A 144179-nucleotide genomic window follows, 5' to 3' on the forward strand; every position below is an offset into this window, starting at 1 on the left:
TGAACTCTCTACAAGGTAACTTCTTCTAGCTGATCTTTCTACTGGGTGATTTGTTTGCAGCTGAACTCTCTACATGATGGTTTCTTTGTAGCTGAACTCTTTACAAGGTGACTTCTTCTAGCTGAACTCTCTACGGGGTAATTTCTTTGTAGCTGAACTCTCTATATGATGGTTTCTTTGTAACTGAACTCTCTACAAGGTAACTTCTTCTAGCTGATCTTTCTACTGGGTGATTTGTTTGCAGCTGAACTCTCTACATGGTGGTTTCTTTGTTGCTGAACTCTCTACAAGGTGAATTCTTCTACCTGATCTCTCTACAGGGTAATTTGTTTGTAACTGAACTCTGTACAAGTGCGTTTTTGTGGGTGATCTCACTGCACTGCAGGTTGATTTGTTTGTAGCTGAACTCACTAAAGGGTGATTTTGCTTGTAGCTGAACTCCTTGCATTGTATCTAGTTTCTAGCTGATCTCTCTACAGGGTGATTTGTTTGTAGCTGATCTCTCTACAAGTTGATTTGTGTGTAGCTGATCTCTCTGCAGGTTGATTTGTTTGTAGCCAATCTCTCTATAGGGTAATTTGTTTGTAGCTGAACTCTCTATAAGGTGATTTGTTTGTAGTTGATCTCTCTGCAGGTTGATTTGTTTTAGCTGAACTCTCTACAGGCTGATTTGTTTGTAGCCGATCTCTCTACAGGGTAATTTGTTTGTAGCTGAACTCTCTACAAGTTGATTTGTGTGTAGCTGATCTCTCTGCAGGTTGATTTGTTTGTAGCCGATCTCTCTACAGGGTGATTTTTTTGTAGCTGACCTCTCTTCAGGGTGATTTGTTTCTAGCTGATCTCTCTACAGTGTGATTTTTTGTAGCTGACCTCTGTTCACGGTGATTTGTTTCTAGCTGATTGCTCTACAGGTTGATTTGTTTGTAGATGAACTCTCTACAGGGTAATTTGCTTGTAGCTGAACTCCTTACTTTGTGTCTAGTTTCTAGCTGATCTCTCTACAGGGTGATTTGTTTGTAGCCGATCTCTCTACAAGGTCATTTGTTTGTAGCTGAACTATCTATAAGGTGATTTGTACGTAGCTGATCTCTCTGCAGATTGATTTGTTTTAGCTGAACTCTCTACAGGGTGATTTGTTTCTAGCTTATCTCTCTACAGGTTGATTTGTTTGTTGCTGATCGCTCTAAAGGTTGATTTGTTTGTAGCTGAACTCTCTGCAAAGTGTTTTGTTTGTAGTTGATTTCTCTACAAGGTGATTTTTTGTAGCTGACCTCTCTTCAGGGTGATTTGTTTCTAGCTGATATCTCTACAGGGTGATTTTTTGTAGCTGACCTCTCTTCAGGGTAATTTGTTTCTAGCTGATCGCTCTACAGGTTGGTTTGTTTGTAGCTGAACTCTCTACAGGGTGATTTGCTTGTAGCTGAACTCCTTACATTGTGTCTAGTTTCTAGCTGATCTCTCTACAGGGTGATTTGTTTGTAGCTGATCTCTCTACAAGTTGAATTGTGTGTAGCTGATCTCTCTGCAGGTTGATTTGTTTGTAGCCGATCTCTCTACAGGTAATCTGTTTGTAGCTGAACTGTCTATAAGGTGATTTGTTTGTAGCTGATCTCTCTGCAGGGTGATTTGTTTGTAGCTGAACTCCTTACATTGTGTGTAGTTTCTAGCTGATCTCCCTACAGGGTGATTTGTTTGTAGCTGATCTCTCTACAGGGTGATTTGTTTGTAGCTGATCTCTCTACAAGTTGAATTGTGTGTAGCTGATCTCTCTGCAGGTTGATTTGTTTGTAGCCGATCTCTCTACAGGTAATCTGTTTGTAGCTGAACTGTCTATAAGGTGATTTGTTTGTAGCTGATCTCTCTGCAGGTTGATTTGTTTTAGCTGAACTCTCTACAGGGTGATTTGTTTGTAGCTGAACTCCTTACATTGTGTGTAGTTTCTAGCTGATCTCCCTACAGGGTGATTTGTTTGTAGCTGATCTCTCTACAAGTTGATTTGTGTGTAGCTGATCTCTCTGCAGGTTGATTTGTTTGTAGCCGATCTCTCTACAGGTAATCTGTTTGTAGCTGAACTCTCTATAAGGTGATTTGTTTGTAGCTGATCTCTCTGCAGGTTGATTTGTTTTAGCTGAACTATCTACAGGGTGATTGCTTTTAGCTGAACTCCTTACATTGTGTCTAGTTTCTAGCTGATGTCTCAACAGGGTGATTTTTTTGTAGCTGAACTCTCTACAGGGTGATTTGTTTCTAGCTTATCTCTCTACAGGTAGATTTGTGTTGATTTGTTCATTGCTGACCGCTCTAAAGGTTGATTTGTTGCAGCTGAACACCCTGCAAAGTGTTTTGTTTGTAGCTGATCACTCTAAAGGGTAATTTGTTTGTAGCTGAACTCTCTCCATAGTGACTTGTGTGTAGCTGAATTCTGTGTAACTGAATTCTTTAGAGAGTGACTTATTTGTAGCTGAATTCTCTACACAGTGCATGACTTGTTTATAGCTGAACTTTCTTCAGTGTGACTTGTAATGTTCTGAATCTCTATAGTGATATATTTGCTTAACTCTCCACATGGTGACTGTCTTCTTACTGAACTGTCTATAAGATTAACTGTTTGCAGCTGAACTCCCTACAGAATAACTTGTGATGTAATAAAATTTTATAATGGAAATAAATAAATTAGCCGAATGCTCTATTAGGGTGACTGTTCTATTAGAGTATCTCGATCTCGCATTTGCTACACGGAGTTGGCTTTCGAATCATAACTCAGTGGTTTGTAATCCGATTCTTCTGTACTACTGCAAGGACTTTCTATGAAGATTATTCCAGCTATACACCGATTTTCAGCTCATTGCTCTAAGCGGTTTGCCTAGTAGGCGTGAAAACTAATACTTTTTTATTCCTAAAAATCGATCGCGTAATTGTGACACAGGTTGGGTTTTGTGTCATATCTCCGTGGTCTTTATCTCGATTCCTTTCAAACCACCAAAAGGCACTCCTACGATGGTTACACCATCTACATTGCAATTGTCAACTCATTCCATGAAGCGGTTTACCCTGTAGGCGTGACAACAAATCGATCTTGTTTTACGCGAATAATCGGTCATAACTCCTGAACCATTCATCGGATTTGCACCAAATTTGATGCTAGGATGCGCCGTTGGACTCCCTTTCTGTGTGCCAAATTTCAAGGCGATCGGAGTACGCGTTTGCTTGTTATAGCAATTTTTGCAAGTGTGCGAAAAGACGAAGAAGAAGAAAAAAAAAACGAAGAAAAAAAAACGAAACTTTGGCCGCTCGTATCTCGGAAATGGCTGGAGCGATTTCCTTCAAATTTGGAATGTAGACTCCCCTAGCTGGCGGGCAACTCTGCAGCAAATTTGGTTTCAATCGGATAAGCCATCACCGAGATACAAAAGTGTGAAAATGACGTTTTCTTTCTTCCTGTCAATATACTCACGGTGTGGCGCGCCGGCTTCTTGGGCCGCACGACACACTATCGTGTGTCTTGATTATTAACAAGCTTGATGCCAGCTAGCAAATCGTGATAGCATGCTAATTTTCAGTTGTGGTATTTTATTACAACCAGCAATATTACATTGTGGGTTTGATTTAATGTCACATATAATTAAAAAGATGATAACAAGACACACAGGTTTAGTTGATGTCAGTGTGGCGGATACAAAGAGCACCCTCTTCCACATGTCGAGATGAATGATCAGTAGTATTAGTAGTAAAACTATTGGAGCTCACTACACAATAACACATGTGAGGTAACTGATTATTCCACATGCTATTATTCATGACTAGAAAAGTTCTATTGTTATACTCGGTCCTAATTAATCCAAACCCAAAATGGTCCTTATCAGAACTCTCACATAGCCCACCCATCCTTACCAGAAAGGAGTCGGGTTTTTTTCCCTCTGATTAAGACAGCCATACAAGTGTACTCCACAGTAGAAGAACACCACTAAGGCAATAAATCCTCCAGTGATAATTCCCACCAAGAACAAATTCTTCTTGGGTAGGTAACACTTGAAGCGCTGACTCCACTGTAGTCTTGTCATGTTCACCTAAAATATAACAATAATTGTGTGACCACATAGCAGACTGTACCATGTTCAAAGACAAGATTTGTAAATACAGTAGTCTTGTGGTCCCATCTGTACACATTTTAAACCCGTGACATCAGGACACTCTCTAACAAGAGACAACTTCAACATGGCCCAAGGTATCTGGATGTTGGTATGTGTAGTTTCAATGTAAAGCATGGAAGCTATAGTGAATAATACCAAACATCATTCAGGGGCCCATAACGCTGCAACAATGAACCACCAGTCCCCCTATCATCTTGTAGGTCAGGCCTTAAAAAATATGGGTGAAAAAAAGTTGTGAAATTGCAGCCAAGAAATTACCCAGTAATTGATTTCCCCTGTTCATGGCTAACATGATGGTGAAACTTTTAGCTCCGTACCTCAATCTGTTGGTAAGTTACAACCATTTTTGTAAGCGTCTGTAATTTATTTTCCCTATACTTGCTGTACAAATCGATTTTTCTGTTGTTTCTACTTTATAGGGCTGTAACTCCCAAAGTCATTGGCATATGAAGCTGAAACTTTGCCAGTGGGTACACTTGGCTATGTGCCGTATAGTGGGAAATTTTCGAGGGATGAAACTTTCGTGAAACTGTGCAAAATACAATTTTCATGGTTTTGAATTCTAGCAAGTGGGTAATAGTTATGTGTATATATAAACTGAAACATTTCACGATTGTATTTTCACGAAGCTATCATCACTCACAAAATTCGTGAAAGTTTCGTCCCTCGAAAATTTCCGGCTATACGGTAGATTATAAATACTTAATAAACAGGAATTTGAAAAAATGCGATTATGTCCTGTTCAGTCACAATTGGTTAGATGTGTTGAAGTTTAATTGACCACAATTCAACTGGTTATAGTTAGTGGTGATCCAGTTGTTAACCAGTTGCAGTTGTATGGGTTTGTTACACTAGTAATGTACTAATTGGTTAGATGTAGTGAAGTTGTACAAAATGTATATAGTACATAGAGTAGGTTATTGATGACCTCCCTATTGAAAATGTAGTGTACTAATGGATTTTGGTGGGCAAAATGCTTCTTGTATTGCAGTATACGTATATTAGTAAAACATTAAAGTGTATGTTCCCGTTAAGTACAGTAGGTCCCCAACATAGCTAAGGTGTACTTCATAGCCTCTTTATAATAGCACCACCTCATTATAGTGACCAGGTCCCAAACAGCATTGAAACCAGGTCAGGTCACCCGGGTGATTACTACTGTAGTTTGATGACATGGAAGTGTCATAGTCTAGTCCTGCTGTAGTCCTGCACTTATTTGGATAATCTATTGCTGTCTGTAGGCATATGTGGAGCCACGCCCATTGATCAATGTGTGTATTGGCATGCTGTAGGTGTATGTGGTCCATGTTGGTTGCCTGCAGAGCCACGCCCACTAATGAGTCATAGTCTAGTATTACACAGGCCAGCTTTTGTGAGCAACACCCACTTATCGTGAATGTGTGATTCTAAAACTTGAAAACTTGTTGAATTCCCAAAATGTAGCTCTTTAGTGCACACTTTGGTATTAATTAGGGTCACATTCAGGTCTGACTTGGATTGGTATGTCAGTCAGCAGGTAGTCAGTCAATAGTTGTGACATGGTTTCAATGCTGGTACCAAATGTAGCTAATGTCTACTTCATGGCTTCCTTATACAGTAAGATGACCTCTCATTATAAAGACCACACTTTTCTCCCACAGCTGGTATTTAATGTACTTGTATACGTATGTGACCGTCTCAGTGAAAACACGTCTAGTTTGCACAAGCATGCATTTTGAGGAAAACAATTTCTGCCAATCCATGGTGAACATGGCAAGCCAAATCCCAACTCTGTAGACTAATCCAAACGGAAGTTATGACTGCAAATGTAAGCACCTGTAGTTTTAGTATAGTCATTATACAAATTGATTTCCTTGCTCTTCCTACATATACTGTCTAGTGCTGTAATTCCAAAACTACTCACTATACGACTGAAACTTTGGTGAACCATTCCTTGAACAATGCAGATAATGCTGAGAAAATAAAAATTCGGAAGTTGTGCAAACTAGATGGGTTTTTGCTGAGATATTCACATATTGTATGATCTGTAATTGATGTATAAAATCACTAAACTACAGTGACACCACTCAACATGTATTTTAGTTGCCATGGGACCACGTGATGTGTTATCACATTAGACATATCCTTGTTAGATCAAAAGGCTACAGTACACATTACACTACGTATTTCTCCCTGTATCCCACATGAAGTATTTGGTTCTGCCAATATTAGACCCCACAAATATTTAACCCCACAAAATACAATATTCAACTCCCCAATATTTCATCCTGCCAATGTTACACAATACACAGTACAGAAATGAATAATATTGAAAGTGCTACATGTCACATGTATGATGTCATTCTTACAAAATAATATACAATAGTGTCTTTCTATATTGTAGATCTAGTGAGGTCTGTCACCTTCACAATGATTGTTGGTTCCACAACTCTCAAGCAAGAGGTGGATGACTTGTCTACTTCACTGACCAGTAGGGACTACAATAAAGGAGTAACTCTAATTATTTTATGCAGATGTGTATTGTTACTTATATCATTGGTATTAGTAACTATTTCCGTGTAGTATGTATATGATTGGGGCCAGCTACGTACACACTGTATGTACACAATATCTCTATATAGGGAAATGTCACTGAGTGGCCACGTCTTTAAATTACCATCTCATTTGTTAAGTACTGTACATAGGTTCCAACTATACTTTATGATTTTTTTAATAAAATTAATAAGTACTTAAATATTTCTTGGTCCCAAAGTTGATCACTATCCTATGTATTAACAGGAGCACATCAAATCCTACAAACAATGGAGCATGTAACTCAATAAACAGTGAAATTCAAACATGGCTGCCATGTACTATAAGTAACTTTCTAATTAGGATATTTCTGCTGTGGATATTTTTGCTGTGATGAAACGAAGCTATGGAAATGACGTTCAATGGCACGATGGAGGAATAGTAGCACAGGACAGTCTTTCTGCAGTTGCTAATCATGCAAAATTACTCCACTTGGCTATTCCAAGCTTACCTTCAACTTGACAATCTTCCTATCGAAGCAACTTTGCTGGGTACCTTCACACAAGATGATGGAGTAGCAGCCCATTCAGTGTATCCCTGTTGTGCGTAAGAATGATGTAACCAACTATTATATACAGTACATAGTAACACTGGATGCCATGTTTGAATTTTGCCCATAGTATTGGTAGTGTATGGAGTTACACGCTCTCTGGTAACAGTCACACTTTATTTTGACCAATAACACAATCAGATTTTGTTTCTACATTTAATAGAGCTTTGATGGGAATATTGTGACTGGCTGTATTAACAGTGTTTATCCTTCTCACAAGTCCTAGTGGGATAACACTTATCAATGACATTTGTATGACATACGTAGTCTTGTACAGTTGGTCAGTGTCCTCTACTTCACTCATACATGTTCACATTTACCAATCATTGTCCAACAGTTTCTTATACTATCCCACAATCCCATAGTTCAACTGTAGTACTACAGGAATATCCTACAGTTATCCACCATGGTCCCATGGTTGTAGTCAGTTCTGTTCCTTTAGCCCAGAGACCACCTACGTATAATAGAGTCCATTGTTTGTCCTCTTCACAATAAACACTTTCCTTGTCCATTTCAAAAGCTACCTGGTACCCACCCCCATCCTTCACTGCTATGGGGAAACCCCTGATACAAGTACACTGGTGTAAGACTATCTAAACTGGAGGGAAACACAACAAGTAGCTACTTGTACACCAAACACACTAAAGATGCCCACAAATATTTGGGACCTGTAACTATCAGGATTATCAAGTTACAACTAATAAACAATTTTTGTGTAGGACGATACACTGACAAAACAGTTTCAAGATTTATGTAAACAACAATTAATTTACACATAACTGTTAAATACTCTATATATTCGCTCGTGCGCTACAGCCTGGGCCTTCGGGTTTATAAATTTCATAGACTCCACATTGTGCTATAACTGCTTTAAACTCTATTTCACATTACACTCAAATTACTTACCTCATCCACGGCTGTTTCTGCTGTAGGCTCGGCAAGAGCGGCTGGTTTTCTTGCGATAATACTAGCGCCATGGCAACTATGCGTCCTCACGTGACAAAATAATAGCGCTCGTTAAATCACTGCACGTGAACAATGCATAGCGATTGAATAAACCTAGATTTTGAGCATATGTTATATTGTGCCTGAAGGCATGGAGTATATTAGAAAACAAGGTGGAGTATATGAGATTTATTATCCACCCAAAACAGCCTAAATAGAGTCTAATGTTACAGTTAACAACAATTAATACTGTAGTGTTAAATCCTGATGGGTAAGTGTTGTAATCATCGATCATTACGTCCTGATTTCAAAGGGTCTAAATATCAGTACACTATTACAAATGAGATCATGGTAATACAAGTGTACTGATTATCAAAGGTACTATTATCCATGAGGTGTCCTCACTTCAGGGGACTAAATTAATGTTTGTTAACACTGTAAAAAGGGACCACATATAACACCACATTCACACTATCCCAGGTTAACCAGACTGATAACTCGGGTTATTAAGCTCAGGTTGGCTCTTGCTCACACTACTACATCTGACACAAGCTCAATAGAAAGTGTACGTGCACCAATAATAAATCTAATGAGCTAAAACAAGTACACAATTAATAAACTTTTGATTATTTACTGTAGGCACTTACAAAGGTACTAGAAATTGTATCAACAAAAAGTAGAACCAGCTGAAACAAGCCAAGTGTAATGGCCACCATGTTTAAGTGGGTGTTCCTTTTTCAAGAATATCAACAAGTGTCCAGAGTTTATTAACTGTGTTATACAGAGTCTACTGGAAACACAGTACATAAATCCTACTGTGATCAAATCCACAAACTAGTACACTATAGTATTCCTTACATGTTGTATAATATCACCACACACATCTCTGTGCTCACTATACTCGATGACTGTTTCACAGGAACCAGTTAATGTGGATACTAGAAAACAAATACACAACACATCACATAGGTACACATTACAGTGGAATCTCTATACTTCTAGGAATGGAAGTATCCTAGTAACAACAAAATGGGACCACGTGGAACAAATATGCGCTACAATATTCATACAAGTTCAGGTGTAAAATTTATCCATATTAGTACATTTTCCTTCAGTAGCAAAGGACATGCCTTAGGTTACGAGAAGCATGCTGTAGAAAGAGTTCAGTATATGGTACAGTATGTACAAATTAAAGAATCGCTAAGCTCTCATACCAAAATTACACATGTACTACACATCTGTTGCAAATACAAGACAATATCCTCTGGGAGAATATACTGTACAGTAGGGCTGAGTGATACTACCGTTTTAGCGATATATCGCGATATTTTGAAAGTATCGATATCACGATATTTTGTTATTAACTATCGTGATACCATGCCTGTACATTACTGTCATTAAAAATCCATTTGTTATGCAGTACTAGGCTAAGAATCCTTGGAAATGATAAAGTCCACCCATCTGGTTTCCCCTGCAGAGAGGTGTGAACACCATAACAACCTCAAAGCATGTGTTAAAATAACTGTTACTGTAAACAAGGATGATAGTGGCTAGTTTGCTATCACCTATAAGGACTTCCTGCAGGAATGCTGAGCAATGTGCTATGTAGCACCAGCTATGATTGACTTATTTGTAAGTATCGTGAACTATTCAGTATCGTGAACTATTCAGTATCGTGAATAGTGGCTTTAGTATCGATCGTGATACTAAAATGGCAGTATCGCTCAGCCCTACTGTACAGTGGATGGGATACAAAGGGGGACTCTGGTAGTCAGTTCCTTATGGATTTATTTGTGACACGGCGGATTAAAACACCAAATTTGGTTCAGTGATTCCTTAAGATGTATAAAGTGATTTGAGAAGGGGTGCCACCATGAACACCCCCTGCACCCCTTTGTAGAATAGCTAATTTTGATAACCCACGAAAATAAAATTCACTACATTTTCTGTACTGAATAACCTTTTTCTTAAACACATTCTCAAGGTTAACAGTTACTATTAGTGAGAGAGTAGTCCATAACATATCACAATAAAATATTATGACTCTACATCAAAGATACACAGCCTAAACAAAAACTATGAGATTAGCAAAAATTTAAACACAGCTATAGAGGATTTTTTACAATAATCATCAGCTTGTTACTTCTTTTCCATCAAAACCATGTCCATGTTGCACTACATTGATTAAATACTGTGCACAGAACACCTGGTTACTGGATACTTCACACTACCTGGTGCCGCAAATAGGCTCAACCGTATAGCCAGAATTAACAAGGCTTCAAGATGACTTTGATCACCTCTTGGAGAGTGGTGAAAAGAATAATCTTCAGCTTTAATCTTTGCCAGATTATATTACCTATCTGTTTAATGGTCTATATGAATATCTCTATGTACAGTAGCTGATCATAGTCAGCCATAATAAACTAAACTTAATTTTATTGGCAAGTTTTCTATTGGCACGGTAGCTGTACATTCAGGAAATACCAATTTAGCTATATGTAGGTTTAATGGTTGCTTATTATATTTTCAGATCATGCACAGGTTAGTGTGCTTTGTGTAACTACTTCAGAGCTTTCCCCAGCAAAATAAAGTAGAGCAGTGAAACTGTCAATTTGCTACCAACATCAGAGTCAATTTGTTAATTATATACATTCCTATTACCACATCAAAGGAATTTTGAGTAAAGTAGAGCGGTGCTGTGCCACTCTACCGCTCTTTAGGGAAGCCCCTGCTACTTAATGAAGAGTGTTCAGTGCCAATATTTAATAATAGCAATACTTTTTGCTCAGCATACAAAAACTGCTAGAGAACAAGTAATCATCATTGTCACTGGCTGCAGGTTATACACTGGAGGGATATTACAATCAAGAGAATCCGTGTGGACTCATACCATTAGTTTAAAGTTACAATCGAACATGACAATGGTCTCACTTTTATCTGATTTTGTCACCTCTTCAGAATCTGAATAACACAACAGCAATGTATGCTCATTTTGTGATTGTTAGCAAATAGAATTGTGCAATGTAGCTATGTAGTGTAATTCTGGCTACATGTATGGTAGAGCTTGTTTACAACCCTATATCCAGTAAAGAGGTGTTCTGAGCACAGTAACATAGTCAGTGTAGTGCAAACATGGACATGGTTTTTGATAGAAAATAAATAACAAGCTGATATTGTGAAAACCTTCACAAACGCTTTGCTTAAAGCGATTTTAATTTTCGTTAAACTTATAGTTTTGTTTAGGCTGTGTATCTTGGATGCAGAGTCATAATATTTTATTATGGTATGTTATGCACTACTCTCTCACTAATAGCAAGAGTTCATAATATATATAGTAAGGAGAGTATCCTACTCTCATATACCCCTGTAGAAGGGCGTATCGTGAAGTTATGACGTAACGACAAGATGTTGTGGTTTGTGACGTACGAGCAGCCATAAAAGTGAAAGTATTGTTAGCACCATTTCACACTCGCGACGCTCAGAATAGCCGTATTCGCGAATGGCCAAACAAGAAACACCTACTAAGCGGTCTTAAGCCATGAGGGAACGATTGTAGTTTGGTGAGAAATGCTTAGAGCTGGAGATGATTTGGTTGCTAGCGACGTTGTTAGGCACGCGCTCAATCGATACCATGTTCAACTAATGACATCATTAATTATACAAAGAAAAACGGGTGAACTCGGAAGTGTTACGTCATAACTTCACGATACGCCCTTCTACAGGGGTATATGAGAGTAGGATACTCTCCTTAGTATATTTATTATGAACTCTTGCTAATAGTAACTATTAACCTTGAGAATGTGTTTAAGAAAAAGGCTATTCAGTATTGAAAATGTAGTCGGTTTTAATTTCACAGGTTATCAAAATTAGCTGTTCTACAAAGGGGTGCAGGGGGTGTTCATGGTGGCACCCCTTCTGAAATCACTTTCTACATCCTAAGGAATCACTGAACCAAATTTGGTGCTTTAATCCGCCATGTCACGATTTTGGCAAAATTTTGCCATTACAGACCCTACTATGGTAAGTCCATGAAGAATGAATTTTATGTACTGCGGTATGCCAAAAGGCACCTCTCAGGCCGAAACGACATCAAACAGTGAAAAAATCAAGCCTGTAGCCTTAGCCGTTATCAAGTTACGCTTGTTTGAAGGCACCAGTCAGTTACTCAGTCAGTCACTAGAAAATATGGTTAAATAAAGTTTTTTTTTGTTCCGTGGTAACTTGTTGAAAACATTTTTGGTTGATCTGAAAGCTTGTTTGGGCTTAGTTTTACCTAACCAATACTGCCTCATCATTGTCAGGGAAAATTGAGGCTCATTTTTTTTGGTGATGTTATTTTGTGGCTACTATACAGTACTATCGCACTGTATGATGAACTGTTTTACAAGTGAAAAGTTTGTTTGACTTCTCAAAAAAAATACTAGAACACTTCAGTCAGTATGGTCCTAATCCCCAGGGAATACAGTAGATAATTCTCATGGGATACAAAATATCATGAGTTTTGCAGAAGTCTTGTCCATGGAATTGTAATACTTTACAGCCCATGAACAAATTGTGTGGAACGATCCAGATATTAATGGCTGAACCACAAAAAATTGTTCTACAAAATTATTTTTGGCAATCCACATCCATGAAAAATGTTATGCTTACCAAATTTCTTCACTCATGGTAGATGACACTTACTGTAATGGCCAACCACTGACATTTTAACGCAGTTTTGTAAATGTTATAAAGCTTTAAAACTAAAAATACTCCAACAGAAATGGCTATTGTATTGTATACTCACATTAAAAAGGGTGACTTTCCAGAAAGAGAGTTTTAAAAAACTTAAGTATAGGGAAGTGAGCCCTGCTTACCTAGGTGTACATTCACTAATAATTCTGCTTGTTTATATGATCCAACTGAATCACTGATCTGCAGGACACACCCCACCTACCAAAATAACCAACCAAAAAGCACCAAGCTGATAAATACATATAGCATACCTTATTATCATACAAGGTGTCAACAAAATTAATAAATCTCCTAGTTTCAGTTTTATCACTTTGGGTATATCCTGAACAAAAACAGCCAAAATGTCTATAGATCTCAAGATAATCTGCAGAGCTGGTCGGCTAAAAGACAAAAAAGGTAAAAAATGTTGAGTGATAAAATCCAGCAATACTCACCATGTCTACAAATGTAAACGAAGCTACTGACTCTGAGAACTAGAAATTCCTTGCCACTGAGGAAGTGAAGTGTTAGTGAATGGCTACACAACACAAGTTACACAACTGATATACACTACTAAATAATTTGTCATTGAATTATACATGATTCAAGTTTTATGTAAATTTTCTGTGCCAATTTTTTTTCACAAAAATTTGCATGAAAAATATCTTGTCCACAAAATGTTAGTTTCATACATAATAATCTATGAACATTCTATGGAGATTCACTAGGAATTCTGTATGAAACAGCAACTTATTTCATGACCTAGCAGTGATGGTATCCTTGTGGTCTGAATTACAGTACCAAATCATTTCCTTACTATTATAAAAAGTTTCAGAACAATTACAACTCATTATGGGATGAAACATGTCAGTCTTGTACACATGTAGTACACTGATGACTACATGTACTGTATGTTACAGTGATGGGAACTTGATGTGTACAAGTAGTAGGTAATTTAAGGGTCAAAGAAAAACTCTATTAGAGAAAATGATTGTTCTATTAGAGTAATTAAATGAAACTCTATATCAATGGCTTTCAGTTATCCAAACAATTTCACTTACTACATCTGAACACTTTTAGCTAACTATAGGAATACAATGGTGTTCAGATAACTGAGGATCCATTGTACAACTATGACTGCATTAGGGATTAAATGTTCATTAGTATAGCTGCAGGTATGTATAGACTAACTTTCTTGTTTCACAACTTTTTAGCTATTCCCTACCTTTATAATTCCTAATTTTTCCTTCTATACTTTTTCGTTTACTTTTTATAAAATAATTACGATTAACAAACCACCATATACTGCATCAAAAGAAAGAATGGTGCCAGGCATGCCATAAAATTAATTTTGCATTTGAAAGTCTGCCCCAACAACAAGGGATAAATTTTCTTGATCAAAGAAACAACAGTAGCAGTAAGTCCCAGCTCTGGAATCAAATCTAGAACCTTCCGATTACCAGGCAAATGCATGGCTACTAGTGCTACTGCCCACAAGAAAAAAAAGTGGTCTAGTATTATTATCGGTATTACTGTACAGACCTCTAATAGAGTATAGTGCACAGATCACAACACACATACAAGTATACAAATTAAATAACTTGTTATAATAATTGATAAGTTTTTGTTTGAACTGATCAATATGATTAGAGTCAATCACATTTTGTGGTAGATCATTCCAGATTTTGATTGCCGAAGGGAAAAAGGATTACATATAAGTATCAATTCATGTCATTGGTTGCACAAATCACATATTATGACCTCTGGTACTATATACAGTGGATATGGGTGTCAGAAACGGGTTTGCTGGGATATCAACAAGGTGGTTAAGTATTTTAAACATCATTATGGCTTTCAGTTCATCTCTGCATTGTGCAAGTGTAGGCCAATTAAGGTATGTAAGCATTTGCGTGACACTAGCATAACGGGAGTAGTTGTTGGTCACAAATCTAGCTGCTTTTTGTTGTGTTCTCTCAATCATATCAATGTCCCTCTTAGTATGAGGTGTGCAGACAACAACTGACCATTGCTTTGTACAACCTATATCTTTAACTTTTTTATATACGTATATAAAAGATAATAATATAAATCAATATGGTCTTCACGTTCAAACAGTGGGCAGAGAGGCAAACTCTGCCCAATCATGTAATGATGGAATTATTGCCATTATAGAAGCAGCATTGCCACGTTGAACATCAATATCAACCTTCTGATATAAAAATTGGGTGGCCCTATAATCACCAGACTGTTCCACTACCTGGGAACCTATTCGTCTCACTATTAAATGAGCGTACACATGATCCTCAAGCACCCAGGGTCTCAACACATAGAGGGAAGAAGTGAAATGATGGAATCAGAGAAGAATACATTCTGAACTTAGCTGACTCTGCAGAGTTTGTCAGCCGGCTGGCACCACTTGCAGAAGTAGATAAATTAGATGGGGCCAGGGTGTCCGAACAAGTAAAGTCCCAGAGCAAGGGTAAGCCCCGTGACCAAGGAATTGATGACATGCCATCTGGCCTCTTACCATCACAAGTACACGAAAAAGTTTGGAATTTTCAACTAGAGTAGGGACATAGCACATCGATAAAAAGTACTGAAACAAGTTGGAGTACTCCATGACAGTAAAACAATAAGAAGTGTTATATCCCTAAGTGTTATATCAGTTACTTAGTCAGTCAGTAGAAAATTCCGTCGAATAAAAATTTTTTAAATTCCTAGCAACTTGTTGAAAGCGTTTCGGGTTGATCTGAAAGCTTATTTGGGCTTAGTTTTACCTCACCAATACTGCCTCATCGTCGTAAGGGAAAATTGAGGCTGTTTTTTGGGTGATATTATTTTGTGGGTCATGCCTATTCCTTTGTGGTCCCTACTATACAGTTACTATCGCACTGTATGATTATGACAACTAAGTCTACAGTTTAGGATTCTTTTCAAACTTGCATTATAGACTGAGGGAACATCCAGTTGCATGGCCATGCTGTGAGGAGATCTGGCTTCTCTGGTGGTAGGAGCCAGAGCAACCCAAACACGTTTTTCATGATTTTGCAGACACAAAAACGAGCCATTGTAAGCCATCCAGCTAGACGTTTACCCATTACTATGCATGTTTCCACAGCACAACAACTTAAGATAACATACAGCTAATAAGAAAGTTCGTCTCAGTCCTTTGCAAGAAGCTGTACTTACAATTCCATGTTTTACTGCAATTTAAATCACAAAAATACGATGTGCCGATTGCTCAATCTAAGACTCGCGGCTTCTGATTTGTAGTGGATCAAATATCAGTACAACAAGCTAAGTATCCTGCAGTAGTAATTAAAGTGTTTGGAGAAAGTCGATTTTTTTCATTGGGGACCCTAACTAAGACTACAATCTAACAACCACAGACAGTACAGAAACATCAGTTATACACTTACAAGGAGTACTTCGCTTGACATCATTGCCAGAGAAAGTCTATGGTCTAGTCTCCACGTAGCAACATTCCCCTGAGTGCGTTTTATTTAGACTATTATTCCAACTGGAGCACATCAATTTTATAGAGAGGACCACGCTTAGAACTAAGGAAATCGCATCGTCAAGTGAGAGGTATAAATAGCTACTTCTCGATATACAGTATCAATATTGTACTAAGTTTTGCGTGGCCAGACCGCTTTCTCTCCCTACTCATAATCAATGACAAAGAGAAAAAAAAAGTGTTCTGGCCACGAGAGACTGCATGGTTATATAGGCAGCATTTTGAACACCTCACCAAACACTGAGTGGTCTGGCCTCACCAAGTGAGCACTCACTGTACGTAGATGTGCGATCTGCGACCACATACAAATCACCTCTATAATATGAAGGCCAAAAATAAATTGTAGTTGTGATGTTACTTACATTGACATGAAGGTATCAACATGACATGTTTTTCAAAGGCTATTGGACTTCATTCCTCCAATAGTCTCCAAGGACATGTTATAGTAATAAAATTGGTGCAGGTATAATTAGCATGACATCATGTTACCATGGTTGTGTCATGCCAGTCACCTGCATACATTTGTAATTAGTTTGTAATTCATGTACATCATTTGAATTTGAAATCTTAATTATTTTGAGACCGCTTGCTTAGTGATGTACGTTATTATTCTGTCCTTGTAGAAATATGAAGAAGGAATTATTTGGTGAAGTTTCTGGTGAGATAAAGATGTATGTACATACACCCTTGCAGTGTATAATTTTGGGGTATATGTAATGAATCTCTTCAAAATTAGGAATTAAATGTACACTAGCTATTATATCTGCAGGTGTAGGGGACCTCCCTTACTACTATTCATTCCTTGTACGGTGGTGTCTTGTTTGTGTATAATTATTTTTGTAACATTATTGTGACTTACTGGTGAACCCACACATACCGTATTAAAAGACAGAATAGTGCCAGGCATATTGTTATCATCTGAACACAATTTTTGAAACAGAATTATGCTTCATTTTCAGCTATGTTCAGCCTGTTACACATGCACTCAAACTCAAAATAATGAAGAACACTATGAGAAGGACCTCTGCAATCAATCCAGTCACAACAGAAAATTTGCAAATGTTGGGAATTAAGCCATCACACAGCACTCCATAAAAATAAATGGGACACAAAGGAGGACACAGGTAAGCACATGAAATATGCATTGTACGTACTACGGTATGCCAAATAGCACATGTTGGGCTAAAGAATCAAGTCTGTAGCCTCCAGTTATGCTTGTATGAAGGCATCAGTCAGGTAGTTGTTCCATAGAAAATTTCACTAAATAATTTTTTAGCGACCTATTGAAAGCATTTCAGGTACATAGTACTGAATGCACTTTTGGTTACACCTTACCAATACTGCCAATTGTCATGAAGGTGTTGTGAGGCTAGTGATTTTCAACTGTTATAATGTTGGCTAAATCTCATATTTGGGACATGTTTACAGTATCTCTGTATAGTTAATAATGTAGTAGTATTATAGCAGAGGAGGGTGGACATGTTTTAAGTGCTATGTAACATTATATTGCTTTAATTGCATAGCTCCATCTGGTGTTTCACATGATCCTCAATAGACCCAATACAAATCTAGTGAACAGTGAGGTTGAATGGGGTTTACTGGATAATCAAATTGGATTTAGTGTAAGTTTTAAGATGGTATGTTTGGTATTTTAAAACCCTTTGGTTTATGGCGATGTTAACAATATCATATGTATCGTTTGCAATTACCTCGGCCCTTCGCATGCCATACGAAGCAGCAATAAACATTGCATGGTAACTCCTGTCATAAGCTTTTGTTCTTCAGCACATTATAAACGAACCATATTGCTTAAATCATGTACATGGTGTATGGTGTACAGTGGATGTATTTATGGGTAGACCATTTTACTATCACAACACATACCAATAATAACCTACTACCAAAACTTCACACTAATCCATCATGTTGTTGTCAAGCAAGTTGCTCATTACAGAAACTTTGGTTTACCAACTTATTTTAGAGGAGTAGCTTCTTCAGTGAAGTGGGGTGGCTTCATGCTTAACATGGAGCATGAACCTTGTACCTTGTGACAAGTTCAGTGATTGTGGTCAAGGAATTGATAAATGCCACATTTGTATTTTCACCACACATGAGATTGGAGCTGTGGAGAACAAGTTGCAGATACTAGCCAGCTGCCAGCTGCGTAATGACTGAAGTCAAAGATCATCTCAGAGTAGGTGCTTATAATACATTGATAATCAACATGTACATGTAGCACTTAGCGTATGTGATTGTAGGCTATAGTCTGTTGGTATTCACCTGAGTTGTTACATAGATAAATTAAGTGAGGTGATCAGCCAAGGTAGCAGTGGTTCAGTGGTTAAAGATGCAGGTGTTAGGTATGGAGGTTCCTGGTTTGAACTCTGTTTTTTTTTTGTTTTTTCCAACATTTTTTGCACACCTTTTTACCCCGTGGTGACTGCTGTATTAGAGTATCTCGATCCCGTGATTTTACACTTGCTTGGTTTTTGTTGTATACCTTTGTCGCTGTAACTCTATTGCTATTCAAACTATCAAAAGGCACTGCTATGATGATCAGCCTATCTAAACACCAATTTTCAAGTTATTTCTATACTTGGTTTACCCTGTAGCTGTGACAGAAGTTTGATCTTTTTTTTATGTGAATAAACGCTCATTACTTCTTGACTATTCCTCAGATTCACAACAAACTTGGTACGTGAATCTACTGTACGTTACACGTTCTTCATTTGTGCCAAAGATCAAGGCAATCGAGTTACACGTTTGCACTTTATAGCAATTTTTGCAAAGTGTGCAAAAAGAAATCAAAGCCCCCGTAGCCCCTGTACGGCATAAGAAAAAACAAAGAAATTAAAATGAAGCTTTGAATGCCCATATCTCACAAATGGCTGTTGCAAATTTAATCAAATTTGCTGTGTGGTGTACCGGGACAGCTATAATGCAAAAATGGTGTGCTTTGGAGAAGGGGCCATGTAGCTATGCACACATGAAAAAGCTGTTTTCTTTCTTCCTGTCAATGTACTTACGGTATGGTTGCCGGCTTTCTTGGCTGCACGACACACTACCGTGTGTCTTGATATCTCTATGGCGACATTTTGTTGGTTTCCAGCTTATGATGAGCTGTTTCCTTCCTGTCAACCAAAGAGTAAAGAGACTGTTACAACTGCTACTAACTACATGCAGGTACATATAATACACTTGTCTACACATCCAATACTGTAACAATACTTGTGTAGGATGCTACAGCTACTATGGGTAGTACAGATGTGTGGAGACCATTGAGGTCACTACTGCTATTATCCAGTGGAAGTGGTGCAGACTCGTCCACTCTCCCTCCTCGTAACGTGTTCCTTGTGACTAATGGACATATGACAGAAGAGCAGCCAACACTACAGGCCATCAGACAAGCAGTACATACCACCAGGGTGTTCACTTTTGGAGTTAGGTAAATTTGTGAGGTGTAACTACTAGTGTTTGAGTGTGTGTTTGTGTAGAAAAACTGCTAATCGTCACTTCCTGAAGTCCATGGCTAGAGTTGGTGCAGGATATGAAGAGTTCTTTCATCCTAAGACCAAGTCAAAATGGCAAAGAAAGGTTTGTGCATTAATGGTTGAATGGCAGGATCTGTGGTGGAACAGTGCATACAGTACCTACAATAACTATTGTTACTCACTTTTAAGAATGATACTTATGTGCATGACATATGCAGTATCATAGTACATGCACACATACACATGCTTAATTCAGAAGTGGATGCAGCACTAAAAGGAGACATGCTAAGGGAATTTGTACACAGTAACAGTTAAAGTACGACTGGATACATACAATGTGGACCAGGTTTTAACTACAATACCTAAACATAACAGTTTATACATACACACTTAAGTCATAGTTCTGTTGAAAGACATACAGTCTTTAATTTAGATCAATTCAGTGTTTCTCAATTTCTTTTTAGGCAAAACATTGATCAAATGAATCTTACTGTATTTGCAATTTCAATATTCGTGTATGTATGTACTGTATGTTCCACCATTCTAGCTAGCTGTGGTATGCCTATTGTGCCAATTTATATGCTTTTAGGCATACATTCCTTCTTCACAATGTATTGTGGTCCAGCTGAATGTGTCTCCAGGTATGTGCTCTGCATCTACAAAGTTTACAATACTTTTCCTTGAGCTACAGTAGTAACAATGTTCTTGAATTTTAAGAAATATTTGACTGTCTCGAGGGATTCAATTGGTATGTAAACCAAGAGGACTAGAACATCTTGCTGGTGCATTATCGTTGTCTAAATACTTGATCAGTGACAAGTTTCCCCACATCTCCCTTTCTCATTTTATCTTTATTCAAGCGGTTCTGGTGGTACAGTTATATCGTGGTAGTTCTAGATATTGGCACTCACTTGTCCTGCGCATTGCCTAAATAACTTCTCCAGCTGTGATATACGTAATACCGTATTTACTTGGTTAAATACAGTGGCGTTTATTAAAAATTGATACAGCAACTATTCAAACTCGATCACTACTCAATGCTCTTTAAACTCATAATTTCAAAACTGATTGTGAAGTGCGACTACTATTTAAGGTGTGGTGTTTAATCAAGTGTGTATACCACTTAAACAGTTGTTCAAAGCAAAAACATTAATCAAGCAGGACAAGTTAAACCCACTAGTATACAAGTACAGTACAAATACTGATGTTATAATGGCCTTGAGTAGATGCTGTAAGTAACAGTATGATAAGTTACTGCATTGTATCAATAAAAGTAAAAGTAGTGCAGTCTTTAAATTTCATTGTTTGTGACAGCTATCCCAATGGCTGTCACTACTTTTCTTCTTTTGGACCAGCTTCTCTTGGTGCAGGACAAGATTGGCATTAACAGTGTTAATTTACGCAACAACCACAACAATCATTGTACCCACCAGACAACACGGGGCAAAGCTGCTATCTCTAATAAGTTCAACATTTGAGAGTGTTATATTAGTGTGTATAAACTACCTCAACAGAATGCAAGTCTTACATTTGTGTATGTACATGTGTTGCTATGAATGTAGCAATAATAGTATGCAATAAATGTTTATAAAGTAGTTACTTGTTTCATTAGGTGAAGTCACAACTGAGCAAGGCATTTGAACCAGCTCTCATATCAGTGAAGGTGATGTGGCAACAATTTGATGAAAATGCTCCTAAACCAATTCAGGTTGGAATCTTCAATACAATTGACCTAAGTACATTATACGTAAAGTAATATTATTTACTTGCATTAGGGTTGAAACGAATATCTCAAGTGGCACTTCGAAGCTTCTTGGAAGACAACTACCGAAGCTTCGAAGCTTCTTGCAATTGAGTATACTGTTATATTGTAACAATGTATGCATATATTCAATTACAGGACTTCTGGAGTCTGCAGGATGCAAGTTTATTCAAGAGTATTACTAGTACTGTATGTCATAGCTACAAACAAAAGTTTTTATGACAACTGCATCAGTATAGTCATATAAGTATAATATGAATACACTTAATAGTTTAATAGGAATACTGTAGTTAATACAAAAAAAGGTAATATATAAAAAACAGTTGAATAGTTTATACAAAAACACTTGACGAAAGAACAGTTTGAATAGTTCACACAAAACAGTAAATTATATAAGTTGAATAGTTAATGTATTGATAACTTGGATAAGTTTTTGTTCAAAAAAAATTAATGCATCAACATTTTTTGGTTTTAAATTACTTCTTAACTTAGTGACTGTCAAACCTGCTATAGAGAATACTCTTTCTGAAGAGGTGGTAGTAGCTGGTACGCACAGTAGTCGTCTAGCCACATATGACACAACTTTAAAGCGACCAGCATTCAATTGCCACCATACGAGTGGATTGTCTCGTCTAGGTGGAGGAGGTTCAGTCAAATACTTTTCCAACTCTGAGCTGAGGGAGGGTTCTGCTACTGCTGCTTCCTCACCAAGGAGTTTGTCTAAAGCAGTCAATCTCTTTGGTCGCTTTACATCAGATGGAGAAGGCTCATGTGAAGTTTGTGAACCAAGCTCATGCTCTTCATATACCTTATACATCTCCATCAGCTCTATGATTCCTTTCTTTAGGGAGTCTTGTTCACTTTCTGTGTATCTACCCAAGGTGAGATTTTTAAATCTAGGGTCAATGATAGCTGTCAATAACATTGGGTGTGCAGCATGAAGAGAATTGAGTTCAAACCTCTCAAAGATCTCTGATGATACAATTTCTTTGAATTGCTTGATTACACCAGAATCTGATACGTCTGGCACTAGCTGGTCAATGATACCATGTAATATTGGAAACGCAGCTGACATTGACACATTCTCCTCATAACTCAAAAAAGTTGTTGCTGTACTAAAGTTTTCTAAAACCTCTACTAATTCTTCGACTAGTTTCCATTGCTCAGATTTTAAATCCAAGTACCTGTCACTGGGTTTTGTTACCTTACTATCCGAAAGAACAGCAGTTACAGGCCACCGGAGTTTCAACAGGCGATCTAACATCTCATATGTTGAGTTCCATCGAGTGACACAACTGTTGATTAATTTTTTACCAGGCATGTTCATTTCAATTTGTTTCTGTTTAAGAGCTTCAGAAGCTACCACACTGTGGTGAAAGTGTGTAACTATCTTTTTCGCAGCAGCAAGTAGCCTGTCAATGGAGTTAATTTTAAACCCAGCTAGAATACAGAGTTGAAGGCAGTGAGCAGTACAATGTAAGTTCTGCCAGTTTAGTTCATTATGCAAAATTTCCATGGCAGCCTTCATGTTGGAACCCTGGTCATGACTAACCATCCTGACAGTATCCAAAATCTCCCATTCTCCCACCATTTCTTTCAACTTTTGTGCGATGTTTATCCCTGTGTGCCGCTCTGGGAAAGGTAAGGTTTCCAATACAAAAGCTTGTAGCACCCAGTTGTTATCAATGTAATGTGCTGTTACAGTGATGTAACTTTCTGTAGCGATGCTTGTCCATAAATCTGTAGTTAACGATATAAACACTGCTTCCTCACGTAGCTTTTCTTTCAGATGGTTTTTGTAAGTTGCGTGTTTAAGGTTGATATCAGCGGTAAATTGTTTTCTGCTTGGTAAGACATACCCCGGCTCCAAGAACTTCATCAAGTTACGAAAACCATCACATTCAACAGTTCGAATGGGGCGTAGGTCTTGAACAATCATATTAGTCACTCGGTCGCTTATATTCTTTGCACGTGCTTCACTGCATTTTGCAGGTCTTACAAATCCATCAAGGGTAGACGTCTTCCTGTTGTCTGTCATGGTCATCTCATTGTCTGGACAGTAAAGCGTCGAGTGCTTCGATGCGAGGTGATTCCGGAGGTTTGTTGTACCGCCTAAATAGGCGAATTCTTTCTTACAAATAGTGCATACGGCTTTCCTACGGTCGTGAAGTTTCGTGTAAAACTTCCACACATCCGAGACTATTTTATTTCCAACTGCACCGTCCTTATCGTCTGACGCCATTTTTTTCCTAAACAAAAGGATGCATTGTGTGCAGTGCGCATGCGTATATATAAGCGTGCGAATATTCGAATGGGCATTGGCAGATCCGAAGCCTCTATCAGCTTCGAAGCTTCGGATTATTCGAATACTTCGTCTCAACCCTAACTTGCATGTCACTGAAATATTCTACTTATTTGTACCAAGAGTGAATAATAAGAGAACCTATAGTCAAGAGTTCATAATATATATATACTCAGTGTTGGGCAAGTTACTTTGTAAAAGTAACTAGTTACATATTACTTGCAACTGAACTATTTAGTTACAGTTACATATTACCCATAAAATAAAGTAACTGTAATAATATTACATATTATATTACTTTGTGTCCACAGCCTTAAGCTGTCACGTGTAAAACTACCACCTTATCATGTGACATGATTGCGTTGTTGGACAATATGCAAATCTTGGTTATAAATAAGTAAGAAGCTGGTGAATAAGCTTCATATTTATTTATTTATTTATTTATTTATTTATTTGTAATGTACAGGACTCAGAATTGAGTATATGGTACATGTAAACATGCAAGTGATTAGTTAAATAAGTAATTTTCTAAAAGTGCTTTGAATTTGTCCAAGTCTGGTGATGTAACAATATGTTCTGGGAGGGCTTCATTCAGTAGGCCTCGTTACTTCGTTGTGGCTAGACGTTACTCAGAGGATAACTAACGAGATTAGTAACTTCGTTACTTTTAGTAAGAACATTACGTAATATTAGACTCGTTACAGTAACTATATTACTTAGGTAACGCGTTACATTTGTAAGTAAAGTAACTTGCATTATATTACCTGTTTTCATAGCGTATTTCGTTATATTACTTTGTTACCACAAAAGTAATAATATTATGTAACGCGTTACATAAGTAATGCGTTACTCCCAACACTGTATATACTGAGGATAGTATCCTACTCTCATATACCCCTGTGGAAGGGCGTATCATGAAGTTATGACATAACGACAAGATGTTGTGGTTTGTGACGTATGGGCAGCCATAAAAGTGCTAGAATCGTTAGTACCGTTCCATACTCGCAAAGCTCAGGGTAGCCGTATTTGTGAATGGCCTGGCAAAAAATGCCTACACAGTTGTCTAGACACGCTTGTAGTTCGGTGAGAACGCTGAAAGCTAGAGTTGGTTCAGTTGCTAGTAACATTGTTAGGCACGCATTCAATCAATATTATGTTCAATTAATGACATCAATTATACAAAGAGAAACAGGAGGACTCGGAAGCGTTATGTCATAACTTCACGATACGCCCTTCTACAGGGGTATATGAGAGTAGGATACTCTCCTCGGTATATATATATATTATGATCTCTTGCTACAGTACATATGTACATAGTTTTGCAAATATACACATGACATCACAATTGTATACAAGATGATATTAATGGTCTGTTGAGTAAGTGTGCATTTTGTTTAATCATACAGGCACCTCAGGAGATAGTGTCACTGTTTAGTGGATCACATCAAGTGGTCTATGGGTTTCTACCTCACTGTCTTCAGGTGTGTGCGCGTGTGTGTGTGTTGTTTAGTGTAGATTGTATAGTAGGGGTTGGTAAGAAATCATATGGTTTCGTGGATTTTCGCACCTTAAAAACGGTCTTGCAATAAGTTTTACCTGAATAAACCACCTGGAATGCATTAGTACTGTTATAATGTTGCTGTACCTTGGTTAAAAAAGTCGAATGTTTCAATGTACGGTGAGTTTTAAAAATTTCGAATATCACCAATCCTAAGGCTGCAGCACATGTTGCTGCAGACCTTCAGTGCTGGTCACTGTAAAGCATTAATACAATACAATACCTATTTCATCTGCCTGCCTGCCTGCCTGCCTGCCTGCCTGCCTGCCTGCCTGCCTGCCTGCCTGCCTGCCTGCCTGCCTGCCTGCCTGCCTGCCTGCCTGCCTGCCTGCCTGCCTGCCTGCCTGCCTGCCTGCCTGCCTGCCTGCCTGCCTGCCTGCCTGCCTAACAATCAGAGGATGGCTACCACTTAACTGAATGATCTAGTTGCAATTAGTCACTTAGACATTACAACCATGCCCCTTAATCTGTTGCATGGCTCGTAGTGAGATTGAGATACTCTAATAAAACAGCCACAGCCGCATGTGTATATCATAGCTTCTCTATCTATAAAATAATTTTTATTGCACCAGTTACTGTATGTATGCAGTGATAGTAATTTGGTAGTTGTTTTTCAGATGGATACAGCAATACAACAGGTCACATCAATGCTTGCATTATATCATAGTGTTCAGTTTTGCTCAACTGCATGTTTGCAGGTGTATAATTTACATGAATATACACTGGTATGTTTACATACATAGGACCTCCTAAGTGAGAAGAATTAGAAGAGGAAGATGATGAAGAAGGTTTTGGATTACCAGTTGTTATTGATACTGGAATGTTCAATGTCAAGGTGTGGGGCAAGTACTTTATGAATGCGAGTAAAATTCTTCTGTGTATCTACTAGGCTGGTCTTGCTGGAGATGATGCTCCCAGAGCCATTTTTCCAACTCTGGTAGGAAGGCCTCGACATCAGGTACTGCAATTTAAAGGTTGACTTTTCTATGCATACGTACTACATGCATAGTTTGGTTGACAAAGTGATCGATCTCCTTAAATGTGACTGGATTTAGGGAAACAATCCAAATTGCACGTTAGAAGTTTTAAGATAAATTTTAAGTCATTATGACTTGTCAAGTGCACATGAGATTTATACAGAAGATGCATCAACTACCTTTCAGTGCACTTCCAGTACTTTTAGCTGCTTGTAGAGTTTGCTGGCACATAAGGTAAAAATCTATTGAGTTGGACAAGCAAAGTAGAATCACAAGTACTGACAAAAAGGTGGAGGGGTGGGTTACAAAAGGACTTAAAAATGGAGGTTTACCACAATTGTAGTCTAGACATTAGATAACAGGCAGTAGAATCAACACAGAAAACGTTTGGCTAACTGTAACAGGTCATCCACCAAGGCTCTGCTACAGTAATTCTCATCAAGCCAGGTCCTTAACAAGACCAGAAATTGCCATTTGAGCTTGCCACATCACCCAGAAAAGATGGTTCTTTCAATCAGTTTGAGTAATGGGGTTAAAAGTAGTGCTGAGCGATAATATCGATAGTTCGATACTCGCGATCAAAAAATCATTATCGCGATATGATAATTACAGCTTACTATCGCGATATTGCTGTAAGATTACTAGAAACATTGTTACCAAGTTTCTTTAACTGTTTTGTAACTCTTTAGGCTTGCTTATTCGCGAAATGTCTGGTTGCAAGGCTATAACAAGCTGTGTATATTTATCGGCCGCCCACGCAATTAGTCGATCACTTCGCGAAGGGTCTAGAAATTCCACTAAAAATGCTACTTGAGAAACTGGCTTAGCTGTTTTATAACTACTTGGTTTGCTTTATCATGGAAAAGTTTTGTTGCAAGGCTGTAACAAAAATTGTATAAATATCGGCCGCCCACGCAATTAATTACCTAATTGATGCACTCACAAGAAAACCAAGCAAATAGTAATCAATGATGGTGCTAATTATGCTTAACATGCATTGAATACTTGGAACTTGACTGAAGATCACTCAAAGTGTAATTATCGTGATATTATCGTATTGTGAATAATACTTCAATATCTATTGTGATAGTGAATTTTCTACTATCGCTCAGCTCTAGTTTATTTTTATTTTATTTTCCAAAAATGTGCAGCCTCAGTTTGAGGATTAACGCACATATGAAACATGCATACAAAATGTTTTACAATATGATTGATTATGGGATTACTGATTGGTAGGGGAAAGTAATAATAATTTCAGTTGGTACTTAAAAATTTGTAATGATTGTTGTTGGATTAGGTCAGGTGGGAGTGAATTCCACAGTCTAATTGATCTAGGGAAGAATGAATTACTGTACTGATTGGTCCTTGCATAGATATGATGAAATCTTTGATCATGTCCTCTGGTGTTAGAAGTGACAGGGATTAAATCAACTGGAGATATATCAATGAGATTATGAACAATTTTGTAGAGGAGGGTGATACTAGATACTTGTCTGCGGTGTTCTAAGCTGGGAATGTTAAGGTCAATGAGCATGTTAGTTACGCTGCTGAAACGCGAGAAGTCAGCCATAATGAATCTGGCAGATTGCCTCTGTACTCGTTCAAGCTTATCAATGTAGTTAAAAGTAATCACATGGTAGTGTATTGGTGGTGTTAGTTTGAATTTGCAAGAAGTGCAATTTTGATTGTTTTTAAAAATCTGGTCACATTACGTGTATGTACACATACTGTACAGTAAGTGTATGTACACATGTGTATCATGTGTGGTTGTACCTACATACATATGTATATCCAACTATCCATATCATTATTAAGAAGCAGACGGGGTTGTCTTTATCATATGAATAATCATGTATCTACTCTAAGCAATGACTTAAAATACATTATTTTAAGATTACAGAAAGCTTCAGAAAAAAATTAACAAATTTCAAAATGGTTGTAGAAATTTGCTGCAGACACTTGAGGGCACAATAACATACAAGACTGGAGTTTGTTTTGTGATCATTGCTATTATGTACTACAGTATTAATGATCGGCATAATACTAGTGCCGAAACAGATATCCGTATTATCAGGATATCCAGATAGTAATTGAGTGTCTGAAGAGTAATTTGCAGCCTTCAGGATAATTGCTAATAATTTAAAGCAATTTCATGATGATTCAAAGCCTTAACATTGATTATTATACCAGAATCCTAATCATTATACTAATACTACGTATGCTTGCTAAATTATGAGTACACCTGTATGGCAAGCGGGTTCATGGAAAAATATGTCATGTTTTATAGCAAGTGATGATTTTGCTAACCATAGAATATCCGGAATAATTTAGTTCAGGATAGTAAAAATTGCTATCCGTTTTAGCCCTAATGGACTACATGTACACATTTCAGGGTGTTATGGTTGGAATGGGACAGAAATATTCTTATGTTGGTGATGAAGCAGCTTCAAAAAGAGGAATTCTCACCCTCCGTAGTCCTTTTGAAAGACCACCATCACGGGCATCACGACCAGCAGAGCCAGTACCAAGATCATCAGCATCATTGGCAGTTCAATAATCATCATTGCCAGCTAAATTTGCTGCTGCACGATTGAGTGAAAGTATGTGATGTGTATTTCATTGTTTTGTGTAAGTGATTAATTTACATGTTGATAAATTTTATTTACTGTTTTATGACTGTTTGTACAATATGTGCCATAAACAATAAGGAATTTCTGTGTTCCATGTTTTATTGACAAGACCCTTCTTCTTAAACACGAGGGTTGCATGCATATATACAGTATCCCTAGTTATCATCACAACCTACTTACGTCTGTTAATTTCTATGCAGATGGAATGATGTACCAGTGTATCTAATGCACAATGAGCTTGAATATTTATAGACTTAAGCCTATGTTTATGCAGCTTATACGTAGAAACTATAAACCTATTGTAATCTTCACTTCTAGCTAGACAGCATACTGACAGCCAACTTCAATTTCTAACACACGGAAGCCCTCCACACTCGAGTCCATTAGTTGGCAATACCTTCTTTCCAGCTATACATTATTGGCCCTTCTGTTGATGGTCAATAACTTCAGACTTGGCTTGTACTCCAATATGTTTGAGACATCAATTCACAGTTTGTGCTAACCTGACACATGTATAAAACGACCACTCAAGTTTAGCAGTTGCTGCCTTGTAATATGTCCCAACCAACCATTGAACAGTCCTTCGCCATTTCAACCATGCATCACGTGCACAATTGATCATGTGCTGTAATGGTTCAGTGTTAATATGCTAGAGTAGTAGAGGAGCGTCAGTGGGCAAGTAGCTACCGGAGAGCTCCAGGGCTGTAAGATTTGGTGTGATTTAAAATTTTATAAAATTCTGCCTCTGAAAGGGGGGTTTGTCCGAACTATCCGAACCTCCTCTACCTACACCTTTGCATATTACACTATACACTGTACTTCTCCCTGTTATACACGGATGTGTGTATATGTACAGAAATGTAGTGAAGTGTTAGTTCTGACAATATTAGACCCCACCAATATTTAACCCCACAAAATATAGTATTCAACTCCCCAATATTTCATCTTGCCAATGTTACACAATACACAGTAGAGAAATGAACAATATTGAAAGTGCTACATGTCACATGGTATTCTTACAAAATAATATACAATAGTTTCTTTCTATATCGTAGGTCTAGTAAGGTCTGTCATCTTCACAGTGATTGTTGGATGGAGTGCTATCTGTGGATCTGGGATTTTTTCTGCATTCAGCATAGTTTTCAGGTTCAGATATCTGACTCCCTGTGCCATAGGCTAACTTGTTGCCTGTCTGCAGGTCCTTTGAGAACAGATAACTGTTAACCACAACTCTCTTAACCAATTCAAGATGTGGATGAATTGTCTACTTCACTGACCAGTAGGGACTACAATAAAGGAGTAACTCTAATTATTTTATGCAGATGTGTATTCTAATTATTTACTGCACATGTGTGTTGTTACTTATATCATTGGTATTAGTAACTATTTCCAGTGAATGTGTAGTACTGTATGTGTATGATTGGGGCCAGCTACGTACACACTGTATGTACACAATATCTCTATACAGGGAAATGTCACTGAGTGGCCACCTCTTTAAATTACCATCTCATTTGTTAAGTACGTACTGTAGGTCCCAAGTATATGTCATGACCTCTTTAATAAGACAAAGGTGGTCCTACGTATTAACAAAGTTGCAATGTATCAGAATAAAAGCTCATTTCACATGGGAGTCTTAATCAAAGAAAACTATAGGAACTATTAGTAATTTCTCTCATCGCTGTAACAACCCAATAAGGTGTCTGTTTTTACTGACCTTGGGCCATACCTATTTGAAAAGTTGCTACACAGTTCTTGGTACAAGAAAAATCAGTGAAATATAGAAAAACACCTGTATCGTCTACAGGCATGTCGAAATACAAGCCGCAGAGCTTAATTACAAACATGGCACACTAAATACTAAAGTTTTGGCTCAGCTTACAGTAGGTTTCCTTTGCTGAGCACTGCCCTAAAAATATACATGCTAGGATTTGTAACTAGTGTGCTCTTGCCAAGGGGTCTGGTCTATGGCTATGAAAATTAAGCCTTGACTTGAGATCAAAATTAGATCAACTGACTGTCTTATTAGAGCATCATGATCATTTTGCAACAATCAGAAACTTAATTCAAATGTAAGGTAATCTTGATTTCAAGCGTAAAATTGGGTTGGTCGGGTCTGAACGACAACTTTTCAAGTATGGGTGTGGTGTTACCAAAAAATTCAGTTTCACTTTTTGAAGAACATCATTTTGTAAAAGGACACTGACTACAGTAAGGTTATACTATTAAAGATATAGATTTTTTAAATTGATTAATCCACTGACTGCCAAATTATCTGGCTGAATTGCATCATACTAACCATCCAATATACACAACTCATGATAAACTAAGGAGGTTGACTATTTAACTTTTGTTTACATAACAGTAACCACAACAAAGTTATCAAACAGCAAAGTCTAAACCTGGTAAAACCTGCCTGAACAAACAATGGAATTCCAACTACAAAGGTGTCTTAACTCCAAAGACTATTCTGTACAGTTGATCACTTACAGTGCAATCCATCCCACATCTGGTTTCTTCATGATTTACCCTCCTTTTACAGTTGCTCATGTATATACACACTAGTGTCCACCATGCTACATCCAGGATTTGGTTCAGCCTATCTGATATATCATCTTATATTTTGGTATAGTCTTGACCTTCAAAATGTTCAGTAGACCAGTCAGTAGTTGACCTACCAAAATCAAACCACATTAATGACACACTTAATGGACTAGTTTTGATGTGTATGGGCCTAATCCGAAACTATGTCACATAAAATAGCCGCTGTAGTGTGGGGATGTTTGTAAAATTTGTATGGGCAACTATGGGAAGAAACTTTTTGAATGGCAATATCTCAGCCAAGAAGGAAGTCTAACTAGCAGGTATGGCTATAAGACATTACAGTAAATATGTAAAAGCAATTTTTTGGTTGATTTTCAAAACAACGCTAGATTCCTATTCTTTCAGCCAATCATATCTGCTGGTTAGAGCTCCGTTTTGGCCGAGATATTGCAGTTCAAAAAATTTCTCCCCATAGTTGACACAAATTTTACGAACGTCCCCACACTACAGCGGCCATTTTTATGTCTGTGATGTAATTTCGGATAAAGCTCGTTATTAGTAATAGTTTACAACTATGGAGATCATGTGATCACCCCACCTGCTCCTCATAACACTAACTTTTCTAATAGAGTGTTTTGACAAACAATAGTCTCGGTATGTACAATCTTGTACCAATGATAAACATCTAGTGACTAAACTTGATGAACCTGTTTTGTGTGCTGATCTCTGCAGCTTAATTGTCTATACAACTGGGTGGTAGTAACAGTATTTTGACCAATAACACAATTGGATTATTTTCTACATTTAATAGAGCTTTGATGTAAATATTGCCACTTGCTATTTTATCCTTCTCACAGGTCCTAGTGGGACGACACTTATCAATGACATTGTATGACATAGTCTTGTACAGTTGGTCAGTGTCCTCTCACTTCACTCATACATGTTCACATTTACCAATCATTGTCCTATAGTTTATTAAACTACGTATCCCACAATCCCATAGTTCAACTGTAGTACTACAGGAATATCCTACAGTTATCCCATGGTCCCATGGTTGTAGCCAGTTCTGTTCCTTTAGCCCATAGAGACCACCTACATATATAGAGTCCATTATTTGTCCTCTTCACAATAAACACTTTCCTTGTCCATTTCAAAACCTACCTGGTGCCCATCCCAACCTTCACTGCTATGGGGAAACCCCTGATACAAGTAAACTGGTGTAAGACTATCTAAACTGGAGGGAAACACAACAAGCAGCTACTTGTATACCAAATACACTAAAGATACCCACAAATATTTGGGACCTGTAACTATCAGGATTATCAAGTTACAACTAATAAACAATTTTTGTGTACGATGATACACTGACAAAACAGTTTCAAGATTTATGTAAACAACAATTAGTTTACACATACAGTGGAACCTCTCAATAACGGACACTTTAGGACCAAAAATTTTTGGTTGTAATATAGAGGTTTTCCTCTTTTAGAGGTAAAATGTATGGAGTTGGACCTGTTGGGACCAAAATCCTTTGTCCTTAGTACAGAGGTTTCCATAATTCAGAGAGTCCTTTAAGAGAGGTTCCACTGTAACTGTTAAATACTCTATTGTTACAGTTAACAACACTTAATACTGTAGTGCTAAATCCTGATGGGTAAGTGTTGTCGTTATGTCCTGATTTCAAAGGGTCTAAATATCAGTACACTATTACAAATGAGATCATGGTAATACAAGTGTAATGATTATCAAAGGTACTATTATCCATGAGGTGTCCTCACTTCAGGGGACTAAATTAATGTTTGTTAACACTGTAAAAAGGGACCACATATAACACCACATTCACACTATCCCAGGTTAACCAGACTGATAACTCGGGTTATTAAACTCAGGTTGGCTCTTGCACACATTTACTACATCCCCAGTAGAGCGTACACTGGTAGAGCTAAAACAAGCACACAATAATATAATACTCCAACACACTGCATCAAAACAAAGAACATGCCATAAAATTAGTTTTTTTTTGTCTGACAGAATAGACTGGTTGCAGCAAAAGTAATTACATAGGCGTGTTCATGGAAACTGTTGCTATCCGCCATATTTTTGGGGGCAGCTTTGCATAGCAACATATTGTTCTAAGCACTGCACTGTTGTTCCAGTGTTCTGAATGCCAAGACTCATACTGAGATAACCAACGATCAACTGCACACTGTACATATAAAGCAGATGGGTAAAAAAAAAAGTATTCAGATAGACGCCAGGAAGAGTGGCAGTACCTGGGGTATGCATATGACTAGGTCTTAAGCCACTTGCTATTTTGAGACTGTTGAGAAGACTAGTCGTAGGGGCCTAGTAAAGATGGAGACTGCTGGTACAACTAAGAAATACTGGGAAAGACTCAGGATGAAACGTTGAACCAATCAAAGCCAATGAACAGTTCATTTCGAGCATATTGAATGATACATAACCGTATGTACAAGTACTAGTCTTGCCCTGGACTGCAAGGTTGGTGGCTAAACTGTGTATGCATACATACATGCACTCTGAGTCATCACCATGGCAACTCTGCTAATACAACTGATGTAGAAACACTTATCAGTGCACGAGTCAGTGTTGTAATTCACCTACTCCTCGTTTCTAGGGTAGTACCATGCTCAGAGTGGTCATTCTTTTTTGTGGGAACAGAAAGGGAAAAAGGTCCGGTGGATCTCCATAGGCAGTTTTGCGCACTAGGATATAAACTTTTTAGAGTTGTTGATGACCAGTTCAGCCATGATAAATTAATCTTATGTTTCACAGATGTGGCAGGTTAGTGTTTTAGCAAACCCAAAAAATAAATGCAAATCACATGATCCTTTTAAAAGAGTGCTGGTATGCTTGTAGACTCTTTAATATGTGCAAGCATGTTAACAAGTGTAGTAGCAAAGGGGAGGAAATGGAGTTCCATCACATTATTTCAGAAAGACTTTAGCTTTTGCACCTGTTGAGATTAAGATACTCTAATAGAGCAGTCATATAAACTCTAACAAAACAGTCAGTTGCAACTGAAATGATTTACCGTATACGACTGTATTAAAGCTGGGCTCAAATACACGCAGGGGCTCAAATATACGCCGGGTATAACTAGGGGACTGTCATACTGTAATAAACGCTGGGGCTCATTTAAACGCCGGCGTGCTAATGACATGCACTGAAATAAATGCCGGGGTTCTAAACTCGTGTCAGCTGCTAACTAGTCTACAGTAATGTCCTGTCACCAGTGTTATGATGTCTTGTCTTGTTCGACTATGCCTTCTCTTCTGCTGATGGCCGTAGCGTATTTATTGTGGTCATAGTCATCTTTCCGCCCGACTTCCAATGTTTCACCCAGTAGAGGAGTCCAAATGGTTTTATGTACGTGATGAGCTATGGATTTTGCATTTCGTAGGTACTTGTACTGGTGGCACCTGTCATTCTCAACGAGTGGCTAATAAGAAATAAACGCCTGGGTCCAAATTAACGCCGGGTCAAAAATTATTTATAGGAAATAAACGCCCGGGCTTCTATACGGTCATATACAGTACATGTTTATTCATTTTTTGACCTGCCGTGTCACTACTAGAGGGTAAACAATCCGTGAAACATATGATTAATTTGGTATGGCCATAATGAAAAAACCATGTGCCTTTGAATGGAAGGTTATAGGCATGTTAAGGGGCCCATAAAGAGTTGTGTAGAGATAAATGACGGTCATGAGTACAGCTCAGCTAACTATATGAGAGGACCATGTGTATTTCATTTGTAGAATATTCTTAGTAAGCTAAGTGTTCCCATCATGGGATAGGTTTACACTGTAGATGCTGCGGATGATACTTGGTAACTTGTGGTTTGTGGAAGATTATCAATAGTATTGTGTGGTGACTGTTCTATTAGACTGACTGCTCTATTAGAGTATCTCGATTTTGTAAATTTATATTATTTGTGATGGTGATCAGGTGGGGTGGCCCATACCCACCATTGGATCCACCACTGTGATGGACACTTAATCCAGCTTTTTTTGGAGCCACCTGTGGTATGTTTCCCTCAAGTATCGCCGGTGTTTCCTGAACATGCATGTGTCGCACTATCCACCAATATCATTGCTCTTCCTTGCATCTATCAGGATTTGGCCTGTTAATCTCTGCCATCCATCTGATCCATTCCATTTGCATGATGTGGCAAACTGAACAACGCATTGCTCTGCAAAGCTGCCCTAAAATATGGCAGATAGCAACGATATTCATCTTAATTTCTTCTGCTGCAACCGGTCTATGTCCCAACAATATTTTACTGAGAAAGTTAGGATGATTTGTTATCAGCTATGTTATACACATTACATATGACATTGCAAACGAAGAACAGTAAGAGAAGTGTCTCTGGAATCAATCCAGGACATTTACTGCAGCATGATAGGTAGTCAGTACAGCCACAGGGAAGCAGTATTGCTCTATTGTGTATCAATACTTTGTGATGTCATTGAAAAAGTAGGACACAAAAGAGAACAAAGGTAAGCCCATGATTACAATGTACTGCGGTTAGCAAAATTAAAGCACAAAGTGATGTTGAGCAGTGAAGAAGTCAACCCCATAGTATTAAACCTCATCAAGTTATGTTTGGTTGGAGGCATCAAGCAGTCATTGCAATAGTAGAAAAAAATTTTTTTCTATTTAATTTATTGTTTTTTACTGCGACCAAAAAGTATAATATAAACAGATGATAAGGTTAGTGTGAACTATTACCATAATACGTAATGATGAACAGAGTAGCAGATATATGTACCTTGCAAACACTTCAGTGAAGGGTTGACCATGGATGTCAATATTGACGGGAACATAACACTGTATTCTCTTTCTTCACCAACCTTGTCCACACATTGTAGTATCTGTATTGGAATGATGTCATTATGGTGCACTCTAGGGGTCATGGTACTCTGTGCGTGCGTTGTGTGTGTGTGTGTGTGTTCCAGCTTATACGTAAATGTGGACACTGTGTACAGCATGTCCACTGTACATACATACATCATACAAAGTATGACAGTCCTGGTAGTAGGTATCATGAAGGTTTGGGTTTCCTTGTCCAAGATTATCACCAAAAACCAGCCCCACTTTTCCTTCACAAGTACACAAAAAAATTAGGAATTTTCAACTAGAGTAGGGACCATAGCACATCAATAAAAAGTACTGAAACAAGTTGAAGTAGTCCATGATATTATATCACCGTAAAACAATTAGAAGTGTTATATCCCTACTGTGCTCAAGATACCATAACGGAAATGCACAGTAGGGATATAACACTTCTTATTATTTACGGTGATTTAATATCATGGACTACTCCAACTTGTTTCAGTACTTTTTATCGATGTGCTATGGTCCCTACTCTAGTTGAAAATTCCTAATTTTTCGTGTACTTGTTCGTTAACTTTTTGTAAATAATTTTATTATGACCATGCATACCGCATTGGAAATGGTACCGCGCACCCCAGCTATATCAGTTACTACTAGCATTGGTACCTGCCCTACGTGCAGGATCATTTCTATAGTAACTACAATTCACAGATGAAAGGGAATCAAGCATTACTATTCAATTCATGTGAGCTTTATGCTCTAATTGAACACACAGGGACAGAGACACAGAAAAAACATGGCTATAGGGGAATGTATACTTCAGACATAAAGAAACAATAGGTGGATTAATGCTAACTAAGATATGAAGTATTAATACCAGTACTACTATGCTATCAAGTGTTAACACCAGTACTACAATGCTATCAAGTGTTAACACTAGTACTACAATGCTACACCAGCACAATGCCATCAAGAATTAACACCAGCACCACAATGCTACACCAGCACCACAATGCTACACCAGCACCACAATGCTACACCAGCACCACAATGCTACACCAGCACCACAATGCTACACCAGCACCACAATGCTACACCAGCACAATGCCATTAAGAATTAACACCAGCACCACAATGCTACACCAGCACAATGCCATCAAGTATTAACACCAGCACTGCAATGTTAAGTATTATACTATATCAATACTGACTAAGCTATTAAACACTAACAGATAAAAAGAACTTTAAATTGTGTGGTTAAAGCAATAAGTAATATGCAGTGTACAATTGGAAAGTGGATTTGAATTCCTGAAGTCATTTGCATTAGAACTTTTATAGCTAGTATGTACAACTTATCATATAGCATTATATAGCTGATCTTTGGCATTGCTTAGTAGGCATTAGTGTCAGCAAACTGGCAAATGAATAGTGTTACTTAAAGACTTTGTAATTATGTGATAGTTATGATCATACCATTACCATAGGCAAAGGAGTTTGAAAACATAGGCTAGAGTATGAATGCAACCCTTTATAGTACGTATGCAGTTGGAGATGTTACATTTACTATCATACAGTACAATTTGTAAGATTGGAAGTCGGAGCAATACCTTAGTACTCTACATGGATGATAGGCTTTACCTACGTATGGGTGGTACTTTCTCATGTAGTACACTTGTCAACAACAATAGGATGTTGTAGAAATTCCACCAGCTCTCCAGCATAGCTAGTTTTGCACTATAAAAGGCAACGTAGCTGTTGTAGTGTGCATTTTTATTGGTCAAGACACAGAGATGGCATTGAAAGAAATTGATGTGAGCAGTATCGTGAATGAATCATTAGATGCTCAAATAACTAGAGCAGTATTGTGAATGAATCATTAGATGCTCAAATAACTAGAGTTTTGGGAGATATCTCTCCTATGAAAAAGGGAAGGGGGGCATCATATTTTCATGGAGAGATACTGGATGACAATCGAAGAGTGCGGCTTTATGGTTTTGATGGAGCCATTAGAAAGAGACTTAGTGAAGAGATGGGGAATGCAGTTGTGTTGACTAACTGCCAAGTAAAGAAGGCACGCTACAGCAACGATTATGAGGTAAATATGTAGAGTTAGTATGTATTACAGATAATACTCCTTGTTCTGTGATAGGTGTTAGTTGGCAAAGGAACAACTGTTGAGAAAACTGATAAAACTTTTAATGTTGGCCTGGAGAAAGAAGATATTACAATAACGCCACTAAGTGAGCTGAACGATGTACCAGAGTACAATAAAATTAACTGTGAAGTCAAGGTCGTGCAAGTGGATGAGCCTGTATGTACATCCAGTGGTAAAATGCTACAGAATGTCATTGTGGCTGACCAAAGTGTTGTTGTCAAAATGAACTTTTGGGAAGATGACATGAAAAAAGTTGCTGCTATCAAGTCGTATCGATTTGAAAAGGTGTCTGTCAAAGAATATCGTGGACAAAAGTACTTGTCAGTCCAGGGCAATACTGTTATCACTGAAATTGAGGATGTAGATGTTGACTCGGATGTAGGTGAAGAAGCTCAAAATCTTTTCCCATGTATCATTGAGAATACTAAAGTAATTGGAGTGGTGTCACTTGAAGCTTATTTGAAATGCATCAAGTGCAATGCGAAAATTGACAGCAGCGATGATTACGATACTTGTAGGAAATGTAGCACAGCACAATGCATGAAGGAATGTGAGTCTGAAGTGGTTGCTCAGCTGATGGTAAAAAGTGGTGACAAAAGAGTTACACTGAAAGCGTTCACTACTGTTTTGGAAGAAATAGCAGAAGCTGCTGTAAACAGGCCCTTTGTACTTCTTACTGCAAGGCCTTTTACTGCCACTTACTACAGCAGTGATGAAATCATCCAGAGCATTAGCAGACCATAAACTTCACCATAAACAAAACAATCACATACTTTGTTGTAATTTAATTTGCAAATACTGATAGTGCATAATTGTCAATGATATACTTAATTTAATTTTTTTAAAAAAACATGTAAATAAGAATGAATCTTTAGTGACACTTAAGGTTATACTACTACTTGCCTTATGGCTGCCAGCTTAGCATGGGGCTAGTCTCGCGTGCCAGACGGTTTGTGTGGGGGCGGAAAATAAACCGTCTGGTCACTGTTGCACACATTCCGGGACCACTGCCGGAATGTTGGCAGAGCCAATCAGATCGCTTCGCGGACTCTGTAACGAAACAAACACTAATAATTCAAATTCTTAGTGTAATAAAGAACTGAATCTCGGCTACACAGATTACTTTTTCGAAAGTTTAACAACGCCATGGGTTTAGGATCTTTGTTTCTCTAGTACAGGGCTCTTAAAAGCATTGGTATAAGAACGATTATGGTTCACTACGGATTTGTGAAACGGCGGAATTGTAGAGGAAGACGTTCAGCAATGTTTCGAATATGTCACCAGGACAATACCAGTACAATTATCGTCTTAGTCTGCTCACAGAAGTGGTTGGAACGATTATTACATCATCCTTGGCGCAAAACAATACCATGATGTAATCTAATTGCATTCTAGTGAGTTCACGGAAAGTGTGCAACAGTGATCAGACGGTTTATTTGCCGCCCCCACACAAACCGTCTGGCACGCGAGACTAGCATGGGGCTTCCCTGATCCATGGTTTGAAGACTGCATTTAGACATTCATGTGTTTCTGGTTTTTTCTTGCATCAAGTTGAAACTCCATGAAGATATATGTACTGACGATCGGGGTTATACATGTTTTCGAATGTGGAAGCTTACTGCTTCCAATGTATTCGAATGATGACGTCAGGTGAATAGTATTGTGCAAATTATATTTAAGAATTACGTAATAAACTCCAATGGCCAATAGTTCAAAAGGTACCCAGAATGACTAAAAGGTGCACTGAAAAGGTACCTGAACGAAAAAAAAAAGTGTACTGAAAAGGTGCCCAAATCCAAAACAAAAGTTATCACAAACTAGAATTGAACCCACACCTTCTACACGTAAGGCGGCTGTCTAACCCATTCACCTACCTGTCCTACACCTGAGACTACATGTTTATTTTTGTCTTATAAAGACCCGTACAAATGGACTGAGATAGGTGTCTACTTGCGGTTTATAGAAAGAATTTAAGCCATTTTTCTTCTACACCTTCGCGTTAAAGAGTGGTAATGGACAAACGATAGCTTGCACGAACTTTTCGAAACCGTCATTGTAGAGCTGGATAATGAGCGCTTATTTAGACACAAAGACGCTTCGAAACGTACAGCGGTTCAAGAGTACATGCCTGACATCAAATGGAATGCAGACAGACGGACGGCTTTTCAGTCTTATAATATAGATCATCTGAAAAGTGAAGTATCCATTACGCTTTGTTGTCAGCTATGTTCAACCCGTTACACAGCATTTCGAATCAAGAACTGTTCGAAAAGCACCTCTACAATCCACACATACCAAAAGAAAGAAATGGTGCCGCTCGCGCCAGTTATATCAATTACCGTCTGAAAAAGTGAAGTATCCATTACGCTTTGTTGTCAGCTATGTTCAACCCGTTACACAGCATTTCAAATCAAGAACTGTTCAAAAAGCACCTCTACAATCCACGCATACCAAAAGAAAGAAATGGTGCTGCTCGCCCCAGTTATATCAATTATTGTCTGAAAAGTGAAGTATCCATTATGCTTCGCTGTAGGCTATGTTCAACCCGTTACACAGCAGTACAAATCAAGAACTGTTTGAAAAGCACTTCTGCAATCAAAATAGCCACTATGAAAAATACAGACAATTTCAGTTACGAAGGGAAGCCATCATGAGCTACCGCCAAATCAACACCTTTCGCTGTCAGCAAAGATGAATGGGACACAAAGGAGGACACTGGTAAGTCAATGAAGAATGCATTGTACATACTGCGGTAGGCCAAAAGGCACCTGTCAGGCCGAAGCAACGTCGAACGGTGAAAAAATCAAGCCCGTAGCCTTAGCTGATATCGAGTTACGCTTGTCTGAAGGCATCAGTCAGTAGAAAATTCTGTCGAATAAAATTTTTTTTAATTTCCATAAAATTCCATAGCAACTTGTTGAAAGTGTTTCGGGTCGATCTTTTACCCAACCAATACTGCCTCATCGTTGTCAGCAAAATTGAGGCTGGTTTTTGGGTGATATTATTTCGTGGACTACGCCTACTGCTTTGTGGTCCCTACTGAGGTACTCTAGTTCTTGTACTGTTCTTCACTTGTAATGCTGTATGCTGGATGGAACATAGCTGGAACTGAAGTGAAATGGCTACTATGCAATTGATAGTTGGGGTGTACGTCTTGTACTGTTCTTTGCTTGCAATGCCATATAACAGGTGCAAGGAATGGAGACTTCACATATCAGTCATTGATAACTGGGGTGTACGTTCAGTCATGTGATTAATGTAATTCTTTCTTTTGATGTGGTATGGACATATATTATTCTGACTGTGTCATTTGCTAAAGTGTATGTGGAAAGCTTACACTAGTCCAAATACCAATGTGATTGCTCCATTAGAGTTTGATAATTCTCTGAAGAAATATGTGAATACAAACTTTGATGTGCTGAAATTTTTACCTGTTGAAGATTTTGAGGCAAATACTGTACAATGTCTCTTAGCTAGTTATTTACATGTTATCATGAGGTATATTACAATTCCCTGTAACATATTGTTTAGGTTAAACCACTACTATAACATGTACATATGTTACTATAAACATGTACTGTATGGTACATATGTAATATTTCAAGCTGGGTACATACATGTATATATCATACAGTACAATAGTACTGTATAGTAGGGACGATGAAGGTGTGGGCGTGGTCCATGAAGAAAAATCTACCCAAAATCATCTTCAGAAATCCTTCACGGCCATTTCACAGTATTGGTCAGGTATAAACAAGCTCAAATGTGTCTTCAGAATGACCCGAAACGTTTCCAACAAGGCACTACGAAATTAAAAAAATAATTATTTTAGCGAATTTTCTACTGCCTCACTGCCTCACTGATGCGTTCAGTCAAGCGTAGCGGAAAACTGGCTACAGCTACAGCCTTGCTTCTTTGGTGGAAACGCTTTGAATTTTGTGGAGAAAAAACCTTTCACAATATTAAATACCTACGATGTGTGCGCTACTGTCTTACTGGTTTATCTTTGATCCTTCTTTATCGTGGCAATCTCTCATGCATACAGCTTCCATCAAAGCATGCACACCACAGCGCCCCAACATATTGGAATAAACGTGTAGCATAATTGTAGCAAGCACATGATTTTAATGTTGGGATACACCTCGGATATGCTGCTGCCTGTTCAACATTGCCACTACACGCGTAAGGATTAGAGTGTTTGCTTTGGTTTGAAGGTGGTTTCTTTTCCGAGTTTAAAAACCGGTTGTATATGACGCCTCTCTACAGACTCTATGGGTAGCTAGCTTTCCCAGAGCACTTTTCAGGCGTACTACAACTGAAAAACACCATAGTAGGCCTCATAGGCTCGCGTATCTCGTCATCTAGAAAGTGGGCGTGACCCATACTTACGCGAACTAAAAGTAAGAGCAGCCCTGAGGCTCTGTTGAGAGAATTAGTGGAAAATAATACTGTAGACACAGTTGAAAAGACACTTCTGTGGGTAGTGTGTTGTTTAAAGCAGTTTGTTAAAAATCCGCATCCTTAGGAACGTTTAGCTGTGCATTTCGAGAATTGCAGAGAGGGGGAATTACTAAATACAGTTATTCAATAAAAATTTACAAAAAAAGTACACAAATAAGTGCAAGAAAAAATTAGGAATTTTCCATGAGTAGGGACTGCAGCAATAGAAAGCACTGAAACAAGCCGCTGAGACAAAACACAACTGAATGATTGCATTTTAATCCCTACTTTAACCTGCTATGATCTATGGTTAAAGTAGGGATTAAAATGCAATCATTCAGTTGTGTTTTGTCTCAGCGGCTTGTTTCAGTGCTTGCAGTCCCTACTCATATGGAAAATTCCTAACTTTTTCTTGCACTTGTTTATATATATACGTATACACACACTTCACCTCCTCATAGCAATGTGGGTAGTTGCCAGTTTTACACGTATCGTGAGGTGAATAACAGCATTGGGTAACCATGGAGACCATCAGCATCATACAGTACCAAGACCACATAATCTCCACCATTTCCCTAGCAACAGGATGGATACTAATGCTACCTCTTGCATGCTCAGATAGTCCATTAATAGTATTACTACTTACAAGTGTTCAGCTGTATCATGTGATCAAGTCAATAAGTGATCTGGTGATTACTTTGCACTGCACACCAGCCCCACCTACAAAATAACCAATCACAATACACCAAACTAATAAATACATATACCATACCTTGTTATACAAGGAATCAAAAAAATTAATAAATCTCCTACTGTACTAGCTCCAGTTTGTAACACAAAGCCAAAGTGGCAACAGAGCTCAAGACAATCTGCAAAAATCATCAGCGAAAAGACAAAAATAGTTAGAAGCAATTGAGTGATAAAATCTACGTAGCAATACTCACCTGTCAACAGATGCCAGAAAATGTAAACCAAGTTATTGACTTGAATGTGTTCTAGGAACTAGAAATTCCCTGCCACCCAGGAAGTGAAGGGGATGGATGACTATACAACACAACAGATATCCATACACTGTATAACACTATAACATGTACACTTTACACACAAGTACTACTACATATATTTCTCACCTTCAGTGTATCCTTCACACAGTCACTCAAACTTCAGATTAAGACAATTGTTATATTCTACAGTGTTTGGACTAGAGAAGAAAACACACTGGAATGAAATAGAGTAGAAAGTACATAACTGCTTGTTATATGATATTATCCTAATACAACAGTCTTGACAATAGATAACAAACACCTTGACTATGTACTGAAATGTTAGCAAAGATATTTTATGTATTATTATATTTACACACCTAACACACAGAGTAAGTACGACACATGTACGTCATGAACCAGTTCAAACATCTTGTTTGTCTGCTATAGACATCAGTTTGACAAGTCACAAGTTACTATAGTTGTAGTGAGCCTTACAAATTAAGCTATCGTACAAGACCTTGTATTAAGGTACCTACACAGTGAACCAGCACTGGTACACCTGTACACTACTTAGATCAAGTATTATCAGTCAACCCCTCCTGAGGCGGTCTAGTAATCCACAGGAAGCTGTAGCATGTCTCAAAAGCAAAGTGCTCACACCCAAAGCCACTGTATGCTAAACAATTCAACCATATAATATTTTTATAGTGTACATGTGACTGTACCAGGCAACAGTTGAATGGATAGAGCTGACATTGATAATGTTTATTCTGTCCCTACTGGCTGGCAACAGCTAGTATGGGTTGGTAGTCACGGCTACTGTAGTAATCTCTCACATGTTGTATCCTGTAATAATTATAGCCACAGACATGATGGCTATAGGAGGGTTGGTCACTCAAAACCACAGATCAATAATCTTATTTCTTTGTTAGTGTTGAGTTGTTACAAGCCATTGCTTACAAATGTTACAGTAAATTTAAAATCAACAATAACACTTTTACACCTACAGTCAAGAGCATCAGAACCCCTCTCCTGCACACTTTTGGGGCCAGATAACAATCAGCCAAAGCTATACACACGCACAGAAATATATTTTCATGCAAGAAGCCACACAACACAACACAGTAGCACACTGTCCCTTGTGGCATTACCAGTCCACCACAACTGTCAAGCCATTCACTGTATTAAACCCAAAAGTGCCTGTAATTTCATTTCTGTTTAGTCTTTCCACGTGATACCACATTTACCCGTAGACCATGGCGGTACAGTGAAAAGTTTAAACAATGGAAACAGAGCCACACATTATAGATTTAGCTCTAATTGAGGGTGGTAACAGATCTAAGAGGGGAGTCTCACTGTAGTGTGCCAGTGTACGGGAGTTGTTGACTATCAACAATTAAACCAGAAAGTATGTGTACATGATGAAGACTATTTATCAAGTAGACATACAAGGACACTGAAAATGAAAGTGGCCAACAGTCAGTGAATGCAGTGTGGTATTCAAGTGATCTACACACAGTTTGGGAACACCTACTAGAGCAGACATCTCAGTTCCTTCAAGGTATGATGTTTCACTTTGCAGACAATCATTAATGTTGTAATTCTTGTAGTGTGCATTACACATAAAGGGAAGACCATGATGTCTCACATGATATATACATGCATCTAGCATATGCAGCAGATGTAGAGGAGTATAGCAGCCATTAGCAGGATACGGATTGAAGAGATACAGAGCTATGCAGTGTAGCTGTAGGGTTATTAGCTAGTGATAACACACTTCACAACACCTTTATATAAATGCATCTATAAACTGAGGTACAGGAGACTTACTATCAATGGGGGCCCCAATATGTCTGAATGGTGTTGATCAGTTTGTGGTTGGTTAGCTTTAGCCCTCACACTCTTAACATTCAGGGACATGTATGATTATCAGGTGAATTTATTTGTGTCTCTTGATTTCAGATGTATTCACACTGCTAACAGAAAAGTGACAATGGATAAAAGTCTCAATTCACACTACACTGGTTCCTTATAAACTCACTTGTATGATAGTATGTACATGGTGTGAATGTGTGCTCCTATACATACCAGTGTAAAGGGGAGATGACAATGGTTGCACAGCAGGATCCTATACAGTACAGTACATTATACAAGACAGTTGGCAGTTACAAAAATATTTCACTGGTGATATCGCATGAAAAACAGTAATTTCATAATTAGTAAATACATGTAGCTTTTAATTATCTAGTTATGTCGCTATAATATGCACTGTAAGGAAGTGCTATTCGAACAAACCACTTTATATACAATATATTTTACACACAAAAGTATCTTCTCAATTTTTACATAGTTTGTCAGGCTATTCCTTTGCAAGGGTGTATCCATTCACTGGACTGGACTACTGGACTGAAATACTGGACTGGCATATTTTTGGTTTTGCACATTCTGTGGTTGAAATTTATTAAGTCTCACAAGCCAAGGGTCCTGAGGGAACCTACAGCCCACTACCAAATGCTGAATATGAGCAGTGGAGTATGCGATAACTGTCTTTTAATAATTTCACTGTGATTTATTATGTCCTACAACACTTATTCCCTACCCTGGTGTATAGTAATGCTGTAGGGAATGTATATCAGCAATAATTAACCAGCAATCAACTCGCCAGTTGACAAGATATCCTTAGTGCGAGCTCAAGAAGCAAGCTATATAATTAAAGGCTTACCAATTAGAATTTTTTTCAGCATGTGCTTAATTATAATCATTGCGTCCCGTGGCACAGAAAACAAGTCCGTCCATGTTAGCTCAATTCCTGAGCTCACACTAAGGATATCTTGTAGGATATTGTCAATTGGCAAGTCGATCGCTAGTTAACTATTGCTGATATACATTCCCTACAGCATTACTGTACACCAGGGTAGAGAATAAGTGTTGTAGGACATAATAAATTACAGCGAAAATATTAAAAGACAGTTATCGCATGCTCTACTGCTCATATTCAGCATTTAGTAGTGGGCTGTAGGTTCCCTCAGGACCCTTGACTTGTGAGACTCAATAAATTTTAACCACAAAATGTGCAAAAACCAAAAATATACCAGTCCAGTAGTCCAGTGTCCAGTAGTCCAGTCCAGTGAATGGATACACCCGCTATTCCTGGTAGTCTATGAAGGCTGTACCATTGCTTTTCAGTGGGTATAAGTAATCACTAGACTGGACTACTGGACTGGAACACTGGACTGAGGTTTTTACATATTCTGAAATTGGTTTTGTTGAATCTTGCTAGCTAAAGGCCTTCAGAGAACTTGCAGTCTGCTACTAAAATGATGACTGTGAGGAGTGGAGTAAGCAAAAACTGACTTCTGGTGATTTTACTATTTGTTATGTACATACACCCGTACTCCTTATGCTGCAGGGGAATGTGCTACATGTAGTTATGGTTAACTAACGATATGTCTTGGAGATATTAGCAAGCTCATACAATAATAAATTTGGTCACATATTATAGTATGCCAACCAGCACATGTAAGAACTAATCATGATAGCAGAAAAACCCTACAGTTGTGTAATGAGTTTGTATATTGCATGTGGGAACAAATTTGGCTACAATAGATTGTCCTAGGAAGGGTAGGTTGTGTCCCAGTGATCTGAGCTATAGTATTTAGTTCAAGGATACAAATAGGTAACACAAATATAGTAAAATGATTTTCAGTTAGCTGTTGCCATAATTAAAATACAATACACTAAGAAGTGTATAAGTGTTGTAGAGCATAACAAGTAGTGAAATCACTAGAGGTCAGTTTTTGCTTACTCCACTCCACACACTCATCATTTTAGTAGCAGACTGCAAGGTTTCTGAAGGTCCTTAGCTAGCAAGACTCAATAAAACCAACCTCAGAATGTGTAAAAAAAAAAAATGTCAGTCCAGTAGTCCAGTCTCGACAGTGATTAGTTACACCCTTTTCAGTTGTTAAACATCTGCAAAACCCAAACAGAAGGTATTTCACAGTCTGAGACAAACCACCACACCCATACTTAAAATCGCCAAAAAGAAACCACCTCAGAGCAAAGTTTACCTGTATGAACTGTTAATACAGGCTTCATCTAGTTTTATTTGTACATGCAGGCTTCTTTTATAGCATTTAACTCACATTGGTGCATACAAACAAGTTTACATAGGCAAGCATGCATGCACGCACACACACATACACTTTTTGGAAAACGATTTCAGTCAACCAGGCATGTTATTCCTGTGTTTATGTCAGTACTTCAGAAACAGTGAGGAATGTTGTAAGTATCAATAAAGATCACTTCTAGAAATTCCCCACACAATACTCTACACCAGCTGATACATGGTTTGCTATACAAATATCATATAAGCAAGTTCAACCCTACAAAGCAGTAGGGTTCAACCCGGGTTGAGCTTGGTAAAAGTGAGTTGCAGTTAATGTCTGTGAGTGGCTGTGGGTCTGCAAGTTCAAGCTGTCACTACGGTAACCTGCCTTTTATTATTAAAGTGGTCAACCTTAATTACATTTTTTGGTTCTTTGTATTTAGTATCACCAATGTGTTAAATGTATTCCCAGGAACTAAACAATGACTTGTTATTGTACAGTGATTACCAGAGGTGTTTATGTTCTACCTCTAGCAAATTTGTATGTGCTCAATAAACCACAACTCACAAAGCGAGTTTAGGTCAGTACTGTACTTCAGAAACAGTACGGACTGTTGTAAGTATCAATAAAGATCACTTCTAGAAATCCCTCACACAATACTCTACACCAGCTGATACATGGTTTGCTATACAGCCAAGTATTCCCCAAAATTTAGCAGTTAAGTTGATTTAAGCCAGTTCAACCCCACAAAGTAGTAGGATTCAACCTAGGTTGAACTCAATTACAAAAAGCCCCAAATGATTTTTCTCTCTCAAACATTTTATAGTTCACATTACATCAAACTTACTGTCATGGACAACATGAAGGAACTCTCTTCTTTTTATCCAGCTCCACAGTATCATAGAACAGGTCCATTAACACTGTCTCCCCAGAACCTGTACAAGATACAGTAATCACTATGAGGCTGGCTATAGTAATTTGTGAGAAGCATATCACCAACATGTATACACATATTATATGTACTGTGTGTATGCGTGTACTACGTGTGTAGTATTATATGGGACTTGTACCATGGTGCGTGGGCAGATCAAAGTGTGCCACCATGGTATAACTAAGATACACCACTGGTTGTTAGTTAGGCCTGCTTAGCTGGCAGTTTGAACACGAGTCAAAGTGAGGTGTCATTGACACAGCACCAGGTAAGCAAATATAGTTGGCTTCGTGCTAAGTACTGCAGGAGCAAAGGAATGAATCTATGCTTCAACCATAGCTTTAACTAGTTTCTATTGCTACAGCGCACTACTAATACCAGGTAGACTAGTACACATGGATACACGTGTTTACGTAACTTTCTTCTAATAAATTAGTGCATGCACGACTTGTGACTTGTAAGGAAGAGGAGTAGCAGCAGTAATACAAGAGAGAATGGGTTTAAGGAGCTATTTTCAGCACAACCCGTGAGTCCAGTCTGCCAGTGTGGTGAGTCATGGTACAAGCCAGTTATATCACGTTTACTCGTATGATATCATAGTTATTAACACTCGTCCTCGGCTTCGCCTCGGACTCGTGTAATAACTACAATATCATACCCATACCGTGCTATAACTAGAACATGTAGAATTGTTATGTAGTCAATAAATGATATGATAGCAGCACTCACTTACACTGCCATTGACATACAGTACATAAAACACATTTGATTTTTCTGTTAACATCACATCAGTAAAACCCAGAATTTAAAGTGTAATGTGTATAAAATAGGAAGTGAAGAATATATGTGCTTGTGCATGCACACACACATGCGTGCGCATGCTATACATAAAGATGATATAACCACACAATACACATCGTAATGCCAAAGACTCGCATATGCAGTATGACCGCATGATGAAATTAATGTGCACAGAATTTCACTCTAGAATTCCACAATTCTGCATTTTATCAAGAGCACATAATAATATTATTATGTACTCTTGATTTTATCAATAGCCCAAATACTCAACATTATGGATACATACGTATACAATTAATCTAGACACTTGTGTAGTTAAGGTCCCAATGTATGTTGTACGTAATACATACACTACGCAAACCTTGATATCTGGGACACTAGTTGGATCAGCCAAGTGTCCAGTCCAGTGATTAGTAACACTCTGTGATGTACAGCTGTATACTGTACGTATGTGACCGGACCTGCAAAAACCCAACATAATCATGTATTCTTCAAATTCTATATATACATGTATGTACTACATACTAACTACTTGTGATGTACATGCTGTGGTGAAGTTTCAGCCTTGTATGCTAAGAAATAGCTCTGCACAGTAGCAACAATTAACAGAAAGATTCATTTATACAGCAAGTATAGACAGGTACATACTAAAGCAGTGAATATGTTCCTATTAGTCTACTGAAATGACACAAAGATTTTCGAACTCCTCTTAAGTGGGCAAATACATGTAAGATGATATTCACCATTAGAAGCTTTCTTCACAAAGAACAAAAAAAATTAAAATTGTACTGTATTTTAAACAATATGCTTGTATTTTACCCATTCTAAGGTGTAACAATGCTTTATACTGTAAAATTAAGTGTGCACAATCATGTTGGGATTTTGCAGATGATGGTTCTGTTACATATTCAAGGTTGTAACAATACTTACAGACCTGATGGTTACAAGAGGGCTTCTCGATCACAACTACTGTGTAAACCCAACATGATATACTTAATGACAGCATATTGGAAGGGAACCAGTATGATCCTTCCTATATGGTAGTATGAACCATTACCATAACATGAACTATATACCAGTGTATGTTATCACACAGATCTTACCTTCACATCATACTATCCACACTGGTTCACATGAACTCACTCATACATGCTTTGTTGATGGATATGTGAAGAAAGAGGGCTCCTGTACATAACATCATAGCATAATATGTGACACATACTGTAGTCTAGCGTGCCAGACAGTTTGTGTGGGGGTAGAAAATAAACAGTCTGGACACTGTTACATACTTTCCATGAACACAATTAGTTTACATCATGATACTGTTGTGTGTTAAGGATGATGAAATAACCATGTCAGTCACCTCTGTGAGTAGACTGAGACGAAAATTGTACTGGTAATGTCTCGGTGATGTATTTGAAACATTGTTGAAGGTCTTCCTCAACAGTTCTGCCATTTAACAAATAAGTAATGAACCATATTCTTTCCTTTACCAATTCTGTTAAGAGCTCTGTACTGGGGGAACAAAGATCCTAAGCCCATGGCATTGACAAACATTTGTAAAAAAAATCCTTTATTACATGAGTAACTGGTGTTTGTTTTGTGATAGAGTGTGATCTGATTCACGCTGCCAACATTCTGGCAGTGGTTGTTTATTCGATTCCCCCCCCACACACACACACACACAAACTGTCTGGCATGTAAGCAGCAGTAGCACGAGTATACCACAGTTTACTGATAATAGTTTTGTTGCTACGAATTTGTTAAGTAGTCTTTGAGAATTTGTTAAGTAGTCTCCGATCCTATCAGCCTGTAAATACAAACATTAACATGTCTGTTTCTGTTGCTTCAGACAAAGGAATAGCACTAAAACTTTGTGGAATAATGTTATTGAGAGTAACGTGAGTATAATAAACACACTTCACAGTACTAGATACACCACCAAACAATTAGAGTACCTATTGGTGGGGAAAGTAGTGACCAAACACCTCCAGGATGTAGTCTCATGATGGATCAGTCACCTCAACATCTCATTTCTTACTACAATGAGACAATTACAGTAAGATAACAACATAAGTTGTGTAATAGTCTGTTAGCCATAACTGAAGTCGTATATCTATAACTGGATTTTAGAAAACCAATCGAAATCACAAATTAGATAAATAGTTTTAGTCATTATAACTTGCCAAGGGAAGTATGTAAACATGCACAATTTTCTTTCAGACTACTTCCACTACTTATAGCTGCTTGTAAAGTTTCCCGCTAAATAAGATAGAAAATCTGAGCAGTTAGTAGCATCACCAGTGCTCACAAAGGATTGTGCTGGCTCCTTGTGACTGATATGCAGCAAAAATCACACAGAAAATGCTTGTCCAACTATACGAGTCCATCCACCTGATTCTCATGAAGCCAGGTCCTTCACAAAGCCAGTAACCACCATTCGAGCTTGCCACGCTACCCAGTGTAAAAATTAGTTTGAGTAATGCTGAGGGTCAAAACCAATAGACTGGTAGTGTATAGCCATCCACTGGTGGTGTTAGTTTGAATATTTCCTGATGTGCGCTTTTGGATTGGTTTAGTAAAATCCAGTCACAAATGATATAACCTGTGAAACATGATAGATACCTCAGATTTCAGGCTACATTTGGAAAGAGCAGTGAATGATGATTTAAATGAGCTATAGCAGAAGGAAATCCGCATCATTTTGATGTTGAAAATCAATTCAATAATAACGGAACACTCTAATGGCACTTCAGCCTCTTCACACCATCACTGCATCAGTGTTACGATTGATTGATTGATTGATTGATTGATTTATAAAGCTCCTGACAGTCGGCATGGCCGTTCTTCCCTGATCAGAGCTAGTTACATACATATATACATACATACATACATACATACATACATAGTCATACATACATACAGTCATACATACATACATACAGTCATACATACATACAGTCATACATACATCATGCGTACATACATATATATACACATACACAATATTAGACAAAACACAACGGCATACGTCAAATACAATAACACAAAATTAGCTACTTTGTCACAAGACACATAAAAGGTAGGTTCACACACTCTCCTTAAAATCATCAAATTGGAACAACTCTGCAAGATAGTTTGGTGTTCCGTGATTATGAAGCACAACAATGTCCGTTTTTGTAGCAAACTTAAGATTAGATTATCCCTTTGTCACAACAAATGGGTGCACAAAAGGCATGTAGTCTGTTAACGTGCTCCCCACGCAAAGTACATACACACATACACGAGAACAATTGCAAGTCCTTCATAATCACATATGATTACAATACATGACAATTCTTCGTACGTAACTTAATCACATAATACTCAAAACCATGCCAGCTATAGCATATAAGTACTGAGTATTATCGTACCACAACCTCTCACTATACCTTTAGCTCCTGTTGAGTTGTTTAGCCCAGAGTTGTTTGGGGTGCGCTAAAAAGAAGAATCTGGAGCATGCGCACAAGCAGCAAGACTACAACTAGGCTCAGTTCGAGGCTCAGTTAAACATTTTAATAGGTATGCATTAACAGTTGTAAGCCATAGAATTCAATTCTGCTATTTTTCTAGAAATCAACTTGTTACAGAGCGAGAGGAAGCAAAAGTGTTGAGATTAGCTGAAAAGGTCACAGTGGACCCTGAGTTGGGCGTTTCCACATTTCCTCGGTCACTTCCAAGATATATAACAAAAGAGTCAGTTTGATTGTGCTGAATGTGCTTTTTGAAATTCGCTACGTGGACTAGCCACACCCACGTAGCACAAACAACCTGGTTTCCTGCAAAAATGGCGGATCTGCCGACGAGCGTTGAGGATACATCCCATGTAGAAGAGAAGACCGTACACCAGAAAAGGTTACCAACTGAGGTAACATTGATTAAGTTGTGTTGATAGAGTATATGTCGCATAATTATGTGACATAGCTATATAGTCAATATGAGATATAGCTAGCTAGTTATACATAAGTAGATACAGTTATATGGTCTAGCCAGCATTAAGAGTTACCATCAATTGTCGGGCTCAATTTCCTAGAAGTGCAGTGATACTTGACACTATACAAAATTTTCTTGGCTGGGAATTGCAGCCAGGGGAGGCGTGGCCACCTTATAGTTTATGTAGCTAATAATGTAACAAAAGTTTTATATTTGTAGTTTACGTTTTTTCCTTAGTGTACATTATTTTCCTAACTTTGCCATGTCCACACAGCTAAATCTCCTTATGGAGTTTGGTTGAGGTCGTACAAGACTAAGGTCTCATCTTAAAAGTTGTAATGTTTCCTCACTTAATCATGATGGTTCTCTTGTAATCTTTTGTACGATTAAAGCTACATTATAATGCATGGATTCCGTTTGTTTGGGTAGCTGTAAAGCCACCATCCAAAATTATCAATGCTTAAGTTCATGTGTATTCAGACACCATCTTCCTGTATCCTTCCCATGCAATTTGTGATGTAGTATAGATTAGATTTTTAGCTCCTTTTCCCAGAAGTGGTAAAGTGATCAACTACCATGATCGGACACCCAATATATTTTTAGACTGCACTATATAGATAGCTATATGTAGCAAACAAGTATACATCACCAGTCAGTTCATCCTGATCAACTGGGTCTGAAATATCCAGATTAGATCATGTGTGAGATTATGTGGAAGTAGCACTGCTACAGCCCAGCTTCTTTCATTAAACACACCCACATATTAGGATTAGGTGTAACTGCCTTTAGGCATACATGGAGCCACGCCCATTTATGAGTAATAATTGAAACCATCACTAATAATAATACTGAGAAAAATATTATACATTACAAAGAAAAATTAAGGATTTAAGTTCAATTAGGGACCATAGGAAAAAAGCAGGGAAACAAGGAAAGTTGCTTACACTTGCTGATATACTAGTGGACATTTAATCCCTAATTCAGTGCAGTGGCGTAACTAAACCCGGGCCTACCCGGGCGCAGGCCCGGGTGTCAGCAATCAAATCACGTCCACGGAATTAGCAATAGAGTAGTAGAAAGACTATTTCACCGAATAATTGATCAAGACCTTGACAACAGCACACATTTTTGGCTGCAAAATAGCTATATTACCTCTTGTTATTGTGAAATCACTTCAAACTGCCAGGTTATCGGTATAAGCCTCTAGAAATAATTATCGTTTCGATAATTCGACTACTTTAATAGCTTTACTTGTGAATATGACATCAGTCAACTGGGCCCTGGTGTCAGTACAAGTCTAGTTACACCACTATACTTTCCTTGTACTTGTTTGACATTATAATGACTGGTGAACCCGCATCAAAAGAAAGGATGGCAGCAAAGGTAATGTTTTCATCCGAATGCAATCCCCAACTATCAATTACTGACTTTAAAGTGAAATGGCCAATACACTTCACTTTCAGCAATGCCATTTCATAGCATTACAAAAGAAGAACAGTAGGAGAAGTGCATCCAGTCACCATGGAAAATATGGACGATTCTTATTTACAAATGTAGGGAAGCCATCGAGCTACTGTGAATAGACACTTTGGGCTGTAAGCAAAAAGAAAATGGACACAAAGGAGGACAAAGGTAAGTCCATAATGCATACATTGTACGCTTGGTAGATACCTGTAAATTTGTGATAGGTTCACTACACCACGTGTATTAATGTGACCTTGGTTGATTAATAACAATCGAGCACCAAGACCACACCTCTTAACAATCTATTTACTCAATCACGATGACACATCCCTTAGTATTGGTCTAGCTGTATAGCACAATGAAAGCATGAAAATTGACACCCTCAGTATTTGAAAGGCTGACTCGTGATACTCTAATGTAGCATTCCCCCTAACAGAACAGTATTAGCTGTATGATATAACAAAAAAATCAAACAAACTAGTATATTAGAAATTATTAATTTAAAAATGAAGTAGGGATTCAAGCAATAAAAAGTAGTGAACCAAGCAATGAATGATGGTGTTATAGCATAGCTTGGTAGGAAAATCCCTAGTGTAAACAACCAATTATTGTCAGTCACCTATTATCGTCACAAAATTTTAAAAATAAAACCGGTTGCATTTACAATAGATATCTCGGAATTTGGATATCTTGCCTAGACAAAGCAAGGTAAATCTAGATTATTTTCCATTCTTTTCTACAAATATGTCTCTTTTTTGTCCCTATAGTTGAAGTACGTGGGCTGATACTGTGAAGTGACCTTACAAGAGACAAAAGTTTAGATGGTTTGAGCAAACAGAAAGAAGGCCATGTGGGAAGCCTCGAATCAGATCCTCACCAGCACTGGTAGTCACCAGTCCTTCAAAGAATCAAAGAATACGGACAGAAAAACAATTTAACTCCACCTATAAAGTCATTGATGGTAGTAGGAATGGATCTAGTGCTGCACGTGAGTGTGTTGTGTCAAGAATGACACTTCAAGATGGAATTTTGGAAGGGTAGTGAGGCATGGCAGTAATCCTTGACCCCAGCCATACTTGAACCAACCTGAGAAGAGCAGTGTTTTAGTGGGTACAACTACAGTTGGTTATAACAGGAGCCAAAAGCTGGTTGTACTTTTTGGATGGAGAGATCTGTGAAAGAAACAAAGCTTGTTAACTGAAGAACCAGCCAAAGAAAAAGATAGCAGAAGTACCTGCATGACATAAGTAACACAGTGGGTGGATGCATAATGGGCGAAGAAAAATCTAGTAGAGGGTCACTGCAGTTAACAGCAGACAGCTGATTACTTCTTTTGATTACCACAATCCAACAGTTACATGGTAAAGCAGATGAGTAGTAATACCTGCAGATCTAGCTTGTTTGCTGTAGAAATAGATAGCCACACACAATCACCTGCCTTAAACTATCGAGTATTGTATAATTTTTCTTTTGTCTAGTGGCTACTTCTGCAAGGTTGGTATTTGCAAAATCATTCATTTCTGCAAGTTTTGCACCAAGATGTGCTTGATGGGAATCAGGAGTAAAAGCATGAGTCTTAGCGAACAATGCCATCTTGGGAGCTCATTCATACATCAATTTAAAGGGAGACATGCCTGTTGAAGAATGCACTGCTGTGTGATAGGCCTAAAGCACCAGTGGTAGATACTTTTCCCAGTCCTCTTTGGTGTCCACATTACAGCATAGCATTTGCTAAAGTGTGATGTTAAACTGCTCTACCATACCATCCCCTTGAGGATGATTAGCTGTGGTGTGGGATTTGCTGGCTCCAAACACTTCTAGCATGTGCTTCAATAGTGCACTTTCAAAATTGTGTCTGTGGTTGGAATGAACAATCTCGTGGGATACCCATTACTGAAAACAATCTCACAAGTTCAGACACAATGTGCCGAGCAGTTTGATCAGGCATGGGAATTGCCTCTTCCCATTTTGTAAAGTAATATCCTGTACTACTAGGATGTATCGGTTATTTTTAATGGACAGGGGTTCCTCTAAAATATTAATAACAATCATCTGCTTACTAATTGAAACAAATGTCATTGTGGTTTGTACTGGTGCTGCTGGCTTAGACTGGTTGCATTTGACACATTGCTGACAATACGTCCCTGGCCATGTAAACCCAGTGGGCTGTCAAAGCCTGTGTAGAGTCTTATCAAATCCAAGGTGATCTGAACTACGTTTATCATGGTGATGCTGAAAAGTCTCTGGTTGTAGACTATACAGTAATGCTGATACCATAACAGTGTCAGTCAATAGGTCTGGGGCATAACGGCAGCATACCACCCCATCGACCAAAAGAAGCTAGGGCCACAGTTGTCTGTATTGGTGTAGAGGAGACTGATTCCATTGCTTGTCTTTGTGACACAAAGTGGAGGTTTCAAGAGCCTGTGAGTGCTGCTTGGTGATTGGATCCTGTTGTTGGTGCAACAACTCTGGGGAATACATTATAATAGTGACTGCTGCAATCTCTGCATGTCTGGTTTAATTCTGCAGGAAAGAGCATCCGCATTGAGATTCAAAGAGCCCCTACAATGATTTTTGTCAAAATCAAATTCTTGCATTTTCAAGGTCCACTGGCAGAGCATACCCTCCATCTATTGTGCAGACAGCCACTGGAGTAGGGCATGATCAGTGACTGACTGAAACTTGCGTCTTAATGAATAGTGACGTAAGTGAGTAGATAGCAGCAAGACATTCCTTCTGAATGATGCTATACCCAGAGGATAAAAAACAACACAAGGCTCATATACAACAAGTATTTCAATTATTGTCCGATGCTGGCCTCACCCTCAGGGGCAACAAATGTTTTGAGGTAAATCCCTAGTTAACTACTTGGGTCATGTGTTTACTGCTGCAGGTATCACCCTCAATAACACAGAGATACAGGCAGTTCATGATTAGCCAACTCCAATGAATGCTACAGCACTGCAGCAGTTTTTGGATCTGGAATCATATTATTGGCACTACATATCTGGTTTCTCTGCTATAGCAGCACCTCTGAATGGGTTGACACAAAAGAGTATCACATACACCTGGACAGCTGCTAGTGCTGATGTCTTTTAAGCACTGAAAACATCTCTGACCCAGGAACTTATTCTGACTTACCCCAACTTAAATTCTAATGCTGCATCACTTGTCATGCGAACAGATGCTAGTACTGAGTGGCCGGGAGCAGTACTGGAACAAGACAGCCCTGTGATAGCATATGTAAGTCATACCCTAACAAAAGCAGAACATAACTAGTGGCAACTAGTGGCTCTTGGAGTATTTCTAAATAAAGATTCATACTTTCATACTTATGCACTAATGGTGTCAATGACAAAGGAATAAGCTCTGGAAACTCGAAGGAAGGTAGTTTATCAAACTGCAGAACAGTGCAATATACTAAGCTTGGGGCATGGTAGATTAGAGTACCTTGTCTTCTACAGAGCTAGATTGTTCAGGGGTATGGCCTCAGCACATGTACAGGTTATTAGAGGTGTAGTGATATGTTCTGATACTTAATGGGGGTGTGTCCCATTGCAATCGCTTTATGGTCCCAGCTTCACTGCTACCTGATACGTAATAGTTAGACTTCACACCACAGGGGTCTAAGTAATTTAGTAACCCGATGGTCCTGTGTCGTGGTGCCTGAGCAAAGGCGCTACTACAGAGCCTGAGGGTTACTAAATTATGTACTTAGACCCCACTGGTCTGAAGTTTAACTTATTTACCCCCTGTATGTAGTTATTGTACCTTAACACTGTTGACAGCTGCTTGTAACAGAGAAATGTTTGCATGTTCGAGGCTACCTAGGTCCAGTCATGGATTTTTTCTCCTTCTTGCAACTTTTCAAACACACCTTATGTAGCTAGTGTATTTGTATCTAGTGTCTTTGAGCAGGCTGTAGGACCAGGTGTCCTACAGACCTTCAGCACTTGTGCTGTAAAGCTTTAATAAATAAATAAATAAAAATGTATCATTAATTAGTAGAAACAAGCTATCACTCTACCTGTAACAACAGTCATGGGTTTAAAATTAATTGATGGGTTGTCAGCGCTACCAGTGCAGGTGCGTGTAATAAATATGAAAAGGGTCTAAATAAACATGAAAAGGATTTAAGTAACTTAGACACCTCCAATATCCACCAAATCCACCACAAAAAGGGTCTAATACCAAGTATGCTGTAGTCAAGTAAGCACCTCAAATAGTGTTGTGGTGTTTAACTACTTCCTTCAAGGGAATTGTTGATATAGAAAACTATTGGTTTTGCTGGAAGGAAGAAGAAGACAGCTAGCTATCGCTTGCATGTGAAGTTGTGAACAACAACAGTTAATTAAGACACATAGTAGTGTGTCATATGTTCAAGTAATGTGGTACTCCACACCATGGATATACAGGTGTATTGAGAGGAAGAAAGAACAATTTTCACATATGTGATCCAGTCTGAGAAAACCGGTCTTATCGCCCATGTCAGCAGATTCGATTTTTCACCCAGGACACACAGCTACATGAATAAACTATCTAATTCCACATTTAAAATCAGCTAGACTTGAGTGGTCTGGTTTTGCTGGCTGCCTTTCCCAAGCCCAGTGGTGATCCGTACGTGTAGTTTGGGGCCTTAATGGAGCTCTGGTCAGCCTGGGGATGACTGTATGTGGCTGTACAACTCTGTAGTGTTGAATAAGTACCTTTGCTGTGAATTTCCTTTCATTTTAGCCAGTTTTGAGACCTCAATGGCTCAAAACTTGGCCTAATTCATCCCTTGGCCTTCCTGTTCAATTTTTGAACACCATCTGGCAGGAAACTTAGTTGTTGGATACTTGCACAGTGGATGCTCTGGAAGGTAAGGAATTGTTGTAAGACGTGTGAAAATTTGGTACACATAGCTTCAACCATTGGCGAGCTACAACGGGGGGTCCGCCACTTTCTCGAAGGGCGTACGAGATTTCGAAATCACAGTGATTTCTCTGAAATCAATGATTTCATGATTTCAATTGTGATTTTGTGATAGGCACCGGCCGATTATGCCGGCATAATTTAAAGCATAATAGGTGACCAAAAGCATCAAGCATAATGCCAGCATAATAGGGACGATGTTTGAAGAATTAATTAAATGCGCAATACGCGCGCCTGAAAGAAAGCAAATATTCACTGCCAATAGTATTATTAGTGCATTTTATAATCAAAAACACGTAATATAACTTATTAAACTGTTTCTTTGTTGGTTATTCACACTTTGCAGAAATAAGATCGAGATACTCTAATAGAGCAGTCACTTGCAGTCAGGAAAGGCTGATATACTCTAATAAAACAGTCACTTCTAGAGCATAATCTTGATTTTGAAAGCATAATTTTGAGCATAATAGGCTTAATTTTTGAGCAATGCTCAAAAGCATAATAGGTAAAATTTCGGGCATAATAGGCCGGTGCCTATTTCGTGATTTCAATTTTGATTTCGTGATTTCCGTGATTTCACCATTGTTGACTCTCATGGAGCTAGAACAGGTCCAGAAGCTTCGTCATCAGTAAACTGGATGGTAAAAGTTATATCTTCACTAGAGTCTAGTTCATAAGCAAAGATGCTGGGGCCAAAGCCGTCTGGCTGAGATGATTCCAGGCACCAGTAGCGGTGATGGTTTGTGGTTGTGGTCGTACGGTAGTGCTGATGATTAACAGGCAAGCTAACAGTGTAAAGAGGCTGTCTAAAAATGAATAGAAGCCGTCCCAGAACTTCGTGCATAAGTTATATTCTAACAAAGGTAAAAAAATAATAGGCGTGGATCAAGGAATGCCGCACTGGCCTAGTTATAGCTAGCCGCCGGCATTTTTACGAGGCAATCCACGACTTATCTGCAGCCTATCAATACCATTATCCTCTTAGCCACACAATGTTCAACTAGACACCACTACCCTTACCACTTCATCCAGGTACTTAGCTACATGAACCGGCATTCCTTCTTTCCAAGAGCTGTCATCGACTGGAATAATTTGCCAACTTCAGTGATTGAGTCAGAAAGCATTATCAAAAAGCTACTAGCTACATACTTGTGCTGTAAAGTAAAAATGGTATAGGCAATGTTAGGCATTGTCGAGTATCGTCTTTACCGGTAGATATAATGAAGCAGTACTGTTGTTATCTTGTGTATTTTTTCCTTGGAGCATTACTCACGGCCCCTTGGCACATCGGCATGCCCAGCAATAATAATAATAAAAGTAGCTGATGGTGATACATGTGATTAATTAAGTATATTGGAATTGGTTACTATTACATGGTTGCGTGTCATCAGTGGGTCCACATGATTTCAGTTACACTTTTATCACTGAGTTATGATGAATTTAAAACAGTATCTTTGGTAGGAGATAGACTTGGACTCAATCAGTAATGATTAGGTAATGAAAAAGGTGTAAAATTATTTACAAAAATAGATAACAAACAAGTACACAGAAAAGTTAAGCACAAAAGAATACAAAGACTAGCAAATTACAAACTACCACACTAATTACAATAAACTAAACTACTTACAAGCTACACCTACTTAACTACATTATTTATTTATTTATTTATTTAGCTTTACAGCATGCGTGCAAGTAAAATCAAAATTGCATGCTGAAGGTATGCCAGCAACAGGTGCTGACATCCAAGGTGAAAAAAAAAATTTAATAAATAAACAATTTTAGTTACCGTTAATTACAGAATTATAGTTACAGTTCATTGAAGTTTACAGATATAGGCACACTGGAGCAACGATGACATGGACAAAGAAGGTGAAAAGTGCAGGCTCGATCAGAATTGAAATTATTGTAAAAATGAGTCCATAAGTGTTGGATTAATTGGCGTTTGATAATGTTAGTTGGTAATGAAATGTTAATAACTGGGAGGTAGTTGTAAAGTCGTGAGATTCTATTGAAGTAAAAGTGATGCTGTACCGCTGATGTTGTTCTAGGATGGGTTAGCTTGTGATGTGTCCCTGATCTAGTAGAGTTACTGGTAAAGGTAATATGGTCTCTAATTTCAAAGTTGTCTGATGGCGATTTCAATGATTTTATTAAGAACATAAGGTCATTTATTTCATAGATGTACAATAGTGGTAGGAGGTTTAGTTGTAAAACCTAAACAAAATCTATAATGTCCTCCGAGCAAAGAGCATAGTGTCTGAGGACCATTTTGGCATTGTATTTCCATAAGGTCACTGATTAGGTAATTGTTCTCCGTAAAATTTGTGTGCTATACACTGTTAGCTCCAATGCATCCTGCATTATCAGTTCTTCAGATAATATAATGCAAACCAGTATGATGCATTGCCAGCAATGAACATACCTGCAAAATTTAGCAGAACTTATAAACCTTATCTGATCAATATGTGATGTATTTAATCTGCATGAAGCTGACTTAGCTATATGCAGAAAGATAGCTACTTGTATGTATTACCTACCAGTTTTATAATACACAATAGATTAAATCACACCTGAAAGTTGACATAAACAATATCTCTGCTAACATCAGTAACGTGCACATCCCTTCCTTCACAATGGTATTGAAAATTGGAATGGCTCTCTGTTAACAACCCTGATCTCATTTCATATTGACTAACAACCACAGTGGCAGGAAACACCTAAGTACACAGTCAACTGATCTGGATACATCCATGGTCTTCATTGTGTATGCCAGGATTGTTTTATATGAAATGTTTGCTTGCGAGTTATGTAAAGATGTTTAGTGGGTCAGCTGAACAAGCAGAATCATATTATGTGAGCTAATCTTTGAAAAGTTACACCTAGTAGCTAGTTACTAACCAGTACTGACATACATATTTTCTAGACAAGCTGCATAATTATTTGTCCTGAAGATAATGCTGGGAACTACTTTCTTTGCAAAAGTGTGCTTATAGTTTGCAGCCCTTCTACATGGTTTACCCGTTTCATCATTAACCCATGCAGTCACTATGATGTACCGTCACTTGTGGCTGCGAGTAGAGCCTAAATTGCTAGTTAAAACTGAATAAGATTCCGAGATGGATTCTCAGATCACTCGTGTGGCTCCAGCATAGATTTTAGAGGCGCTTACGCGCCTCTAAAATCTATGGCTCAGTGATGGAAGCTTTTGACCATTAGTGGACTCAGCTTGGGCTGTAAAATTCTAGAGATTGGCAGCCGAACCAGTGCCAGATCAAGTGATTCGGGCCTTAAATCACTTCTGTTATGTTCCAATTAATAATATCGCGTAATTCAATGCGTCCGTAATTTACGGAAATATACGGAGTTTTACGATTTTCGTTTTCAAAAAGTGTGATTTCTGATTTCTTTTGAGTGTGTGATTTCATGATTTCAAATGTGATTTCTGACGAAGCGTACGAGATTTCAAGAGTGTCGGACCCCTCGAGCTACAACGCACTAAATACTTAAAACCGGCATTTCTCGATACTTTTAAATAGGCGATAAGCCCGGTTTTGTCAGACTGGGTCACATATGTTCCTATCATCTTGAAAGCACATGATTTTTGTATTGTACATAGCTTCCAGGCACCTCGCATCCCTAATTGCTTTATATGTTAGGGTCCGCAACGCGAAAAATCGATATCCTTCAATCAACTACCTAACTATTGTCATCTGTTATTCTAAGTGTAACTTGAATAACACCAGCGTGGCAGCAAAGTTTGTCACTTTCTTCTGGTAGAAAACGATACAAATGTCTTTAAATCACGTGATTTTTCGTTGCAGCAGTTCGTAGGGTTCTTCGTATGCCACGATATTCACTCTCAACATTGTTCAAGTAGTCTATCATCAACTCAAAGTATTGGTGGTTTGATTTTATTGGTCAGTTTCTGGTGGCAGCACGATCTGTGCAGCTTTTTGGCAACAGACAAAATGTTTCTTGCTCTGGAGCACAGGACAAGCAGAGCAGCAACTGCGCCGTGGGTCAGCAATGACCAGTACTAGGTAAAGTACCTGCATGCTGAGTATGGTTATAATTGAAGCTTGTTAGCCATCTGGCTGAGCCATCTATATGCTGAAATTCGGCCAAAATGACGCGATTTTTGCAAACAAACACCAGAATGGTTGATACATCAGTGAGACAGTCTCCAACAGCAAGGATACGAAGCTTAAAATCACCTAACAATACGGCTATCTCGCCCAGTAAACGCATAGAGCAATCCAATGCATGAAATAGGCACTCAGGTGATCGAAATTCAAATCGTGGAAATACCCATGAAATCGCTTTCATTTCTGAATAGGAACCATGCAGTGTGCTCCTTTTGTAAATATTTGCGTTAATTGTTCACTCAGGCGTGGTCTGGGCCAGTGCAGGTGTGTTTTATGCTGTGATGGCATCATGATGGCACTACAAATGTATCTACTGACCTAGAACTAGTCAACGAGGAAAAGAACCTTGGAGTGTGGTGCACAAGTGATCTCAAGCCATCTCTACACTGCCAAAAAGCTGCAGTCAAGGCTACACAGGTTCTTGGGCTTATTAGGCGATCTTTTAGAATTGACTCTACTGATATGTTTATATTTCTGTATAAGATGTATGTTCGACCGCATTTGGAATATTGTGTGCAATCTTGGAGTCCGTACTTGGCCAGAGACATCGACACCCTTGAAAAGGTTCAGAGACGTGCAACTAAACACCTTCGCGGATTAGCCCACTTGACTTATGAAAGCCGTCTTGAAATTCTGGATCTCTATTCTCTGTATTGCAGACGTCAAAGAGGTGATATGATTGAAACATATAAGATACTTAAACGACATTATGACTTGGACCCATCTACATTTTTACTTTAAATACTGTTACCACTAGGGGCCATTCTCTTAAGCTTTTTAAAGAAAGATCAAGATTACTTGTTAGGCAGAACTTTTTTACAAATAGAATAGTCAATCTATGGAACTCCTTACCTGACTTTATCATTTCAGCACCAACAGTTGCAACCTTCAAGCTGCACTTGGATAATTTTTGGAAGCAATCTAGATATGGGCACCTTCAAAGGCCTGCGGCCTAGCCTGGCAAGTTAGCTTGCCTTGGCATCTACAAGCCCATTAAATAATAATAATAATAATAATGAGGAGAGTCTCAGACTACTGGGCTAATCGAGATGTTGAACCTAATACACACAAACTGATTGTCACTTGATTTCAAGTGATTTTAATGTAATTGGAATAGATTATGGCTGTATTTTCCGAGATTTGAATATCGATCACTTGAGTGCCTATTTCATGCATTGGATTGCTCTATGCGTTTACTGGGCGAGATAGCTGTATTGTTAGGTGTTTATAAGCTTCGTATCCTTGCTGTTGGAGACTGTCTCACTGATGCATCAACCATTCTGGTATTTGTTTGCAAAAATCGCGTCATTTTGGCCGAATTTCAGCATATAGATGGCTCAGCCAGATGGCTAACAAGCTTCAATTATAACCATACTCAGCATGCAGGTACTTTACCTAGTACTGGTCATTGCTGACCCACGGCGCAGTTGCTGCTCTGCTTGTCCTGTGCTCCAGAGCAAGAAACATTTTGTCTGTCGCCAAAATGCTGCACAGATCATGCTGCCACCAGAAACCGACTAATAAAATCAAACCACCAATACTTTGAGTTGATGATAGACTACTTGAACAATGTTGAGAGTGAATATCGTGGCATACGAAGAACCCTACGAACTGCTGCAACGAAAAATCACATGATTTTAAGACATTTGGATCGTTTTCTACCAGAAGAAAGTGACAAACTGGCTGCCACGCTGGTGTTATTCAAGTTACACTTAGCCTAACAGATGACAATAGTTAGGTAGTTGATTGGAGGATATCGATTTTTCGCGTTGCGGACCCTATATATGTTCATGAAATATAATTTCCCAAAGCCACAGACTTAATTTCTTCATTTTTTTTTCTTTCTTCCTTTGTTTTCTGGAGGCCTAATTTTTCTTCTTCGTCTTTTCGCACACTTTACACAAACCAGCATAAAGTGCAAATATGTATCTTAAGTGCTGTGAAATTTGGCTTAATAAGGATGTGTTTCATGTACCGAAATCTGTTTAATATTCATCAGGTTATTTACATTAAAAGACTATACATTTTTGTCATGCCTGCAGCAAAGGGAAATGCTTGAGTCTGTGTATAGGTTAACCACAAATCATTTGTGATTTAATTCAATAAGAATTACAGAGTTGCAAGGAAAAAACTAACATAATGTAAAATAGTGGGGGTTAAAGTGCTCTAATGGAACAGTTACCAAATTGTAAATAGTGCAAAAAAATGTTGTCGTCTGAAGCTCATACCGGGAGACCTCTGTACCTATAGTAACTCTCAATGCTTAAACAGTGAATCATTGTTGTTAGCTGCTCAGCTCACCTAATTTCTACCTTATAAATGAACATTCTTATTTAATAGTTAATTCTGCTCAATACCTACAGTTTATAATTTCATAGATCTAACAATAGAAATCTAGATTGTTACTATACTATGTGTGTAATATTGGAAGTCCTCAAAAGTGTGTGCTCTATTAGGGTGTTACAAAAACAAAATCTAAAATTTAATGCTATTGTAATTTCTGTCTTCCAGAATCATCACAATCATAATTGTGCCTGTAGATAGGTAAAAGCAAGTCTATGACTGGATTTATGATACTTAAGAAGTGAAAAATTTTGATCAAACAAAATAATACCATTGTAATGTATATCTACCATAATCATCATCATGCCTGTTTATAAAAGAAAATTGGCTGGTTCAGATGCTTCAGACACTTTTCAAAAGTGCTTATAATTTCTAATTGATGAACATTATGTGAGGCACCATATTGGGATAAAAGTGGATTGGCCATGCAAGACTACTTGCAGAGGTACCTTAAGAGTTAGATTCTCAAACTTCCTTTCAATAAATAGTCTATCATAATTATGAAGAAGTTACTACAATTATTGTGCTTAATCATGGAAACACTGTAAGGTTTGCTAATAACTTGCAGAACTAATTCATAATGGTTTTATTTCAGTGTAACACTAATGTAGTGAAGGTTAATGGCAGTAATGCTTTTAAATAGTTCCCTTCCAAATATCCGTTGTTTAGCTAATTCACCATAGAACAAGAGTGACTTTCAAGTTCAAACATTTCCCTCTGCTATAGCGTTGCCATTCACTGCTCTTTCAAATTGTAGTCTGGAATCTGAGGCATCTATTATATATGTGTCATTGGTTACACGAAAATTTTAGACCCTAATACTTTAGTTCCCCAGGTCCAAAATATATTGAAATACTTTGGGAATAATTGAAATATTTGGACTCCCTCTGAAATATTTTACTCCCTACAAAATTGGCACCACTTACACACACTCAAGGGGGTCAAGATATTTCAGCTGATCCCCCTGTTTTATTGTCCTTGCTTTTTAAATTATCTGTTGCATTCAGCTACCCCAGTTTCTTTTAGCAGAAATGTGATGACGGCAATATAAAAGTTTCTAACTATATTTCAGGCAAGTGTTAGCCACAGGGTAGAGACTCAGCTGTGGGGGAAGCAGGGAACAAGCAATTGAATTTAATTGCCCCCATAGCTAGCACATATATCAAGACACACGGTAGTGTGTCGTGCGGCCCAAGAAGCCGGCGTGCCACCCGTGAGTATATTAACAGGAAGAAAGAAAACGCAATTTTCACACCTATGTAGCTCTGTGATCCCTTAACCGATTGGAACCAAATTTGCTAGAGAGATGCCGGCCAGCAAGGGGAGTCTAAACACCAAATTTGAAGAAAATCGCTCCAGCAATTTCCGAGATACGAGCGAACAAAATTTCGTTTTAATTTCTTCGTTTTTTTCTTCTTCTACTTCTTCATTTCGCACATTTCGCAAAATCCGCCATAAAACACGAATGCGTGTTCGGATTGGGCTGAAATTTGGCACACTTAAAGGGCTCATTAAGGCGGATCTCTGTACCAACTTTGGTAGGAATCCGATGAACATTCACGGAGTTATGATCGATTATTTGCGTAAAATAAGGTCGAAGGTCTGTCACGCCTACAGGGTAAACTCCTTTGAGGAATCAGTTGAAAATTGCTATGTAGATGGAGCAACCATCGTAGGAGTGCCTTTTTGTGGTTTGAAAGGAATCGGGATAAAGACCACGGAGATATGACACAAACCCCGACTTGTGTCAAATTACGCGATCGATTTTAATGAATAAAAATACTATTAGTTTTCGTGTCTATCAGGCAAACCGCTTAGAGCAATGAGCTGAAAATCAGTGTGTAGCTGGAATAATCATCATAGAAAGTCCTTGCAGTAGTACAGAAGAATCGGATTACAAACCACTGAGTTATGATTCGAAAGGCAACTACGTGTAGCAAATGCGAGATCGAGATACTCTAATAGAACAGTCACCCTAATAGAGCATTCAGCTACGTTTATAACTTACTCCATTACAGAATTGTATTACATTGCAGGATATTCTGTACGGAATTCAGCTACAAACAGTTAATCTGATAGACAATTCAGCTACATGCAAGTCACCCTGTAGAGAGTTCATCTAGAAACAAGTCACCCTGTATCAGCTAGAAGAAGTCACCTTGTAGAGAGTTCAGCTACAAAGAAACCATCATGTAGAGAGTTCAGCTGCAAACCAATCACAACTCAGCTTCAAACAAACATGCCCTGTAAAAAGATCAGCTAGAAGAAGTTACCTTGTAGAGAGTTCAGCTACAAAGAAATCACCATGTAGAGAGTTAAGCTGCAAACAAATCACCCAGTAGAAAGTTCAGCTATGAACAGATCACCCTGTTGAGAGTTCAGTTAGGAACAAGTAATCCTGTAGAGAGATCAGCTAGAAGTATCGCCTTGTAGAAAGTTCAGCTACAAACAAATCATCTGTAGAGAGTTCAGCTACAAACAAATCACCCTGCAGAGAGAGCAGCTAGAAGAAGTCACCTTGTAGAGAGTTCAGCTATAAAGAAACCACCATGTAGAAAGTTCAGCTGCAAACAAATCCCTTGTAGAGAGTTCAGCTAGAAACAAGTCACCCTGTAGAGAGATCAGCTAGAAACAAGTCATCATGTAGAGAGTTCAGCTAGAAGAAGTCACATTGTAGAGAGTTCAGCTACAAAGAAACTACCATGTAGAGAGTTCAGCTGCAAACAAATCACCCTGTAGAGAACTCAGCTACGAACAAATCACCCTGTAGAAAGATCAGCTAGAAGAAGTTACTACGTAGGGAGTTCAGCTACGAACAGATCACCCTGTAGAGAGTTCAGCTACAAACAAATCACCCTGTAGAGAGTTCAGTTACAAAGAAACCACCATGTAGAGAGCTCAGCTGCAAAAAAATCAATCACTCTGTGGAGAGTTCAGCTAGAAGAAGTCACCTTGTAGAGAGTTCAGCTGCAAATAAATCACCCTGTAGAGAATTCAGCTACAAACAAATCACCCTTTAGAAAGATCAGCTAGAAGAAGTTACCTTGTAGAGAGTTCAGCTGCAAACAAATCATCCTGTAGAGAGTTCAGCTATGAAAAGATCACACTGTAGAGAGTTCAGCTAGAAGAAGTCACCTTTTAGAGAGTTCAGCTACAAAGCAACCACCATGTAGAGTGTTCAGCTGCAAACAAATCACCTGTAGAGAGTTCAGCTAGAAACAAGTCACCTTGTAGAGAGATCAGCTAGAAACAAGTCACCCTGTAGAGAGTTCAGCTAGAAGAAGTCACATTGTAGAGAGTTCAGCTACAAAGAAACTACCATGTAGAGAGTTCAGCTGCAAACAAACACCCTGTAGAGAACTCAGCTACAAACAAATCACCCTGTAGATAGATCAGCTAGAAGAAGTTACCTTGTAGGGAGTTCAGCTACAAAGAAATCATCATGTAGAGAGTTCAGCTGCAACAAATCCTGTAGAGAGTTCAGCTATGAAAATACCACCCTGTAGAGAGTTCAGCTAGAAGAAGTCACCTATTAGAGAGTTCAGCTACAAAGCAACCACCATGTAGAGAGTTCAGCTGCAAAAAAAACCAATCACTCTGTAGAGAGTTCAGCTAGAAGAAGTCACCTTGTAGAGAGTTCAGCTGCAAATAAATCACCCTGTAGAGAATTCAGCTACAAACAAATCACCCTGTAGCAAGATCAGATAGAAGAAGTTACCTTGTAGAGAGTTCAGCTACAAAGAAACCACCATGTAGAGAGTTCAGCTGCAAACAAATCACCTGTAGAGAGTTCAGCTAGAAACAAGTCACCCTGTAGAGAGATCATCTAGAAGAAGTCACCATGTAGAGAGTTCAGCTACAAAGAAACCGCCATGTAGAGAGTTCAGCTGCAAACAAATCAGCCTGTACAGAGTTCAGATACAAACAAATCACAGATCAGCTGGAAACAAGTCGCATTGTAGAGAGATCAGGTAGTATAAGTTACCTTGTAGAGAGTTCAGCTACAAAGAAACCACCATGTAGAGAGTTTAGCTGCAAACAAATCACCCAGTAGAAAGTTCATCTATGAACAGATCACCCTTTTGAGAGTTCAGTTAGAAACAAGTCATCCTGTAGAGAGATCACCTAGAAGTATCACCTTGTAGAGAGTTCAGCTACAAACAAATCACCTGTAGAGAGTTCAGCTACAAACAAATCGCCCTGTAGATAGATCAGCTAGAAGAAGTTACCTTGTAGGGAGTTCAGCTACAAAGAAATCATCCTGTAGAGAGTTCAGCTACAAAGAAATCATCATGTAGAGAGTTCAGCTGCAAACAAATCATCCTGTAGAGAGTTCAGCTATGAAAAGATCACACTGTAGAGAGTTCAGCTAGAAGAAGTCACCTTTTAGAGAGTTCAGCTACAAAGCAACCACCATGTAGAGAGTTCAGCTGCAAACACATCACCCTGTAGAGAGTTCAGCTACAAACAAATCGTCCTGTAGAGAGACCAGCTAGAAACAAGTCACCCTGTAGACAGATCAGCTAGAAGAAGTTACCTTGTAGAAAGTTCAGCTGCAAACAAATCACCCTGTAGAGAATTCAACTACAAACAGATAACCCTGCAGAGAGTTCAGCTAGAGTCAAGTCACCCTGTAGAGAGAATCCTGTAAAGAGTTCATCATCTACGTACAAGCAGATCACCATGTAGAGATTTCAGCTACATTTCAAGTCACCCAGTAGAGAGATCAGCTGCAAATTATCCTGTGGGGATTAATTGACATGTAATAAATATATGCTCTCTTTTTATATTATGAACTCTTGATATATGCATTATATATATAATTTGTACATTTACTGATAAAATCAGAATGAGTTAAAGTGTTTATAAAATCTGCTTCATCTTTTTCTTTTTCCTGTGGTAAAGAAAAATATATAGGTTAAAAAGCCCCAAAGCTGGCCATAGGCCATCTTTGGGGTATACAAATACAAAAAGAAGTGAAATCTAATCAAAAACAGCCAAGCTGTAAAAAAGGAGTGTGGCCCTTGAAAAGGCTATGGTGAAAAAAGATGTGAAGTCCAAGGTGGCGGCCAAGAAATGGCTGTGATGGTAGGTTAATGGTAAAAATTTTAATAACGACAATTCAGGTGAATTTTGTGCCAATTGACCAAGCGGCACCAAATTCACCTGAATTGTTGTTATTAAAATTTTTACCATTAACCTACCATCACAGCCATTTCTTGGCCGCCACCTTGGATTTCACATCTTTTTTCACCATAGCCTTTTCAAGGGCCGCACTCCTTTTTTTACAGCTTGGCTGTTTTTGATTAGATATATGTATACAGTGTATATATATATATATATATATATATATAACTTTTTTGGGAAAAGAGCTAGCTATAAATATACCAAGCAAACTGTATTCCCTTGCAGCACAACTTTACATTGAAAAGAGATGAAATACTGCAAGTGACAGTCAATAAAGTCTATACCGTAGATTGAGAAATTTCAGTGTTAAACTTTTTGAGTTTTGTGATGCTACCTGTATGCAAAATTAACTGGCACGAAATTTATTCTACTGCAAATATTTCTGCACTGTAGTTTATGAGTTACCAATTGTAACTGAGTGCAATTATGTACATTTGCAATATGTTTGGCAGCTGTTAACTCTGAAGTGCCCGTAGCTATTTTTGGTTCAGCTATAACTGTAGCTAGCTATGAGCTAGTAATTAAGCATATCATGTTTTATTTATTTATGTATCTATTTTATTATTGTTTTTTAGTACATAAAAATTTATACTGAAAGCTACTGGCAAGTACTGCCAGTGATCCACTACACAACAATTATATTATAAGTCACAATAGTACTTCGTATATTGGCAATAGTGACACAGTTGAGCAGTGACAGCAAGGAAAAAGATAATGGAAACTATGAACATTAGTATCATTAAATTGCTGTATGAAATGATCCACATGAAGTTGTAGAGTGTGTGTTTAATGGTGTTTTTAAGTAGAGATAGATCTGTTTTAGTATAAGTTTTAACTATGCGGTAAACAATGGAAGTAAAAGTTCTGAGGAACATCTGTGATGGATCATTTTTTCAGATGAATCAAAACGAGTATTAGAAGTACTAAACTAGACATACATACTCAATAATGTTGAAATGTGATTCAACATGCATAGAAATCAGAAATATGTTTTAGCCGTAGCAGTAATGAGAAAACTTATGACACGTACACATGCATATTTCCATGAAACTTTCACTATTTATTTATTATTCACCATGCAGCATTAAAATAGTGATGGACAAAGAATTGTTCTACTAGTTGTGGCTCAGCACTCTTTTAGTTCATGTGAGCTATAATATGTTGCATGCATTTGGCACTAATGGCCATAACTTTGGGGACTATCCAATAATTTGCATGTGACTTTATTACATAATCAGTGGCTGGTGGTCTGTACTTATACACATAGCTAGCTGTACATTTCACTGCTGCCGGTGTGGCTGGTTTACCTGTGAGGATAAAGAAAAACAGTACTAGTGATGCAACAAAAGTGACTGTGCATGGTAGCTATAACTTCTACTGATACTTCTCTAAACCTTTGCTCACAAATGTTGTGTAAGTATGTAAAAGTAGTATTTTTCTGTGTTACCAGGAGCTTATGAGCTGCTGAAAATTCTATAGTGTAACAGAGACAGTTGCAGAGTGTTTGTAGAATTTAATGTGGAAATGTGGCATTCCTGGAAGAATAAGCAGCTAAATTCTAGTCAAACATTGTGTAGGAGACATACAGCTTATTGGGATAGACCAGTGTCACCATTTTGTTGGGGATCGCTAATTACCAACATTTAAGTGTACCTCAAAGTAGATATCCTTAGATGAAAAATGTGGAAAAGGAACTGATTCAAAATTAACCTCAAGCACTAGCTAAGAAGTATATTCAAGCAGCACAGGAAGGTACAGGAACAACATATAAAAGATATGGAATTGAAAGTTTGAGATATGTATAGTGATCAAAGGTGAGCTCTGAGCAGCAATTGACAACTAAACTGATTCCCAATGAGAGCAACTATTTGTGTCTTATCATGATCCAAAGTGCATGCCCCAGCCCATAATTATAAGTAACTAAGGGTGGTCACAGTCTACAACTATAATAACAACTACATAATTGTCTGTCAATACAAAAATTTGTCTCTCCATTGCTGGCTGTTCATCTGTGCTGTCACTGTGAGCTTGGGGATGAGGTGAAGGTCTCTGCCACTGTGACCTCAAGTGAATAGCCCGGTATGGAACAGTTAGTATGTCCACTGGATGTGGCTGATGTTTATGGAATGAATAAGTCCACCATTCTCTTGTTAAGGTGGTGTATATAAACAATTCCTAATCTCCATTCAATCCAGGGATGGATGAGAACAATGTCACCACGATGAGAACAATGTCACCATCTCTTATAGTCTCTGTGCTATTTGCAGTTGAACAGTGAAACTCACAAAGAGCTGTTAAGTATTCCTTCTGCCACCTGGTCCAGAAGTGTCTAAACAGCAATGCTTGAGTCTTGAATCTTTTCCTTATATCTGCATGTTCACCATAATTTTGGGCCATCCACTTCATCAAGCTTGCTATGTATCTTGGTAAGGTAAGGAGACCATGGGTCTGCCATACAGCATGCAGATGAGAGGGTGTGATGGGATCTGCACCATTAGCATCAGAAGAAAGATGGTGAGAAAGCGGTTGTTCAAAATCATTTGAAAGTTCTCCAATGTTGCATGCGTGCAGTCCAACACCTTTTTGATTTAACCTATGTGTCTTTCTCAAACTTCTCAAACCCAAGATAAGTGTTTTGGGGATGAAGCACCATTCTACACTTTTTCTAGCCAGATTCTCTACTAGCACTGCTGATGACAAAAGGCTCTGAAGCTCTTTGGCTGCAGCCAAATACATGTAAACATTATCAGACAGCATTAGTCTTACTAGAGATTTCTAGCTAACAAAAATTAATGACGAAAGGCCTGTAAAAAATGCTACAGTTATATCAGCAACTATTTCCAGATAGAATGCTCTGAACACAGCACATCATGTGAAAAAGCAAATATGTACTTTCCTTTCACCTTCACTACTGTGGATGTAAAGTGCACCAGTGAAGACAAAACCACTCAATCACTTCAAAGGTATTGGCTGTATTGACTTGGTGTTCACAAGTGGCAGAGGGTCTGTCGTTCCATATGGTCTGCCTGCAATTTTTCAGCAGACAACACACTTCAGTGGCAGTAGCAAGCGAATGTGTTGTCTATCTGATGGTATCCAGTACTGATGCCTAATTACAGTCAGGGTGGCATTGACACTGTGTTGTGTTATGTGAGCTTACATTATCACAAGATTTGTGTGGTGATGTTTAGTTGGCGGTAAATAAGGGGGGATTGTGGATACGCTCACCACACATAATCAGCTGATTTTGATCTAAAAACAGCCCAAGCTGTTGTACCAGTAGAAAGCAATAGTATTTTGAAGTCAAGCTAAAAACCTCCAGGAAGCTCTGCAGCTTTGAAAAATTTCTAGTTCTCTCTTGTCAATTCTTAAATGTTGTGTACTTACAGGTGATAGATGCCTTGTGTTGTGTGGATGTACATAACACATATGCAGTCACTGCAAACAACTTCTGTATGTATCTCCATACCTCTCAATGTTCAGGAGGCTGGTTGCTGGACCATGGTCACTCTGTCCAGTGTGGCAGTGCTGATCCAATTCTTCTATGTCATGAGGCAGAAGGACCCCTGTTGGGTCCCAAGGCATTATTCTAGACATAACAACTGTGGCAGTCCATGCTGCTAAACAGTCAATGACCTAAGCTGTTGAAAATTGATCCCTCTTGTTAAGAGGTCTGCTGGATTTTCTGTGCACAAAGATGGACAATTTTTTTCAGCAACCCTAGCCTGTGCAGTATCAAAGTCTTCTGGCTGGCAATCCAATACAGGACAATTTGGCATAGGTGGACAGTAAGATTGATGGTGGGGAATGAAGTGAGCTAGCCTGGTTGCAGTACAGCTGTGTTCAGGTCCAATTTTGGCAGTGAAAGCTGCTTCAATGGCACAGCTCTAGTCTTGGACATCAGTATTGAGGCTGGAACATTTCCTTTGACTTGTTGGATGTATGCAACTACACCATAAGCCTTTAGGCTTGCGTCAGTACACCACAAGCCTTTAGGCTTGCATCAGCAAAGATGTGCAGGTGTGCAGGTTGGTTGATGCATCCTGAGGTGCTGGAAATACAGTGTTGTATTTGCAACAGAAGGGCAGTGTTGTGGATTGTGCTTTGTTAGCAGCAATTGTGATCCATTCACCTGTGATCAAGAGTAGTGTCCCACTACAAGTGTTTCTGCCACAGCTTTTGTAAAAGAACTTAGCAGAGATTGTGACTAGTGATACTAGCTCCAATGAATCAATAATGCCCGATAACTATTTGAGAGCCTCTTACTTGGTTGTTGTAGGTGGTGTCTAGGTTTAGGGACCCGCCGATTATGCTCATAATTTTACCTATTATGCTATGCTGCACTGCTCAAAAATTTACCTATTATGCTTAAATTTATGCTCAATACTTACCCATTATGCTCAAATTATGCTCAATTATTTATGCCTCAGTTCTCATGCTCTGCTAATAATTTCCAATTTATGGATAAATAATAAGTGGCTGAAGCACAAACTTACTTGTCAAAATGCATATCACAGAAAAGATCGATATACTCTAATAGTAGCGATTTCCAACCAACCAATTTTCACACGTATTTTTGCTACTTAAATTACACACCTTCAATAAATGTTTCACAAGGTGCCGTTCCAGTTAGTGGTAGTCAGTGCTTCGTAATTCGTAATGCACTTTACTGGATTAAAATACATGCGGTATTTATTGAAATATGCCAAATCAAAGTTTGAGAAATAAAAATCCCCATAGGAATCCCATACAAATAATTGCGTACGTAATTCTAATTGGAAGAATACGGCACCAATGATAGTCAAAGTTTCCGAGTGTTTCCGCGTGAATCTATGGCAGATGAGGACGAAGAAAGTGGTCCTGGGCAAACCGTATATGCTGATTTCGATTTTTCCGTGTGTTTTTTGATTGGAGGACGATTGACGTTGGATTACGACAAAAATATGGCCCTTTTTAAGGTAAATCGCCATCTAACACTGTTCAGAATTCAGCATTACAACCCCCCTGGGCTTCAAGGCATCCCTCTGCATCAATGCAAGTATAGTTTGAAGGTGAGCAGTTTGTTGTCTTGCGCGGAATTGCAATATAAGGTTCAATGTTAAGCATAATCTTTTCAAAAGTGGAGACTGGTTTGTAATACCAACCTTACATGGCTTCACCCTTACCTAATGTTATATTTTGGTGTATTTACTGCTGTTGTGATCCATTTTATAGCAGCTTCAGTGATTGTAATTTTGGTCAGAAACTATTTATAATTTCTCTTTGTAGTATAGTGATGTCATAGTGTTATATAATAATAATTATCCTTAGTGCTTACAATGTGACAAATAAAGCTGAACAGTGTCCAAACAAATCTATTTTATTAATAATATTGGTCTTATATTTTCTTATCTGATTGTCATATTTCCGAAGTATTTGTTAATTGTGCCATTACTTACCATGTTATATAATATTACTGATTTTTCTGGTTAGTTATCCTTGAAAATGCATTAGGTACTGGTGTATACTTAGTATTACATAATATACACACAGTTTTATTTGTGAATCACTTGCTTTATCCATGTAATATTCTGAGTGGTCAGTCTACAAAGAAGTGGTCACTCTTGAGAGGTTTTACTTAGCTCATATGCTGTTCTCCATAAAATAGTTATGTGGTAAAAATTTCATGTCATTATTAGTTTCCTATCTAGATTTATGATACTTTGAATATTGTGTTGGTGCCATGCGATATATGTAAAAAGCATTGAAAATACTGTACACAAAAATCATTACACTGTCAACTTCTTTTGCTTATATCTTTTGATAGGAACCACCAATTGGGGTGGGGTTTGCACTAAAATGACACTGAAAAATAGCACAATATTTGTCATACCAATGAATGCATGGAATGTTAATTATTTAATTTAGTTGGAAATCTCTACTAATAGAACAGTCAGTTATGTGATTGTTCTATTAGAGTTACTGACTGTTCTATTAGAGTATATCGATCTTTCTGTGATACCTATTTTGATAAGCAAGAATTCATACTATTACACAAATATTCTACCTATTATGCTAGCATTATGCTCAATGCTTTCAGACACCTATTATGCTCATAATTATGCCAGCATAATCGGCGGGTCCCTATCTAGGTTGGGAGAGAGATAGATCACACTCCTTTGAGTGTTTCAGTATATTCCTACTATTGATGAGAGATTCCAAGTTAAATGGAAATTAAGAGCTTCTGGAATGGAGAACTAGTAGCTCCAAACAGCATGACTCGGAATCAGTAGGATACAAATTGGTGTGGGATCTGATAACCAGAGAAATTATGTGCTGTCCCTGTCTGATTCATATAGAAAAATGCTTTCTGGATGTCAGCTGAGAGAACAATTAGGTGCAACCAAAAATGGAAGAGAGCAGTACAAAGGAATGGGGGCAAGCAAAAAAAGTAATCATTAAGGCTAGGACTGTTACAAGACTGTTTGCAGCTATAGTCATACACTATTCGGATTAATGTTGTAGCTAAGCCCGTTCATACTGGGTGATGAGGGATGTAGTGTACATTATGTGTTTGACTTTTGCTCTCTGCTCTTTGATAAAGCCCATTTCACTTGCTCCTTTATGATTTCTCCATAAGCTTTCAGCTGCTTTGGTTGTTTTGCTGGTCGATGTACCAAGGACCTGGTTTGCTTGAAGCAGATGGTGTACATGTCATTAGAGGTGGGGGGGGGGGGGGGGGGGTGATTTCTTTCCAAGGAAAGTGCAGGCAGTAGGTTCTATCTGTTTGCACGCTGATATGGTTTTTTGTGTTCTGCCGCAGAAATGCACTATTGTCTGGTGTCTCTGCAGAAGTAACATGTCTGCAGACTCTAAACTCCAGTATAGATAACAGGTTTTGATGGTACACGATAGTATAGCTATGTGGAGGTTGGCTGAATTCACAGGTTGAGGTTAAGGAAGTGGGACAGACAATAAGTAACTGAGTCATGATTGAACTGTTGTTGGCCCACCACCTTGAACTATCTCATCTCACCAGTAACAGTCTGCCCCAATGAGAACTGAGATTTCAAATTTCAGATCAATGGGAGGGCCTTTACTTCCCTCAAGTGGGTATGCACTAAGTTTCGGATGGAGGCAGCCAACTGCTAAGTGATGAGGACTGAAATTAGAATATGAATGGAGTTCACGGTGTATACAAAGTGTGTTGCTACCTAAAGGCTTCTAGATGAGTGCACCGAACCTCTGAATGATGATACTGAGATAATCTTCTTGTGGATTGGATAAAGATGTAGTTTATACTGTGCTTACTGATCAAACAGAATTTTGCTTCTGTTTGGTAGTCACTGATGAAACTTCCAGCAATTGCCATCTTCAATTAGCATACATGGGGGTAAAATGCTGAAAGTGGAGCAGGTATCATAGTGGTGAATGCAGATTGTCAGTTGTAGGTAACTGTGCAATTGGTACTGTCTGTTGGTCAGGTTGTGGTGGTGTGGTTTCAGTGTGGTATAGACTAATGTGGTGTTGTGGTTTAACTTTCTACGTGAGAATCTCTAGATACATTGTGCTGGGTAGGTACTGTAAAAACAGTGGACCCGGGGACCAAGGATCTGGAACCTGTGGATATTCAACTCTTCTTGGAATTTTATACATTTATGCTTGTACTACAGCCTAGTCTTGTATGGCCAATCCAATCATGGTGTCTCCTACGATGCTTAAACCAATTAAAAATTATAGGCACCTCTGAAAAAATGTCTAAAGCTGACTGCATTTATAGGCCACTTGCCTGCTGCATAATGAGCATACCAGTCTATTATGTTGCATGGTTTTTTGAACATTGTGCAAATGCACCACGATGTACAAAGTCTGGTTGTCGAGCTGGTGGACTGAAACTTGCTTAGTTAGCAATTTCTGTTTCCCTGGAATATTTGTTTACACAATGTTTCTAAACTTTAGTAGCTAGGTGACATAATAGACTAGTATGATCATTATGCAGCAGGCAAGTGGCCTATAAATGCAGTCAGTGAGTCAGCTTCAGACACTTTTTCAGAGGTGCTTATAATTTCAAACATCGTGTGAGACACCGTGATGGGAAATAGTGGATTGGCCATGCAAGACTGCATGCAGAAGTACCTAGTACAAGTATAGAGTATTGTGAAGTGTAGAATAGTTGGGTCCCCTGGTCATGGGTCCACTTTTTCTACCTACCCCATTGTGTTGTCTTGTGCCTGACAAAACAATTGAAGTTGTCTCATATCACAATGGCTAGCATCCTAATGCAGAGTGGATCATTGCTGGCTGACATCCATAAGGAATTACAAATTTTTGAAATAAGCCAACATTACAGTAACTACAACAGCACCCTACCAACCACTAGCTCATTCCACACATCCACACAAAAGGGCCACCACTATCATGACAGTAATCGCGATGATAAATACAATAGGTATTCCTAAGCAGTGTTGGGCAAGTTACTTTGTAAAAGTAACTAGTTACATATTACATATTACTTGCAACAGAACTATTTAGTTACAGTTACATATTACCCATAAAATAAAGTAACTGTAATAATATTACATATATTACTTTGTGTCCACAGCCTTAAGCTGTCACGTGTGAAATTACCACCTTATCACGTGACATGATTGCGCTGTTGGACAATATGCAAATTTTGGTTATATGTAAGAAGCTGGTGAATAAGCTTCATTCAGTAGGCCTCGTTACTTCGCTGTGGCTAGGCATTACTCAGAGGATAACTAACGAGATTAGTAACTTCGTTACTTGTAGTAATAATATTACATAATATTAGACTCGTTACAGTAGCTATATTACTTAGGTAACGCATTACATTTGTAAGTAAAGTATCTTGCGTTATATTACCTGTTTCTATAGCGTATTTCGTTATATTACTTTGTTACTACAAAAGTAATAATATTACGTAACGCGTTACATAAGTAGCGCGTTACTCCCAACACTGTTCCTAAGATATGAACGCTCAACCTTATACACTTTACAAACAAACAGTACAAAATGGAAATTTTTAAAATGACACTGATCCTCATATTTTAGTTGTCAGGTATAATATATTGAGGAGAGTTGTTTTGGAAACACAGTAACTGCTTTACAATGAAAAATTAACCTTTTATTTGTACTCACCAGTATAGAGCAGTAACACCTGATGTCACGATAGTTACATAATCACTTGTGTAGAGAGAAAATGTAACAAGTTGGGACACAAGTTTGTATTGGGACACAAGTTTGTATTGGGACACAAGTTTATTTCACCTTTGGTTTGTTGAGAAGTTGGCTCCGAGTGTGGCGCTTAACCGGAATCTGGGTGGGGTGGCCTATGGATCAAGTCATGATGGGGTTGGCTTTTTTTCAGGTATTTGTCCCGTTTCACTTTAGGATATTTAGCTCAAAGATTTTCGCTTAGGCCCCTAGGCTATTGGTAAACACCTCGAATAGGCTCTGCCCTCTGTGTACACCCTCCAGTGCCTAACTGGTGAAGTAGATAATAACAATAAATAACAACTGTCTTTCTAAATGTGATCATATTATAAGGAACAAGGAAGAGAGTAATATAAGAGATGTTTAAGTAGTGTAGGTTAATTTGATAATTGCTGGGCAAGTTATGGCTGATAATTGGCAAAAAATACTTGGGCACAAAGAATTTGACACTTTGAAAGTATGATAGAATAGTCCCACGATGTTTATATCAACAGATCAATGTACAATGATTCATTACTGATCATTCTTTCTTGTTGTTTGGTGACAGTTGCTTTCTCGAGTTAAGCCCAAAACTGTTGTTTTAATTTTGTAACCCAACATGATACCCAAATAACATCTTTCCAAACTTTTGTTCTATGTTCTGTGTAAGTTTCATGCGGAATAAATCACAGTTGTAGCCTCCTGAAGGAGCCCCACCATTGAATTTGCCTGATAGAAGTTGCGGTTACACATTTTAATGTAATTTTGTGATGTAGAAGTTATCACTCTATTAGTGCAGTAGATAAGTGAAACACATGTTCACTTCTGGCAGAAAGTATAAAAATTGGTACCTTGGGTGTTAGAACATGCTGATTCAGAATTTTAGTGAAACCACCTCGTCAGAGTATGGCTTCCCATTCAAAATGAAGTTTTTTTTAAAATTATAAATAAAAATAATTTGATGATTTCTGTTCTTTGCACAATAAAATTCTGCTGATTGTATTCTGTGCATATTACAATTTTGCTGATTATACACAACAGCAACCAGGTGTCACTGCACATACTCAGTATTGTGCTGACATATCACTTTCATGTTTACACTTGTAGTGGAGTGGATATGCAACAAAAAAGGCGAAGATGTTCACTTCTGGTAGAAAGCATGAAACTTGGCATTTGGGGTTTTAGAACATGCTGATTCTGAATTTAAGTGGAACCAGCTCATCAGAGTAAGGCTTCCTGGTTAAAGTTGAGCTCAGTATGGCTTTAGTCAAGATTTTTAATTTTCTTTTGTTAACTACATTCTAAGCAAATGTTATCAGTTTATTAACTCTTGTTCTAAACAACACAGTCATAAACTTAATATACCATAATTATTGTTCAAATTTATTGTATCTCTTGCTCAGTGCATTGTCCACTACAATAGCACAACATTGTGCACTTCAAGTTGGTCTTGCGGCATTTGCAGTGTCCAAGACAGTGTTTCTTGCAGTTACATTTGATCAGTTCTCTGCATTGTTTTGAAGCTTCCGAAAGTGTTGTCCATAATGGTGTCCATTTTCCATCTGCATCCTTCTTCCAACCCCAATCACCAGGACTTGGAAGAGATGGGTTAGCTATCAGTGCTTGTCCCCAAATATAGCCTGCTTGGGATGATGCACGTTTCACATACTGATATAGAGCTGCTCTCGAAGGAGGAAGATTTTCCAGCTTTCTATTCCCATAGGAAAAGAGTTGCTTTCTTGCAGCATTGACAGTGAGAAGTTGGGAAGTACGGCTGTACAATAAAACCACAAATCTTTCTATCTCTTCCATGCAATCATCAGCAATTGCCTCTGGAGTATGAGAAAGACAACCAAACAGAGTTGTTAGGCTTGGTAAAGACCTCCAAACATCCCAAACAGTTTTCTTTCCTATATCAAAAAAAGATGAGACTGTATCACAGCCTGAAAAAGCATACATGAATAAAAATCTCTTGCAGCAATCATCTCCAAGTTCAGCTGCAATTGTGTGAGCTGCAATGTATCTGAAGTTCTTATTGTGACCAAATGCTAGCCATATCTCACATCCTTCCAATACACTGGCTGTAGCAATGGCAAGTACAAGCATATCTGTGTCAGTTACATGTACCATAATCTTCTTCATACCATGTTGGTAAGCATGAGCACAATGAAGCATAATACAATGGTCAGCTTCTTCTTGCGTGCAAGGCTGAATAGCAGAGATGTCTAATGTGCTGATTGATATAACTCTTTCTCCTTTTGTGGTGACAAATATCTTACTCTCAGGTGTGATAGCAGATTCAATCATTGAAGCAAGAAACTGGAAGAGTTCAGTTTTGTTGGAATCAACACGCAAAAAGCTCCTCCAGTTCTGAGGTATACGTGTTCTCTCAGATACACGCAAATGAAATCCGGTACCACGGCACCCTATCAAATGTGCCTTTAAGCTGTCGGCATTGTATGAGTCCCACACTACATCTATCTGCTTGACAATGTGAAGATGTTTGAATAGATAGGGCAAAAAAAAACTGTCTGCATAATCCTTAAATGTCTTGACAGCAGAGACTGCATTCTTGGGCTCCAATGTATGAACAAGGGCTGCTCCATCAAAAAGTTTTACATCTACTTCAGGTGGTGATGGTGGACTTGGTGAAAATGGTTCTAGACATTTCAACAAATCTGCTTTGCTGCTATGATGCATTGAGTTATTTTCAGCTAGTGATGGTGGCCAAGCATGATTTTCGTGCTCAAAAAATACATCCATTTCTCCTTCTGTAGCCTGACAAGAAATGTACATCCTGGAGAACAATTCTAGGTCACTCTTCATGTTGGAGAGCTTTGTCTTTGTTTTTGATGACCTCTTTTCTCGCCCTGATTTAAATAAGATTAGATTGTTCTTTGGTATAGTGTCATAGATTGATTTGGTCAAGTTGATTATATGGTCATCAACAAAAGCCTTGTACTGAGCTTTACCTAGACCTTCAGCTTCTCTTACACTTTCAACAACTTCATTAGCCATGAGTACGTTTCTGTCAACAGCAAACAAATTTGAGCTCATTTCTGTAAAAGGGTTTCCCCATTCATCAAAAATATCTACCACACTCTTCACATTTCTTGCAAACCTGTTCTGTGCACTTGGAGTTTGTTCATGGTGACTATTCTTTGGATCTTTACACTGTTTTATGCTGACCTCACTTACTATCCTAGCCATATCTGGACCAGCAATCATCCAGTGCCGCATAGCTGATTCATTCTCAGTAATTCCTATTATTCCACCATCACTCTTCACAATAGCATTCAACTGCTCATGAATCTGGTCATGGGCCATCATGGAGAATTTGTGTGAGGTTTTCTGAGTGACAAAATGCCCCTTAAGAAACTCATTCCAGACTGTGGGACATTCATCTTCCAGCTGCATGAGGTCCCTCACATGTACTGAAAGCCATCACGCATAATGGAAGTGATCCATGGCAAACATCCAAGGAATAATGCTACCCAGTGCTTCCAAGTACATTAAGAAGTTTCCATCTCTTTGTGATCGCATGAACTGGAGGAAAAGGATCTCTAGCTTCAGAGTTTTGCCCCAGTAAAAGAATTGTGGGCGACTACTTTCCATGTCTGCACACCACTCATGAAATGGCTTTGCTGTTATGTTATCGACCTCTAAATTATCCTTATATGCCATGAATGCTTGACTTTGTAGACAGAATAAAGCTGCTGCTGATACTTGATGAGCCCACTAGGCTCTTGAAGTGTGTGAACCACTCTGAAGGGCATCAGCTCTCCCCTCTGTCGTAACATTAGCAGAAGCCATAACAGCAGCCCAACCATTTCCTTCCAACCAATCACCAAGGACATTAAGTAGGGCCATTTCTATGTGGATTCTACCCATAAGAACTACATACGTTTCTTCACCATAAATGCTTGGTCAACTCCATTGTATTTGCTTTGCAATTGTGTATAGTGGTTTATCAAGGGTCAAGACTGGAATTTGTGCAGGATTCACAAGCTCAGTAGCTTTCATAATGACATCCATTCCATGCTTTACCATGGCCACAGAGTGTGTATTATCACAGAACAAAGGCATCAAAACAGAAATTGCAGGTGGATGATGAACAGCAAATTGAAGATGTGCAAAGTAAGCTGACCATGAGATATTATCATCTTGATCAAGCTGGTCTTTTGCAGCAACTGGACAACCTCTCTCAGCCAGGAAACTTGTGCTTCATCAGATTCAAGTCTTAGGGGTAGCATTTCCTGAAGTATTCCCAGGGGATGGCTTGTCAACAGGAAGTGCTGCTGGTGGAATTTCACAGTATGATTCCATCAGTGGCTTAATGGTTTTAGATATTTTTCAATTCTTTCTTGGAGTAATGATCTGTTCCAATGACGTTCAAGGCCTACACTCTCATCTGTGACATGCTGTGTCATTGACAATGCAGTACCATGAAATGCAGTCTGGGCTGATGTAAATGTAGGGTTGTGGTCTAAGTTGTCAAGATTTCCTGTTGTGAACAGACCTTCTTTCAGGATTGTTGGACATACAACCCCATCATCTTCATACTGATCAATAACAGCATTTGCTATATCTGTAGACAGTTGAAGTACTCTGTCGTATGATACTGATAAACCTCTCTTAAATAGAATGTCAATCAATTCTCGCTTCCTTGTCTTGTTATGAACAAGAAGCCCTAGGTAAAGTGGAAGCCTTGTTTCTTGGTCCACATTGTGCCATACAGCATTGCTGCTTTTTCTGCTACGCTTCACTGCATTGAATGTCAAGAGCTGGGTAATAGATATAGCAGCACTTTTCACCTCCTTGTTGTTCTCTGTTTGTTTCTCATTGTTAGTTCCACCAAGTATCATTTGTACTAATTCTAATAGAGAAGTGGAATGGTTATCATATTGCTCATCAAGCAAGGATCCATTAAATCTGTATTCCATTTGAAATATCTCATTTCGGATTATTTCAGCAGTGAGGACAACTGCATCATTGTCTTGATTCCTCTTTGTTGCCTCCAATAGGGTATCTGCAGTATTCTCCTTGAATGACATGATGACTTTATATTTGCTTTAATGAACTTCCAGATCAGGAATTTGTGTAAGAAGTTTCTCTTTAAGTCATGTTGCATTTATCCGTTGTGAAGTGTCTTCTCCAAGCTGTTCAAGACGTGACTTGTACAGTTGTACTAAATTGGAGAGCTTGATGATACTGCCTTCTGTCTCCCTTATTTCTTCTATGTAAGAGATAAGTTCTGCAAATGCTATGGCTTCAAATGACAGTTTGGTTTCACCAGTAATCGCCTTTTTTTGGCGCGTGCTAGATCTGTACCTAGTAAAAAACCCTGTTAAGCAGTGCTTATGATAAACAGCATCCATTACTATCATATCTCCAGATGACAGTTTTGCCAATAGTAAGGTATCATTGAGTTCCATGGCCATTTTACGGACATTTGTATTAGATTTTTGGTAGCAACTTTGTGATAACCTTGCTCCACTAAGGCATCACAAAAGAAGCATACAGGTAGCTCAGTTTCAGCTGATGTAGAAGGAAATGCAGCCCGAAGCCTACCCTTAAGTGGTGACATATTTGTTTTTGGGGACTGTTGTTTGGTTTTCCTTTTACGTATCCTGTCAATCTTTGTCTTGTCACACATGGCATAACAAGTTTTATGCCATTTTGCATTGTGAAATCTGAGAGTTGCTTCAATACCTGTACCATCATCTAACCTAGAAATATTGATGGAAAGCGGTAATGAATCAAGGTTGTCCAATGCTTTCATATGTTTCATAAGCACTACAGTGGTTCTCATATTTGGATTTCAGCGGATCTCTCAATGCTTCACTGGTTGATTGCTGACATAACACACATAATGTCCAATCTGTAGTCTGTGAGGCTACAGCAGGCACAGGCGAAGGGTGAAGTTTTAATCTTTTGGAGGCCATTCTAGAGTGAAACAGCATGTTATAATGTAATATGTTTGACTAGCTGCCATACTAGTTGCTATAGGAGCTTCACCATAGCTCCTCTTGGCCAGACTTATTGCAATTTTGATGGGGTCTAGTATAGCCTTTTCTGAGCAGAGACTGCATTCTTCAGGGCATTTAAACTAGCAACATTTCACTCTAGAACATGGTATACAGGAGAAAATAACTCTCCAGCAATGGTTCACTGTTGTAATGCAATAAAACAATAATTATTTTAGAGGTACTTATTTCGTATGGAGTTTCTATGGTGACAGAATAAGGGCAAAAAGCAATGAAATAAATGCTTTACCATTATTTGTGTTTGCAAAAAAGGTTTTTATTGACTGATGGACAAATTTAGTGAGTTTTAAAAATTATCAGCAGCTTATTACAATAATTATAATATTAAGACTCTTCCAAAGGTACTCCATGGAACCTTTTGAACACCCCTAGATCCACCCTGACCTCCTAGTTATTTTATCACCTCTAAATCATTTAGCTAACTCCATGCATGAAAAACTCACCTTGATCCAGGACAGAGCACTCAAATCTACTCAGCAGCTAGATTTATGACCAGTGTAAACATGAAAGTGATATGTCAGCACATTACTGATCATGTTTAGTGACACCTGGTTGCTGTTATGTATAATCAGCAAAATTGCTATGTGCACAAATACAATCTATTGTGCAAAGAGCGCAAATCAATCAAATTTTGTTTATAAATATTTAAAATCTTCATTTTGAGTGGGAAACTATACTCTGATGAGACGATTCCACTAAAATTCTGAATCAGCATGTTCTAAAACCCCAAAGTGCCAATTTTTATGCTTTCTGCCAGAAGTGAACATCTTTGCCATTTTTTGTTACATATCTGCTCCACTATATGGGCTAAAATTTGTGGTAGGGATTAGACAAGCCCTATACTCAGTAGTGGGGCTTTAGCTCTTGAAAATTGTTATACCAACTCTTGCTTGTAGTGTCACGGAATATATTCTAGTTAAAAGTCTTTATAGCAATATAACAACGGCAATGAATGCAGGGTACAACGCAACTCTATTTATACTACAACAAGAATACATACGAGTATACATGTTTACAAAAGTGCTAGTGGGTATATTACAAAAACAACTGTGTTTACCTATTACAAGATAACCATAAAATAGTGTGTTAATACATGTGTAAATTACAACCCAATTATGCATACACAGTAAACAGTGTGTGTTGCAGGTTTCTATCTAATCAGTGTGTGCATTATGCCACATTGCTTAATTGTACTACGCTAATAAATAACTTCTGTAGCCTTACAAGTACCTATCATGACATACAGTTTACATGTAGCTGGCAACAAAAGTTGGTGCAATGGTTACAAAATAATTTCTATGAACACAACAAATTACTAACCTTTTGAATTACACAAAGAAGCATAACTCGTCTGTGTAGATGGTTTTGTACAACAGGTACTTTGTTACCAGCATACTGTACATTAGGAAATTTTGACAAAAGAAAATTTGATGAATTCACAGTTAAAGAGCTTTGACAAATTAAAAGCAAGAAAAAAAATGCTGACTTTCAACGTCCTTATTGATGTTTGATGAATTAAAATTTGATGAATATAACAGATTTGTCAAACTTTTTTCATCAAAATTTTCTGTTGTACATTAACACACTTTGTTCACCCATTTTGTACGCCCATTAATTAAGTGACATCATCAGTTTCCAATCCTGTTTTGTAATTGACAATATCTGTATGGTCTGTATCATTTCACCCACATGAGCAAACAGCTTTGTGTTAAAAGCAGCCTGTGAAATGAAGGCTTTGTAAACACTGTATTACACTTCCAATATGGTTTCCAATGTAAAAGTTCAACATCTTCAAAATAATTTGCTGTGGCAATAAATTCCATTGCATAGAAATCGACAGAAATATCTGAGATTATGGCTGTAACTCTCAGTAACCTTGATCCTTATCACAGTACTGGAGTTCCACCTTCCTCTGTGAGTTAGCATTCACCTAAAAACATTGGTAGTTTGATTGGTGAGATAGGTTTCCTGTCGCTGCATCATTTGAGCATAATTTTGGTCTCCAAAAATGGGTTTTCATTTATGGACACCAAATTAATGATAGCCGCACCTTCTCACACTACAGTAGTAATCATCAAGAAGTTACATACGATTCCCTTCTGTTTAACGTGTAATTGTATAGGCTATATCTGTCACTTATTCCCAGATAAACATCCCCACCTCCAACTGATCTGTGTTTTCTCAATATTTAGTTGCCATCCTTACTGTCAACCTACTGTGTTTACTACTGACTGTGCATGGCAATTCAAATGGTACCACTAAACAGCCAAATTTATAAAAATATTTCTTCTTATTATACCAAATGCATGAGTTAAAAGTTAAAACAACAGGTTTAATGTTTATTGTGCTGGATCATTAATACTTTTGTGAAAAAATGATTTCTTATTTTTCAGCCATATTATGATGGTCACTTACTTCATTTATTTGGTAAATAATTTTGTGGCAAATTTTCTATCAACACTTTGCACTGTGCAGAACAAAGTAGTGTACCATATGTAAATGTGTTCACTTGTCTTCATCTGTTTCCTTATAGGAAGAATGTGAACTACTGATAAATGCTGCTGGTTATGGTGATATGGAGGTAGTTACTAGACTATCAAATGATGGAGTTGATATGGATGCTATTATACATGAGGTGTGTTCACCTTAATATTGTCTGGTGTACGCATATAAGTACATGTGATTGTGTTGTTGTGACAACAAATTGTACATATAACTACTGTTTGTAGGGTCATAGTCTGCTTGACTAGAATAGTATTAATGTAAATCTGTGACAATAGTACTGTGGAAGTGTTAACTATATTATTTAATTATGGACCTTGTTGTTTTATGTTAACATTTTGTAAACTTGTTATTTACATTTACAATTGTATGGATTTGTAAGCTGCTGTACAATGATAACATTCACAACAGAATTATTAAGCAGAGGTGTGTACTGTTATAACTCACTGGTCATATGTGACCATCTCAGCAAAAACCCAATTTGCATGTGTATTGAGTAAAGACGAAATTTAAAAGTAATTTGTAAAATTACGCATGCTACAAAAAAAACTACACAAGTTTTTATTAGGCCATTACTCAAAGAAGGAAGACTCAAATCAAATAAAACTATGCACCATCTTATTTGCCTGTTCATGAAAGTTTGAAAATCTTTGTTTTGTTCTTGTAGTCCGAAAGGTATGCGTGTTACATGCATTTGTTTACAGTGCGGTAAATGTAAACAAGATCGTCATTATTTTTTCTGCTAAACTGCCTTCACACCTGTATGCGCAAGTAACTACAAGCTAACACTATACTTTGGCTGAAGTGCTAATCCAAGGTGAATATTTCAAATTGTAACATTGTAGACTAATGCAAACAGAAGTTATGGCTGCGAATGTAAGTAAGTGCCTGTAGTTTATTTTCAGCTTAATCGCTGTACAAATCAATTATCTTGCACTTCCTAGTGTCTATAGTGCTATCATTCCAAAGCTGCTCACTACAGAAAACTGAAACTCTGGTGATCCATCCCTTGGACACTGCAGATAATGCTGAGAAAATAAAAATTCCGAATTTGTGTGAACAAGTTGGACTTTTGTTGAGACAATCACGTATACAGTGGAACCTCGATTATTTGAACTAATTGGGGGAAGGGTGTTCATACACTTGCTAACAAAATACTCTAATTAAGCAATTGATTTGGTGTTTGGATAATGTGGTGTTTGGTTAATCAGTGTTCGGAAAATCAAGATTCCACTGTATTACAATGATTACAACAGTTTATCAATTTAGTCATTCGTGTGTAAGCATAAACAGACAAGAGCACATAAAGCGTCATGGTATATTATGTATGCTGTAAATATATAGAGGGTTTAGTGGATGATTTCACAAAACACATCAAGACAGTGTGTCATATTTCATATCTACAGTACATGTATAGGATTTAAAAAAAAAAGTCATATTGGTGTTGTACAGGTAGTTGTGTTTGATTTTCCAACCTAACAGTGTGTGTAATATTATCTATGTAGCTATAGTGCAATTGTTGCTGCATTTGTGAAGTTGCTACATACATATTAGCACCTGCCATATGATATACGTACATGTACCTCATTATAATTGTGTTGTTGTGTAGGAATATCAACTGACACCTCTACATGTTACTGCATCCTATGGTCATGATAACATAGTGAAGAAATTGATATCCTTACATGTCAACATAAAATGTGTGGATGTGGTAAGCTCATAGTAACAATAGCTGAAACAAATGCAGCCTTTTGATTTTCGTAGTGAAAGATGTCTCTAGGATGATTTTTAAGGGTGGAATTTTAGCCAGTGCACTTCACTTTTGGGGGGATCCCTACATACTTAAACAGAACTACCGTATTATTTGATACTAGTAGACATTTGATTCCTGCTTCGGTTGTACCAACAGGCTGCAGTGACTGAAGTAGTAATTAAAAGCAGACTAGTATAGCTGCAGTTAACTGCTGGAACACATATGAAGCACATATGAACCATCATATGTGATACACATTTGCATTTGCAAAATATGAAACGAAATATATATTCCATTACATTTATACTACCATTAAATATGGACTATGATCAGATGCACTGTATATATACCGGCAGAATTACGGACTATGATTTTATGTTCTTCATATGCACTGATGGTAAAATTTAATACAAGAGTGTAGTGAATTCACACATCCACCACTTTTGAAGGCAAAAAGTGCATTCATTCCATGCTATGTATCTTTTTTTTTTTTTAATTATTATTTATTAATGCTTTACAGCACAAGTGCTGAGGGTCTGTAGGGCACCTGGTCCTACAGCCTGCTCAAAGACTTTAGCTACAGAAGGTGTGTTTGAAAAGTTGGAGAAAGGAGAAAAAATCCATGACTGGACCTAGGTAGCCTCGAACCTGCAGCCATCCGATTTACGCTCAAACGCTTACAGGAGTCTACCAGGTGGTCAGGATGTTTTCTCCTTGTTATTTTCATGTAATTATATCCATAGGAATTCTAGAGAGTAAATCATTATCTTTAAGTACCCCAAGTAGAACCAAATGGAAACTAGTTTATTTATTAATGCTTACAGCACAAGTGCTGAAGGTCTGTAAGACACCTGGTCCTACAGCCTGCTCAAAGACTTTAAAAATCTAATGCAAAGTAATCATACTGAAAAACAGAGGAGTGCTATTAAAAAGTAAGTTACTAGGTAAAAGTACATAACATACATGTTGCATGGTGAGTTATCTTGCCTAGAGAAGGTTTTTGCAATAGAATGCTCAATTCTTTTGCTCTCATTTCCCTCCAAAATCCTCATCGTGAAATCTGAAGCTGTAGCAACTTTTTGCTGGACCATGCCTTAGTGAAAATGGGGTCTATAATATTACTAGAGATAATGGAAGTTTGGGTCTTTCTGACGAAAAACCAGCTTCACAATACTATCCTGGTACCTTGGCAGTATTGGTCATAGGGATCTGCAATACATATCGATACGGCAATGTATCGATACAGCAAATAAGTATCACGATACAATACTGTACTTAGAAAATATGGATATATCAAAGTTTTCAAGCAAAACAGTCAGTGATTGATATATTACTGTAACAATGATCTAGATGCTCAAATTGAAAGCCTCTCTATTTACCTGTGCTATAAAATGGGAAGTTACAAAAAGCCATACAAATACACGTGTATAAGTGCTGCTGTTATGGCTAAAATATTCTTCCCCGGGTCTTCTAAAAGCACTCTTTAAGTGTAAAGAACTGCACCACTAAGCAGTACACAAATCTGCTATATATACTAGCCATCTTGACAACTCATTAAAATGCGGAGTAATCTGGACATGCCTTTGTGGGAGCATGTGTTAAAATGTTTGTGGTAGCTAATTGTCTGGTGGTGTAATAGAGGCAGGTATCTTGGTAGAGATGTGCTTTTAACAACAACTCTGTTTTCCATACTAAAACTCATATCAGAACACACTACATCAGCGTACTGTAGTTTATCAACATTCACTGAATAAAGACATTTGTATATACAGTGAATGTAGAATCAGTGTCAGCTCTTTAAAGGTCCACTGAAATGGAAATTTCACTTGCCATTTTATTGAATGAATAAGTACTTTGTATCATGCAATGCACGAAAACACCATGTTGTTGTGCAGTTATTACGCCACAAAGTCTAGTTACATCATGATGTGACGTCAGACCAAGAACCGGAAGTACTGTAACTGCACACTTTATAATGGGAAAGTCACAGTACGGTAGCATTACCCAGCACTTCTTTTCGTCATCGTAGCATTCCAAGATCACTGAAGAGTTCTGTTGGTAAACAAAAGCGAAGTCTGGAGTGTAGCTGTTGCTGTAGTGCTTGGGCTTGAACCACCTTCTCCTCTCGGTACGCGCGAAGCGCTGCATGTTTCACTGTAGCAGGCTGTTAGTTCGGTCTGTTTACGAAGCTGGGTTAGCAGTATCACACACACACACACAAACGATCGTGCGATTGTTAGACTTACCCATAGGATCTATGACTTACCTGATTCGCTTGTCAATGCTAAAATCAAGTGAGGGTGGTGCCAACTCGCACCACTCTACCCGCTGTATTGGGAAGGATACGTGCTTAAACGCATTCAAAGCAGCCAAGGAACGAACTGCAGCTCGCTCCCACCACTGTGTTGTCGATTTGCAGCCCCTTTCACAGATGTCTCGAGCGTTCTTCACCACACCACCTAGCGTACATTAACTAACCCACTCCCATAGACTTGTAACTGGTTGCAGAACAACTTCTTACCGTATTTCAAATCTTTGTGGCTAGTATGACTTGAAATTAAACTGAAACTTGCTGTACATGGACCGAAATAGGCACTTCTGTGTATCACACGCGTACTGAAGTTTCTTGGTATGATGCGTTATGACGAAAGTTAATTGACAAACCGCAATATACTAAAATGTATTATATCTACTAAACAAAGCAAAATCAGACTAAACCATATTCATCAACCTATCCCATTAGTAGCAAGGATTGATAATAGCTAAAGTTGTTTTTACCATTTCAGTGGACCTTTAAGGTACAGTTAAATGCTAATATGCCAGTTATAACTAGCCATGACCACTTCATTATAGTATCGTGATACAGTATTGTATCGAACAGTTTATTGATGGTGATACGTGATACACAAAATTCACTGTATCGCAGAGCACTAATTGGTCAAGCCCAAAAGTGCCTTCAGTATGACTCTAAATGCTTTCAATATAATTTACAAAATTTAAATGACTATTAAATGGAATTTTCTGCTGAATGCCTGCTTGTCTGTCTGATGCCTTCAGGCAAGCGTAACTCGATAACGGCTAAGGCTATGGGCTTGGTGTTTCTACTATACGATACCACTTTATCTCGAGATGTGCCTCTTTGCATACCAGAGTACGTACAATGGATGCAGCATGGATTTACCTTTGTCTTCCTTTGTGTCCCATTTCTTTATGCTGGTGTTGATTTGTGGTAGCTGGATGCATGACTTCCCTATGTTTGTAAACAGAAACCATCTATATTTTCCATGGTGACTAGATTGATTGCAAAGGTGCTTCTCCTACTGTTCTTTGTTTGTAGCACTGTGCAACGGGCTAAACATAGCTGATAATCAAAGTGTAATGACCACTTCACTTATGAGTCAGTAATTGATAGCTGGGGTGCGCATTCAGACAAAAACATTAACTCTGGCACCTTCCTTTCTTTGATGCGGTATGCACAGGTTCACCAGTCATAATAATGTTGCAAAAAAGGTAAACAAACAAATAAGAAAAAAATCAGGAATTTAAGTTTGATTTGGGATCACAGAAATATAAAGTAGGGAAACAATGGAGGTCACCTACACCTACAGATATGGACATTTAATCCTAATTCACTCATGTATAGACTGAATTAGGGATTAAATGACCACTAGTATATCTGCAGGTGTAGGCGACCTCCACTGTTTCTCTACTTTATCTTTCTGTGATCCCAAATCAAACTTAAATTCCTAATTTTTTCCTTATACTTGTAGTAATTACTAATAGGTGTCTTAACCAAATGTTTGTTTTATTCAAAAGGATATAACTTTAAGAGGTCTCATGTTTGTATACCTATACCAGAGTTTTTGTGACTGTTAGGGATGAGGTTATTTCGCTCATATAATTAAACATTATACTTTTGAGGAGGGTTAAAAATAGGATTGTATAGTAGATCATGCAACAGGACTAATATCACTGAATGAGCTATACTACATCCACACATAGGTACATACTTAACATCTGAAATTTCAATAGCTTGCTTGGCTAGCATAGAAAGATAACTCTAAAAAATGATCAGAATGTTGATAACCTTGCAACAAACTCTTTATACAGTAGATCATGGTGCTACAACTACACGTGTGTATACATCACATTTTTAAGTACAGAACTTACTATGCTCATATGGATGTTTTATATACATACGTACAAGAGTTCATAATATTTGTATGGGGGAGAGTGTCTAACTCTCAGTATGGCCTGTACAAACACCCTGTGTAAAGTTCACCAAAGTTCACCATTTATCAAATCAACACCTTCACTGGGGATAGAAAACTGTTGATTGGTGTTGATTAGTGTTGATGAAAGCAAAGCCTTTGTTCTGAAATAAGGCTGAGGTGTTACTTTAAGCAGGGTATTTGGTGAATGCATTCAAGTTAGACACTCTCCACCATACAAATATTATGAACTCTTGATACGTATGTGAGTGAATTTGACAAAGCCAGGCTGTAATGCACAGCTTTGTTAGCAGGTATAGCAATTACATTAGCAATTATCAAGCATTCATAGGAATAATTGAAAGTTAAGGGGAGCATCCTTTGATTAGCCAAAAGAAATAATTGATTCACTATGAATGAGGTATTGCTGAAATTATTATGCTATGATAACCTTCTAAAATGCTCAAATAGTCTAATAGATCATGTCAACGATCTGCTGCTGCCATCATCAGTGATTGCACTGCACAATTATCTGTAATCTTGAAACTTGTGTATCTTAACCTTCTCCAAGTCTCCAATTGTGTTGAGATTGTTAGATACCTACGTAGCTATACAGTTTTTATATGTCCAAATTATAGTCTGCTATGTGTAGCTATGAACACTAAAATGTAGGCAACTAGGGTTTTTCACTGTAAATAGTATAACTAACTCTATTTTAACTAGTTATGGCAACATCTCTAAAACTAAAGTGACTATAGTTACAGCATGTATGAGTATAAATTAATGAACATTATGGGAATATTACTTTAGATACGACAGATAAAATTTGAGTTAATAGAAAAGTGAGGTGGTTAAAATATTATTATGCTACCAAGATTCATGCCATTATAAAATGGTGTGGCTTTTTTTAAATTTACAATATCATCTAAAGAGCATACAATATACATACAATTAAACACAAAGATGTCTCTGTAACAGTTTTAAAACAGTAGACCATCCCTCTTTAGAACCTCTCAGCCTGATGTCTAAAGTAGATGCCCAAATGTTAGTGATCACACCAAGAAAGCTTCTTCTAAATAGATCTAAAGATGTGTATTGAACTAATGAGGATAGTGATAAAGGATCATCATTTAAACTTCTCAAGCAATGAGAATGTGTCAGTGGAGCAGTGGCAAAAGTCGGACTAAACTGTTGTAGAGGCCCTTGACCTCAGAAATCAAGCGACTTACAAAGTTGGCCCACAGCACTGGTCTCATGGTAAGAATGCTGTGAGGGAAATACATATTCACTCAGTTTCTCAGCCAATATCTGTACCACATCAAGTTTAGATAAGTGAGTGGCTGAAGCACCAATAACAGCGACACTACTGTATTCACATGCAGGCCTCACAATGGATTTTAAAGCAACAGCTAGGCCTCTTGGACCCAGAAAAATCTCTAACATGGTACAGTACTCCTATTCTCTGTCAACAGCGGGTGGACATATTTTCTATCATAGAGCTCCAAGTCAATCTACGATCAAAATAGAACTCCAATGTCTTTAAATTATCAGCCTCATCGATGGAAAAGGAGTCCATAAATAGAGGGGGTGACACTCAACATCAACCTTTAATGATACACTCAGTGAGTGACATTTAACAGGTTCAAAATTATTAATGTTCCACACTCCACCCCAGGAAAAAACATAATTTAAGTCAGCAATCATCTCTTCAGCAGCTGCTATCCGATTCTCCTTGTTCTTAATCACCTTCACAAGAGATGAGTCATCAGCATATTCAAACAAGTTACAATGTAAAACTTGTTTGGTAAGGTGTTGAATATACAAATTGAACAATATAGAGGACCAGACACCACCCTGAGGAACACCAGCTGTAAAGTTCCACTGAGAAGAAGTATCACCATGAGCCACCACAAATAAACTCCTATTACACAAATAGGAGCACAAAAGACCATAAGCCTTACTTCTCAGACCAGTGCTCCAAAGATGCTTCAGTAAACCAGCCCACCATACACTATCAAAGGCCCTGTGAATGTCTAAACATATAATACGACACTCCTCAAGGTGTTCCAGTGCTTGAATAGTAGTAAATGCTATTGCAGTTCTACAGTCCTGAGCACCAGTACCTTCCAAATTGAGAAGCTGGAACATATGATGATATATCTGTGAATAAATAACCCATTCAAACACCATTGCTAGAATAGGAAGAACAGTAATTGGACTGTAAAAACGGGGATCAGTAACACTGCCTTTCTGCTTGTAAACAGGAGTAATACATGATAGTTTCCATGACAGTGGAAATCTTACATACATGGCTAAGCAAAATATGCACTTGTAAACAAAGTTAAGAGTTCATAGTAGGGACCACAAAGGAGTGGGTGTGGCCACAAAAAATATCCACAAAAAAATCATCCTTAGTTTTCCCTGATGACAATGAGGAAGTATTGATTAGGTAAAACCAAGCCCAAACAAGCTTTGAGATAGACCCAAAACGTTTTCAACAAGTTGCTAAGGAATTAAAAAATATAATTTTTTTATTAAACAGAATTTTCTAATGACTGAGTTACTGAATGATGCCTTCAAACAAGCATAACTTGATAACGACTAAAGCTACGGGCTTGAGTTTTTCACTGTTTGATGTTGCTTTGGCTCGAGAGGTGCCTTTTGGCATACTGCAGTTCTATTCTTCATGGACTTACCAGTGTGTCCCTTTCATCTTTGCTGACAGCAAAAAGTGTCAATTTGGCAGTAGCACGTGACAGCTTCCCTTCGTAACAGAAATCGTCTGTACTTTTCATGGTGGCTACTTTGATTGCAGAGGTGCATTTTGAACAGTTCTTGATTCTTGTTATGGGTTGAACATAGCTGATAACGAAGAATAATGGATACTTCACTTTTCAGACTATAATTGGGCATTCAGTGCTATTCTTTCTTTTGATGTGGTATGCGTGGGTTCACCAGTCATAATAATGTTATTTTACAAAAAGTTTAAAAACTAGTACAGTTTGATATATGAAAAATACAAGTGAAATTACATCTCCATATTCTGTTGTATTATATATTATAATATATGATTAATAGTAAGTGAAATTAAAATAAATTATCTCCTTAAACTGTAGTGTTTTTGCTTAACAATAATATTAAGTTGGCTTATATACAAGGAAATTGTGTTATGTAGTTTGTAAGTGAAATGCAGGGGTGTACTAGGCTTGAGCCAATTATGCTTTGAAAATAACCTATTATGCTTTTGAGCAGTGCTCAAAACTCCAGCCCATTTTGCTCAAAATTATGCTTTTAAAATCAAGATTAAGCTCTAGAGTTGTCTGAATTACTAGAGTAAATCAGCCTTTCCTGACTGCTGTATTAGAGTAAGTGACTGCTCTATTAGAGTATCTCGATGTTAAAGTCTAAATAATCAGCTAAGAAATAATAAAAATGATGACATTGGACTATTTCTGGGTGTGAAATGCAGTATTAAGATGTAATGTGTTCATTTTTTTGCTGTATTCTTGGTGTGCGCATTGTGTATTTAATTAAAAGTCTTGAAAATCGTCCTATTATGCTGGCATAATGCTTGATGCTTTTGCTAGCCTATTATGCTCGAAATTATGCCGGCATAATTGGCGCAAACCTAGGGTGTACCAAGGGGGCTTCCAGGGGTGTCGGGAAATACATTTGAATTTTACACACTACTTGAAACATGGAGAGAGTGATACTTTAGGTTTCCAGAATTTTGGATTTGTCGTTAAACAGAACACATTAAGAATCTTTTATATCTTAGTTAATCAATGGTGTCTCACATAATGGCAATGTCAATTTAGTGTAATAGCAGTATTATAACAACATGTTTAGTAAAAAAAGATCTATATACCCTAATAAAGCAGTCATGCAATACTAAATACTCTAATAGAACAGTCACTTAGCTGCAATGAAACCCTTTTCAAAATTCCTACAAAATCTATAATGAAAGTACATATGTACACAAATGTTTGGTAAATGTAAGTGTTTTAGTGGTTCCACGTGATTATGATATTCTGACATATTATTATGTTTTTTTCATATCATTGAATCAGTTGTTCCCAAACAGTTCATCAAAGAATTTCTTATTGCAAATATACAGTATAGTGCTGAAATGAATAGCAATTTTTACTATTTGAATAACTGTGAACAAAACAACCGAATATTTGATTATTCTTAAAGCTTATACTTCTATTAAATAAGTGCTGAAACCTTTTGTTATGGAGCAAGGTAAAGCCTAAGATCTATTTCTGTCTATTCTAAAATGGAATTTTTACAGTATAGATATATCACTCATTCACAATCTTAAGTTTCAAAGCTGGCTTTTCCATCTTAATAAAGTGTACAAAGTGCTAATGATAATTTGAATATTGTAGTAACGAATCGAATAGTGTCATACCAACCAAATAGTCAAATAACTGAATAATCGTTTCAGCACTAATATATGTAGTTGTATTAGCTACCTTATTTTGATGTGATAATCAATAATGTATGTCTTTATATCACTAATTGTTGTTTGTTATTTTATAGAAAAGATGGACTCCGTTACATAAAGCAGCAAAAAATGGCCACAACAATTTGGCCATTTTGTTATTGGCTGCTAATGCCAATGTCAATTGTCAGGAAGAAGTAAGTTAATCATATAATGTATGTGATATAGTGTAGAGGTGTACCGATAATCGGATCGGCTATAATATCGGCCACCAATATGGTAATTTTACCAATATCGGTATCGGTACAGAACAGCAGGAGGACCGATATCGCTACCGATATTTATACACTAGCAATAGTTTGTACATAAACGGATTGTGCATTGGTTTTCTACATTATTCATGTGGCTCTTTAGTGCCAGTGGCTTATTATTCACTCTGAAACAAGCGCTACGCTACGAGAAGCCATATAAATACACGCGATTCTACTGTCTGTTGCTGGAAAGCTTATCACAGTATTTATAAATGAAGCAGTTATAGAGTACTTGTAATAAAAATAAGGGTCACAGGTAGGGACCCGCCGATTATGCTCATAATTGTACCTATTATGCTATGCTGCATTGCTCAAAAATTCACCTATTATGCTTAAATTAATGCTCAATATTTACCTATTATGCTCGATTATGCTCAATGTGCATGCCTTAGTTCATATGCTTTGCTACTAGTTTAACACTGTATAGAAAGAAAAAAATGAGTGGCTGGAACACAAATAATAAATTCTTGCTGCATGCCTGCATGTAAGAGACAAGATCGATATACTCTAATAGAACAGTCAGTTTGATTAGAGTTACTGACTGCTCTATTAGAGTATATCGATCTTATTTTGCAATTGTCATTTTTCCAGCAAGAGTTTACACTATCGTACAAATATTTAACCTATTATGCTGGCATTATGCTCAATGTTTTTAGGTACCTATTATGCTCAAAATTACGCCAGCATAATCGGCGGGTCCCTAGTCACAGGATAACCAAGGAAACTTGCTGTACCAGCTTTCTCACAAACCATTAGAATGCAGAGTAATGCAAAAATATCCGTATAAGGCTTCATGGGAGTATACATAAAAATGTTTGTGGGTGTCTAATTGTCTGGATTGCACAATAGAAACCCAAGCTGTATACCACCACAAGCAGAGTATAGCAATGAATACAAGCACATGTTGTTGTAGGGTAGGTAAATGTACACTTTTAACTATAATGCAAATATCGGATCAATTATCGGTTTCTTTTAGTGACATCAATATCGGATATCGGTACATGCAAAAAAACCACATCGGTACACCTCTAATATAGTGTATAATAATGTGATGATTGTCGAGTATGTTTTTCAAGTGAATCAGTGACTGTTACAATTGGTATACAGTGCAGCTCACTACCAGCTTTATTGGCTGGACCAGTCTTGTATGGTTCAGTTTTGCAGATGTGTTTGTAGTTTTGTTTGTTATCTGAGGCCTGTCACAGTATCCATATCCTATTACATGCCAGTCTAGTTTATTGTGGGTGTCAAGATCACAAAACTTGGTATATAGAGTGTTGGTTGAGAAGCTCTGTCTGATTGAACTTTTGGTTCTTGGATTAGTAGGTTATGATAGCATTTCAGTGTAGTCTTAGAGAGAAATTTTGTTACATCGTAATCTATTTGAATATTCACTTTAAAATTACTGATATTAAAGTACAGTTGTGATTTACATAAAAAGTTTACGTTTCATTTTATGTTATGATAAATTAGGATGAAAAAATGAACTGTTTTATTATTGCATCATCATTTTATAAAAAACGATAGTAAAAACTATGATATTTGTATTGGTTTTTATAATGATTGTCAATCATTAAAAAAAACAATTACTAAGTTAATAAAACCCCCTTGATGGCAAGAAGTCAATGATTAAGTAGAGGTTAAATGCAAAGAAGATCACAGATCCTGGCTGCTGTGGCTCTTCTGGTGCATGCCTAGACTGCATGTTGCTGGGGATCAAGTCACCACTGGGTCTGGGATTTTTTTCTGCATTCTTCAATGTTTCAGTTACATGTTTCAGACTCCCTGTATTCACAGGCTTTAGCCTTCTCACAGGTCCCTAGTGGGATAGCATTTAATAAAATAATTGTTTTTTTTAAATAATGCCAATATGATTTATGCTAAAATTGGTTACAATCATTTTTAAAATGATTACGTTATGATAAAAACAATTGTAATCATTAAAATGATTAGTGATCCTACTAAAATTACGATTGGTAATAAAAATGATGATGTAATCATTTTAAAAAAATGAAAAGCTAATAAAATTATGATTATTTTATGATTGTATCATAGAAAAGACCAAAATGTAAACTTTTTGTCCCCTATTGTATTGCTGCACCTACGTAAGATCCGCCCTGACTCACTGTATAAAAACTTTTAGTTATAATAGTGGATTTTATGACAGAACATGGAATAGAATTGTTGAGTGTTACTGATGGCTAGTTTGTAATGGAATTTGTGGTTAGGAGGGTGGGTGTGGAACCATGATTTGTTAGAATTTAACCCTTAGACTTTAATCATTACTTTTTATGAATGAAGACAAGGCAGCATTATGTCTACGAGAATAAATGGTTTAACATTTCCACAGACAATTTTATTGCTTCATTTTTATGCTGAAAATGAACCACTACCACAAAGCAATTTTATTTCAATCACCTAATTCCAAGATTATATCATCGATGGGTAGTGGTATGCATCACAGATAGTTCACTGCATTGGCAACTAGTGTACAAAATTAATGTGTTTGCTATGTGTGTATCTGTCTATGTATGTATAGTTGGGAGTAGATGTAGTGTGACAGCAGGTTCTATCACATACACCCTTTTCATATGGCCACCCAAAAGTGGATTCAACCCGGCTTGAGTAACCCACATTCAACCCAGGTTCAACCCAGTTTCTGTTCACAAGCAATCATCACATGATGGTATTCATTGAGTGATAATTGTCTTCTATGCATTTTATGTATTCATTAAAAACCACAACTCGCTTTTGAAGCCATAAACTGAGTTAAACCCGAGTTCAACCCTACTCCTTTGTAGGGTTGAACTCCGTTATGACTTCTGGGTTCAACCCATGTTCAACCTGGTTATGGTGGTCATATGAACGCGTTAACCCAGGTTGAATGTGGGTTCAACCTGGTTTAAAGTGATCATATGAAAGGAGTATTTGTTGGCTTATACTATATAATAGATCACACAATAGGATTCATGTCACTGATTTTCAATATAAGTAGTAACATGCATGGGTACGTAAAATGTAAAATTTCAATAGTATGCTTGGCTAGCATAGACGATTATACTCTAAGAATTTGTAGCAATGCTAAGTGCACTTGCAACAAGCTATTAATTTTATAGATTAGGGTGCTGTAGCTACATATAGCATTTTGAAAGTAACTTTAGAACGGAATATTGAGAAGAATATTCCCCTAAATTGTACCAATGATTCCTGTAAGTTCTGATAATTGCTAAATACTAATAAATTACCATATCTACCAACAAAGCTTTATGTGTCAATACCAGGTTTTTCCAAATTCATTCATATATGTATGTATATTTGTCTATATGTATGGTAGCGAAAGAAATAGTTGAGCCAATTATTGCTGAAATTAATATGCTATGAGTGCAGCCTAAAAATCCTCTAAAAGACTTATATATTTATGTGCTCCTCAACTACTCAAATATAGCAGTCAAGTTGTTTCATGTCAGCAATCTGCTGCCATTATTACGGTTTGTACTGCATAACATGTGTATCTTATGCCAATGTATCTTATCTTCTCTAAGCCTCTAAACACATTGATATATCACATAGGCAGTGGAGACGGGGGACCCGGGGGGCCATGCCCCCCTCCCCCCACTTTTATGGGACGCTGTTTGCAAGAAAAGATCAAGATACTCTAATAGAACAGTCAGGAACTGGATACTCTAATAGAGCAGTCACAGTATTCAAAGAAGCAGTGTAGCAAGCTACTTAGTTACATACATGTAGTTATAAATAAGGAGATATAATTGGTGGAGAGCAGCTATTGTCAGCAAGTAGTGACTTTTTTTAGTCTTCAATATACAGCTGGCCTGGCCCCCTCACTCTTTAGCCTGCTCCACCGCCCCAGATATGTTGGATACTTAGCTATACAGTTTTTACATTCCTCAGATTCTAGTTTGTTTTGTACACTAACAAACACTGAAAAATTGACAACAAAACTTTGATGGAAGGTGTTTCATTGCAAATAATCTATCTACCACTGTTTTAGCTTTTTATGTTATATTCCAGGGTAATCAGCTGTGCTATTATTGTTATAGCAAAGAATATGTATCAAATACATAATATGGATATATGGTCATATGCAACATACTCCATTATTTACTCTTGGTATAACTATAGTTAACAATGTGGAAGAGGAAGGTATCTATCATTGTATATAGGGTTGGGAGCGTGGGTGGAAATTTGATTTGCTAGAACTCCGTTCAATGAATCTTACTAGGCCTGAGCCTATTATTATGCTTTTGAGCAATGCTCCAATATTTCTCCTATCATTACTATGTAGAGCAATGAACAGTAAAATGTTGGCAACATTAGCAACTTTTGTTCGAGGGTTTTTCACTGCGAATAGTCTAACTCTAGCTACATATGGCAATATGTCTAAAACTAAAGTCACTATAGTTATGGTACCACTCAAATGCAATGTTGTCTCGTAAAAGTGCAGGTAATTAAAAAGCTTGCTAATTAAAGAGCTTGGCACATGTTTTACTTGTGAGTATTCATCCCAAACAAAATGGGATGAATACTTGCAAGCACAATGGGTGCCACACTCTTTAATTAGCAAGTTTTTAATCACTTGCACTCTGTATGAGTATAAAGCAGATGAACAATGTGGGAATATAATGCAGATAAAATAAGATAGCAGGGGAATTTTTTGAGAAGTGCTAGAAGGCTAATTTTAGCATAATACCGTACAACGGGAATAATTCGCGGAAGAAAACATTTGCGAATGATTTACAATTTCCTCATTCGCGAGAAAACGTTCGCGATTTATTGCATAAATTAATTAATAATTGGGTGCGCGCCCGCAACGAATTAATCTTTTTTCCTATGGATAGCTAGGGAACGCTCGACTATATGGCTGACTCTGACATGTTGCATACTACGCATACTAGTAGCCATGCATGATTGCTGTTTCGCTGGAGAAGTAGGCATTCACGATAATGAGCGCGGACGATAGGCACGCCTATAGCCTTGGGGCGGCACTAAAACCGAGGCTAAGACACGCCATTTCCGGCACAGTGAATCACTGGGCTGCAATTATGCTTGCCCCATTTAGTAGCACTGATTTTTCCACTGTCACTGAAGTCTGCATCTCTGTTCGAATCACACGCCACGGTCACTGGCTATACCGTTACGCATATATAACAGTTTAGCGAGTAGCAAGGCGAGTAGCTAGGCGAGTAGCTACCCGCTTATGCACTCGTTACATGAATGCTACATCAACTGATAGGAAAAATTTAGCAAGAAAACATTCGCGAATGCACCTAAAATCGCGAAATTCGCGAATGTTTTCTTCCGCGAATCATTCCCGTTATACGATATTATGCTTAAGCCTAGTAGCTTGAACAACGTAAGGTGGTAAAATTATTAATAGTATGCTACCAAGAGTATACCGTAGATTGGGAAATTTGTGTGGAGAAAAATTGACGTATGATTAATATCCAGAGTATTTTAATTTCGAAAGGTCAAGATGCATACGAAAATAGCTACTATTTTAATGCGGAAAATTGTCAATGCAGAAAATCACTCAGCCAGCTGTAGCTACCATCAGCTGCATGTAAAAATCAGCAGTGGAGCATAGCTAACATAGCTACAAATCGAAAAGATTAAGTGGACTACCAGTTACAGCATGCTAGTCTGATTCAGTTTACAGTAGCTACTCTTTCAATTCACACAAGCTATAAAGGATATACTACACGTGACACCAATAAATCATATGTAATTCCGTAAATAACAAATTATCTGCAGTAGCTAGATCTAGCTAAACGTATGTGACTGCATGATAATAATCATAATTATAATGATGTACATAACTATGTAGTGGGGTCTCTGTGTATGCATATATAGCTATAGCTAGCTAATACAGATCAATATTCTCTTTGTCCACCAGCACTATTTTAATGCTGCTCGCTATAAACTGGAGACATGCTCGTCATGATAGTTACCACTAGCATGCATGCTGAAACAATTTCTAAAGCATGACAGTACTATAATTAGCCTATTTAAAGTGTCAACTATATAGCTACATTGTGGTGAAGATGTAGCTGCATAGTTATAGGAACCTGCATCTCTGCTAGGACTGCAGTCCTTGCTTGTGTAAATTGCTGGTGATCTGGAACGATGAAGGAATATAAAAGTATAGTAAAAACACAGTGGGCATACAACAAATACAAATGTATTGGCTAATTGCATGCAATTACAATAGGTAACTTGTAAGTCACGGTGTAGAAAAATTTTGCAGTAGAATAGTTTTTGTGTGATTTAATTTCGTAAAGCATTACTCCATTCAAACATTTTGCAACACGTACATTACCCAATCTACGGTAGTCATTATTTACATTTATGTATTATATGCAGAACAGTGCTTTATTGCTATTACTTTAAGCAAGCGTTTATAATAGTTATGAAACTATTGCTTTAAGGGAGTAGCTACCATTATCACTGGCAGGGCCGCCCAGAGGAATTAAGGGGCCCAGGGCAAAGAGTTAAAGTGGGGCCCTTGACCCAAGTTGTAAGGTGAAGACCAACAAAAAAAAAAGGTCACAACCTGCTAGCAATAACAATAACTACCCATCACCAACCACATCTCCTTGTCTATAAGCTTGCTACACTGTTCCTCTGAAGAATGCTGTGACTGCTCTATTAGAGTATTTAGATCTGACTGCTCTATTAGAGTATATTGATCTTTTAAACAGGTATTCAGGGGGACCTTCATGGGGCCTCCTGGGGCCCCTTTCAGGCTGGGGCCCGTGGAAAAATGCCCCAGTTGCCCCCCTGTGGGCGGCCCTGATCACTGGCAATGAACATTCCAATATTTTCTTTTCACTGCTTAACAAGTTGATGTTGTGCTACTTCTAAAAACCAGGCGCCATGCAGCTAGCTAACTCATCTGGAATAACTATAGACAGTATATACTACTATGAATTAACCAACTATGTATTACTACTTTACAATAGGGTAGTTTGGGTTGTGCAATAATATAATTAGCTATTTCTCGTATTTCGTAATTCATGAAATATTCGTAATTCATGAAATATTCGTAATTCGTTCAATTAGGTTGCTATGCACTGCTAAGGAAGCGTTTGTTAAATTGTATTATTGTATTAATGCTTTACAGTGACCAGCACTGAAGGTCTGCAGCAACATGTGCTGCAGCCTTAGGATTACCTAACCTAATTTCAAGGACTTAGACTTAGTGACTTATAGCTGAAAAGGTGTAACAGAAAAGAGGCCAAAGTAAGGAAAAAAATAAATCGCTTTTACCAACATATTACGCACAAAACTATCTTCTAAACTATTTTATAGTGTGACTAACGTGTTTTTCCCACAAATTCTCTCGACAAAGCCTCAAAGCTGCTCTTCATTTTCGTTCGCGTACGTAAGGGATACGCCCCCTTTCAACTTGAAGCGATAGGCTATTCCTGGCAGTGTACGAGGCCTGCACCGTTGTTTTTCAGTGGCTAAATTCCTGAAAACGTCAAGGGGAAGGTAGTCTGAGGAAAGTCACCACACCCGTATTTCAGTCCGCCGAAAAGAAACCACCTCAGAGCAAAGTTCACCTGTGTAGAAGTTTAATACAAACTTCATTTCACTTTTACTTCTTACGTAAAAGCTGTTTTTACCGTTATTAAATGATTTTGCTCACGTGGGTGCGTACGGACAAACATAGGTAGATAGGTAGATAGATAGGTACACACACACACACTTTTACGAAAACAATTGCAATTTCAGTAAACCAGGCGCACGCCCACAGCCGGCCTTCGGCCGGCTGTGGGCGTGCGCCTGGTACACCACAGCCGGCCTTCGGCCGGCTGTGGGCGTGCGCCTGGTTTAAAAAGTTTCTAATGATTGATCATGAATACACTAACTAGTTATTGTGATTGCTAATGAGTAGGCCCTGGCCAATTATGCTGGCATAATTTAAAGCATAATAGGTGACCAAAAGCATCAAGCATAATGCCAGCATAATAAGGACAATATTTAAAATTTTAATTAAAATACGGAATACGCGTGCCTGAAAGAATGCAAATAATCACTGCCAATAGTATTATTAGTATATTTCACATTTAAAAACATGTAATATAACTTATTAACCATTTTTTTGTTGGATATTCACACTTTGCAGAAATAAGATTGAAATACTCTAATAGAGCAGTCACTTACTCTAATACAGCAGTCAGAAAACACTAATATACTCTAATAAAACAGTCAGTTCTGGAGCATAATCTTGATTTTGAAAGCATAATTTTGAACATAATAGGCTTAATTTTTAAGCAATGCTCAAAAGCATAATGGGTAAAATTTTGGGCATAATAGGCCAGGGCCTACTAATGAGTTTATTCTCAAAGACATTTTGTATGTAGGTGGATGGTGTACCATAGTGTGTATACATGTATATGCAAAATTTTAAGGAATATAAAATCTGTGTTGCTGTACAAAATTTCATAACACAAAATAGTGCACAATAATAACTGTTTTCCCCTGGTAATGTGAATTACATAATTACATATCTTGCAGGTGTCAATAATTTCTCCAATTTTAAAAGAATAGCATACACTTTGTAGTTTCCCTACATTGTCTATGTGGGGTAAGTAGTAGAGCGGCTAAGCAAAAAAATCGTTCACATTTTGATAAAAGCACCAAACTTGGTACAAAATCTGTTTAATTCATGCTGAGAAAATTCGCAAAACCTGCTATTCAAACTTGAATAAATGCTGGTGATTTTACTTTGGATTTAATCACCATAACAGTTGTATTTGTGCCATTGATACAGATTTCTTGGATCAGATATAAAATTATAGTTAGTTAGTTTTATTGCAGTTTCTTTCTCTCTTGTTGAACCTCTAGTTAGGTTGCTCCTAAAAAATTAAACCATACACCCATGTACACATTGATGTGAAAAGAGCTTAATTAATTATTGCATAATAATTATTTTAAATTAATTATAAAATACTACAGCATATACAAATTACTGAATGCCTGTTGAGATTGTACAGTAGCTATACATAGCTAGCTAGTAATAGCACTAGCAACTATGTTGCAGGAACAATTTAGTTAGAGGAGTGGGGGAATTGACTGAGACAAATATCCAAATTCTTTCTATATGCGGTCTGGGGGCATACACTTATAGGAAATCAAACCTAAAACATTCCTATTGCTATATCTGAAGGCATTGTGAGTTCTATTAGAGCGCATGAATGTGTTCTATTAGAGAAAAGTACAGTGATCTTTTAACAAATCCACAAAGGAGGGGGGGACACTCTCTTTTGCCCTGGTACATAATATATGAGCAGCTGCACCACACATTTGTTTTGCTATATACATGGATTACTACTAAAAGTGCATTCTTTAAAATTGAATAAGGTACAAATGGTTATAACAATACATGATAAGTATTGTAATAGGATGTATGAAAGTTGCAATTTTTACTTGTTTGTGCATTGAAAAATAGAAGTTTAATGTATGAAAATTCCTAGCAATTGTCATTATAAAACTAATCCTAGTTACAGTGTATGCATTGTAAAGGTTAGACCATAACCAATGGTCACAAGTGACAGTTAATTTAGAAGTTTAAATTCATACTGTTCACTGTGAAAGACTTTGAATGTCATCTTCCATTTCCCTTGTAACTGCTGTCAAATTCTTGATATCTTTTAGTGCATTGATCAGTGTTTGCCATGTCTTCGGCTTCAGACCCTGATCAGTACTCAGCCAGTTTCTTATTAAATTGTCACAGCAATCTAATGTGGCTGCCTTTCATGCAGTTTTGTTCTATTGCTCTAATTGTCTGTATATCAAATTCCAGGGAATCTGCCACCTTCTTCCAGTCAGGAGCAATCTTGTCAATATGCTACCAGGATTAACGTCATTATGTAGATTCTTTTAACTTCTGTACATCAGAAAATGGAATGAAATAGCACTCAGCTACATTGCTGTAATACATTCAGGGGCAATCATTATCACTGGCCATGGAAATTACGCATCCTAATATTTTGCTTCAATTTTCCAAAGATCTGTCATGAATAAATTATTGCGAATACTACTTCTTTTTTCATTGGATTTTTCCATATGGCTAGTGAGCTTACCCTAAAAGACATTTTGTGTGTACGTGGATAGTGCACCATATGTGCACATACATGAAAAGATATAAATTCTGCAATTATCTTGATTGGTTGTTGCTGTCCAGATTGTTGCCCTTAAAATTAATTTGTCAAAGTTTACCCTACACTATAATATAATAGAACATTTTATTGAGAGGAGAGTGGTTCTTGCTAACAACGTTTCATGTCAGTTTATCAAATAAAAGGACCTTGTTTCAATATGTGCTTCTTTATATCCTTATACATCTGTTTTCACTGTATTGTAAAATGATTTACACCAGTGAAGCTATATACTTCATAGTGATGCACCGAAGAAACACACCAAACAAACAAACACTCATGTAAATATCTACCACATGACATTGCACAATTGCCACATGACAGCACAAAACACAAATAATATTCATACAGATATCTATGCACAAGTACTTTGGGGAAAGGGCAACTGAGGAAATTGTTGTAATAACATTTGCACAAGCCATGCAGACAAGCAATGTGGATATGGCACAACAACTGGATTTACAGTTGACCATGAAGCAAATATGTCTTCCATTTAGTGCAGCAATGCACCATATGTGTATAGCAACACAACATGATAGCAGCAACCAATGAATAATCATATAAGTTAACTTTAGCATAACTGATTTGGTTTGGCCATGCACAGATAATTAGCACTTCATCCACCCAATTTCTCCCCAAACTTCCTCAGTTCCCTATCACCCCATTGTAGCAACACTATACCATAATAGTTGGTATTGTGAACACATTGAAAGGGGAAATGCATATATCGAATGGGCAAATACTTATAAATTTTTATGCTTTAACAGAAAGGAGGGTACATGCATGATGAAATTATGCACATTAGGAACATGTAACAGTCTTAATGGTGCTTGTTGCAGCAGCATGTGATTTATGTGAAATGAAATGTTAAGTAACTCTTAGTTTACTAGTGTTGTTCCAGTTATTACAGTTCTAGTTCCAGTTTTGGAACCATAATCTTTAAAATTGTGGTTCTAGTTCCAGTTCTGGACCATAACCTTTAAAATTACAGTTCTAGTTCCAGTTCAGAACCATTACATTTAGAATTATTCTTCAATTTCTAGAGCAACACTTATTTTAACTAAAGTATTACAAAAAGCCCATAATGAATTATAAACATTCACTGTTATGCTAGGTTTAATTGTTAGCTAATATTAGTTATCAGCATTATTACACCAACAACTATAACACTAACACTATATAGGGTGCATGTGGTATTAAAAGACTTGTAGCTACTTATCAAATACATAAAAATGTGACTGAGATAGCCAATCAGTTGTTTCAAACAGTGTTTTAATATATACATGCATACATGGTTGTAATACATACAGCTTTTATGAAGTTATATACTACATTGTGTTTTTTGTTAGCAGATTAAATTCTGGCCAAGTAAAGAGCATAAAATCTCATTGGCCAAAACTGTGTGGTTATGATCAATTCCAGTTCCAGTATTAGTTTCAGTACTTGATAAAATTTCTTTATAGTTGTAGTTCTAGTTCCAGTTCCAGTCTTAAGGAAAGCAAAATTATTGTTCCAGTGCAGTTCTAGTTCCAGAACTGGAACAACTGGAATTGGAATAAAAAGGGCTGGAACTGGTAGTTCCAATACTGAGAATGGGTAACATGTGCCTTAATCTATTGTGTATAGCTCAGCAGTGAGATCAAGGTACTCTAATAAAGTGGTCTCGGTCTCAGTCTCAGACATTAGTGTCGTTCCCATGAGTTTGTTATTGTGCCATGAAATGGTGACTGTGTACTGCTTTGTTTTGTCTCTAGCCTTGCAACTGTGATCAGGCAAACAGGCAAACCAAAATTCAGGTTTTAGCAACCTTTTACAATTCAAAATCCAGCCACCTGTTAGTGTTTTCTTGTTTGTTTTTAGTACCGTAATAAATTGACTATGTAGGACTATTTGGTCAAGGTGATTTCATTGCATATGATAATAAAATTATGACGGTTTTTAGTAGGGGTGCATTATGTCAGAATAATTTTCATCATAATTCCTGAAATCATTATCCACACAAAAACAGCCAAGCTGTGAAAAAATGGTGCGGCCTTAAAAAGCCTGGGTGAAAAAAGTTGTGAAATCAATGGTGGCGGCCAAGAAATGGCTGCAATGATGTTAATGCTAATAAATTTTAACAATGCACACAGCCATTATTAAAATTTTTAGCATTAACATCATTGCAGCCATTTCTTGGCCGCCACCATTGATTTCACAACTTTTTTCACCCAGGCTTTTTAAGGCCGCACCATTTTTTTACAGCTTGGCTGTTTTTGTGTGGATTTCACTCCTTTTTGTACTTTATAAGGCCCCAAAACCAGCCTATGACTGACATTGAGGTTTGTTTTCACTCACATTTCTTCTTTTCTATGCAGACACAATGATGATTATTGAAGACAGACTTATAAATGTATTTCATTGCATGATTTGATTCAATATTTGATAATATCATTGTAATACTCTAATAGAGTGCAAACTTTTTTTGAGGACTTCTAATAGAACATACATAGAATGTTCTAGAACAATCTAGTACTTCTATTGGTAGATCTATGAAAATACAAATGTTTGATTATGAGCAGATTTCAACTAGAAATTTCATTTATAAAGCAGAAATTAAGTGAGGTGATCAGCCAAGGTAGCAGTGGTTCAGTGGTTAAGGATGCAGGTGTTAGGTATGGAGGAACTCTGGTAAGTTTTTTTTCGACATTTTTTGTACACCTTTTTTACCCCGTGGTGACTGTTCTATTAGAGTATCTCAATCCCGAGATTTTACACATGCTTAGTTTTTGCTTTATAACTTTGTCGCTGTAACTCTATTGCTATTCATACTATTAAAAGGTACTTCTACGATGATCAGCCTATCTATACACCAATTTTCAAGTTATTTCTGTACTTGGTTTACCCTGTAGCCGTGACAGAAGTTTGATCTTTTTTACGTGAATAAATGCTCATAACTCCTTGAATATTACTCAGATTCACAACAAACTTAGTACGTGAATCCACCGTTACACACTCTTCATTTGTGCCAAAGATCGTGGCAATCGAGTTACACATTTGCATTTTATAACAATTTTTGCTAAGTGTGCGAAAAGAAATCGAAGCCCCCGTAGCCCCCCGTACGGCATAAGAAGAAAAAACGAAGAAATTAAAACGAAATTTTGAACGCCCATATCTCGCAAATGGCTGTTGCAAATTTAATCTAATTTTCTGTGTGGTGTACCCTACTTGGGGGACAGCTATAATGCAAAAATGGTGTGCTTTGGAGAAGGGGCCATGGAGGTATGCACACATGAAAAAGCTGTTTTCTTTCTTCCTGTTAATATACTCACGGTGTGGTCGCCGGCTTTCTTGGCCGCACCTTATATCTTGTTTATGTGCAATAATAATTAACCATAGAATTTAAATAAATAGGCAATTCTACATTTCTATTAAATGCATAAATTTTGGAGCATAATGCAAACTTTTCCAGGAAATTCTGAATAGAATAATGCAAAGTTCATGAGCATGATTACCTCAGCCCCAGTTTTTATAGGGAACATTTTTGGCAATGCCCATCATTTTACAGTGGAACTTTACTACAGTATTACTGTACTGTTTGATATACATAGTGTATGATAATGTGCTTCAAGTGGCTTATACACTTGGTAAAGAGGACATAGCTTACTTAATGGTACAGATTTGTACATAATTATGGCAGATTATATGAACATTGTATGAATGCACATTGCAATTAAACCATACACTTGTGTGTAGCTACTCCAACACTCCAATAAGTAAATGTGACTGGATCTGCAAGAACTCCATATGTTAGTGCATTTTTAAATTCCATTTTATTACATTTTCTTTATCTAGATAACCAAAGGAATAGTCAACCAAAGTTTCAGCTCTAGAAGCCTTGAAGTTTTGCAGATACAGCACTACAAAGTGGCAACAACAGGAAAATTGATTTGCACAGTGACAGTACAGAAAATAAACTACAGGTGCTTAATTATGATCATAACTTATGACTGCAGTCCTCTACCAAGATGAAATTTACACCATTGGATTCTCCATGAACAGGCAAACTGCTGGGTAAGTTTTACCTTTCAGGCCCTTTCTACAACCAGGGTGAAGGCAAAAATGTGATGAAAAAATGATAGTAAACCGCTCGTCCAATGTGAGGCAGACTAACCTTCATATCTTTCAGTCTCATTGGGAGCACTGACACGAAACAAAGATTTCCGAACTCCTCTTGCTTTATCTCTGGGATGATTTTTGAAGGTGGCATTTTAGGTGGTGCACGTCATTTTTGGGAATCCCTACTTAAACAGTACTACCATGCTGTTTAAATACTGCTACCTAATACTATTGTAACAGGATACCCAGTACACTAGGCACCTCAGATAGTTTCATGGAATCTAAACATGCTCCTTCAAGGAAAGTGTCAGTATGGAAATTATCATCTTCATATGGTTTCCTGGTGTGATAGAGAAGCTGAATGGAGTGACACTCACCTGACTGACTGACTGTTATCACCTGATTTTTATTTTGTTATTTGTATCACTACATGACACGTCATTGAGGTCACTACATGTTTTGTTGTATAAATAGGGCATTTAAATGTATATTGTTGCCTTCCAAATTAGCCCTCAATAAAGTGAACTGTTAAGCTGCGATTCTTCCTCGGATTCTTCTTGCACTGATTCCTCTGGCGGCTGGCGTGCTGTTACACCTGGTGACAGGAGTGGTCGATTCGTTCTACGGCTACTAAGCTTGCTAGCTAGCTCGCGTATGCTGCGCTCGGGGAGGAGCTACCAACCTGAGACAGAACCAGCAATGTCAGAAGTAGCAGAGCTACTGAAGGCCTGGATGGAGGAATCCCGCAGACAAGAGGAGAACCGTAGAGAAGAACGAGAACTCTTCGAGAAGGCACGACTAGAGGAACGTCGCCAATATGACGAAGAGAGACGCCTTGAACGGGAAACCAGCAGGAGGCACTATGAAGAATTAGTTCGAGGGCTAACTGAGGGAAGGCCGCGTCGTGTAGAGGTGGGACCAGAGTCGCTAAAGCTTACGAAACTGGCTGAGAATGATGACATCGAAGCTTTTCTCACCACCTTCGAGAGAGCTGTGGAAGCCCATGGCGTGGACAGAGACAAGCGGGCAGCAATTCTAGCCCCTCAACTTACTGGGAAGGCACGATTGGCTTATGCTGCAATGAGCGACCACGACGCAAAGGACTATGACAAAAAACGAGTGAAAGCAGCCATTTTTCGTCGTTACGACATCAATGAAGAGACCTACCGACGACGATTCCGTGATGTGAGGCCAAAGGAGAATGAAACTCCTGTGGAGCTTGTTATCCGTATCCAGGATCTGGCAGAAAAGTGGCTGAAGGGACGTGCAGATCGCCAGGCAGTGGTCGATGAGTTGGTGAAGGAGCAATTTGTGGAGGTCCTGCCTGAGGAGATTAAAGTATGGGTCAAGGAGAGGAAACCGCGGACTAGTGAGGAAGCTGGTCGACTGGCTGAGGACTACAGACAAGCCAGGAAGCGGGATCTTTGGGTTCCTGGTATGGAGCCAAAGAAAAGCAGCCAAAGGACATGTTTTACCTGTAAGCAACCTGGTCATCTGGCGAGAGACTGCCCTACGAAGGTGGCAACAGGAGTGTCCTCAAAAGGGGAGGATGCTACGAAGGGAGAGACTGCTGTAAAGGGAGAGAGGAAGAAACGGGAGGACAAGCCCTTAGTATGTTACAATTGTGGAGGTAGGGGGCATACGTCAAGGCAATGCCCAAGTGGCTCATTTTATTGTGGGGCAAGGAGTCCTTACAAATCCTCTAAGAGTAAGTTTTTGAGTAGGTGTGAGGGTATGGTGGAAGGTCAGTTGGTATCTGATATTGTATTAGATACTGGTTGTTCTAGGACCTTAGTCCATAGTGGCCTTGTCAGTGACGAGAAGCTGAGACAGGGTGAGGCTGTTACAGTCCAGTGTGCTCACGGGGATACTGTGGTGTATCCTCTTGCCAATGTGGAGTTGGAAGTGCATGGACAGGCTGTGTCAGTGGAGGCTGCGGTATCAGAGACTTTACCACAGTCCGTGTTGTTGGGGACAGATGTTCCTGAGCTGTTGAATTTGTTGAGAGCCAATGATGGTGGACAGGCCCTCATGGTGGTTACTAGGCGTCAGGCCCTAGCACAAGCAGCCCAGTTAGAGCAAGGGGAATCAACTGATTCTTCCAGTAGTGTAGAGCCTGTACAGGAACCTCAGGTAGCCACGGGACAACCGGAGGAGCAAATGAGTGTTTCTCCTAGTGTGGATAGCAACGAGCAGTCTGTGTTGTCAAGTGAGTTTGATTTTGGTGATGACATGTTTGTTGATGATAGGGCTGTAAGATCAAAGAAGTCACGATCAGACAAGAGGAAGGACCGGTATGAATGGGCATGTCTTAAGAGGCTTCGAGAAGATATCCCCAATGTGAATCAGTCTAAACAGGAGCTGCATAAGCTGCAGGATGAGGTTCCGGGCATTCGGGATATGAGGGGGAGAAGCCCTAAGCAGTTTGTTGAGCAAGATGATCTGCTGTATCATGTGTGGACCCCGAAGAAAAAACCAGGGGAAGCTGTAGAACAACTGGTTTTACCAGAGCAGTTCCACCAGATAGTGTGTAAGTTGGCTCACACTATCCCACTAGCAGGTCACCTTGGTAGAGACAAGACTGTTAAGAGAATCAGTAGACGGTTCTTTTGGCCAGCTCTATTCTGTGATGTGGCAGACTACTGTCGCCGATGCCCTGAATGTCAGCGTACTGCAAAGGGAAGCCATCGGAGAGTACCTCTAATACCTCTACCAATAATGAAGGAGCCTTTTGAGCGTATAGATTTGGACATTGTTGGTCCTCTGCCTCACAGTAGAAGAGGTAACCAGTATATATTGGTAGTGTGCGACTATGCTACTAGGTATCCAGAGGCCATGCCTCTTCGTTCGATTGATGCAGGTACAGTGGCAGAGCACCTGATCCAGTTATTTGCTCGTGTGGGCATTCCAAGAGAGATTCTGTCGGATCAAGGCACCAACTTCATGTCGCAACTTCTTAAGGAGTTGTACAACCTCTTGCGGATACACCAGATCCGTACATCTCCTTACCATCCGCAGACTGACAGATTGGTAGAGAGGTTCAATAAGATCCTGAAGTCACTCTTGAGGAAGCTTGTTAATTAGGAGGGACAAGACTGGGACAGGCTGCTTCCTTACATTTTGTTCGCTTATCGTGAGGTTCCCCAGGACACAATAGGATTCTCCCCATTTGAGCTTCTATATGGAAGAGAAGTTAGAGGTCCACTCGATGTGCTTAAAGAAGTGTGGGAAGCTGACAAGAAGAGTGATGAGAGTGTTGTGTCACATATTCTCTTAGTACGTGAACGGTTGGAGGAGATGACTGAGCTGGTGGAAGAGAATGTTAGAGCAGCACAGGGGCAGCAGAAGAAGTGGTATGATTAGACAGCTAGGCCGAGAGAGCTACAGCCAGATGAGGAGGTACTTGTGTTGTTACCTACTAGTAGTAATAAGTTGTTAGCTCAGTGGCAAGGGCCATATCGCATACTACGCAGGGTAGGTAAGGTGAATTATGAGATGTTGATGCCAAATAAGAGGAAGAGGAAGAATGTATTTCATGTAAATATGCTGAAGAAGTGGTATCCACCAGTAGCTACAAGTTTTTGGTCAATTGAACAAATGGACATGGAAGAGGAGTTCATGCCCACATGGAAGTGTGAGGGTAGTGATGCTCCCATTGTAAGTGACCAGCTGTCTAAGCAATAGTTGAGGCAGTTGTATGACTTGCTGGCGAAGTTTAAGATGGTGATGAGTGGTAAATGTGGACGGACTTCAGTCTGTCAACATCACATTCACATTAGAGGAGATACTCCAGTCCGTCAGCAGCTATACTGGTTGCCACATGTGTATAGAGAAGCTGTAGAAAAGGAAGTAGAGACGATGCTGGCTGAGGGCATTATTGAGCCCTGTAGCAGTGAATGGGCCTCACCAGTTGTGGTTGTTAAGAAGAAGGACAACACCATCCGGCTGTGCGTGGATTACAGAAGACTTAATGCTGTGACACGGGTTGATGCTTACCCGATGCCATGGGTGGATGATATCCTGGACCAGGTGGGTCAGGCTAGATACATATCCACTCTAGATCTGGCAAAGGGATATTGGCAGGTGCCAGTTGCTGTAGAGGATCGTCCCAAGACTGCTTTTATCACACCCCAGGGGTTATATCAGTTCCGTATGATGCCATTCGGTCTGTGTGGGGCACCGGCTACATTCCAATGCATGATGGATCATGTTATTAGAGGAATGAACAAGTTTGCCAGTGCCTACCTCGACGACCTCATTGTGTTTAGCAGTTCTTGGGAAGATCACCTGGAACACCTCCAGGCAGTGTTGAAGCGTCTTCAGTCATTGGGTATGACAGAGTGTAAGTATTTAGGGCATGTGGTGGGGAATGGAGTGGTGAAGCCAGAGAGGGACAAGCTTCAAGCAATAGCCCAGTTTCCGCTTCTGACAACCAAGAAGCAAGTGCGATCCTTCCTTGGATTAACTGGCTACTATAAACATTTTATTCCTCACTATGCCACTATTGCTACACCTCTCACCAACCTCACCAGAAAGTCAGTTCCGGAACATGTGAGTTTAGATGATGAAGGTAGCAAGGCCTTTAGTAAGCTAAAGGAAATAATGTTGTCATCTGCTGTTTTGAAAAATGCAGACTTCACTAAATCTTTTATTTTACAGACAGATGCCTCCGAAGTAGGGGTTGGAGCTGTCCTGAGCCAGCAGGATGATCAGGGACATGATCACCCAGTATCCTTCTTTAGCAAGAAGCTTCTACCTAGAGAGCAGCGGTTCTCGACAGTTGAGAAGGAGTGTTTGGCTGTCAAATTGGGTATTGAAGCTTTTGAAGTTTACTTGCTGGGCAGAGAGTTTGTGATTCAGACAGATCATAGAGCCTTACAGTGGCTCACAAAATTCAAGAATCATAACAGTAGACTGATGAGGTGGAGTCTGGCATTACAGCCATATATCTTCCAAGTGCAACATAGGAAGGGTACTGATAATGCTAACACAGATGCTCTCTCCAGATTACCATACTGGGAAGATGTCTCAACAGAGCTGTGTGATACTAAAGAAGGAGGGAGGAGTGTGATAGAGAAGCTGAATGGAGTGACACTCACCTGACTGACTGACTGTTATCACCTGATTTTTATTTTGTTATTTGTATCACTACATGACACGTCATTGAGGTCACTACATGTTTTGTTGTATAAATAGGGCATTTAAATGTATATTGTTGCCTTCCAAATTAGCCCTCAATAAAGTGAACTGTTAAGCTGCGATTCTTCCTTGGATTCTTCTTGCCCTGATTCCTCTGGCGGCTGGCATGCTGTTACACCTGGCATGAAAAAAGATGACTATTTAATTGAAAGTAGAAGGAATAGCAAAGAGCAGAAGGCAGACATTTGTAAAAGCACATCTCACCCTTAAGTTTGTTGTTGTGACATAAAATGGTAGCTATACGCTACTTCATTTGGCCTCTCTTCCTCGGATTCTTCTTGCCCTGATTCCTCTGGCGGCTGGCATGCTGTTACACCTGGCATGAAAAAAGATGACTATTTAATTGAAAGTAGAAGGAATAGCAGAAGGCAGACATTTGTAAAAGCACATCTCACCCTTAAGTTTGTTGTTGTGACATAAAATGGTAGCTATACGCTACTTCATTTGGCCTCTAGCCTTGCAACTATGGTCAGGCAGGCAGTAGGGCAGGCATTGAGACTTGCAGTCAGACCAAATTACAGGTTTTGATGATTTTAAAAAATTCTGTATCTCTTATTATTTTTAATGTTGTACTGATATTGAATGTTGTATGATTATTCCCTGAAGGTAATTTTCGTTGCATATGATTTTTCTTGATGGTTTTTAGAGAGGACATTTTAGCAGCATGCATCACTTTAGGAGGAACCCTACTATGTATAATTACATATAGTCCTTATCACCTAAGCCCTGACTGTGTTCAGATAATTGAAAATTTTGGATAAATGAAGCTCGTTTATTTATACTGAGCCCTGTTCATTTACCCTAAATGACTGCACACCTTTAACAAAATACTCTAATGGAACAGGCAATTTTACTATTCAGATATCAGAATGTTCAGTTAATCGGTGGCTAGACAATGGAGGAACCACTATACTAAGGTACTTTGATTCATCTTGTTTTTAGTTGAAGATGGCTACTAGTATTAAGCTTGTGTTGTGTAGCGAAGTATACAGCAGTAAAACATACGTACATATGTAGCTACATAGCAGATAAATATTACAAGTGTCTAAAATGGTGTTGTCCTAACAGCTGCTTCTTGTTGTATCATACATTACTATAGTACTGTATGGTAGGGACCACAGAGGTTAGGGTGTGGTCTACAAAAAACATCACTCAAAAATCAGCCTAAGTTTTCCCTGACCACGATGAAGCAATATTGGTTAGGTAAAACTAAGCCCATTCAAGCCTTCAGACACACCCAAAAAATGTTTTCAAAAAGTTGCTACAAACTTTTAAAAAAATTTTAAACTGATTTTCTAGTGACTAACTGACTGACTGATGCCTTTAGACAAGTGTAACTCAATAATGGCTAAGGATACAAGCTTGGTTTTTTCACTGTTCGATGTTGCTTCAGCTGGACACGTGCCTTTTGGCATATCACAGTATGTACAATACATTCTTCCTGGACTTACCAGTGTCCTCCTTTGTGTCCCATTCATCTTTACTGACAGCAAAAAGTGTTGATTTAGTGGTAGCACATGATGGCTTCCCTTTGTAATGGAAATCATCTATATTTTTCATATCAGCTACTTTTATTGCAGAGGTGCTTTTTGAACAGCTCTTGATTCATAATACTGTGTAACGGGTTGAACACAGATGACAACAAAGCATAATGGATACTTTTCAGATGATAATTGATAGCTGGGGTGCAATGGTACCATTTATTTCTTTGATGCGGTATGTGTGGGTTCACCAGTCATAGAAATTTTACTTTACAAAAAAAGTAAACATGTACACAAAAAATGGAGTTTTCAATAGATTAGGGACCATAGCACATAGATAAAAAGTACTGAAACAAGTTGGAGTAGTGCACAATATTAAATCACAGTAAAACAGTAAGAAGTGTTATATTTCCTACTGTGCATTTCCATTGTGGTATCTTGGGCACAGAAAGGATATAGCACTTCTTGTTGTTTTACTGTGATGTAACATCTGCACTGCTCCAGCTTGTTTCAGTATTTTTTTTTATCAATGTGGTATGGTTCCTACTCTAGTTGAAAATTGTATGTAAATGTAAATATACTGTAACATGTGATCATAGGTCCCATCAGTATTGTATTAAGTACTATGTGGATCCTGTTAGTGCATGAACTATTGAATAGTTCAAGTATAAGAATAAATTAATCAATTAAGAATTTTAAGTTTGAGTAGGGATCAAGAAATGAATAGTGAAACAAAAGAGGTCAACTACACCTGAAGATATGCTAGTAGACATTAATTTTAATCTCTACTTCAGTCTATACCCACGACTGAAATAGGGATTAAATGTCCACTAGTGTATCTTCAGGTGCAGGCAACCTCCCTTGTTTCACTACTATTTATTTCTATAATCCCTAATCAAACTTATACTCAATATTATTATGACTGGTGAACCCACGCATATGCATTAAAATTGGTGCCAGGCATATTGCTGAACACATGCCCCAAATACAAATTACTGAAATAGCGAAGTAGCCATTACGCTTCATATTCAGCTATATTCAGCCCATTATGCAATGTTACAAATGATGAGACACTAGGAGAAGGACTTCTGCAGTAAATCAGACACAATGGAAAATTTGTTTAATTCCTGTCAAACATAGGGAAGCCATCATGTGGCACTACCATGGTGGAATGATATAAACTAGATATAACCTAGATATAACCAATAAAAGAACTGCAAATTGTTGCAATGCACTCACTCTTTTTAATGTTGTCATGACTGATCATGAATATGCCATTCATTGTTAATTAATATTATGTAACTTTACAAACTGTACCTTTAATTGGATAATTTGAATGAGCTATTAAAAGTATTTTACCTCTATTTAATACAATTAGCTATGCGATATGTGCTTATGTTCTGCAGTAAATCATCACTGGTCTGTGTATTCTTTAAAGGAGGATAAAAACACCGATACCGAGTCCAATACCGATACTACAGTTAAACAATATATTCAAGTGGTAACATGTGATTAAAAGTGTCAGGGTACAATACAGGTGCTGTTTACAGCACAAGAAAACTTACAAAAAGCAATTAGTATCCCACAACAGGTAAGTGTTTTTAAATAAAGAGCAACATTTCAACCTTTTCTGGCAAAATTCTGTTTCTTTCTGCAGAGATAACATCACTTGCACTACTAAACAATCGCTCTGAAGCAGCAGATGATGGAGGTATACATAAGTACTTGCAAGCTAGATGAGCTAAGCATGGCCAAACAGCTTTCTTCGATTGCCAATATTCTAAGGGATGAACATGCTCAGAACGAGAGACTACAGGTTCCTTCAAATACATTTCTGTTATCACTTCAGCTTCAGTTCCACAGTCACCTTCACCATCACCATTTGTTGAATCAGCTATCAGTTCATTAAACAGGTTCCATAATGCTGAACTGGACTTCTCTCTCGAGTCACTTCTGCTACATTTCGGCTGTGGATCATCACTGTCTGACTGATATTTCTTCAGATAAACCTCACACTCTGTAATAAGAAGCATCCTTACATGAGCTGCACTACTAGCAGACATAAACACCTTTAGCTTAAATCTTGGGTCTAAAATTGTAGCAAGTACACATAGAGATTCTTGCTCTACATTTCCGTACCGGTCCTGTATGGATTTCAATATACCTCTCTTCATAGACATAACACCATGGTCATTCTCATCTTCTGAAATTTGTTTCTTTAGAGCCCTGATTATTGGTATGATTACAGAGGCACTGGCATATTCTCCACTAACTTCCCGTGTTGCTTCTTCAAAAACCTTCAGAAGTTTTATTACCTTTTCAGCCAAAAGCCATTGTTGTGTGTTTAGTTCAACAGGTGGTTGACATTCAGTATTATTAATTTAGCTGCTGTAATGGCTTTCCTCTGTTCTACTAACCTTTCTAACATATAATAGGAGCTGTTCCATCTAGTGGTAACATCCTGAATAAGGACATGGTCAGGTAAGTTGAGCTGTGATTGTATTTTCTTGAAGTTTTGAAATGATGAATTGGAACGATGATAATGACCCACTAAGGATCTAGTAGTGGCTAATAACTGCTGCACTGCAGGTTGCAGTAAAACACCATCCTTGATGATTAATTGGAGAGAGTGTGCCAAGCATGGCAATGATTTGAGATTTGCAGAATTCATTGCAGCTACTATATTGGAGGCATTGTCTCATAAAACACACACTATTTTGTCTTCTATCTCCATGAGATAGTATAGCAGCTGTTATATTGATACCAGTGTGTGATTCATCGAATTTCCAAGCACACAACATGACATCTTTCTTTTCCATTCTACTTTCCACATTGAAATGTGCTGTCAAGCTAAGAAACGAATGAGAGCAATTGGTACTTGACCATATATCAGTGGTCAGAGTGACGTAGCTAGCCAAACTCAAAAGTTCAGAGATTCCCTATTTGACTTTTGTAAAAATCTCAGGAATAAGAACCTCTGAGAACTGTAGGACCAGGTGTCCTACAGACCTTCAGCACTTGTGCTATAAAGCATTAATAAATAAATAAAACTGTCGACGGCTTGGTAGTACATATCTGGGCTCAAGTTCAGCCAGCAGATGCTCAAACCCTACATCACTGACAATACTAAAGGGCTGTAAGTCAGTACAGATCATTTCAGCAACACGGTAAGTAATAGCGTTTGCTCTTGAGTTATTTGCACTGTACGCTGTGCATTTTCTACCATGGATTTCAATGTTTCTTGCTTCAATGCAACTCCTTCAGCTTTTTTTGGCTTTTCCTTTCTTCTCTTCTCCTCTTCTAAAAGACTTTAAAATGTACCATCAAATGCTTACGATGTTGCTGTCAGACCTTCAGTGCTGGTCACTGTAAAGCGCTAATAACAATAACAATAACGAAGGTTGCTTGTGCTGAATTTGGTTGAAACGCTTCCTCCTCGAGAAACTTTTTCCTCACTAGTAAGACATATCGCCTTTTTATTGTCGCTCTTGTCGACTTTAAAAATATTTCCATATCTCGCTGGTTTTCTTCCTTTCTTTTACTCCTTTATCAACACTTAGCGGTTCACCTTTGTGGCTTCGTGGTAGCTATCAGTGGCTTTGTGGCTATTTTCAGTGGCTTCATGGCTTTCTATTTCATCTTCTATCACATCTATTATCACAACCATACTACTTTCACATGTCACTAACGCTTCAGCATCCGCCATCTTAAAAAGTAATTATCCCACGTCATTGAGTATCGGTAGTATCAGGCAACTTGTACTTAAACCGATACAAGCCCGATACCATCAAAATAATCCCGATACCGATGCTAGTATCGGTATCGGTGCATCACTAATACTTCAAAGAATTACTTGGACAATATGGTAGTTATTTCCACTGCAATAACTACTATATTCGGGGCAATAACTGCCTTATTTGGGGCAAGAACTACCACATTGCCTAGTAAGGTGTTAAACACCAAGAATGTTTATGATGCAAGCAGAATATTAAGTCATATACATCAAAGTGCTAAAAGTCTTTTACTTGGATATATACCAGTTATACCACAAAGCAGTTGTAGATATTAACAGTCATCCTTAGCTGTATATGAAACCATATTATCATAATTCTTGGCAGTACATGAAACCATGTTAATCTAAATACTTACTTGGATACATATAAGCCAGTTACATCACAGCAGTAGTAGAATGTCTTAGTTATTAATTAACACTTGTCCTCAGCTTCACCTCGGACTCATGTCAATAACTAAGATATTCCGGCTATTCTTGCTGTGATATAACTAACTTCATATTACATATTTGCTACATTAAACCTACATGGTATTGATTCAAATTAAATAGCTACATTATCTAATGCCTGGCAGGAGCACATTTATATAGTAGCTACTGCTGGATGTATTGTGATCAAAACAAGAGCATGTTTCTCCCTAAAAATGTCAGCATGCATGCTAATTTTTGTATGAAAACTTATTTTAACTTGCAGTTAGCTAGTTTTACCTTTAACACTTTATATCTATGTACTTGAGTTGCATGCTATGTAGGCCTGTGTGACAAAAATGACAAAACAATTATCTTGATAACAAAATTACCTATAGGTAGTGTGATAACAAGTTTTGAACTATCAAAAATGTGCACATGATTACTTTAGCTTAACACGTGACCGTGTACGTGACAGATTATTGTAGTTAAATATGGCAGCACTGCATTATGTTGGCTTCTTCAAGTGTGAGTTCTAGTACGTGTGTTATCATATTGAACAATAATACTGAGTTCATTACTAGTGTTCTTAGTGACTGCATTGACAGCAAGAGTAGTGACTCAACTAGAGAAAATTGTGAACTAGAGAAGGTGAGGAGCAGCGTCTGCAAACACTTTGGCTTTCCTGCACAAGGTGGCAAATTTAAAGAAAAGGGCAAAAAGAAATGGACAACAGTTTATTGTAAGTTATGCCCGAGGAAACTACACTATCAAGGAAGTACGATTAATATGATGGTACACTTGGAGTACAGCAACCATGCCAAATTTCTTAAGATTGAAACGACCCAAGGGAACGTTGCGACTAACAGTAAGACTAAAGATTCGGATCAGCCAATGATAAAGGATTCCTTCGAGAAAGCCCAGCCATTGTCAGAGAGTTCAATGATGTGGAGAACACAACATCAGTTTGCCATTGCATCACCAAATATATGATTCCTTTGAGCACAGTGTCTAATGTTAGTTTCCAGAAAATGCTCCGTACATTTGAGCCTTGACATATTTTTCCAGATAGAAAACTAATACCAGATGCCTATACGAACAGTTATCTACCAATAAGAGAATTAAATGACTCTCGGACTCAATTTAGGATGTAGATTGTTATATTACATAACACAGAATAGTTAGCACATCTGGATACAAAACAAAAATGTCCTTGTATCAACCAGACAAATGGGAATCTCAAGTGAGATAATGTCTCAAGATAAAACAAGTGCTTAAAAGTACAGACTTCTGTAACACAGGAATTGATGATTTCTGTACTCCAAGCTCCTGCAAATTAGCTTCAAGTTCCTTAGGGATAGAACCAAGTGCTCCTATGATTATTGGTTCCACCGACACTGTAGTTTTCCAAATCCTCTGAGCTTTTATCCATAGGTCTGTATGTTTGTCTTTCTTTTCAACAGTCTTTTGCTGGATATGGCTATCCCCAGGAATTATTGTTATTGTGTTCAAATGCACAGTACAAAAACTGGTAAAGAAAGTCCTTGCCCTAGCCCAGGGCACAGGAGTACAATTACTCAGCAAAAGAAATTGTAGTCAAATGTTCAAATAACGATTAAGGAGCAATGCTGTGAAGTAAAGCTATTAAAGAGTCTTGAATATTTACTTTCTTCAAATTGGCTGCCAGGGAGACCCAGAGCTCCAATAACAACAGGTAAACAAACACTTGCATTTTCCATGGTCTACAAACCTCTATCTTTAAGTCAACATATTTGAAATTTTTTCCATGCTCTTTTGGGAAATTCTAGAGTCTCCAGCAATAGACACTTCAATAAAATAAACCTGTCTTTGCAATAAAAGTAATGAAGCAAAGAATTATTATTATTGTCATATGTAACTCAGAACATATGTAGTACAATGTACAATAAAGGAAAGAACATTCTGGAACAAGGACCCCCTTCTAACCTGGAAGATGGGTTACAGGTGTAACAAGTACAATTACAGCACAAATACAGTTACTAATAAACAATTACAACAATTATTAATAAATTCTTAAGTTAAATAGTGGCATAAAATTCTACAAGTACTTAGTATAACTGACTTCTGCATGGTGGGTATAGAGTTTATATTAGCACCAATCTTTTGTAACTCAGAACTGAGACTAACAGGGATTTATCCCAAGGAACCTATAACAATTGGCACAACAGTACAAGATATCTTTGACAATTTATTCACTGAAGTACACGAATCAGAATATCTTTCTTTCTTTTCAACAAATTTCTGGTGTAGCCTACTGTCTCCAGGAATAGTAATGTCAATAAAATATGGAGACGATTTACAGATAACAGTAATATCAGGGTGATCATGTGCCAAGTTTGAGCCAGTAAAAATTATTATTAGTATTATTATTATTATTAGACATTAATCTTAATACTTTACTTAACCAAGTACTTCATTGTGAATTGTAATTGTTTGGGGACAAATCTAATCCCCATAATCTGCTGTAGCTTTATATAATAAATATGGCTATTTAAATAACCAGTTATGCCCTGGCCAAGCATTCTCGCAGTTTTATTAATTGCGTCAGTGGACACTGCATGACTTATAGCTACTTTTACACAGGAGGAGAATCTAACAATAAATACTGTTAACTATACAACTAAAGCAATTGTTTAGTGACTGCTTAATAGCTGATTGCTGTAAGGAATTTAGTTTTCAAAACAAACAGCATGTCACAGTCAGTCTTGGTATACAAAGAATATATATACATACTGTTCTATTACATTTCATTCTGATTCTAGTTCTGGCTATTAGAAGTTGCTGCACAACAAGCCAAGACAAATTCGACAAGTGTAAAATTGTCATATCTTGTTTCCAGATAATGTCTCATCATCAAAAGGTGCCAAAGTATCATTGGAACTAGCAAGGCGCACTGCACCAGTAACATCACCATCTGAGGGTTTGGCCTCCACTCAGAGATGCAGAGTTGAGTCGTTAGACAAAGATGGGTCAGGCCTAGTAGGAGAACGCTGGTTGTACAGAAGAGGGAAAAAATCCATAGAGCTGGAAGCAACTACTGCAACTTGACGCTTTACAATAGTGGTAAAAGAAGGGCCAGATGAATCATTACTAGATGTGTCAGGGATAGCTAAAGCTGTGCAGCCAAAAAACAGAAGTTTCCACCAGGGTACTCAGAGAAGACACCAGCTTCACCAGAAATATAGTCATTTATTATAGGTCTAGTTGTGAGTGCTTGAGCGGTCTGTATACGGGCCTCCTTTGGAATATGTCGAAGAACTCACACTGAACAGGTATTCTTGGTGGAACAACTCAAACAAATCTACTCACAAACTATAATCATGTGTAGGGGTAGATCTAATCAAGAGTGGCAGCAAATTTCGTCTATCTCTTCTAGCAAAAATAACACGAAATACCTTGATTTTGATCGATATTTTGCCGTTCGTAATTTGCAGTGTTACTCTATTGGGCCAAAACTCTATCTGAAGCTTTGAGAGGTTGTCCACTCTTATTGTGAAGTATAGGTAGTTTAATATAATTAATTAATATTTGGTGGTGGTGTCGCGCTCATCACCGATCGGCAAAAAAAAGACGTTTCGTGATCTGGAGCACAGCAGACTTGCAGGAAATACTGCAACATTTACTGCAGTGATCACCTCCAAGTCAAGTACCTGTGTGTGGAATATGGTGGGGATTGAAGTTTGTTGACCATCTGGCTGAGACCGAAAAATTCCTCCATGATCCAACAAATACTGAAGTCTCGTGCAAATTAACACCTATAGGTTGGCTGAAGTATGGAAATGATTGCTCGGAGCAAGTATAAACTTACAGTGATGGCTTGATTACTGACGGTAAATTTTACAGTTAGCCGATAACGGAATTTATTGTGAAAAACAAACTCTTGTAATGCAAGTTTTACGGCACTCAGCATATTATTGCTGACTTGATATGGTTATAAATCACTGTGAGCACAGTATAAGATGATCATTTCTGTAGCAAGGATGGAGTCCAGAGGTCTTGAGTGCATGGCCAGATCTATATAGCTATAGCTAGATATGTACATGCCGGCAGGTCATACAGCATAGTTATAATCATGCACATCTTTTTAATAGTTAAATCAGAGATTTAATTATCTGACATCTTTTTCATGTGATACTCAGATGCAGTAGCATGCAAGGTCAGATGGTATGCTCCCCAGATCAGTTTTTACATGCTTTGAAATTAAATCTGCACGGAAAACTATCATACAAAGCTGTGATATTTCCAGGTAGCTAATTTTGTACTAAAGTACCAACTTATTCAGTCTCAATTGTGTCTAGTATAGCTATTATCATATCCTGTGCAAGACTTTGAAAACATAGTATTACTTCCATGACACTAAAAATGAAGTTTAGTTATTTGTGGTTTGGAAGAAATTTTGATTTTAATTGTAACAGTTGTAATGAGATGTCAATCAGATCATTTACTGGAACTTGAAAATTGACATAGTTATAATGGATTAGATCAAATGTTTAATAAGAGCAGTAGTCACATGTCACTGAATTTAGAGTAATTATCGCAATGAATTTGTCGCATTAATATATTAAAACAAAATTCAAATAGTTGAAAATTTGTCCTGCACTGGGTCCTAATATTGAAGTTTTTAAGGTAGAACTTTAGTAGTTTGGAATTGGAACAAACTCTTGGTTTCTGCTTTTGATAGCTACTATAATTATTGCTAAATACTGCCCCATGCATAAGTGGGCTCAGCATATATATACCAAATAGTACATTGCATATCAATATGAAAATGTAGATGCTATGTCTAGACTATACCTTTTAGCCCTGTTGAGTATGAGGAAGAAGGTATTTTTTCAGAAAAAGGCACATACTACTAGTAGCATGCAATATGCCAGCATTAAATTATATAGGTCAATTTGGAACATTGCAACATAGCTATAATATGTATAACTTGAAGAAAACTCTCCAATAGAGTTTGTACATTCAATATGATATACATACACATGCATGTGAGCCAAAAAAATGCTGAATTATACTAAATAATTATACAGAGCAGTCAGATATTCTTATAGAACAGTCAGAAATAGATTTTTCATACATAATGTCACTGAAATTGATCAACAATCACAAAAATGATTATTTAACTGCACTCAGAGTAGTTGTCTAGTATATTCCACAATATTTTTTTGTAAAATTATATATTAGCTACGAGAGGCTTGGTTTTGTGCAATAAATCCGTTTTGCATGCCGTAATTGATTAAGGTGTTCGTAATCTAGCCTTCGCTGGAAGTTTGTACCTGTGCTGAGTATTCATTTCCATAATTCAACACACTTAAAGGCGCTTATGGGCACGAGACTGCAGAGGAATTTTTGCTAAATCTGGCGAGGCTGGTCTCAGCCAGATGGTCAACAAACTTCAATCCACACCATATTCTGCACACAGGTACTTGACTTGGAGGTGATCACTGCAGTAAATGTTGCAGTATTTCCTGCAAGTCTGCTGTGCTCCAGATCATGAAACGTCTTTTTTTTTGCCGATTGGTGATGAGCGCGACGCCACCACCAAATATTAATTAATTATATTAAACTACCTATACTCCATAGTAAGAGTAGACAACCTCTCAAAGCTTGAGATAGAGTTTTGGCCCAAAAGAATAACATTGTTTATTACGACGGCGAAAAATCGATCGAATTCAAGGTATTTCGCATTATTTTCACTAGAAGAGATGGATGAAATTTGCTGCCACTCTAGTGTTTTCTTGATTAGACCTACCCTACACATGACTATAGTTTGTAAGTCGATTTGAAAATATCGATTATTCGGTTTGCGGACCCTACAGTAGCACAGAAAAATCAGCCACGGATTACAAACCACTGAGTTGTGATTCGAAAGCCAACTCCGTGTAGCAAATGCGAGATCGAGATACTCTAATAGAACAGTCACCCTAATAGAGCATTCAGCAAATTTATTTACTCCATTGTCGAATTCTATTACATTGCAAGTTATTCTGTACGGAGTTCAGCTGCAAACAGTTAATCTTATAGACAGTTCAGCAAGAAGCAAGTCACCCTATTTTATTATTATTATTATTATTTATTATTATTTACCTAATTTGACAAAATGACAGGGGGGCACCAAAAGGCATAGCCTGTACAAGGGTGTTTCCTATAGAGAGTTCAGCTACAAATATATCACTGTAGTGATTCAGAACATTACAAGTCACACTGAAGAGAGTTCAGCTATAAACAAGTCATGCACCCTGTAGAGAGTTCGGCTACACTCTCTAGAGAATTCAGCTACAAACAAGTCACTGTGGAGAGAGTTCAGCTACAAAGAAACTACCCTGTAAAGAGTTCATCTATACAAACAAGTTACCCTATAGAGATCACCTGCAAACAAGTAACCCTGAAGAGAGTTCAGCTACAGACAAGCCACTTTATAGTTTATACAGTGTTCAGCTACAAGTAAGTCACTCTGTAGAGAATCCAGCTACAAAAAAGTCACTCTGTAAAGAATTTTGCTACAAACAAGTCACCGTGTAGAGAGTTACAAATCACCCTGTAGAGAGTTCAGCTGCAAACAAATCACCCTGTAGAGAGTTCATTTACAAACAAATCAACCTGTAGAGAGATCAGCTAGAGGAGGTCACCTTGTAGAGAGATCAGCTAGAAACAAGTCACCTTGTAGAGAGTTCAGTGACAAAGAAACCGTCCCGTAGAGAGATCAGCTAGAAACAAATCACCCTGTAGAGAGATCAGCTAGAAACAAGTCACCTTGTAGAGAGTTCAGTGACAAAGAAACCGTCCTGTAGAGAGATCAGCTAGAAACAAATCACCCTGTAGAGAGTTCAGCTACAAACAAATCACATCAGCTAGAAACTAGACACAATATAGGGAATTCAGTTACAAGCAAATCACCCTGTAGAGAGTTCGGCTACAAACAAATCAATCTGTAGAGAGATCAGCTAGAGGAGGTCACCTTGTAGAGAGATCAGCTAGAAACAAGTCACCTTGTAGAGAGTTCAGTGACAAAGAAACCATCCTGTAGAGAGATCAGCTACAAATAAAACACCTTGTAGAGACTTCAACTACAAACAAATCAACCTGTAGAGATTTTAGTTACAAACAAATCACCCATTGCAGAGAGATCAGCTACAAACAAATCACCCTGTAGAGAGATCAGCTACAACCAAATCACCCTGTAGAGAGATCAGCTAAAAACACATCACCCTGTAGAGAGTTCAGCTACAAATAAATCACCTTGTAGAGAGTTAAACTACAAACAAATTACCCTGTAGAGAAATCAGCTACAAACAAATCACCTTGTAGAGAGTTCACTTACAAACAAATCTGCCTGTAGAGATATCAGTTACAAACAAATCACCCCCTGTAGGGAGATCAGATTACCCTGTAGAGAGTTCAACTACAAACAAATCGCCCTGTGGAAAGTTCAGGTATAAAAAAATCACCCCATAGATAGTTTTGATACAAACAAATCACCCTGTAGAGAGTTCAGCAAGATAAAAATCACCCTGCAGAGAGATCAGGTCACCCTATAGAGAGGTCAGCTAGAAGAAGTCACCTTGTAGAGAGTTCAGCTACAAAGAACAGAGAGTTCAGCTAGAAACAAGTGACCCTATAGAGAGATCAGCTAGAAACAAATCACCCTGTAGAGAATTCAGCTACAAACAAATCACCCTGTAGAGAGTTCAGCTATGAATAGATCACCCTGTAGATAGTTCAGCTATACAAGTCACCCTGTAGAGAGATCAGCTAGAAGAAGTCACCGTCTAGAGAGATCAGCTAGAAGCAAGTTACCTTGTAGAGAGTTCAGCTACAAAGAACACACTCTGTAGAGAGTTCAGCTAGAAACATGTTACTCTATAGATAGATCAACTAGAAACAAGTCACCCTGTAGAGATTTCAGTTACAAACAGATCATCCTGTAGATAGTTCAGCTAGATACAAGTCACATTGTAGAGAGATCAGCTAAAACAAGTCACCTTGTAGAGAGTTCAGCTCCAAAGAACCCACTCTGTAGAAAGTTCAGCTACAAACAAGTTACCCTATATAGAGATTAGCTAGGAAGCTCGGCTACAATCAAATTACCTCGCAGAGAGTTCAGCTACAAACAAACCACTTTATAGAGAGATGAGCTAGAAACAAGTCACCTTGTAGAGAGGTCAGCTACAAAGAAACCATCCTGTAGTCCAGCTACATTTCAAGTCACCCAGTAGAGAGATCAGTTGCAAAGAAATTATCCTGTGGGGAATAATTGGCATTTAATAAATATAATTTGTATAATTACTATGTAATATAGTTGAAATATTAAAAATTGTCTTAAGTTCTTTTCTTCTTCCTGTGGTAAATAAAAAAAAAAACAGATGGGTATAAAAAGCCCCAAAGCCAGCCATAGGCCGGCTTTGCAATATAAAAACACAAAAATAAGTGATATCTAATCAAAAACAGCCAAGTTGTAAAAAAAGGTGTGGCCCCCAAAAAAGGCCATGGTGAAAAAAGATGTGAAATTCAAGGTGGCGGCCAAGAAATGGCTGTGATGGTAGGTTAATGGCAAAAATTTTAATTACGACAATTCAGGTGAATTTGGTGTCGAATCCTAGTGGAGGAGGCAACGCAAATTCACCTGAATTGTCGTAATTAAAATTTTTGCCATTGACCTACCATCACAGCCATTTCTTGGCCGCCACCACATCTTTTTTCACACCATGGCCTTTTTGGGGGCCGCACCTTTTTTTACAGTATGGCTGTTTTTGATTAGATTAAATTAAGTACTAGTATGTTAAGGGCATCTTTAAATTTATTTCACGTGCTACTGAACAAGTAATTACAGCTACGTCAGTATCAGGCATTTGAATGATGATGGTGTACCGATTTTTCTGTAGTGAAGCATGGAAGCATGAAGTTGTAGTCTGGTGTCAGTTTCTTCTTGTGAACAGCACAATTTACTACTTCGGTGTAAAATTACAGTTTATTCTCTACTTAAGGTAGTGACTATACTTAGGTACGGTGTTCCTCTGTAGTAAGGTCTTGATTACACTATTTAATTAGAAACTCTTGTTTTCCCACTGATAAGTACCTTTTCCACTGATTTGGACAGAGCTGATCACAATGAAGTATTCTTGTACTTACACCATCACCTTTACCTCTTCTAGATTGCTCTGCTTTCTTAGTTGATTCATCAAGGTACATGTCACAAACAAAATCCACAAGTATTTGATTGCTTGCGTACTTCATATTGGAGAAGAATATACTGTGCAAGCTGTGCCACAGTGTCAGGTATGGTGTGATGATTGATAGATTGGTTGGGAGCTATGCTATCATACATCCAAGTTGATACTTGGCTGATGTTCACATCACATGGTAATGCTTGGATTTCCAGCAGTTAAAGAAGTTTTTATTTGTTAGTCCTCATTAGAGAGACATTTTTATTAGCCATGGAGCACTAGGAGCAGGAAAGTGAACCAAGGCTGTACTTTAATTCATTTTGAAGGTTAAAATGTTTGTACAAGCCTGTGCTATCATAAGTTCACAAGCTAGCAAATTTCAATATGCAAAGTGTCGTTTTTGTAACTTTGATGCTAATGATGAAAATTAGCCAGATTCAACTTTTTGATAGGTTCAAATAGGCCAGTTTTGGGTTGCACAATTCATTGTGAGATGAACTCATTTAAGTATCCATCACTCACAGTATGCACATTAAGCAAATAATCTGTAACAGTTTCAGTGGTAGCTGTACCTGATGAAATATTCAGTAATTATAGTCTGTGAATGTATTTTATGATGTAGTTAGAGTGGTCTTTATCATTGTAATGTCTTCCTCATCATGTTTCTTTCAACTGAAGTAACAATCCTTAGACATGCTAGTTGAAAATTTTGCATGGTCCCAACATATATAGATCACAGTGTTGTGCAGGTTCATGTGCAGTAACAAGCCACTTACACTATTGAGACTAATCCAGTGATACCTCCTTTAGACTTAGTGCTGGATTAACTGTTCGATTGATGAAGGATGCTTACTTGGAAATTACACATTTTTGCCTTATACACTGTTTGGAAATGGCAATAGCAGACTCTCCCATGGCAGCATATGATGAATGTATTCAAGGTGCAATACTAGTTTCCATCTTGTGTTGCTTGTGTTAATGATTAGACCATTCCTATGTAAGAGCTCCAAGAGGTAATTTGGAATTAATTCATGGTGGTGCAAAATTTCTTGTAATCAGAGTAAATTTCATTGAAAATTGGCTCATCAAATATTGCATCTAAGCAGTCATTGTCACATAATTTATGCACAGCTTATGTAAAATTTTCTGGAAAATTTGGTAAAGTCTGTCACAGTCTGTTATGACACAAATTCCTGCCAATGCAGTTGTTACAATGTTTCCATCACCAGCTTGTGCAAGTCAAATATGTAGCTCTGTTGTAGTCTTTTTCATGCAGCAGAACTACCAGATGACATAAATTCCTGCCAAAAAAATCCTGATAGTAAACTAGTTGTATAATTGCATAACTTCCCACATCAAGATTATTCAGTTTTAGCAATGGCACTGATAAGGAATCTTGTAGTTGTACTGTTCACACAGTATGTAATGGCTAGGTCCATAATAATCATATTAGCTACAGTGTACCTCTATAGAAAAAAATTCAAAGGTGAGCTCTTTGATGGATATTCAATGACCATACTTATAGTTATATGCAGTGTCACCACCATAATACAGAGTCTTCATTGGCCTATATTACTTCATACGCATTAACACAAATGCAAGAATTCATTAGCATTAAATACAAGTTAATAGGTAGTATTAACCAAGGTTAATAAGGTTATGGTGCAAGTTATTGTGTTATTGTGAGCTGTATTTGGAGTAAGGCTAATTAAGTATACGTTATTTGCGCATGTGTAGTATTTGAAGTGAACATGTTGCCTCTCTTCCCCTTCCTACCCGTCCACCTATTTTGGTTAGTTTTTCCAGGGGTGCTCTCAACTAGTAGGCCTCTGTGAAGGGGACTGGGTGTAGCAGAAGGGCCCTTTTACCTACTATCCGTCAAGCTCTCATTACAGCAATCTTTGTCAAGAGGTAATGAAGTTTGGGCTTGGGGGGCTATTGTAAACTGCTACAAAGGTGGAGCCCTCTCCACATCGGTAGCACCCCTTCAGTCCAACAAGAGAATGAAATGACTCCTGGACTCGATTTAGGATGTACATTATTATCTAATCCAAAACAGCCAAGCTGTAAAAAAAGAGTGCGGCCCTGAGAAAGGCTATGGTGAAAAAAGATGTGAAATCCAAGGTGGCAGCCAAGAAATGGCTGTGATGGTAGGTTAATGGTAAAAATTATAATAACGACAATTCAGGTGAATTTTGTGCCAAGACCAAGCAGCACCAAACTCACCTGAATTGTTGTTATTAAAATTTTTACCATTAACCTACCATCACAGCCATTTCTTGGCCGCCACCTTGGATTTCACATCTTTTTTCACCATAGCCTTTCTCAGGGCCGCACTCTTTTTTTACAGCTTGGCTGTTTTGGATTAGATTTCACTTCTTTTTGTATTTGTATGCCCCAAAGCCGGCCTATGGCTGGCTTTAGGGCTTTTTAACCTGTCATTTTTTCTTTACTACAGGAAGAAGAAAAGATGAAGCAGGATGATTTCTTTGTAGCTGACCTCTCTGCAAGGTGATCCTTCTAGCTGATCTCTCTACCGGATGACTTGCTTGTAGCTGAACTCTCTACAGGGTGATTTGTTTGTAGCTGAACTCTCTACAAGGTAACTTCTTCTAGCTGATCTTTCTATAGGGTGATTTGTTTGTCTCTACAGGGCAATTTGTTTGCAGCTGAACTCTCTACATGGTAGTTTCTTTGTAGCTGAACTCTCTACAATGTAACTTATTCTAGCTGAACTCTCTACAGGGTAACTTGTTTCTAGCTGAACTCTCTACAGGGTGATTTGTTTGTAGCTGAACTCTCTACAAGGTAACTTCTTCTAGCTGATCTTTCTACAGGGTGATTTGTTTGTCTCTACAGGGAAATTTGTTTGTAGCTGAACTCTCTAAATGGTAGTTTCTTTGTAGCTGAACTATCTACAATGTAACTTCTTCTAGCTGAACTCTCTACAGGGTGACTTGTTTGTAGCTGAACCCTCTACAGGGTGATTTGTTTGTAGCTGAACTCTCTACAAGGTAACTTCTTCTAGCTGATCTTTCTACAGGGTGATTTGTTTGTCTCTACAGGGCAATTTGTTTGCAGCTGAACTCTCTAAATGGTAGTTTCTTTGTAGCTGAACTCTCTACAATGTAACTTCTTCTAGCTGAACTCTCTACAGGGTGACTTGTTTGTAGCTGAACCCTCTACAGGGTGATTTGTTTGTAGCTGAACTCTCTACAAGGTAACTTCTTCTAGCTGATCTTTCTACAGGGTGATTTGGTTGTAGCTGAATTCTCTACAGGGCAATTTGTTTGCAGCTGAACTCTGTACATGGTAGTTTCTTTGTAGCTGAACTCTCTACAATGCAACTTCTTCTAGCTGAATTCTCTACAGGGTGACTTGTTTCTAGCTGATCTCTCTACAGTGTAACTTGTTTCTAGCTAAACTCTCTACAGGGTGATTTGTTTGTCTCTACAGGGCAATTTGTTTGCAGCTGAACTCTCTACATGGTAGTTTCTTTGTAGCTGAACTCTCTACAATGTGACTTCTTCTAGCTGAACTCTCTACAGGGTGACTTGTTTCTAGCTGATCTCTCTACAGTGTAACTTGTTTCTAGCTGAACTCTCTACAGGTTGATTTGTTTGTAGCTGAATTCTCTACAAGGTAACTTCTTCTAGCTGATCTTTCTACAGGGTGATTTGTTTGTAGCTGAATTCTCTACAGGGCAATTTGTTTACAGCTGAACTCTCTACGTGGTAGTTTCTTTGTAGCTGAACTCTCTACAATGTACCTTCTTCTAGCTGAACTCTCTACAGGGTGACTTGTTTGTAGTTGAACCCTCTACAGGGTGATTTGTTTGTAGCTGAACTCTCTACAAGGTAACTTCTTCTAGATGATCTTTCTACAGGGTGATTTGTTTGTAGCTGAATTCTCTACAGAGCAATTTGTTTACAGCTGAACTCTGTACATGGTAGTTTCTTTGTAGCTGAACTCTCTACAATGTAACTTCTTCTAGCTGAACTCTCTACAGGGTGACTTGTTTGTAGCTGAATCCTCTACAGGGTGATTTGTTTGTAGCTGAATTCTCTACAGGGTGATTTGTTTGTAGCTGAACTCTTTGCATGATTGTTTCTTTGTAACTGAACTCTCTACAATGTGACTTCTTCTAGCTGATCTCTCTACAGGATGACTTGTTTCTAACTGAACTCTCTATAGTGTGATCTGTTCATAGCGGAACTTTCTACTGGGTGATTTGTTTGCAGCTAAACTCTTTGCATGATTGTTTCTTTGTAACTGAACTCTCTACAAGGTAACTTCTTCTAGCTGATCTCTCTACAGGGCAATTTGTTTGTAGCTGAATTCTCTACAGGGTGATTTATTTGAGCTGAACTCTCTACGTGATGGCTTCTTTGTAGCTAAACTCTCTATTAGGTACCTTCTTCTAGCTGATCTGACTACAGGGTGACTTGTTTGTAGCTGAATTCCCTACAGAATAACTTGCAATGTAATATAACTGTGTAAATTATATACATGCAGTTGAATGCTTTATTAGGGTGACTGTTCTATTAGAGTATCTCGATCTCGCATTTGCTGCACGTAGTTGCTTTTCGAATCATAACTCAGTGATTTGTAATCTGATTCTTCTGTACTGCTGCAAGAACTTTCTATGATAATTATTCCAGCTACATACTGATTTTCAGTTCATTGCTCTAAGCGGTTTGCCTGGTAGACACGAAAACTAATAGTTTTTTTATTCATAATAATCGATCGCGTAATTTTGACACAGGTTGGGTTTTGTGTCATATCTCCATGGTCTTTATCCCGATTCCTTTCAAACCACAAAAAGGCACTCCTACGATGGTTGCTCCATCTACATATCAATTTTCAACTGATTCCTCCAAGGGGTTTTTCCTGTAGGCGTGACAGACCTTCGACCTTATTTTACGCAAATAATCGGTAATAACTCCGTGAATGTTCATCGGATTCCTACCAAAGTTGGTACGGAGATCCGCCTTAATGAGCCCTTTAAGTGTGCCAAATTTCAGCCCAATTCGAGCACGCATTCGTGTTTTATGGCGAATTTTGCCAAGTGTGCGAAATGAAGACGATTAAAAAAAAAAAAACTAAGAAATTAAAACGAAATTTTGTTCGCTCGTATCTCGGAAATGGCTGGACCGATTTTCTCCAAAGTTGGTATGTAGACTCCCCTAACTGGGCGGCACGTGTCTAGCAAATTTGGTTCCAATCGGATAAGGGATCACAGAGCTACATAGGTGTGAAAATTGCGTTTTCTTTCTTCCTGTTAATATACTCACGGTGTGGCGCGCCGGCTTCTTGGGCCGCACGACACACTATCGTGTGTCTTGATTGTTAGACATTAATCTTAATACTGTACTTAACCAAGTACTTCACTGTGAATTGTAATTGTTTGGGGACAAATCTAATCCCCTGCATGTGCATAATCAGCTGCAGCTGTATAATAAATATGGTTATTTAAATAGCTAGTTATGCCCTGGCCAAGTATGTTTTGGCATAATTAGCTAATGTGTCGGTGAATACAGTATGACGTATAGTTAATACAGGAGGAGAATCCAACAATAAATAAAGAACAGGAAATCCGTAACTATACAACTAAAGCAGTTACTTAGTGACTGCTTAATAGCTGATTGCTCTAAGTAATTTGATTTTCAAAACAAACAGCATGGCACCGTCAGTCTTGATATACAAAGAATTTGCATCCAGTTCCATTACAGATTGTTCTGGTTATTGCAACTTGCTGCACAACAATCCATGGCAAATTCAATCAAGTGTAAAATTATCACATCCCGTGTCAATGTGTATTTATAACATACGCTGATGAAGTACTGATGACAAGGGTGGCTCCAGAATTTTTGGTGATAGGTTTTCAATTTTTAGTTTCATGCACACTGAAGCTAACGGGGTTTTCAGGGCATACTCCCCAATGAATTTTTTCTGAAAATTATTTATTCTGAGATTGAACCTGGTGACAATTTACATTAATGAAATCTATAAAGCTCACATACAACAAATGTTATTGATATAGGCTGAGCTTCTGCTGCCACAGTATCAGAAGCAGGCTAAAGAGTTATAAGATGTGGAGCAGATTTAATGTGAAGTTTGAAGCGTACACCACACATGGATGCCATTTTGGGTTTCTTGGGTTTCTGGTAGCAGGACGTTTTGTAGTCTTTAATACTCTGAGATAGGATTTTAAGATATTTTTACTATTTTAGCATAGGTAAACATAAATTTTATACCATAGAAAATGTGACTGTTCTATTAGGGTAGTTGACTGTTCTATTAGAGTATTTTGATCTGAACATTTGATTCCTTGCAAATGAATTTTCAGTCTTGACAAGCTTCTGGAAACTTCTGAAAACCCCCTGTATCTGCCCCTGTATGACACCGTGAAAAAAGAGGAATATAAGATGGTATTTCCAGTGGCTTATTAAATACAAAAAAGCTTGGTATAACCTAAAAATCTCGTGTAAGGCTTTATTTAATGTGTTAAACATACTGAAACCATACATGAGATGGTATAGTGTGGGCATTATATTAGATATAAGCTATTTCAGGTAATGTGGTAAATAAACTGAAACCATGTATGCAATAGTATAGTATGCATTATAAGATGAGTATAATACAGGATTTATATTAAGACTTATTTCTATTCAATAAGCCACTGGAAATACCTCTTATATCCCACCTTTATCACAGTGTGAGATGCTGGTAAAGAATTTGCATAACTACGATGATGATCTAATTTGTTACAGCAGCAAACATGAACATTAGCTAAACATGAACATTAGATATTTTTGCCGTTGAGTTTAACTCGTTGAAGGTGATTGGAAAGGTAGTTTGTGAACCATTTAAACTCATTTCCAAGCACACCCAGCTCACTAAGGCGGTGAAGTAAAATTGAGTGATCTAAAGAGAAAAAGGCTTTGCGAAGATCTAGAAAGGCTGTGCAAACAATTTTCCCACAGTCCAAAGCATTCACAATAGTGTCTACAGCATAAAGAAGGATCTGTTCTGTTGACTTACCTCAATGATATACACCTTGGAAAGGACTTAGATGTTGATTTGTTTCAAGGTACCAATCTAGCTGATTTGCAACAATATTTTCCAAAGTTTTAGTGAGTACTGAAATTCCCAAAATTGGGGGATAATTGGAATGATCATCTTGAGGCCCTGCCTTATGCACAGCGGTAACATTACATTGCTTCCATTCTAATGAAATACAGCCACTTTGCATAGAGATATTATAGAGCTTTGTCAATGGTTCTGCAATCTCAGATGCAACCTTCCTAAGAAATCTACTAGAAAGACCATCAGGGCCTGTAGACTTTTGGATATTCAGATGTTGCAGCAAATGCTATATTTGTTGAGGATAAATAGGTGTGAAATGAAGGGAGGAGTCAGATGAATTACAACAGGATGGGGAATACTGAGTGGCTGGTTGATGTTCATCTGACACAGCAACAGTACTAAAGAAATTAGTCAAGGAATCAGGTGATAGGTTAAAATTATTTGCACCGACACAAGGTTTACGTCGTCCTATGCTATCATTAACACTAGACCACAAATCATAGAATGAATGAGGATCACTTTTGGATTTGTCCAGTAATAAACACAGATGATGCAGCTTGGCTTCATGAATAGATGACTTCAACTTGTTCTTAAGCACTAATATCATCCGGATGATGTGCACAACACTTGACATGTTGCTTTTCCTTGATGAACTAATAGCATACTGTCAGTGAGCCAAGGAGTTGGCTATATTGAACACTTTGAGACAACTTGCTTTAAAGGGGCATGTTGGTTAAGAGCATTCTGCAAACATGACTTGAAAAATCATCAATATCATCAAAGATATCCATCACATACCAAGGAGCAGTATGAAGAGATTCTTGCACAGCATCCCAATCACAACGATGAAGTGAACGAACATACATAACAGATTTCTCAGGTTTAACTAACGAAATATTATCGATATCAAGCACTTGAATCGGATGGTCATTTAGGCCAACTGTCTGAGACATTGAGTTTACAGTCAAATTCGGAGAGGTGATAATGTGATCAATTAGGGTGGAAGAGATGGGAGTAATTCTGGAAGGTTGAGACACATATTATACCAAGTGAAGATCTGACAACAGATTGATGTAAGTGACGCAGATACCAGAAGTAGCAAGTAGGTCTATATTGAAGTCACCAGCAATAATTAGATGGTTAGCATGCAATGCCAAATCAGTGATTATTAACTGTAATTCGTCCAGACCTGCTTTCACATTAGTAGAAGGAGAGCGGTATACAGACGCAACAGCCATCTTGACAGCCTTATACACAGCAAAACAACAAACCACATTCAAAATACAGCAGGATCTTTCTAATGTTTCCCATATCGGTGGCCTTTCCACAATCAATGCATCAGAGACTATCAAACATGATCCAGGCAAATAACCAGATTTACTGGGACTGGTCAAAAGGGTGAAGTGAATGTCGTGAATCCATGAACAGTCAATGGAGGATCAGTAGGTTTAATCCATGTCTCAGTAAGACAGAAAATTAAGCACATTTACAAATTAATAAATTAATTTAAGCACCTTTACGAATCACAATTATTTATATTTTCTACTTTTAATTAATTAACACTTTTAAAACTGTTCATTGGCAAGTTAGATATGAATGTTTGTGATTTTTTTTTGGAAAACCATCCTTTTCCACACATTGGTCAATTTTCTGTTCTATAGCTCAATTGAGGCATTGGATGCTTATGTGTCAAAATTTTAGCTTGATGTCTTAAAACAGAGATATATGGCCAATTTACTGTCTAATACATTGTAAACTAAGTTTTTAGGGTCCCATATTTTATACTAATGTATTGAGGTCAGTGAGTGATTAAGTGGAGCAAATGGTGACAAATCACTTTGTTGACAAATATTTCAATTTCTACCATTTAAAATACAAAAAAAAAAGAGATTTCTGATAGTTGAATTTAGTATTCTTGGTACTATTCTGTAATTAAATGTCATGTATCATTGTCTCAAGACTTATTTTAATTAACCATTCTACCACCTGAACAAATCACCCAATTTGTAAGTTAATTGGTGTCCCACACATTGTGAAATCACTACGTACATGGTCTGATAAAATCATCTATATCTCCTAGCTAAATGAAGCTATAGGTGTGGAACACAGCAAGAAGGATTATTAGTTGCTTTACTGAAATGTGCAAAAATAATTATTGTAAAAATTTTCAATTGAGTTTTTTTTACAAATTTTGCCATGTGTGGGAAAAAAATGGTTCCAAAAAATATGTTCACATATTGTACAAGTTAC

General features: G+C 37.9%; 4 protein-coding genes and 1 long non-coding RNA gene across 36 annotated transcripts; 3 read left to right on the forward strand and 2 right to left on the reverse strand.

Moving 5' to 3' along the window:
• Positions 1-3660: 3660 nt before the first annotated feature.
• On the reverse strand, positions 3661-16444 carry LOC136258269 (uncharacterized). Of its 7 annotated transcripts, none has more exons than XR_010702685.1 (8): positions 16350-16444; positions 13386-13468; positions 13203-13331; positions 13074-13149; positions 9076-9155; positions 8865-9004; positions 7593-7870; positions 6397-6628 (listed from the first exon to the last, which is right to left on the reverse strand). XR_010702685.1 is itself a non-coding variant. In XM_066051610.1 (7 exons), the coding sequence occupies exons 2-7, from the start codon at positions 13386-13388 to the stop codon at positions 3734-3736; spliced, it is 477 nt and encodes a 158-aa protein (XP_065907682.1). In that variant the 5' UTR covers positions 13389-13468; positions 16350-16444; the 3' UTR covers positions 3661-3733. The 7 variants fall into 7 exon arrangements, 2 of the variants coding, with proteins under 2 accessions (XP_065907682.1, XP_065907683.1); XR_010702684.1 differs by having other exon boundaries at positions 7536-7870; XR_010702688.1 differs by having other exon boundaries at positions 7536-7870; positions 8865-9007.
• LOC136258261 (protein mono-ADP-ribosyltransferase PARP4-like) lies at positions 16185-30555 on the forward strand. Of its 14 annotated transcripts, none has more exons than XM_066051587.1 (13): positions 16185-16518; positions 17071-17105; positions 18429-18645; positions 19557-19630; positions 19684-19892; positions 19942-20041; positions 21551-21646; positions 25409-25483; positions 26304-26395; positions 26450-26518; positions 28930-29165; positions 30223-30313; positions 30366-30555. In XM_066051587.1, the coding sequence occupies exons 3-9, from the start codon at positions 18615-18617 to the stop codon at positions 26325-26327; spliced, it is 609 nt and encodes a 202-aa protein (XP_065907659.1). In that variant the 5' UTR covers positions 16185-16518; positions 17071-17105; positions 18429-18614; the 3' UTR covers positions 26328-26395; positions 26450-26518; positions 28930-29165; positions 30223-30313; positions 30366-30555. The 14 variants fall into 14 exon arrangements, with proteins under 14 accessions (XP_065907659.1, XP_065907658.1, XP_065907662.1 ...); XM_066051586.1 differs by having other exon boundaries at positions 28930-29137; XM_066051590.1 differs by having other exon boundaries at positions 25409-25461; positions 28930-29137.
• On the reverse strand, positions 30119-53597 carry LOC136258271 (uncharacterized). Of its 9 annotated transcripts, XR_010702710.1 has the most exons (17): positions 53421-53490; positions 53050-53115; positions 52615-52850; positions 51948-52029; positions 51093-51174; positions 50351-50450; positions 49105-49192; positions 46190-46276; positions 45979-46124; positions 44293-44994; positions 44107-44206; positions 43935-44031; positions 43809-43882; positions 43614-43737; positions 36503-36605; positions 31655-31838; positions 30119-30453 (listed from the first exon to the last, which is right to left on the reverse strand). It is a non-coding gene; the product is annotated as an uncharacterized lncRNA (long non-coding RNA). The 9 variants fall into 9 exon arrangements; XR_010702707.1 differs by lacking the exon at positions 53050-53115 and having other exon boundaries at positions 53421-53597; XR_010702708.1 differs by lacking the exon at positions 53421-53490 and having other exon boundaries at positions 53050-53414.
• Positions 53447-115029, forward strand: LOC136258263 (ankyrin repeat domain-containing protein 49-like). 5 transcript variants are annotated; one of them, XM_066051595.1, is made up of 7 exons: positions 53447-53550; positions 53602-53724; positions 53776-53896; positions 89790-89891; positions 91368-91469; positions 100268-100366; positions 114496-114675. In XM_066051595.1, exons 3-7 carry the CDS (start codon positions 53816-53818, stop codon positions 114670-114672), a joined length of 561 nt encoding a protein of 186 aa, XP_065907667.1. In that variant the 5' UTR covers positions 53447-53550; positions 53602-53724; positions 53776-53815; the 3' UTR covers positions 114673-114675. The 5 variants fall into 5 exon arrangements, 3 of the variants coding, with proteins under 3 accessions (XP_065907667.1, XP_065907668.1, XP_065907666.1); XM_066051596.1 differs by lacking the exon at positions 114496-114675 and adding an exon at positions 115000-115029 and having other exon boundaries at positions 53602-53896; XM_066051594.1 differs by having other exon boundaries at positions 53602-53896.
• Positions 115030-115413: 384 nt separating this feature from the next.
• On the forward strand, positions 115414-117843 carry LOC136258254 (uncharacterized). The gene has a single exon (XM_066051573.1). The coding sequence runs from the start codon at positions 115414-115416 to the stop codon at positions 117841-117843; it is 2430 nt and encodes an 809-aa protein (XP_065907645.1).
• The last annotated feature ends 26336 nt before the right edge of the window (positions 117844-144179 follow it).

This window comes from Dysidea avara, chromosome 6 (assembly GCF_963678975.1).
Source record: "Dysidea avara chromosome 6, odDysAvar1.4, whole genome shotgun sequence".
NCBI classification, from domain to species: Eukaryota; Metazoa; Porifera; class Demospongiae; order Dictyoceratida; family Dysideidae; genus Dysidea; species Dysidea avara.

Bases quoted from the DNA above. Each gene is read 5' to 3' on its own strand.
- LOC136258263 (XM_066051594.1), top strand. From the start codon at position 53,744: ATGTGCTTTTTGAAATTCGCTACGTGGACTAGCCACACCCACGTAGCA. The intron at 89,892-91,367 runs GTGTGTTCACCT...GTTGTTGTGTAG, and splicing joins TGGATGCTATTATACATGAG to GAATATCAACTGACACCTCT. The intron at 91,470-100,267 runs GTAAGCTCATAG...GTTATTTTATAG, and splicing joins ACATAAAATGTGTGGATGTG to AAAAGATGGACTCCGTTACA.
- LOC136258261 (XM_066051582.1), top strand. From the start codon at position 18,615: ATGACTGAAGTCAAAGATCATCTCAGAGTAG. The intron at 19,631-19,683 runs GTACATATAATA...ATACTTGTGTAG, and splicing joins CTGCTACTAACTACATGCAG to GATGCTACAGCTACTATGGG. The intron at 19,893-19,941 runs GTAAATTTGTGA...GTGTTTGTGTAG, and splicing joins GTGTTCACTTTTGGAGTTAG to AAAAACTGCTAATCGTCACT.
- LOC136258269 (XM_066051610.1), bottom strand. The intron at 9,156-13,073 runs GTAAGCAGGGCT...TTTGTTTTCTAG, and splicing joins ATTAGTGAATGTACACCTAG to TATCCACATTAACTGGTTCC. The intron at 4,068-9,075 runs GTAAGGAATACT...GTTATATTTTAG, and splicing joins GTGGTGATATTATACAACAT to GTGAACATGACAAGACTACA.
- LOC136258254 (XM_066051573.1), top strand. From the start codon at position 115,414: ATGCTGCGCTCGGGGAGGAGCTACCAACCTGAGACAGAACCAGCAATG.